At 36.0% G+C, this 144,179-nt stretch overlaps 6 protein-coding genes across 7 annotated transcripts; 3 read left to right on the top strand and 3 right to left on the bottom strand.

Annotated features, from left to right (window-relative positions):
• The first annotated feature begins 10,226 nt into the window (after nucleotides 1–10,226).
• Nucleotides 10,227–11,136, top strand: LOC132546935 (uncharacterized). The gene is made up of 2 exons (XM_060210663.1): nucleotides 10,227–10,276; nucleotides 10,692–11,136. Exons 1-2 carry the CDS (start codon nucleotides 10,227–10,229, stop codon nucleotides 11,134–11,136), a joined length of 495 nt encoding a protein of 164 aa, XP_060066646.1.
• Nucleotides 11,137–12,296: 1,160 nt separating this feature from the next.
• Nucleotides 12,297–21,869, bottom strand: LOC132546944 (hydroxysteroid 11-beta-dehydrogenase 1-like protein). The gene is made up of 7 exons (XM_060210673.1): nucleotides 21,834–21,869; nucleotides 19,556–19,725; nucleotides 18,612–18,742; nucleotides 18,371–18,469; nucleotides 15,416–15,629; nucleotides 15,152–15,289; nucleotides 12,297–13,474 (listed from the first exon to the last, which is right to left on the bottom strand). The coding sequence occupies exons 2-7, from the start codon at nucleotides 19,635–19,637 to the stop codon at nucleotides 13,242–13,244; spliced, it is 897 nt and encodes a 298-aa protein (XP_060066656.1). The 5' UTR covers nucleotides 19,638–19,725; nucleotides 21,834–21,869; the 3' UTR covers nucleotides 12,297–13,241.
• A 6,775-nt stretch (nucleotides 21,870–28,644) lies between these two features.
• On the top strand, nucleotides 28,645–31,131 carry LOC132546929 (protein sll1483-like). Its single transcript, XM_060210656.1, has 2 exons — nucleotides 28,645–28,816; nucleotides 30,905–31,131. The coding sequence occupies exons 1-2, from the start codon at nucleotides 28,663–28,665 to the stop codon at nucleotides 31,129–31,131; spliced, it is 381 nt and encodes a 126-aa protein (XP_060066639.1). The 5' UTR covers nucleotides 28,645–28,662.
• Nucleotides 31,132–36,998: 5,867 nt separating this feature from the next.
• Nucleotides 36,999–39,462, bottom strand: LOC132546938 (large ribosomal subunit protein bL35m-like). The gene is made up of 3 exons (XM_060210665.1): nucleotides 39,421–39,462; nucleotides 39,093–39,273; nucleotides 36,999–37,511 (listed from the first exon to the last, which is right to left on the bottom strand). Exons 1-3 carry the CDS (start codon nucleotides 39,449–39,451, stop codon nucleotides 37,145–37,147), a joined length of 579 nt encoding a protein of 192 aa, XP_060066648.1. The 5' UTR covers nucleotides 39,452–39,462; the 3' UTR covers nucleotides 36,999–37,144.
• A 272-nt stretch (nucleotides 39,463–39,734) lies between these two features.
• On the top strand, nucleotides 39,735–54,219 carry LOC132546951 (MICOS complex subunit Mic60-like). The gene is made up of 15 exons (XM_060210681.1): nucleotides 39,735–39,839; nucleotides 42,887–43,017; nucleotides 44,078–44,200; nucleotides 44,550–44,607; nucleotides 45,013–45,100; nucleotides 45,945–46,166; nucleotides 48,103–48,242; nucleotides 48,915–49,012; nucleotides 49,268–49,403; nucleotides 50,412–50,538; nucleotides 51,077–51,300; nucleotides 52,215–52,329; nucleotides 52,380–52,411; nucleotides 52,458–52,521; nucleotides 53,273–54,219. The coding sequence occupies exons 1-15, from the start codon at nucleotides 39,801–39,803 to the stop codon at nucleotides 53,890–53,892; spliced, it is 2,217 nt and encodes a 738-aa protein (XP_060066664.1). The 5' UTR covers nucleotides 39,735–39,800; the 3' UTR covers nucleotides 53,893–54,219.
• A 21,028-nt stretch (nucleotides 54,220–75,247) lies between these two features.
• LOC132546939 (endothelin-converting enzyme 1-like) lies at nucleotides 75,248–138,412 on the bottom strand. 2 transcript variants are annotated; one of them, XM_060210668.1, is made up of 21 exons: nucleotides 138,336–138,412; nucleotides 104,678–104,729; nucleotides 91,250–91,445; nucleotides 89,018–89,227; nucleotides 86,484–86,731; nucleotides 85,833–86,003; nucleotides 85,315–85,434; nucleotides 84,942–85,025; nucleotides 83,862–84,007; nucleotides 83,259–83,353; nucleotides 82,613–82,731; nucleotides 81,963–82,061; nucleotides 81,453–81,530; nucleotides 81,182–81,282; nucleotides 80,786–80,896; nucleotides 80,211–80,278; nucleotides 78,896–79,020; nucleotides 78,419–78,484; nucleotides 77,722–77,817; nucleotides 77,088–77,164; nucleotides 75,248–75,907 (listed from the first exon to the last, which is right to left on the bottom strand). In XM_060210668.1, exons 1-21 carry the CDS (start codon nucleotides 138,368–138,370, stop codon nucleotides 75,808–75,810), a joined length of 2,397 nt encoding a protein of 798 aa, XP_060066651.1. In that variant the 5' UTR covers nucleotides 138,371–138,412; the 3' UTR covers nucleotides 75,248–75,807. The 2 variants fall into 2 exon arrangements, with proteins under 2 accessions (XP_060066651.1, XP_060066649.1); XM_060210666.1 differs by lacking the exon at nucleotides 138,336–138,412 and adding an exon at nucleotides 133,590–133,762.
• Between the last annotated feature and the right edge of the window lie 5,767 nt (nucleotides 138,413–144,179).

Below are 144,179 nucleotides of genomic sequence, written 5' to 3'. Positions count from 1 at the left end.
AATAATGGAAACCGTTTATACTTGCAGTCGTCAAAATGCCATGCTATATAAATCTGCTTTTTAGACATTCTAATTTGTACTGGTGCATATGTGAAAACACCACCAACAATACTGTTGTGTTTACAAACAGTTAATCACAATAATACAAATGACCATGATTGACTCATCATCACAGCAAGCATCCCAACCCTATGAGAGTACTGTCAGAAAAATAAATCATAAGTCAAATTAAAAAACGAACGGAAATGACAAGGTTAACATGGTTGAATTTTTTGACGGAGTAAAGCTAATATGTAAACGCATTGTTCTACACCAACTGCGCTAGAGATATTATTATAATAGAGTTATCATGTATGACAATAGTAACTAATTTTGGATTTGAATACTTTCCAAGAGTTTAGCTGGATAGAGGTTGAACAATAAATTGGACAGTTACTAAAAATATTGGTTACAATACAAGAGGCCAGGACAAGAGCTGAGATACCATCTGCCCTCAATTGACGTTTAACATTTTAAAAGATCAAGTGAACTCACTTTTACCCGGCAGTTGATTGAGAACGGCAATGCGTATGACAAACGTTGTGTGGAAAAGCTGCCGCAGCTGCTGATTTCCTTCAAATTTCGCTGCAATTTTAACGCAGTTACTACGATTCGTGTGCATTTTACTAGGCTTGCTTTTTATTGGTGTTAATCTGAGATTTTCTAGCTAATAGTGTTTAGAACGTTACTATGTTATGGTGACAAAGTTATGGCTACTTTGTTCTATACGCAAATGCACCGAGAAACACTTGATTTGTTATCTTGGACCAGCTGTGTGGAACCCATTCACTTAAGCCACTTTACAATAAAAAAAAACGGGCAACGGTTAAGCCTATTATAGCAGATACCTTGTAGAATAAAGAAATATGCCAGAAACATGAAATGTTTGTTTACTTATCTTTGGTCACCCCTAAAATACCCACAGAAGACACCAACAGTTTACAACATATTCATGGAACACACCAATAGAGTTTACAAAATACCCTCGGAACACACCAATAGAGTTTACAGCATTCCTCCGGAACACAACAACAAAGTTTACACCATACCCCCGGAACACACCAACAAAGTTTACAGCATACCCCCGGAACACACCAACAGAGTTTACAGCATACCCCCGGAACACAACAATAGAGTTTACAGCATTCCCCCGGAACACACCAACAAAGTTTACAGCATACCCCCGGAACACACCAACAGAGTTTACAGCATACCCCCGGAACACAACAATAGAGTTTACAGCATTCCCCCGGAACACACCAACAAAGTTTACAGCATACCCCCGGAACACACCAACAAAGTTTACAGCATACCCCCGGAACACACCAACAGAGTTTACAGCATACCCCCGGAACACAACAATAGAGTTTACAGCATTCCCCCGGAACACACCAACAAAGTTTACAGCATACCCCCGTAACACACCAGCAGAGTTTACATCATACCAACGGAACACACCAACAGAGTTTACAGCATTCCCCCGGAACACACCAACAGAGTTTACATCATACCCCCATAACACACCAACAGAGTTTACATCATACCCCCAGAATACACCAACAGAGTTTACATCATACCCCCAGAACACACCAACAGAGTTTACATCATACCCCCAGAACACACCAACAGAGTTTACATCATACCCCCAGAACACACCAACAGATTTTACATCATACCCCCAGAACACACCAACAGAGTTTACATCATACCCCCAGAACACACCAACAGAGTTTACATCATACCCCCAGAACACACCAACAGAGTTTACAACATACCAACGGAACACTCCAACAGAGTTTACATCATACCCCCAGAACACACCAACAGAGTTTACAACATACCAACGGAACACACCAACAGAGTTTACATCATACCCCCAGAACACACCAACATAGTTTACATCATACCCCCAGAACACACCAACAGAGTTTACATCATACCCCCAGAACACACCAACAGAGTTTACATCATACCCCCAGAACACACCAACAGATTTTACATCATACCCCCAGAACACACCAACAGAGTTTACATCATACCCCCAGAACACACCAACAGAGTTTACATCATACCCCCAGAATACACCAACAGAGTTTACATCATACCCCCAGAACACACCAACAGAGTTTACATCATACCCCCAGAACACTCCAACAGAGTTTACATCATACCCCCAGAACACACCAACAGAGTTTACAACATACCCAATATACCCGTAGACATTAATGTTAATGAGCCAGTTATTAGGTATTTTCCTTCACTTTATCACACATAACGGACATGGTTCAGAGGCGTGAAGGCGCAATGGATTCTGGTGGATGCAGAGTGAAATACAATGTAATACAGCCATTGTAACCTTGATGCAGGCTGTATCAGAGTGCCCCTGTATCTATAGGTATGGATACATATATATACAATACTGTACGGTATATTCTTGGCAATGTTGGTCTAACTTATTTATGATTTAGGAAGACTACTTAATATATCTTTTGCAAAAGGATAAAATGTTTGTGGTCACACACAAATCTCCCAATTTACCATTACCTGCCCAAAGTCCTTATAAGGCAAACCCTACTTTGTATTTGGCATTCACTGCTTTAAATGATTAAATATGAACATTCTAAAATAGGCAAAGTTAATGGCAAATGAACTTTATGTTGTCTGGAAATACTGATTACCAAGTTATACCTGTCTGAAGCTCACTGTGGGTGTGATAAAATTTGACATTTATGGAGAACACTAAGGGTGAAATAAAACTTTACCTGTATCAAAAACACTGTGGATGTGATCATTTTTTACCTGTAGGGAAAACACTAAAGGTGTGATCAAATTTTGCCTGTAGGGAAAACACTAAAGGTGTGATAAAATTTTACCTGTATGGGAAACATTAAGGGTGTGATAAAATTTTACCTGTATGGAGACAATAAGGGTGTGATAAAATTTTACCTGTGTGGGAAACATTGAGGGTGTGATAAATTTTTACCTGCATGGAGACCATAAGGGTGTGATAAAATTTTACCTGTGTGGGAAACATTAAGGGTGTGATAAAATTTTACCTGTATAGAGACAATAAGGGTGTGATAAAATTTTACCTGTATGGAGACAATAAGGGTGTGATAAAATTTTACCTGTATGGAGACAAGGGTGTGATAAAATTTTACCTGTATGGAGACAAGGGTGTGATAAAATTTTACCTGTATGGAGACAATAAGGGTGTGATAAAAGTTTACCTGTATGGAGACAATAAGGACTTTAGGATTTGTCTGTATCGAGTTACAACATTTTATTGTGTATTGTGACATGTTGTATAAATACCTGCTGATTCACGTACGGCATTTTCCCACCAGAAATAAAACTATTCCCTTATCATTGGTCAGTTTGACCCTAGTCGCCGAATATACAATCTATTTATAATCACAGAGTACTGTAAACCTGAACAAACCAGGTCAAGTGTTAGAAAATACGATCCAGTTACAGGAATAACGATCCAAGTTTAAAAGCTCTTCCAGAGATTTACTGAATTTAGAAAAAGAACCGCCAAGTTACAGTCGATAATCACCTGAATCTGTAATCCTTTTACCTGAAAATTTTATAAGTTTAAAATTCTGCACCAAACCAAATATTTCGATGGTATGATAAAGAATTCAGAGTAGCGAAGATCAAACGATGGCAAAACATGTCACAATGTCAGCTCACAAAAATAGAATACTTACATAAAACAAGATATAAAAACACGAATCAAGTTATTGAAAAAATATGTCTTACTTGAAATCAATGAAAAGTATACGGCCTGATCGGGAGAAGACATCTTTTTATTGTCTAATGTTTTACCAAAGTAATTTCAATTTTATATTAGTTTACCATAATGATAAATCGGTGTTTCTTTTTCAAAATGTACCAACACGTGCAATTCAAAATTAAGTTGAATTAAATCAGAGGCAAAATATGCAAGAAAGAAATATTTACATGGAGACTCCTGAAAAGTACTAACACAACGCTTTCCAAAATAATACCGTACCCAAATTGACACCTTTTACGGAAAAAAAATGTGTCCGTCGACCCTTGCGAATGAAATATACAAGAATTCACACTGATTATGTAAAAATAACAACAACTAGGTGTTTATTCAACACTGATTTATTGTACAAAGCATCTAAGTTTCTCTGAAAGACCCTTTCCAATGGACAAAAATGAATAAATGTTCCTATCACAAAGCATACGGTCAATGCGACAGGTATTTTTTCCTTTTGGTCAGTATTAAACATAACAAAGTAATCTGTTATTATATAATACACTGAAAAATCCAGAACAGTCACATTCGTGTAGAAAATATCTGAGGTTATTTTCAGTGGTTCGATTTTGTATCGATGAGCCACGACTATTGTCGTCTCATCCATCGTGTCTACAATGCTCTGCGCATGTCGCCACTAAAATACACAAGGTGCCCGGAGGAAAATTACGGTATGCTCTTCGTGGCATGAGAGCTGCTTTTGCTTGCTAAGCTGCAATTCATGAATTGTCTGTGAATTCTGAAATATTGTTTTCCTATTAATTAGTGTTGACAATGAACCCAAACTTTTTAGACTAGTATACAGCATTATTTCTTCTACTGAAATCTTCTTAATATACCAATAACAATCACTTGTTGAATGTCTAGGTGTGTGTATAAGAGGTAAAATTGATCTTTTCTCGTTTGTTAGATAATAACACAATTTAATCAGATAACTAACCTTTCAAATGTATTCAGGGACCTTCATCTAGGCAAGTCACTGGTCAGAATAAAAATAACGTTTAACACAACTGACCCTGTCGCCCGGGGTCTGTTGTATATAAAGAGCATGAATCATAACCCCTGAAGAGCTATATTAAATATTAAAATGAAATATTTCCCAGAAGTTATTAACTACAGTAAAAGCATGTACTATCAAATACCAGGTAAACAAATATGTGGACTAATAAAATCTTTGCAGGATTAAGATTAAATGCGACGTTATTTTCTGTTTATTTTGAATCTTTGTTTATTTTCATGAGATTTTAAAAAAAAATTTTGAAATGGATATTTCACTGGAATGATTTGCATACGTGTATTCTTAAGAGATATCCATGCATAGCCTTACGTCATTGTAACAAGATGTATCAATGTGAGGTAAAGATGAAAGTTAATGACTACATCGTCTTACCAAGACGTTGCATTGTTGCTCTCAGATTCAGGAAAGAAAGGAAAGTGTTTTAATGGACATACAAACAAGTGTTTGTGATTTTCTCGTTATCAATCTTGGATGGCATATTGTTGTCACTCCCGGTTTCAAACAAACATTCCGAATCAACTGCGGCATGGGAACACCATAGGTTGGGGATGCAGGTATTATGCTGTCCAGAAATGGAAAAATCACAATAGGGAAATTGAAATCATGATGCTTATCATACAGTTTGCCTGAATGCTGTCCATGTTGGATTCATTGAAGGAAGCGGTGCAGATAAACAGCTGATGAAGGAGAAACTGTCGTCTCCTAGAATTCAGATTGTGCTGTATACGACAGCCGTGATAAAGAAATATCTTGTTATTTAAAGAGAGGATGTGTGAAAGTAAAAATGAAGGGATTTCAATGTTTCTGTGACTGCTATTAATGCTGCGATGAGGGCTGCGGCATTGATATAAGAACAAAGGACCTAGGTAAAATAATATTCAGGTATTGATATGTTTAGGGGTTTTACTTGGTGTGTCTACTCTTTTTGTGGCATTGAAGGTGTTGATGGTTTCGTTATTGGCTGGTAATCTGGCATGTTTCCTTACGAGACAGATTTATCCACTACTATTGTATGTAGAATCAGTATACATTAAAGAAATAATTTTTTATGTGGTAGTGTCATCGTCATCCGATTCACATTAAATCTATTCCTTATATGACACTTCAGCGAGGTGTCCAGGTAAAATGTTATTAATAAGTAACGCAGCGGAACTTTCGGGTAAAATTCTTAATCCCACCGGTTTGTAAATGATTGAATACTCAAACGTGAATGTGATAAGCATTTTGTCCATAAACGCGAAACTAGAAATCCGTTTATATTTTTTGTTGCTTTCTACACCGCTATCACGATTTGTTGACCTTTCTATGGTAGCTATGCTGGAATATATCCATTCCTGTCAGACTTCTTACTACACCTTATTAGAGTTATTTAAAAGTAGACGTTATAACAAAATGTCCATTATCGGTGTAAATTGGCGGCAGATTGCACTTTCATATCATCATACCTTTATTTTTTAAATCCCGCCTACGCCTGATGCTGACACCGGTGTTCAGGACAATCGTCCTCATCCGATCAAGGTACATTATGTTTTGATACAAGATTGTAAATATCACTACTTATTGAATTTCATTTCAAATTGAAGACAAAGAAGGTATGTTACAGGTAGGAATCGATGTCCGCAGTGCTTACCTCTTGGTGTAGCTTACAAGTCGCGACAGCTGGACAGCTGTAGGACCCAAGGCCACGAGAAACAATTTATGTGGTTTTAAATTTGACATCCAAAACCTATTTAACACTGTCATGATAGTAATATTATAATAGACATTTTGTTCGGGTTTTCTAAAACAATAAGAAAACATTATAGGACACGATCGAAGAAGCTTTTCCAATATTGAAAATCGTTGGAGGAACATATTTTGTACATACTTAGTAAGACTTATTTTGATCGTGTAATTGGTGCCATGCTGTGATCATGGTGTCCGTTCTAGTCGTGTCATATTGTTGTGTAATGTGATTGGTGCCATGCTGTGATCACGGTGTCCGTTCCAGCCGTGTCATATTGTTGTGTAATGTGATAGGTGCCATGCTGTGATCACGGTGTCCGTTCCAGCCGTGTCATATTGTTGTGTATTGTGATCGGTGCCATGCTGTGATCACGGTGTCCGTTCCAGCCGTGGCATATTGTTGTGTAATGTGATCGGTGCCATGCTGTGATCACGGTGTCCATTCCAGCCGTGTCATATTGTTGTGTAATGTGATAGGTGCCATGCTGTTATTATAGTGTCCGTTCCAGCCGTGTCATATTGTTGTGTAATATGATCGGTGCCATGCTGTGATCACGGTGTCCGTTCCAGACGTGTCATATTGTTGTGTAATGTGATCGGTGCCATGCTGTGATCACGGTGTCCGTTCTTGTCGTGTCATATTGTTGTGTAATGTGATCGGTGCCATGCTGTGATCACGGTGTCCGTTCCAGACGTGTCATATTGTTGTGTAATGTGATCGGTGCCATGCTGTGATCACGGTGTCCGTTCTAGTCGTGTCATATTGTTGTGTAATGTGATCGGTGCCATGCTGTGATCACGGTGTCCGTTCCAGACGTGTCATATTGTTGTGTAATGTGATTGGTGCCATGCTGTGATCATGGTGTCCGTTCTTGTCGTGTCATATTGTTGTGTAATGTGATCGGTGCCATGCTGTGATCACGGTGTCCGTTCCAGACGTGTCATATTGTTGTGTAATGTGATCGGTGCCATGCTGTGATCACGGTGTCCGTTCTAGTCGTGTCATATTGTTGTGTAATGTGATCGGTGCCATGCTGTGATCACGGTGTCCGTTCCAGCCGTGTCATATTGTTGTGTAATGTGATAGGTGCCATGCTGTTATTATAGTGTCCGTTCCAGCCGTGTCATATTGTTGTGTAATGTGATCGGTGCCATGCTGTGATCACGGTGTCCGTTCCAGACGTGTCATATTGTTGTGTAATGTGATTGGTGCCATGCTGTGATCATGGTGTCCGTTCTTGTCGTGTCATATTGTTGTGTAATGTGATAGGTGCCATGCTGTTATTATAGTGTCCGTTCCAGCCGTGTCATATTGTTGTGTAATGTGATCGGTGCCATGCTGTGATCACGGTGTCCGTTCCAGCCGTGTCATATTGTTGTGTAATGTGATTGGTGCCATGCTGTGATCATGGTGTCCGTTCTAGTCGTGTCATATTGTTGTGTAATGTGATTGGTGCCCGTTCAGTTCAGGTCTTTGATTTCTTACTTTGGATTACTTCGCCCATTTCTTCACTCCGTCTCATTTATCGTTTGTACGGGGTTCTTATACATGTATTTCATCTGATGTATACAATATCAATCAGTGTAAAACTGCCACATTTTAAATAAGTTCACATGTAAAATGAATTGAATGTGCCTAATACGACATCATCATGTAACATAGATCTAACATGGCTTTTCCTAGATTTACCTGTCGAGCTGTGAATAACAGGAGCAGTATAGCTTTCTTGCTTCGTTAAATCACGGGTCACTTGTATTTGTTGTTGGACTGGCAACATGACTCAAAAATCCTTTCAGGAGAGTCCTGTCTAGGAGCTACAGGTGAGAGTTTCAATGTTTTAATTATAACTATATTCCTAGATGTATACGATTGAAAACATAACAGTCCAGTTTATTTGTCCTGATAAAGATTTCGTTATGAAGCAATAGGAACGCATTTAAAATTTTTAAAATCCTTATATCAGCCCTCCTACATGTTTATAAAACTGTATTTGTAAACATTACGGTAGATCAGGGACTTGTTTGGATGTTTTGGAATCACGTTAGTATGTCTGATGAAATTAAAATCACTTGAGAACGTGACCTTAGTCATCGTTTTGTTTAACGAGATTTACATGGTGGGTGTCGTTGATGAAGCAGAAGACGATTATCCTTCAGGAACATCTGGTCTTATTCTCCTTGTACGTTTTCGGGGATCTCCATTTCGTTTGTTGGTATTTTGTCCTAGTTTCATCTAATTTGAATTTGGATTAAGATTCTGTTGACATGTTATAAAGACCAAGTAGTCGTCATGAAACCATAAAATCAAAAAGGAGGATTAGACATATTTATTAGATATAGTAGGATATCAAGGGAACTATGTATAACGCAATCCTAATGATTGTTTAATCGATAATATATATTAGAAATAAATAGAAGGAAATTAGGCATGACTAAATTTTCGAATAAAGTAGGTTTGAACGTCGGAGCATTACACCATTCTTGTTTAAACACAAAAATTGTACATTTATTATTTAAAGTATTAAGTAGCGATTGTCTCTCTTTTATGAAAATGGGAATGTTGGATGCAATTACTTTCTAAAACTAGTTAACATATACAGTTGTAAGCTCGGACAACGTTACACGCTGACCGATCGATGTCTGCACGATGTGCACACGATAGGAAAACTGGACGAAATAAGCTATCGCAAATCTGTGCGCACGTTGTACTGTTCTGTCGCACAGATGTGCGATTCTATCGTGGTTGATATAAATTTCAAAACGACTAACAGATAAGTGTGGGTAGAGTTTAGTTATTTTCTAAATATGTAAGAGTACCACTAAGTATATTTCCTAATCAAGCCATACATCTATAGTTTGGACAAATCTATCAGATACATACACAAGAGTTATATACACTTACAATTTAAAGTATTCTGTTTACACAGCGCCACATGTGACCAGCCGTTGCATACATACACTACATTACATTATATATGTAAACATTAAATGGACGTCTCTTTTTGTCTCAACAATGAATCATCTAAAATCCCATACCGTCAGAAAGGAGATTTTATTTTCATTACTTATATATTACCCTAATTTTTCTATCATTTCGCTGTTTTGTAAACAAAAATAAATGTATACTCGGGTATATATATGAAGTGATGTGTGTATTAAACGGGCTACCTATTGGGTACACATATAAAGGTATTTTTGCCCGAGGCACACCACTCGCGGTCTCTGAGATGTGAAACTAAACGATAGAAAGACTAACTAATCGAGGAACCAGTGTCATTTCGAGAATGCCGAATTTAAAATGACTATTCACCGATCAATTCTGATACACCTGTGATCGCCATATAGTTATATGAGATTTCATTTTTAGCCGACGACTTTTTGCAACAAACTGCACAAAACGTGCGATACTATAACACAGCTAGATACTGTTTAGTGCGAGTGTGCGGACGATTTCGCACAAAGCTTTCGATGCGTTGTGCGCAACCACAACAGTAAATCACCTTTTAAAATCTTTCATGGGCCCTTTCATCACACAAGGTGATCGATACAATATGTCGCTATCTTACCTGCAGGTTAGTGAACATTCGATGAGATTGTTTTCAACATGCTTCAGTATAACAATCGTTTTTATTTCCAGTCCGCTGATAGATACAGATGAATAACACAACAGATATGGACCCTGAAAAGGCCTTCTGGGTCGAGCCGTGAGTTTTTCTTTATTTATAGATGGATAATTTAGATTGACAAGGTGACGTTTCATGCATTTAGTCGAGAGTGTATGACTCATTATATACATCTTGTGCTTTGAGAATTCGATAAAGCGATGTTACATCGTTCACGTATGTCTGAAACATTCTACAACAGATCGGCCACAGCCATTAATCCCGTAATTTCATATTTACTGCTTTAAATCATAAGAAATATGTACAATATTATAACGATTTAATTATGACAAATCATGTTTGTCTTACTTATCTATTTATTTGTTTTGACATATTGTGTAATTGTCCAATAGAACTAATTGAACTAAAACTGTACATTGTAATTCTGTAGTCTGGGGAGGAGTGGTTTTTTTTAAACGTGACAATCATTTATGTATATTTTTATTCCCCGTTTTAGATGGGACTATAGCATACAAAACTTCTTCGTGGCAATTATAGGGCTGGCCATGTTTCTTGTACTAGTAGCCTTCCTGTGGAAATGCTGTGACTGGGTAGAAGAAAGGCCGAACTCGAACATTCCCAAACAAGGTTTTCCAATGACGCCGATTTATGCACATGAACTGGAACCTGGACTCGTTGTTCTTCAGAGTCAGGACGGTGAATTCTTTAGAATACTTCAAGAATGTGATTCCAAAAATTTGAATAATGGACGCACCAATCCTGCAGCTGCACGCGCGAATCCTCCAATAGGGGAGACAACGATTCAGTATATTCCTCAATATACCCGAGCACATTACCAAAACCAACCATCAGCGCCACCTCCTAGACCTGATACGGACTGTTTGATTGACGTACCAGTTCCTACCACGCCCCCTGTTCCTCCTCCATATTCCCAGTATTAGACACTAGTACGAGTGCATGTTTGGACTTTTTATGTATTTCATAGGTAACAGCCTGTGTGAAGACCACAACATGTCAGTCACTGATTATGTCATGTAATATTGTATGTAAACTTATTATTCCAGTCTTTTCCATTGTCTGATCACCTCGATAAACCGGACTGCAATCATGGTGATTACAAACGTGACTTTTGGAGCACTATTAGTGCTGATATCTTTCTTTAGTAATCAATTACACCTTAAAACACCAGCTGAACAGCGGTCGGAATCCCTGTACCATGATACCTTAAAACACCAGCTGAACAGCGGTCGGAATCCCTGTACCATGATACCTTAAAATACCAGCTGAGCAGCGGTCGGAATCCCTGTACCATGATGCCTTAAAACACCAGCTGAACAGCGGTCGGAATCCCTGTACCATGATACCTTAAAACACCAGCTGAACAGCGGTCGGAATCCCTGTACCATGATACCTTAAAACACCAGCTGAACAGCGGTCGGAATCCCTGTACCATGATACCTTAAAACACCAGCTGAACAGCGGTCGGAATCCCTGTACCATGATACCTTAAAACACCAGCTGAACAGCGGTCGGAATCCCTGTACCATGATACCTTAAAACACCAGCTGAACAGCGGTCGGAATCCCTGTACCATGATACCTTAAAACACCAGCTGAGCAGCGGTCGGAATTCCTGTACCATGATACCTTAAAACACCAGCTGAGCAGCGGTCGGAATTCCTGTACCATGATACCTTAAAACACCAGCTGAACAGCGGTCGGAATTCCTGTACCATGATACCTTAAAACACCAGCTGAACAGCGGTCGGAATCACTGTACCATGATACCTTAAAATACCAGCTGAGCAGCGGTCGGAATTCCTGTACCATGATACCTTAAAATACCAGCTGAACAGCGGTCGGAATCCCTGTACCATGATAGCCAATGCTCGGATAGCGAGGACAGTCAGATTATTCGCCGTCGGATTGTGGAAGGACCGGATCGGACATGATCCGGTAAATATGGAAAGAGAATGGACAAGTGAAAGACACATTTTTACACGATCTATTGTAACAAACAATTTTATTCTTTGGTATTGATAATAAATTTGTAAATGACATACATCAATGCATAGACTATTTTTATTAGTACATGATGACCATTGTTAAATATTGAAAAAAAGAATGAGAAACAAAACATCAGTAAATCAAAAACAAAAGTCACATCTGTGACTCGTTAGTCAATTACCATATTACTACAAATCTTTGAAATGAAAATAAAAAAGGGAATGAATTGTCATTCAATCACGGATTCGTTCCGACGACGATCCAGACTTTGGACCACAACATGATACATTACACAGAGTTTTATCAAGAGGTTTCCTTACCACACTGGACACATTGTCCTCATCAGAATTTGACATACGTAACCCGTTGTACTGTGACACCGACCTCGAAAACAAGGCACATGTACATCCTGAGCAAAATCACATTTATATGGAATGTCATCTCTTCTCCACCTAGGAGGCGGTACCTGTGTCATCTCTTCTCCACCTAGGAGACGGTACCTGTGTCATCTCTTTTCCACCTAGGAGACGGTACCTATATCATCTCTTGTCCACCTAGGAGACGGTACCTGTGTCATCTGTTGTCCACCTAGGAGACGGTACCTGTGTCATCTCTAGTTCACATAGAAGACAGTACCTGTGTCATCTCTTGTCCACCTAGGAGACGGTACTAGATTTACACAGAAAGTCCTTACCAGCGACCCATGCGTCTACACACGTGTTAAAAACCCGGGAAAGGGGCCATTGCCCTGACTGACATCAAATGATACCCCTTGAAGCCTTGACACAGATATAAAATCTGTGACCAGAAATGGATAAGTGTTGTAGTTGTAGTATTCAGTCTCAAAGACCGTCATAAGGAGCACTATTGTTGTGGCATAAGCCTGTTTCGGAAATCCTCCTCGAAATACCAATGACGACAATTCAGGCACAGTGAAGAATATGTTTATAATCAGATCACTAAAAATTTGGATTTATAATGTAAATGTTTTACTGCGCAAAAGACGATCACCAATCTTCTTCCTCAATTTTTGCGTTACATCAATCACTATATATACATCGCATAATGTAATCTATAAGACTAGGGAATAAATTATTCATAAACGATGTTGTGTATATTTGGAGGAAGGGTGTGTACACTTCCCTTTGCCGATAAGCGGCTCCCCTAATGATATCCAGGGCGGTGTCTGAAGGAGTGGCTGCAGATCCCATGATGCGCTGTAGTGGCGCTCCATTCCGAATCCGAGCAAAGGAAGCAACTGCGTTGTCTGTTGCTGCAACCAACGAAATGACATATATAGCACCCTGTGTGTTTTTTAAATGCTTCATCGACTTTAGTCCCTCGCTCAACGAAACAGAAAATGGTCTTCATGCAAGATGTAAAGAGTGTCTAACTACATGTATATCCAATTAAGACATAATTATATTCCTCAGGATTATCTTTAATGAATAAAAGTCTTTACCAAATATGTTGGTTAATAACATATTATGGTTATTAAGAAATAAATGTAAGGATAAATACTGCTCCTCGTTTGCAACATTAGATTGCAAAGCAACATTGGATTTCAGAGCAACATTGGATTTCAGAGCAAAATTGGACTTCAGAGCTGCACACAAAAATCCTTCTAAACGGAGTGTTGCTCAAGAATATGAGCAAAAGAAATATCTTCACAGATACTAGGGCAAAAGTACATCGAGATAAAAACTTTACGATATTTGCTCATCTGCTCAATATAACTGGTTTGTTTATAGAGTATGGTATCAAAATTTTCTTGTAGAAGCAGAGAAACAAACCTTGGCCGATATTTTTCAATCACACCAAATTGACCCGAAATTAAATAAGTTTGGCAAGTGACTTAATTAGAATAAGTATATTTTATAATACTTCATGTGACATTAGATTTGAGTCGTCTAAAAAAAATCAGGGTGCCACAGTGATTTGTGTTTCCCTAAAAAGAACTTCTCACCATGGTCGTTTTACCACAAAGATGCTGTTAATAGAACATGCTTAAAACTTGATCAAAATATTCCGATCTCAGTAACAATAATGACTCAAACATTTCATAAGGTAATATGACAGATAATAGTGATGTAGGTTTAAATTAAATGAGTATTATATTAAGCGATTTAATTAATCAGACCGAGTTAACTGTAATTAATCAGACCGAGTTAACTGTAACAGTAATTAATCAGATCGAGTTAACTGCAACTGTAATTGATCAGACCGAGTTAACTGCAACTGTAATTAATCAGACCCAGTTAACTTCAACTGTAATTAATCAGACCCAGTTAACTGCAACTGTAATTAATCGGACAGAGTTAACTGTAACTGTAATTAATCAGACCCAGTTAACTGTAACTGTAATTAATCGGACAGAGTTAACTGTAACTGTAATTAATCAGACCCAGTTAACTGCAACTGTAATTAATCGGACAGAGTTAACTGTAACTGTAATTAATCAGACCCAGTTAACTGCAACTGTAATTAATCGGACAGAGTTAACTGTAATTAATCAGATCGAGTTAACTGTAACAGTAATTGATCAGACCGAGTTAACTGTAATTAATCAGACCGAGTTAACCGTAATTAATCAGACCGAGTTAACTGTAACTGTAATTAATCAGACCGAGTTAACTGTAACTGTAATTAATCAGACCGAGTTAACTGTAACTGTAATTAATCAGACCGAGTTAACTGTAACTGTAATTAATCAGACCGAGTTAACTGTAACTATGATTAATCGGACCGAGTTAACTGTAATTAATCAGACCGAGTTAACTGTAACTGTAATTAATCGGACCGAGTTAACTGTAACTGTAATTAATCGGACCGAGTTAACTGTAACTGTAATTAATCAGACCGAGTTAACTGTAACTGTAATTAATCGGACCGAGTTAACTGTAACTGTAATTAATCGGACCGAGTTAACTGTAACAGTAAGGTGTGTTACCTATGAATCCAATAGTACACGTGGTTATAGATACACTGCTGTCTTTCATTCGAAGTTCCTGTCGCAATCCACTGAAAAATCCACCCAATGCAAACTTGGTCGAGGCATAAGGCACTGAAAATGGCGGGGCTGATTTACCTGTGCGGAAATCAAAACACAGATAACAGCAACCATTAAAATCAAGTCTCGCTTTCGGTAACATTCTTAATTGTGTCTTAAGTATGTAACATGACACATGTATTAATATAAGGTTGAAGCACACACCTGCAAATGATGACAAGACCACCACGTGACCATTGGATTTCTCTAGTTCTGGAAGCGCGTGCGATGCCAGGTGCACGTAGGCTTTGAAGTTGACTTCGAAGACCTTGTCCAAGTAGGCCATATCGTCTACGTCACCACTCCAAAAATGGAGATCTTGGGAGAGAATGTGGTTCAACAGTAGATAGTCAAGGCCACCCATTCTTTGTATGGACTCCTTCAGTACAAGAAATATGGAATTATGTTTGGGTAATTTTACTACTTTGATAAAATTTAACATATCTGCCTTTTATACAAACCAATATCGATAGATCGGTATACTGCTATCAACGATACTGTGTATCGCTAAGTATTGGTAAGAATGGATTAAGGAAAGGGTAACAATCTTACATGTATACGAAATTTAACAGTGCTCTCATGATAAGTTGACGTCAGATGTCAAAGACATAATTTATGCTGAATCAAACGGGAAAAACAATTCATAAAAAATACCAGACTTGTAAACATAATTGTTGTCCAAGAAAATATAGTTTTGTACTGACCACAGGCAGAGTCTACTCTATCGCCTACACTTGTACTGACCACCAGCAGAGCACACTCTATCGCCTACACCTGTACTGATCACCAGGAGAGACCACTCTATCTCCTACACCTGTACTGACCACCAGCAGAGCCCACTCTATCGCCTACACCTGTACTGACCACCAGTAGTGCCCACTCTATCTCCTACACCTGTACTGACCACCAGCAGAGCCCACTCTATCGCCTACACCTGTACTGACCACCAGTAGTGCCCACTCTATCGACTACACCTGTACTGACCACCAGCAGAGCCCACTCTATCACCAACACACATACTGGTCACCTGTACTGACCACCAGTAGTGCCCACTCTATCGACTACACCTGTACTGACCACCAGCAGAGCCCACTCTATCACCAACACACATACTGGCCACCAGTAGAGCCCACTCTATCGCCTACACCTGTACTGACCACCAGTAGTGCCCACTCTATCGACTACACCTGTACTGACCACCAGCAGAGCCCACTCTATCGCCAACACCTGTACTGACCACCAGTAGTGCCCACTCTATCGACTACAACTGTACTGACCACCAGCAGAGCCCACTCTATCACCAACACACATACTGACCACCAGCAGAGCCCACTCTATCACCTACACCTGTACTGACCACCAGTAGTGCCCACTCTATCGCCTACACCTGTGTGACCACAAGCAGAGCCCACTCTATGGCTTACACCTGTACTGACCACCAGCAGAGCCCACTCTATCGCTTACACCTGTACTGACCACCAGCAGAGCCCACTCTATCGCCTACACCTGTACTGACCACCAGTAGTGCCCACTCTATCGACTACAACTGTTCTGACCACCAGCAGAGCCCACTCTATCACCTACACCTGTACTGACCACCAGTAGTGCCCACTCTATCGCCTACACCTGTGTGACCACAAGCAGAGCCCACTCTATGGCTTACACCTGTACTGACCACCAGCAGAGCCCACTCTATCGCTTACACCTGTACTGACCACCAGCAGAGCCCACTCTATCACCAACACACATACTGGTCACCTGTACTGACCACCAGTAGTGCCCACTCTATCGACTACACCTGTACTGACCACCAGCAGAGCCCACTCTATCACCAACACACATACTGGCCACCAGTAGAGCCCACTCTATCGCCTACACCTGTACTGACCACCAGTAGTGCCCACTCTATCGACTACACCTGTACTGACCACCAGCAGAGCCCACTCTATCGCCAACACCTGTACTGACCACCAGTAGTGCCCACTCTATCGACTACAACTGTACTGACCACCAGCAGAGCCCACTCTATCACCAACACACATACTGACCACCAGCAGAGCCCACTCTATCACCTACACCTGTACTGACCACCAGTAGTGCCCACTCTATCGCCTACACCTGTGTGACCACAAGCAGAGCCCACTCTATGGCTTACACCTGTACTGACCACCAGCAGAGCCCACTCTATCGCTTACACCTGTACTGACCACCAGCAGAGCCCACTCTATCGCCTACACCTGTACTGACCACCAGTAGTGCCCACTCTATCGACTACAACTGTACTGACCACCAGCAGAGCCCACTCTATCACCAACACACATACTGACCACCAGCAGAGCCCACTCTATCACCTACACCTGTACTGACCACCAGTAGTGCCCACTCTATCGCCTACACCTGTGTGACCACAAGCAGAGCCCACTCTATGGCTTACACCTGTACTGACCACCAGCAGAGCCCACTCTATCGCTTACACCTGTACTGACCACCAGCAGAGCCCACTCTATCGCCTACACCTGTACTGACCACCAGTAGTGCCCACTCTATCGACTACACCTGTACTGACCACCAGCAGAGCCCACTCTATCACCAACACACATACTGGCCACCAGTAGAGCTCACTCTATCACCTACACCTGTACTGACCACCAGGAGAGCCCACTCTATCGCCAACACCTGTACTGACCACCAGCAGAGCCCACTCTATCACCTACACCTGTACTAACCACCAGTAGAGCCCACTCTATCGCTTACACCTGTACTGACCACCAGCAGAGCTCACTCTATCGCCTACACCTGTACTGACCACCAGGAGAGCCCACTCCATCGCCAACATATGTACTGACCACCTAGAGAGCAAACTCTATCGCCTACACCTGTACTGACCACAAGCAGAGCCCACTCTATCGCTTACACCTGTACTGACCACCAGTAGAGCTCACTCTATCGCCGAAACCTGTACTGACCACCAGCAGAGCCTGCAATATTGGCCAAAAAGAGATATGTAAAACCTGTCATATTTGGACACGTTTTCAACAATTTAACTTCTTTACAATCAATGTTCGCAATCAATATTTTAAAACGAAAACATACATGTATGCAGTACGTAATCACGCTTACATTTATTAGTTCCTTTGTAAATGACATATTAGACATATCACCGGTGACGTAACCAAAGATGGCGTCCGGCCTTCCAAGCTCCCTACACTTGGTCACCACCTGTTGACACAGAAATCATCAAAACTGAACAGAAGAAAAATGCTGTCGTATTAAAGGAAATACCATGAATTAACTGCATTTATAATCTGAGATAAAATCAAATCACATGATTTCTTCCACTCTTTATTCCTAGCATATTTACCTCCTGTAACCTCTGTGTCCGTCTCGCCGTTACCATGACACTGGCTCCCATCCGAGCGTAGTGATAGGCTAGCTGTTCGCCAATTCCTGTCGAGGCACCCGTCACAAGCACGCGCTTACCTCGAATGACCCCTACAGCAACAAGTTTTACTCGTATTGTTACTAACTTCCATTTTTGTTCACACTACTGTGTATGTCTTCAATTGATGGATGTCGAGGCGATAAACAACCATCGACTAGCTAAGTAACTAGGGGTGGTACTGTTTGACGTTTTACATTACCGACACTAATCCAGGAGGTCAGACTTACGACATTCAGAATTATGGACAAGAACTACAAAAGAAGTTCTGTGATTCCTTAATATCGATATGTAAAAATTAGTCCTCTTCACACATGCAAGTCTACAACTGGGTTATCTAAACTTCAGGAACATATCTTTCGAAGTTTCGTCCGTTCATTTCATGATTCTAACAAACATAATCAATACAGTAAAAAATTATAACAATGTAACTCGATGTAAAAGATTTGTAAGAATTTCTATTAGTAAACACATCTGTGACAAGTCATTCTTGAGGAATAACACTTCATTACACAATGTAGGTACTTGATGTCATGTAGTTATAACATTTGGTTATAAATAGTAAATGATATGCAACACATCCCGGTAACAAGAAAACCCAAGCTCAATCATATCTTGACATATCCTTATAATATGTCTAACAACAGTGTGAACCATTTCTTTAAAATAAAGCATCAAAAAAATATCGCGGTATAATGAAAATTCTTATCAAACATCAAATTTCACAACTCACTTGGTATAAATTTACGTAACCAGTCATGCAAGGCATCGTTCCTTAATATTACATTCAAAATTTAAAATAATTTTCATCTCCTAAGAAATCGATGTATTGGTGACTTTTTCACGTTTTTAAAACTTATATCTACCTTCGTCAAAATCTTGCCACCACCATAATCCCGCCACTATGCCTACCAATACAGCAATGAGTTTGCTCCACATTCTGGCCATCCACCACGAACCAATCAAATATCGGCTTCTTTCAACGGCAACCAATCAAACATCACCAGCAAATCATGTGGTCTTCATCATCTACGGCCTGAAATATAAGCAATATTGCTATGGTACTGTCAGAAGTACTGCTACAGAACAGAAGTTCTAATCATTGTCCTTCGTTTCCTTAATGTAATGAGTTACTTTATCATACGCCCCTGACCAAATCAGATGATGTCTTCGTGTATTGACTGCAGTAATGTATGAAATCATATAGGACATTAAGTCCGACGATGAAAAATTAGTACATGAAAGAGATGGCTATAGTTCACACCTGTCCGGGTAAACCACAGGGGCTCTCAGTTGGGGATTTACCGGCGCTTCATTCGAAATAACTGACCATATGCCCTCATACAATCAAATATGATGTTTTTATTCAACAGATATTGTTGAACTTAATTGTAACACTTTATTATAATCGTTGAAGGTGGTTAATTTTGTTAGTGATTTAGATATTTATGCTATCACGGATTTAAATTCGAAATAAATCCGATATGTTATGTACCTTACTGTTAAGGAGACTGCAACAGATACCTATATAACTATGACTGTACGGGTTTCCGAGTAAAACGATACCTACTGAGTACTAAATTCACTCTGGCTCTATTCTGCCCGTGCGCTTACGTACATATGATGGGATAAGCGCTAAAGGGACGTAACCCATGGCATCACGTAGAAATAGCTGCATATTAATATTTGCAATAGCAAATCAGAGTATTTTCCTGTACTCTGGACGACATAGTCAAAATACAAAAAGTCATTCGAAACGAGCTATGTTTATAGCAATATAAGCTAGATATAAGGTAAAGCATTCTAGTCTGTTCCCAGTCATAATATGGAAAAACTTCTTCGAACAAAACAAAATCGGTAATCGGTACAAACAGTGAAATCTTTCAAAACAGATTAAATATACATTGAGAAAACCAAAAACTTTTTATATGTCTATAAATCTAAAATTCGGTGGAAAAGAGGAAGTTTTGTAACTACTAATTAATTGCATGTATTTGGTAGTACGTTGGAGTCCTGTGAAGAGGAAACTAAATGATTCTCTCAGAGAAGTGATCATTTCAAACTAGGATCATTATGTACCATGATTTTATAATCAATCATTTTAAATTGTACACATGTTTACAGTTAGCAACTTACATCTTAAACATTTAATGCGAGATTCAAACAACATATTAAACGAATAAAAATAAACCGGTATATTTCACAAGTGTATAATGGTGTCAAAAATGGAAACTAAGGGGCGTTGAAGATTTATAAAGTTGTGATCAATTCATGAAGCAATCTTGACCCTGTATATTGTACTTAACACATATTACATAAAATAGCTGAATCGTCATGCCTGAATACTATATTATTGCATTTATAAACTTTATTTATTTTACAACAATTGACCCAATACCTTTCCAGGAATCGAACCCGGACGGCTATATGAAAGGCGAGTGCGTTACCATTGCGCCCCGACCACTCAGATGAGAAATAATAATAAAGACATTATTAAATAAATTTGATGCCTACAATGTAATTTACTAAATCAGAAACGTTAAATATCATATAAACAATAAACAATTGAGATATATAAACAAATAAGGCAGCTTGTTGAGTTAGTAAGATATTTATAGGATTCTGTTAAGCACAGGATCGACATTTATCCATGAATAAATGCCAACTTTCCTAGCTTTAAGATCGATGAGAGTGTCGGTCCAGTTTATAGTGTATAAATACGGTCTCTGTCATATAGCCGATATGTCGGTGTTACTTAGCGTTAAATTCGGTCTCTTTCCCGAGATTTTGTTCAGTTAGCGGAGCCGATCGATCATCATGCCGGAAACCCGGGTTCGATTTCTGATTGGCAGACCCGACTGAAATATGCATTTCCCTGTCCCTACGGTCCGTGTTGTCTGGAGTATCGGGTTGAGACATGTAAGGTGATCTGTATTCTAAACATCTACATTATCATACTATCACCACCAGTAGACGGATCACATAAGGCTTAAGACGCGTGTATTGTTAAACACACTTGTCATATTGATGTTATTTTACTATTCACCTTATAAAACTTAGTCCATGACGATGGCGTTTCGAACAAAAACAAGACTTGTACATGTTTGTTTACATATGTAAAAGTAGTGAGTTCATTGTACTTACGCCCTGTTAAATCATTGTGTCTGTCATGTGTTGTCAGAGTTCTGTTACGTCGCCGCCATGTTTGTTTACTAGAGATATTCCAGTTTGGGGATTCCCTTCCACTTTTATTATTTAGACGGCTCTGATTGGTTAATATTTTAGGCACTTGTCACCACACCTGTACATTACTATACCTACTCAGGTGACAGGTCTCACGTGTACTTCGTGGCATATTATTAAATTTAGCTGTATAGCAGAGTGTTCGGGTGGTATTAGTCAGTTTGGCAGTAGCTTTCATGTAGCTGGTCAGCTCTCTTTCTCCCTAGAAAGGTATGTAGGACTCTTTCGGCCTTAGACCTCAAAATTACTCTGGGTTGGGTGGTATTTTCCCTTAGCAGGCAGTTGCTTAAAGTTATTATTATGTTCTGTTAGGGTTTTCGGTAGTGTTACATATCCCAGGGTTGGGCAACTGGGTGGCAGTTGTTTTATGATAGTAAGAATTTACTGGTAGTGTGACCAAGTAAAGTCATAGCCGTCGTCGGAGCCGGTGTATCTTGTTCATCATTGTAAATATCTCCATGTTTATTTGTCTGTTGTAACTAATAAACTCGTTAACTTTTATTCCTGTCTTGAGTTATTGGTCTGTAGCCATGGAATAATAAGACAGAACCACAGATAAGACGAACTAGATTACCAAGTACCGGTCAATATCTAGAACTCACAAACAATTACATCTGTAGACGCCTGGAGTTCCTCATCATAAAGGGATAGACAAACGGTTACAAAATGAACATCATCATCATCATCATCATCATCATCTCTTAACAAGCATAAAGAAAAACAAAATATACCCCAAACTCACGTGTCGGTTCCACTCGCCACAGGAAGCTAACTAATTTTATTAAACGGGACGAGTTGCCTCCCTTATATCAATACTGTCAAACATTGTCGTACATGGAGAGCCCGATTCCAATATTAATAAAATAAATTTAACTTTTAGACACTTCAATGCCCAATCTGGAACACAGAGACGTAATATTAGCTCCAATAAATCCAGCAATTCAAGAAATGACGATGCTGCTGTTGTTGCTTACGATGATGAAGTAGAACGTGTAGTTTATGTAAAAATTCATAGAGGTGAAACAGCCGACTGGTAAAAAAATCACATTACTCTTTATTACGATATTACATATGTAACCCTATAATACTGCCGAAATATACTGTTCAGCAAGAGAGACCTTTTTAGCTCGATCGTTTGAGCTTCAGACGAGTAAACTAAAAGTCCCTGGTTCGAATCTTAGCGGTAGCATTGAAATAATAATGAAGACTGTCACAGGGTTACATATTCCCCCTCTAGGGAATAACTCGTCCACAAGTTTCCAGGGGTCACAGCGACGCCGTTGGGGCATGGCTAAGTACTATTCCCGGGTCCCTACATGAGCACCAATGTAACAGAGGTCATTTTTCATCTCAATGCCTCCGCTAGGAATCGAACCCGGGACCCCTGGCTCACTAGTCTCACGCTCAACCAATCGAGCTAAAGAGAAGTTCTTTCTTGCCGAGTGGTATATTGCGGCTGTTATTTTACCAGGGTTACATTAACCTAACATTGTTTAAGATAACACGCGAATTAGAACATGAAGCAAACCCGCAATTCTAGTATACATTTTAAAAGTAATACAAGGCATGGCTGAAAATACGACTGCCCTTGCGCCCCAAAGTTGTATGAAATGCTTAATGTAAAGGGAAATGTAGAGTATCTTCGCCTGTTTCATACAAATGTTCTGTTATCATATGCAGCTATTGAGGACATACCGGGTTTCTTACTCCAGGTGAACGATTTTTTAGTAGAAAAAATATGAATACATCGTTTTGTAGTTATAAATTCCAAAATATATGCCTCTGATCAGTAAAATTAACATTTCTTCGTTACAAATAAACATTTTTTGAAATTCTTAGATGAAAATTAGTTGCGTCATTTTTTATAGTTGAAACTCACAAATGAATCTCCTTCATAGTCTTACATAATTATTAACAAAACGATTATTCTGACAACGCGCCTACGACTCGATAAGCGCTAAAGGGACGTAACCCATGGTATCCCGTCGAAATAGCTGCATATGACATGTGAAATAAAAAGTATATTCAATGAGAAATCATTAAAGGCTCTATACATTTACTGGACGAGAGTTATAGTAATCGAAGGGGATTTATTTACGTTGTTCTGAAAATAGTTCAACGAGAAAAGATTATCGTGGTGTAAGCTGCTTTAAAATGGCATTTAGAAACCTTGTCAAGAATATGGTATACCACATGCTAAAATAAGAAAGGGATGGTATAATAAAGCGTACAAACAAATAAATATCGACATTTCTGTGATAATGATGACAACCATTAACTTTTGTAAGCTTCTTCGTCAGCACCTTTACAGAAACGTGTGGAAAACGTCCTAGTACATTGAATCAAATGCGATGTAAGCTAAACTTTGGGGAGATTGGTCGCCACTGTTGAGGAATGTGAGTCATTGTCTAAATTGTTATCTGGTACGCGTGACCTGAAAAGTTGAAGTAGGCACATGTTAGTGTAAATATGAACTGTAACTCGTGACTACGACCGATGTCCGGTCTCGTGAGCAAATAGAGATTTAAACAAATGTCAAGGCCGAACAACCACACATCAGTGAAAAACAATTCTAATTGGTTTGTGTTAGAATTGATCTGTTACAGAGATCTGACATTGAGGTGTCAATACCAAAGCCTGACACAACATTGAACCCCGAGGTTTTGTTTTAAATCGATCTTCAAAATGGGATAATTCGAATTAATGATATCATTCAATAAATATTTCACATCGTATGGCGTTACTACGGTAATAAAGTCAGTTGTGTTTGAACAGTTCAATAACTGTCAATGACGTGCGAATATGGCAATTAATGTGAACATTTATCCGAATATTGCTACATATCCATTACCGCCCTACACTGGCTACTACAGTGTAATGATTTATAAAAAGATGTTAAATTTGTAATAAAAGATAAAAGTACTGAATCCTTTTATGATTTTAATGTAACAATGCAATAAATAAGTCTGACAATCTGATAATACATTTTCTGTGTCATTTCTAAGTGTGTGAGGAAGGAAACCATAAGTGTAACGCTTGTTTGATCTAGACATAACAACATTGAAAATTTGTTCAAGACATTTTAGTGCGTTGAAAGTGTGTAAAGATTTATGTAAATCTATCAAGACTTGAACCTGGAGGGCGCTGACAATTATTTTCTAAAATAGTACGTGATATTGACAGAACAACCCCGAAACTCGAAATTGTTCAAGATATTTATATATACAGAGAGAGAGAGAGAGAGAGAGAGAGAGGGCTGACAAAATCTGGTGTTACAAATGTATGCACACAGATCGGATGGAAGGTCAGGAAAAGTATGGTCTTCTCCATAATTTGATGTAATTAGTTAGGATAGAATTTTTTATTTTTTGCGCACAGGTGTTACATTAGTAGTGTTCCAATATGTAGGAAACACATCAGATGTAAGTGATTTGTTAAAAAATGAACTAGGAGTACAGAAAACATTATCAGATTCTTTAAGTAATCGAGAATTTATTACAGAGGGGTAAGTTAGAACAATCAAGATTAAATATATCATCTTTGACATCAGTAGCAGTATTAATATTAGACAGAATAAAATTACACTCGTTATCAATATTTAGAAGGACAGCGTTTGAATCATCAATAGTTTAAATGTTTCCCATCATATTTATATGATAAGAAACAGAGATTTGTCTCAAATGGATATAGATCAACTTGGAAATCCTTACAGGCTGGCATGCCTCAAGGTTCTCTATTCGGACGATGCCTGTTTTTACTCAATATTTATGATATTAAAGAAAAAATTACTTCAAATGTGCAATTACTTGCAGATGATGCTTCTTTGTTTACCTTGATAAACGGAAGCTGACAGAAGTCTACTAACATCTTAAATAAAGACTTTAGGACAAATTCACACGGGCCATTATTTTTAATCCGAATACAACTGTAGCGCTTCTCTTTTCAAAACGGTTTGGGTCCCGGGCGTTACAACCTGACTTATTTTATAACGATTTTGTTATTCATCATGAAGATTTAGGTGTGAATCTGCTAAGTCATCTACTCTTATCAACTACATTGAAAAAGCGTACAGAAACATCAATATCTTTAGATATTAAAATATCAAGACTTGACACAAAACTTTATAGTTACACTACATCCATTCTGCCAGATTCAGTATATATGCTACTGTACATTATGTGACCTAACTGTAATCAAGCAGGATACAACGTCCTGGAGTCAATCCAACTTGAAGCTACACGTACTTTAACTGGTTTAAGACGAGGTCCTAGTCACGATGTTCTATATAGAGATTTTGTTATTAATCCACTTCGTGTAAGAAGACAGTTGCATCCAAAAATTACATTTTTTATCAATATAATGATTGTCGTTCCCATATCAATAACCTGTTACAACCATATATAAATACCAATGATAATTACAATTTTCCATATAATTGATTATTGGATTCCCCCACATCCAGATCACATTAATATCGTAACAGTTCTTTAATGACAGAGTGGAATGATCTCGTCTGTCTCTTTCCTTCTATGGAATCTATCAGAACTTAAACGAGGGAATGTGTACTACAAAGTAATCTTATTTACAATGTTCTTACATTGTTGTTACAAAGTTGATATCTCCCAATACAATTCGATAGAAAATTTAATACAATATTATGTCAACTTAGGAATTCTGTAAGTAACTTAAGTCCTGACTTGTTGAACTCTCACTGAACTGATAACCCTGCCTGTCTGTGTAGCTATCCAAACGAAGATTGTGAACAGTTCTGTCTTCAATGTACTCTCCACACTAACCAAAGAACTTTCAAGGTTAACCTCATTTCTAGCCTGAATAACACTGGTCCACAAACAATCCAGACTTTAAGCCTCTTTCAAATCAGAAATATTGCTGAAGATAAATTTGTATATGATAAATCCAGGATAACATCAGAGATTGCTTACAGTTTGGACTGAAATGAATGACTTATAATTGAATTTGAAAATAAAATTTAAATATTTTTGTGTCTGCATTAAATGTTATGTTACATGTCTGAGTCATGTTCGTTTTGAGTCTTTTTTTTTATTGGTATTGGTATTTGAAAGTGAATGCCTTTTCTATTAATGACTTATTGGAAATATTTCATTTTAATATCTTTTAGCTACGACCGATGTTAGGTCTCGTGAGCAAATGCAGATTTAAACAAAATGTCAAGGCCGAACAACCTCACATCAGTGGCAAACTATGTTATAATTTATTTTCAATAGAGATCTGACAAATCACACTGAAGGTTCTCGTCGATTGTTTCAAGTTAATGTACTTTATACTTCAGAATTATTTCATTTTCAACATCAAAGTCTGACGCAACAGTACACTACAGAACTTTAAAATCAAACTTCAAAATAGAATAATTCGGATTTATGATACCAGTAAATCTACAGCATTGTATAGCATTGCTACGGTGGGACTTTACAAAGTAAGTTGTGTATTACCAGCTCATGAGCTGTCAAAAACGTTAGTACAAGTGTACTTTATGTAAACAAGCACATGTATTAATATCCTTATGGAAGTCAACTGTTATCTTATCGCTAAATAGTACCTACTGTAGGATACATTCAGTGTTTCAGAAACACGAAATATGGCAACACAATCCTGGTGGGTAAAATTTAGATATTATCCCATTTTGACCAAATTGGTAGAAAGAGGTATAAGTTAATGCCAGATATCACTATTTGCTTTTCATTGCTATGACAACGATGCTAAGGCAAATGGTCGCCTCTGATTGGATGAAATTTAGATACTGTCCGCTTTTAACTTAATTTTGTATAAAGAGGTATTGGGTATTACAGAAATTTAATATGCTTAAAGAGGTGTTTGCGTCTGTTTGGAATATTTGTTATTCTCGGGCTGACAGTTATAATCATTAACATCACTGGGTGATATAACAGCACACTTCTTTGATTTATTAACATCATTAGTCCGGGAATTAGTGATGTCATTAATTCGAACTAGTTCGATTTATCTAATTAGTCGAATTATTTCGAATTAAAGATATCTCATTTTGTAGATATATATCAAAACGTCTTCCCATACCAGATGATTTTATATGAATAAAAACCGATTATACAGCTGCTTGTCATTTTCACAAGAAACTATTTAATTAATTGGTTATTTTAAACCACTAACTTGACTTTTCTTATCATATTTGTTTATGTGTGAAGCGTATCTGTAAACTATGGCTCATGAAGTCACGTCTGGACATGACAACAGATAAATGGAAGGTCAGCAATGAAGGGTCAGTACACAGTGACTGATAAAACCGAGCAGTCGAAGACAGGTCAAGTGTATAGGTCGTCAAAACATTGGTCAGAATCACCTGCTGAGTCAGTAAAACCCAAATATTGTTTTCTTCACGATAAAACGATGATTTACTTTATTCGTAAATTGTTAGTTGATGAACAAATTGGTTACAAGTTCTGCATGAATTTATCTGATCATTTGAATATGACTAACTTTAATAACTGAACCTAATCTCAAGACGTTTGTCCACTTGACCAATAAGTGAAGTTAAAGATTGTACCAACGTGACCTTGTCCGTCATCTTAAAGTAGATTGGAATCACGTGGTGAATTTTCACGTGTCAGTAATGATAACCTAGACCACAGCTTATGTAACATTATAGTGTCAGTTACACAAGCAGATCTATAAAAGGTCTAGAGGGTACTTGGATCCCCGGCAGCTCCGTCTCAACATGAAGGTCCTAGCAGCTATCTCTCTCCTCTGCGTTCTCTCCTTAGGGTATTGCCAGCAGGGCAATTTGGTGGAACTTGCTGAACAGCTTGGCGCCAAGACTCTGGTAGCCCTGGTCAAGGAGGCTGGTCTCGCGGACACTCTTGCCACTGGAGGTACTGAAAACTTTATTTTAATGAACTGTTTTTTTTCTGTAACATTCAAAATTAGTTATTGAGAATGAAAATGTTGTACTTGTGTAGTATTTAGATTTACCTTGACAGCGAATGGGTCTCTTTTTATCTTAATGCCAGGTCTTTGCTCATGACTTAAAACGCTTATGTTTCATTCTTACAAAGGTACCTGATAATCCTATATTTTTCTATTGCTATTTCTACTGTGATGTTAAGGTTCTTTGGTATATTTTGTCCGTATGCAATGGTATCATGGTATAATTAGTCTGTATGCAGTGCTGTCATGATGTATTTAGAAGTTGTGGTATAATGGCTTTGAGTAATGCCATTGTGGTTTGGTTTTGTTCAAGAATAATGACGCTGTGGTCGGTTTTGTCTTTGAGTAATGACGCTGTAGTTTGTTTTGTCTAAGGATAATGACGCTGTAGTTTGTTTTGTCTAAGAATAATGACGCTGTAGTTTGTTTTGTCTAAGAATAATGACGCTGTGGTTTGTATTGTCTAATGTCTATGAGTAATGACGTTGTGTATGTTTTTGTCTTTGAGTAATGACGCTGGGTTTGTTTTGTCTAAGAATAATGACGCTGTAGTTTGTTTTGTCTAAGAATAATGACGCTGTAGTTTGTTTTGTCTAAGAATAATGACGCTGTAGTTTGTTTTGTCTAAGAATAATGACGCTGTAGTTTGTTTTGTCTACGAATAATGACGCTGTGGTTTGTATTGTCTATGAGTAATGACGCTGTGGTTTGTATTGTCTATGAGTAATGACGTTGTGTATGTTTTTGTCTTTGAGTAATGACGCTGGGTTTGTTTTGTCTAAGAATAATGACGCTGTAGTTTGTTTTGTCTAAGAATAATGACGCTGTAGTTTGTTTTGTCTAAGAATAATGACGCTGTAGTTTGTTTTGTCTAAGAATAATGACGCTGTAGTTTGTTTTGTCTACGAATAATGACGCTGTGGTTTGTATTGTCTATGAGTAATGACGTTGTGTATGTTTTTGTCTTTGAGTAATGACGCTGGGTTTGTTTTGTCTAAGAATAATGACGCTGTAGTTTGTTTTGTCTAAGAATAATGACGCTGTAGTTTGTTTTGTCTAAGAATAATGACGCTGTAGTTTGTTTTGTCTAAGAATAATGACGCTGTAGTTTGTTTTGTCTAAGAATAATGACGCTGTGGTTTGTATTGTCTATGAGTAATGACGATGTGTATGTTTTTGTCTTTGAGTAATGACGCTGGGTTTGTTTTGTCTATGAGTAATGCCGCTGTGGTCTGTTTTGTCTATGAGTAATGGCGCTGTGGTTTGTTTTGTCTCTGAGTAATGTCGCTGTGGTATGTTTTTGTCTATGAATGATGACGCTGTGGTTTGTTTTGTCTATGAGTAATGACGCTGTGGTATGTTTTTGTCTATGAATGATGACGCTGTGGTTTGTTTTGTCTATGAGTAATGACGTTGTGGTATGTTTTTGTCTATGAGTGATGACGCTGTGGTTTGTTTTGTCTATGAGTAATGCCGCTGTGGTATGTTTTTGTCTTTGAGTGATGACGCTGGGTTTGTTTTGTCTTTGAGTAATGACGCTGTGGTCTGTTTTGTCTTTGAGTTATGACGCTGTGGTGTGTTTTTGTCTATGAGTAATGACGCTGTGGTATGTTTTTGTCTATGAGTGGTGACCTGTGGTATATTTTTGCTCCTTGAATATTGATTATGTTGTATAGCTTGCCTCTGTGTGTTGATGCTATGGTATATTTTGTCTTGCATTTTGAAGCTGTGGTATAATTTGCCTTGTATTTTGAAGCTGTGGTATATTTTGCCCTTGTGTGTTGGTGCTGTGGTTTATTTACCCCTGTGTTTGTGGTATATTTTGTCTATTTCGTCCATACGGTACAGGGTATTGGCCTATTTTATCACTGTGAGGTGACTTTTGTCTCATTTTGTGATGATATGGTCTATTTAACCTATAATGTGATGACGCTTTAGTTTTGGACTACGACTCTAAAAATTGTATACTGTTACGGTCCTCTACTCAGTGTTCCTTGCATACATGCCACTACAAGATAGTATGGTCTTTGCAGGTCCATTCACCGTGTTTGGTCCCACCGACGAGGCCTTCACCAAACTGCCACGTTTCATTGTTGAACACCTGAGGAAGAACAAGACAGCTCTACAGGATGTCCTCAAGTACCACGTGGTCAGTGGAAAGGTTTACTCCTCTCAGCTCTCTAACGAACTTCAGGCAGCTTCCTTGTTGAGTCCTGCCAAGATCAGGATCAATATATACGGCAAGGTAGGATATTGGTGAAATATGCGCGGAAACAGTTAAATAATATTGTTTATTAAAAAGGTTAGCATCGAGACAATATATAGCCCTTTCTAACGTACACAAATGATGTGATTACTCGTCAAATGATAGCATCTGTGTATTCTAATATCCTGTCATAAAGACTACATAGACAGCAGTTTGTCAGTATCCTGTCATAAAGACTAGATAGACAGCAGTATCTCAGTATCCTGTCATAAAGATTACATAGACAGCAGTTGTCAGTTTGTCAGTATCCTGTCATAAAGATTACATAGACAGCAGTTTGTCAGTATCCTGTCATAAAGATTACATAGACAGTAGTATCTCAGTATCCTGTCATAAAGACTACATAGACAGTAGTATCTCAGTATCCTGACATAAAGATTACATAGACAGCAGTTTGTCAGTATCCTGTCATAAAGACTACATAGACAGCAGTTTGTCAGTATCCTGTCATAAAGATTACAGCACTTCAGTGCTGTCATAAAGATATCCTCCAGTATCCTGTCATAAAGATTACATAGACAGCAGTAGACAGACAGCAGCAGTATCCTGTCATAAAGATTACATAGACAGCAGTTTGTCAGTATCCTGTCATAAAGATTACATAGACAGCAGTTTGTCAGTATCCTGTCATAAAGATTACATAGACAGTAGTATCTCAGTATCCTGTCATAAAGGTTACATAGACAGCTGTATCTCAGTATCCTGTCATAAAGATTACATAGACAGCAGTTTGTCAGTATCCTGTCATAAAGACTACATAGACAGCAGTTTGTCAGTATCCTGTCATAAAGATTACATAGACAGCAGTTTGTCAGTATCCTGTCATAAAGATTACATAGACAGCAGTTTGTCAGTATCCTGTCATAAAGATTACATAGACAGTAGTATCTCAGTATCCTGTCATAAAGACTACATAGACAGCAGTTTGTCAGTATCCTGTCATAAAGATTACATAGACAGCATTTTGTCAGTATCCTGTCATAAAGATTACATAGACAGCAGTTTGTCAGTATCCTGTCATAAAGATTACATAGACAGCAGTTTGTCAGTATCCTGTCATAAAGATTACATAGACAGCAGTTTGTCAGTATCCTGTCATAAAGACTACATAGACAGCAGTTTGTCAGTATCCTGTCATAAAGATTACATAGACAGCAGTTTGTCAGTATCCTGTCATAAAGATTACATAGACAGCAGTTTCAGTATCCTGTCATAAAGATTACATAGACAGCAGTTTGTCAGTATCCTGTCATAAAGACTACATAGACAGCAGTTTGTCAGTATCCTGTCATAAAGACTACATAGACAGCAGTTTGTCAGTATCCTGTCATAAAGATTACATAGACAGCAGTTTGTCAGTATCCTGTCATAAAGATTACATAGACAGCAGTTTGTCAGTATCCTGTCATAAAGATTATCCTGTCATAAAGATACATAGACAGCAGTTTGTCACAGACAGTTTGTCAGTATCCTGTCATCCTGTCATAAAGACATATAGACAGCAGTTTGTCAGTATCCTGTCATAAAGATTACATAGACAGCAGTTTGTCAGTATCCTGTCATAAAGATTACATAGACAGCAGTTTGTCAGTATCCTGTCATAAAGATTACATAGACAGCAGTTTGTCAGTATCCTGTCATAAAGATTACATAGACAGCAGTTTGTATCCTGTCAGACTATCCAGTTTGTCATAAAGATACATAGACAGTTGTCAGTATCCTGTCATAAAGATTACATAGACAGCAGTTTGTCAGTATCCTGTCATAAAGATTACATAGACAGCAGTTTGTCAGTATCCTGTCATAAAGATTACATAGACAGCAGTATCTCAGTATCCTGTCATAAAGATTACATAGACAGCAGTTTGTCAGTATCCTGTCATAAAGATTATCTACATAGACAGCAGTTTGTCAGTATCCTGTCATAAAGATTACATAGACAGCAGTTTGTCAGTATCCTGACATAAAGATTACATAGACAGCAGTTTGTCAGTATCCTGACATAAAGATTACATAGACAGCAGTTTGTCAGTATCCTGTCATCAAGATTACATAGACAGCAGTATCTCAGTATCCTGTCATAAAGATTACATAGTATCCTGTCATAAAGATTACATAGACAGCAGTTTGTCAGTATCCTGTCATAAAGATTACATAGACAGCAGTTTGTCAGTATCCTGTCATAAAGATTACATAGACAGCAGTTTGTCAGTATCCTGTCATAAAGATTACATAGACAGCAGTTTGACAGCAGTTTGTCAGTATCCTGTCATAAAGATTACATAGACAGTAGTATCTCAGTATCCTTCCATCAAGATTACATAGACAGCAGTTTGTCAGTATCCTGTCATAAAGACTACATAGACAGCAGTTTGTCAGTATCCTGTCATAAAGATTACATAGACAGCAGTTTGTCAGTATCCTGTCATAAAGATTACATAGACAGCAGTTGTCTGTATCCTGCCATAAAGACTACATAGCAGCAGTTTGTCAGTATCCTGTCATAAAGATTACATAGACAGTAGTATTTCAGTATCCTGTCATAAAGATTACATAGACAGCAGTTTGTCAGTATCCTGACATAAAGATTACATAAGACAGTAGTATTTCAGTATCCTGTCATAAAGATTACATAGACAGCAGTATCTCAGTATCCTGTCATAAAGATTACATAGACAGCAGTTTGTCAGTATCCTGTCATAAAGATTACATAGACAGCAGTTTGTCAGTATCCTGTCATAAAGATTACATAGACAGCAGTTTGTCAGTATCCTGTCATAAAGATTACATAGACAGCAGTTTGTCAGTATCCTGTCATAAAGATTACATAGACAGCAGTTTGTCAGTATCCTGTCATAAAGACTACATAGACAGCAGTTTGTCAGTATCCTGTCATAAAGACTACATAGACAGTAGTATCTCAGTATCCTGTCATAAAGACTACATAGACAGCAGTTTGTCAGTATCCTGTCATAAAGACTACATAGACAGCAGTTTGTCAGTATCCTGTCATAAAGACTACATAGACAGCAGTTTGTCAGTATCCTGACATAAAGACTACATAGACAGCAGTTTGTCAGTATCCTGTCATAAAGATTACATAGACAGCAGTATCTCAGTATCCTGTCATAAAGACTACATAGACAGCAGTATCTCAGTATCCTGTCATAAAGATTACATAGACAGTAGTATCTCAGTATCCTGTCATAAAGATTACATAGACAGTAGTATCTCAGTATCCTGTCATAAAGATTACATAGACAGCTGTATCTCAGTATCCTGTCATAAAGACTACATAGACAGTAGTATCTCAGTATCCTGTCATAAAGATTACATAGACAGCAGTCAGATTACATAGACAGTTTGCATAAAGATTACATAGACAGCAGTTTGTCAGTATCCTGACATAAAGATTACATAGACAGTAGTATCTCAGTATCCTGTCATAAAGATTACATAGACAGCAGTTTGTCAGTATCCTGTCATAAAGATTACATAGACAGCAGTTTGTCAGTATCCTGTCATAAAGACTACATAGACAGCAGTTTGTCAGTATCCTGACATAAAGATTACATAAGACAGTAGTATTTCAGTATCCTGTCATAAAGATTACATAGTATCCCTGTCATAAAGATTACATAGACAGCAGTTTGTCAGTATCCTGTCATAAAGATTACATAGACAGCATAATCCTGACTACATAAAGATTACATAGACAGCAGTTTGTCAGTATCCTGTCATAAAGATTACATAGACAGCAGTTTGTCAGTATCCTGTCATAAAGATTACATAGACAGCAGTTTGTCAGTATCCTGTCATAAAGATTACATAGACAGCAGTTTGTCAGTATCCTGTCATAAAGATTACATAGACAGCAGTTTGTCAGTATCCTGTCATAAAGATTACATAGACAGCAGTTTGTCAGTATCCTGTCATAAAGATTACATAGACAGCAGTTTGTCAGTATCCTGTCATAAAGACTACATAGACAGCAGTTTGTCAGTATCCTGTCATAAAGATTACATAGACAGCAGTTTGTCAGTATCCTGTCATAAAGACTACATAGACAGCAGTTTGTCAGTATCCTGTCATAAAGATTACATAGACAGCAGTTTGTCACATAAAGACTACATAGCAGTTTGTCAGTATCCTGCAGTTTGTCAGTATCCTGTCATAAAGACTACATAGACAGCAGTATTGTATCCTGTCATAAAGATTACATAGACAGCAGTTTTCAGTATCCTGTCATAAAGATACATATTATATACACACAAGATACATAGACAGCAGTTTTCAGTATCCTGTCATAAAGACTACATAGACAGCAGTTGTCAGTTTGTCAGTATCCTGTCATAAAGATTACATAGACAGCATCTAATTTCAGTATCCTGTAAAAGACTACATAGACAGCAGTTTGTCAGTATCCTGTCATAAACAAACAATGACCACGGACGTCTTTGTTATATTGAAAGAAGTTTCAAAGGATTGTCACATGCTTGGCCCAATGGCCTTGATACGGCGCTTCCAGACTGGTTTTTCTGAAATTGTTACAACCATAACCTTGGTCAGTGCTATTGATTTAATATTCTCTTCTTCATGATACAGACCAAGTACCATGATTCTAAACCTCTTGTTCAATGACAAATAATTTAAAGGGAAACAAAGACAGCAGAGAGATGGACAGACACCAGACAGATGTACCTGGGAAGTTATATCATAAATCACATAGAATAAACATCCAGTATAACATAAAATTAAAATAAATATGTCATACTGTTTATCAGGTCATAAGGATTATTTTTCAGAATTATTGGAGATATTAGAAACAGTTCTAATAAAATAAAATACCAGATGGTGTCATAGATTATCTGTATCCTAAAGAGATAAATGCTCTAAACTTGTTTCCCCATTCTACATATAAAACATCTATATGTTATGTTGTTGAACAGCAATAAAAATATTGTTTACACTAAAGGGAGGTAATTTAGAAACAAAACCCTGAAACAAATATTGTAATAAGACAGTTGGCAATTGTATATTGTACAGCATGTACATAAATCTATGTTGATAAAATATAGTGAAACATGTTGGTGGTGAAAAGATGTCTGGACCACTGACTCAGGGAATTGTCTTCTCCATCCCATATAAAACATGTAGTAATTTCAACCTGTGCCATTGATATAATAAGACTCTTTTTTTTTCCTATCATGATAGTTAAGTTTTTTTTTAAGTTCTCTATCAGTCTTTCTCTTTTCATTTAAAAATTGTTATATCATTCTTTTCTGTCTCCCCTCCTTAGCTGAACAGGCTAGGTCACTTTCTCATCATCACTCTAAGAGCTGTATTAACGATTTAAAGACAGACTGTGATTAAGCTTTACATATGATTATCTTTGAGATCATTTGGTGCTTAAATAGGAAGACAACAGTCAGACGTCAAGGTTACAATTTCTGAAAGAATATAAATAATAAAAAATTCACCATGACTCCCATGTTATACCCGACTCCCATGTCATACCCGACTCCCTTGTCATAATCGGCTCCCATGTCATACCCGACTCCCTTGTCATACCTGACTCCCATGTCATCCCTCTAGTAGCAGCTGCAATATTCATAAGCTTCAGGTATCTTTAACAAACCTTAAACCAGTTCAAATATGATGGACAAAGCTAAAGGTCAATTCACTGACTTGTGAAAAAAAAACAAAATTATGTTCATCTTGTACTTTGTTATCAATCGATCTTCCACTTATATTTCTGTATACATTCCCATTATCATGCAGTGACATATTCATTTCTTTTTGCTGTCAATTTTTCATGCATTTTAGTCTTGAAGAATCAATTATCTACACAGTAAACGAATAAAAAAAATTATGCATGCAACATTTATTAGGATGTTTAATGATGGTGATAACACAACCAACATTTTTCATCTGCAAAATTTACGATCAAATCTTCATTTTCAAAAGTCAGCTTGAGAGTACACTGTATGATGTCTCTGTGTGTGCACTACGGCAGGAAGGGAGGTAAATCATTCTTGTCAGCATTAAAAAAGTTTGTACGTTTGTGATAAGGAGCATAGGGATCATCTGGGTAGTGTCGATGCTTTCGCCAGTAACCAGTGACCATCTTGTCCAGTAGCTTACTTTGTTGGCCATTACAGATGACATGCTGCTGTAGACGATATCGTCGCTGTGGAGTCTTTGACCACATTCTCTTGTTTTTACCAGCTTTTGTTCGAATCCAGCCACCCCATTCCATCCGCTTGAAACGTGTTACAACAGAAGTGACGGTCTTTGACTTCCCCTTCCTTAGACTAACTGATGTTTTGGTACGTACTGATTGTAAGAAGGGGGAACACACCTGTGCCAAAGACCTAGGAGGAAAAAAAATTTACATTTTATATCATAACAAGTAAAGCTACTGTGGATGTATACAATATAAGCTACCCTAGTTAAGGCAATGCTTATACAATTTTACATGAAATTTAGTGTTTAAGTACAGTTGGTGAAGCATAACTATTATGTTATTTCTAGGTAACATATACATGTTATAGGTAGGTGTTACTTGTCAATGTTGGAAGATGTGTTTCTATATATGTACCGGTATACAGTTCTGTCCTATGGGGTTGCCAGAAAAACTGGGTTTTCAGTTGACCCTTGAAATTTGGCAATTTCAGAAGTCTAATAACAAATCTGAAGAGTTAAAAATCATGTGAAATAGACATTACAAATTCAGAAATAAAATCATATTTTTGAGAGTCATAAACATACTCTAACAAACCTACTGAATGACTTGTTAATTTGAGTTAATTTGAGCCTGAGTCTCATACAGTATCTGGTAGCTAACATGCTGAACATTATGTGAGAGGCCTATCACACGCTTTCCAGAGTTACATAGAGCAATAAGTGTATGTTGCACAAAAAATGTTGCCTTAAACCACTGTTATTATCAATAAAATATCAGAAATCAATTAATTTCGGAAACATTTCTGAAACAGTTCCTGTCAATTCATCTTTTTTCTGTTTAGAAGGCAATAACTCTGTAATTAAGGGGTTGCAGGCCCTAGAGATGGAACAATGCACATACTCTTAGTATGACCAATGTATACAAAAGTTTTATGATCCATGCTTAACTGTAGATGAAATTATGCTCTGGACAGAAATGATTGATGAACCATGTGGCAACTTTATGGTTCTCTGAAATTTTCTGGGAGCATACTAAGAGTAAAACACTATACAAATAACGAGAAAGACAATGTTTCATTCAGCTCTATGATGAGAGGTCCCAGGAATCAATCCATCTGAGAAAAATTCTTCTGGAAGTGAAAGGCATGGAGCATCCGGAAAAGAATGATTTGAAGCAGAGGCGCTCTGCACTTCACCTGTAGCTAATGTTATAAAAAATACTGTGACAGCATTTTCACTTTCCTGAATTTGTTTGACATGGACGTATATGACATAATCATGGTTTGACTAACTATTTTTTAATAATTACTCAATACTTATCATAAAGATGATTTGACACAAATGAAATTGTCATGAATTGAAATTCCTTTATACCTCCAAGTACCTAGCGTATAACATCAACCAACATCATGACATCACAACATACCTGGTATGACATCAACCAACATCATGACATCACAACATACCTGGTATACACAAGCAAACAAAACTTCAACATCACAATAATTATGCAATGCATAACTCTTTGTAACATGTCAAATTGTCTTCCATTTCTTGTAACACTAACTAGTTAACCGAAATTCGTTGTTGTTTTATTTTCTGGATACTTTCGATGGAAAATGTTTTTTGTTACAGGTAAGCTTCCTTCTTTACAGGCACTGCTTTACAAATATTAAATGAGTTACTTTCATTTTCTTGTATTGCAACTAATTCTTGATTATAAATGAATTTATTATGTACTAATTACTATGTAGACAGTGAAACATTACCCGTTATAAGACGTCGGTTGTTGTGTTTGTTTTATGGCGTGTTGATTTAATGTGGCTCTAACAGTGGTTAGGACACTGAACTGTTTCCGGTTCACACAGTATGTAACTGCCCTGTTGATTGGTGCCATCTGCCGTGGCTTCACTGCTAGATGACCAAATATTGTCGCGAGATGGCTCACTCCTGTTTCATAATAAATGGTCAAATTTACGAAAATTGTATGGATTTTAAAGTAAAATCAGAGTTAGGTAATGAGTTATTTTTAAATGTTCACTCTCCTTTATTAAAGCGGTAAATTTACAAATAGTGTTACTGTGAAAAATGTCTTACCGTTCAAACACTGTTTCAAGGGCGCAGCCATCTTGGATGATTGCAGGATATTGTAAAGCCGAAATCGTATCTTTACATACTATGATATTTCCGGAAATACTTTTGTTTACAACTCCAAGATTGAATCTATTTTCAATAAATCTGTCAATTAAAACAATACAGAGATATTATCAAGATAATTTTGAAATGCAGGCAATAAGGTCTTTAATTTAGCTTAAACATTTGATATTTACACCTTGTCCGGAAATATTGACTTGATTCGGTTTTATAATATGATAGTAGAATAACAAGGGAATATCCGCTCAAAAAGAAAGAGACCTGGGTCGGCAGGTGACCGATGAGTTAGCCGGCGAAGTGTGAAAGCTTGCTGAATCTTTGAGATGTGGAGAGCAACAACACACGTGCATTCTGGCATACGAGTAGGTTTCTTGTTTTCAAATCGATTATCAATGAAAACTAACTTGTATCGGTAGTATTGGATTTGTTGGACGTGTCCTTGAACACTGGAACAAGACACATGGATCGGCATTTGCTTAGTTATTTATGTTTAATGTCTGAACCGGCTGAAAGAAGGCATAAACGAACCAATTAGTTAGTACCTAAGTACTGTAGAAACTGCATGTACAGGTCACTTTACTGGTCTCAGTGGACTTTTTCCCTTTAGTTGAACGATAGAGCGTCTGGCTAGAGACCTTAGGGGTCGCTAGTTCGTGTCACAGAGGCAGAGGGTTTTTCTGTTAGAGTTGCCACCCTTATATGAATATACCGCAAACATTGTTATAGTATGAAACAAATGTTTTGCTGCTTTTAATGAAAATAATCTATTCGGTGATACAAGAATGTATTTTTAATTAATCTAAAGAATAATTTCCATTTGAACAGATTATACATGTATATGCCATTATGGATTTAATTACTTTAGCTATGCAAAGATCTGGCCTGTGAACTGGAGGAGCAATTACAATTCACTTTTCTTTCTTTCGTACGAATAAGATAGGATATACAGTTCTGCATTTTGGTTGGTTACCTGCTGCCTTAACTTTATACAAAATAACCCCCCCCATCTGTTTTCTCAGTAAATTTCAACAACTCAGGAGTCAGGTTACAAAGCTTACCAAGCTTACCTTTTAATAAATTTTAAATTCCCGGTATCCATGAACATTAACAAATGAATTTTGGCACAAGAAAATTACACTGTCACGACATGTACACAAGTAATATCAATTTAATCCACGGTTCATTTCAATATACTGCAGGCCTAACGGCCGGGACTGCCGTACGAACTACTGTCTTCACTTTCACTTCGCCCGTCTCGCTTTCACTCAGTTCTATTTGTGGAATAGAAGGCGCGTTCACATCACCCATTAAATTTTGCAAAACGTCATCTGCAGCTTGGACATCCTTTTCACTAAACTCCATACTGTCTTGACCCAAGACAACATTACAGCTTTAGATGGGGCTTTACGATTCCCTGCTTTTGTTTTCTCAATGGGGCCACTGAAACACCATTCGTCATACAACTCTCCAAGTTTTTTTTGAAGGGTTTATTCCACGACACATTGGCTGGCTGTAGCTTACATGTCCCGTCTGTCCTGTAGCCATCTCATCAGATTTTTGTCAATATCTTCATATCTGACATGCCTCCCACCTCCTTTACAGCATTTAGATGTTTTAGAAAGATTTTTAAATTTTTCTTTGTTTTGACACCAGTCCCGCACTCGTTTTCTGTCAATACGAAACACTTTTGCGGCGGCATGTTTACCCTTCTCCTCTGCGAAGGCGATTACTTTAAGCTTGAAAGCAGTGTTGTAATTTCGTTTTGTCCCAGACATTGTTATCAGGTATGTGGAATTTATTTAGAAACAGACTGGCTTATATACCGCTGTGTTTTTTTATTTTGTTATGCAAACTAGGCCTACAAGCGATGATGTTGGAATTACTGCAATTTTCAAATGCATTCTTTGCTGAGTAATTTGTTAGTTTGTTAAACAATGTTTTTAAGTAGCAGCCATGGCTTATCATGACCAACAAATTATGAAATTTTGTGTTCTATTAATCGCCCCATCTGAAAAATTTCACACCCCAGGGCGTTTATTGGAATAAATACGGTAAGTTGAAAACTGATACTTAAACTTCAGATAATCAAGTTATATCTTTATGTACCAAACTGACTCAGTGTTTCTACTGGTTTTGAAATTTCCTCTCCATTATGTTCTGCTTTCAGTTCTTAGACTATCTAAAGGTAAAGGCAACACATATGGGAAGGGAGATAACCATGTGAAGTCCCTGATCTTAATTCCTTAAGCCTGGTCTTAAAAGAGCTATTCCTTAAAACTATGCTCTTAAAATCTTCTCAAGTGATGCAACTAGGGCTGTTGTTATACAGTTGACAGACTGGAGATAGTGAATTTGAATGAGTAAAAAAGCAGTTTTTACCTATGGACATAAATCCCTAGTAATTTCAAGGCAGTGTTTCAACTTAAATTGACCAAAGAGGTGTGGAACCCTGCCCTAACTTTGAAAATTTCATTGCACCCTGCATTAATTCTGGAAGCCCTTTGTTTTTTTTTTTTACTATCCTGCCATTTTTTGGCTGAGAAAACAATAATGCCCAAGTCTAGAATTAACCCAGGATTTCTATGAATAATATGTTTATTCTTACTAGAGTTAGTCATTGTCTTAATGGTATCTTAAAGAATAAGTTGTGAGGTTGAAGTAGCAAGTTTCAATTATTTCTTTTATTGCTTTCGGTCTTTTGACTTATCAGTTACAACATGTGTACAATATGGACAATTCATACTCTCACAGCACACCTTGCACTATTTACAATGCTAATGTACATTCTTATAGTGGAGAATGAAAGACTAACTTATAACTGATTTGTAATTAGACTTTAAGCACTATATGTACAACAATGTACATGTACGGTAAACCTTTAGTCAATCCAAACAAAAGTGTATAAATATTGTTGAACCCATTCAAATTATATGACATTATAAGATATATATTACAAAAATGTGTTGATTGAAATGTTATTACTTCTGTCACACAAACATTGTTAATTGACTGTTGATAAATCACATGTTTCATTTGCTCTTTTATCGTCACATTGGAAATCACAACAAAGAACCCAATTTAGCCCTCCCCCAAAAAACACATCTGCTTGTGTATTGGCAAACATTTTCAAAAAATGACCTGAAAATTTGTTATGTTAATGAATAGATAATGAGGATCTGTCTCTATATATTACTTTACAAAGAAAAATATGTATAGACCATTAGGCAAAAGGAGTATAAAATGTATCTCTGGGTATTATTGGGTGATAGTTGTTCAGTGGTCAACAACATGTAGTGTGTTTCTAAAATTGTTTGTGACATGTTTTGTACTGAAGTGTACAATAGATCAAACAGCCTCTGCAAAAAAAAAAAACATGTAGCATGTCTTCATATTTGATTTTAATTGACAGTGTGTTGGATTAAGGCCTGGTGGACGCAGACTGGCCACCAAGCCATCAGCTCCAGGCAAAGGGACGCCCAGTGCTAGTCAAAAACCAAAGGCTAATGTCCCCCCACCACAACCACCAACATCAAAATCGAGGTAAACATTACCACATACTCATAGTCATTCAATACTGTAATATATATTGATTTGGTAGTGAACTACTTATGGAAGTCCTGTACCTATGACATGAGATGTATAGGACAAGACTATCTAATTAGGTGTATAAAATGAAAATGTTTCAAGTATATATGATGTATTTTCAAGTGATGCTATATCTATATATATGCTATATGCCAAGTGAAGTGATTACAAAGTCAGTGATAGCCTATAGCTATAATCAGTACAAAGACAGCTGATGTATGCATATTTTTCATCTTTCACGTCATGGTTCTACAAAACGTTAAAAGCTAGTAAATATTTTCACTGCTAGTGCTCTCTTACATTTATCTATAGACTGATGTTAATGATACTTGCTGCAAAAATTTCATTCCAAAGTGGCTCAAACAAGTTCACATTAGAGAATTTTGTGATTATTTTTAGGAAACTTATGCCCCTTTTATTAGCAAATATGGGCATTGTATAGAAAAGGCAAGAACTCTTTGTTTGTATGTTAAAGTAACCCCTTTCAGATTTGATATGGTCATACAAGAAGTGAAGGAATTTGACAAATATGAGGTGTTCTTCATGTGACCCCATATTTTCAGAGTTGTGCCCATTGTATTGCCAAATATGGGCAATGTTAAATTGTTAATTAAATTCCTGTCAAATTTGCCACAATGATACAAGCAACAGTGTTAATATATAATATGGGTTCTTCATAAAACCTAATATTTACTAATTTATACTATGGAACTATGGTTGAGTGTCAGGTCACAAGTTCCTGGACTTACATTTGAATACTGAAATAGCATCTTTAAAGATACCTGCGTAGCTTTAAAGTAATATTTCCTGTTACAGTGAAGTTACTGAGGTGGGTGTGACTGGCATATCTTTTTGATAATTGCTATGTATTATATTTTTCCTACATTACACATCGGCATCACACCAGGGCCATACAAAAGAGGATTTCATTCACACATTAGAATATAGATACAGCTGTTCAATCATCTAGATTGGCTTTATTCTTTGATACATTTGACGTAATTTTCTGTTTTAGCCGTGTCCCTGCTTTACTGGGCGGAATTGTCTTGTTGACTGGGGCTGGAGCTGGTGTCTACTGGTACGACCCATCCATTTTAGATTGGGCCAAGGAAAAGTTGAACTTGACCTCCAGTCCAAGGTAGGTAAACACCAGTATTGGACAGGGCATGTAATATTCTGACAAGAAAAGGATAGAATTTGGTAACTGATGGATTGGTCAATATGAAAGCACAGCTTGAAACAAGTCTTATCGATTTTCATTCCATCTCTCTGTCACTGTCTCTCATTTGTCGAAATTTGGTTTCTACTCATTTACACTATTAAAGATGGAGATATGGAACTGGGTATGTAGTTGTAGAATCAATAATGACATTAATCAGAGGGAATATGTAGGTCTATTTCTCATTTACTTTCAGTCAACTTATCAATAATAAGGGTCTCTAAACATAGAAAAATTCAAAACTATTTATTAGTTGTATTTCAAACAGTGAAACTGTCGCGGAGATATGGCCACCATCCATCACAAAAAAAAAGCCTGTGGAACCAGTAAGTATTCAGCTCTTGTTGGTATACATATGGAAGATCTAGCTTTAATACACATTTTATTGCGATGGTGTTAAATATTTTAGATTGATGCTTAAAATACGAATAATCATGATGAATTGAACACTTCCCAGAAGAAAATGTGAATCACATTAACGTTAAAGAAAATTGTGGGCATTTACTTACAGGCTTATGAGGTTCCATGAAAACAAAGAATTTACACATATTACTCTGATGTGCAGACATTGTGATGACACACAGTCCCAATATGGCCTTTTCTAAGTCAAAGGGAGCTAACTACTAATTGCAACTGTTGATCTGATGCAATGTAGATAATTGATCAGTGTTGTTGCTGTGATCTGTTGGTCTGAATTTGTTTAATTGTGATGGTTATCTATTTGAATTAAGGTCCAGAAGGATGAAATGACAACAAAAGTCCAGGGGGATGAAGTAACTAGAAAGACTCCAAAGAATGAAATAAAAACACCAGCACCAGGTAATATATTTTCTCAAGTACTAGTCACTTCACTTGAATAATTGGTCACATGCTTTAGTGAAAAAATTAAAAAATCATAGACAGTAATAGATATTTGATCTAGTGTCAAGTTTGTATGCTTTCTGAAGAAGGTAATTAATTTCTATTATGCTTTCTGGTTAATGTGTCTATTTTAACACTGTCCATAAAGGACAGATATTAATTACTGTCTTTTTGTCTAGTTAATGTGTCTATTTTAACACTTTCCATAAAGGACAGACTTTAATTACTGTCTTTTTGTCTAGTTAATGTGTCTATTTTAACACTTTCCATAAAGGACAGACATTAATTACTGTCTTTTTGTCTAGTTAATGTGTCTATTTTAACACTTTCCATAAAGGACAGACATTAATTACTGTCTTTTTGTCTAGTTAATGTGTCTATTTTAACACTGTCCATAAAGGACAGACATTAATTACTGTCTTTTTGTCATGTTAATGTGTCTTTTCTTACACTTTAATAAGTTTAACTGTGTCATAATAATGATATAAACTTACATAAATCATCCCTAACCAAGTTTTGATGTTGTATGAAATGTGTTCATTACAGACTAGTCAGATCTGACCAATTTTGCATAGATCTGGATTAAAGTGAGAAATGCAATTTCAGTTAGAATTGTGTTTTTTTATCATTTTTTTTCTGCAACCATTTATTATAAATCAACTGGTGAATCTTGATATGTTGCCTTACAAAAAAGGAAAAAAGATCTGTAAATGTGGATGTCTTTTTCTTGATTATGTCATCTGCAGTGTTTAAGGAAACCCATGTAGACGAGCAATTATTTGGTTATTTTCAAAATAAACAGAAATCACAGTCACAGAAAAGAAAAGCTCGGCTGATATTGAACTAGCTGCAAAAAAGAAACAGGAAAAAGAAGAGAAAGAGAGAAAGAAGTTGGAAGAACAGTTGTTGAAGTTAGAACAAGAACAGTTGCGAGAAGCCAAGCAACAAACCGAAGAAAGAGAAAGAGAAAGAACGAGACTTGAAGAAGAAAAGAAACTAGCGGAAAAGGCAGCAGGCATCACAGGTATTTTCTATTCTTTTTACAAAGTTATTGTTCATTTAGCAGCTAAGGATGACTTATCACCAATCTCATCCTCTGTGGTGATGTCATGTTTGCTCTTTTAAAAAAGCATATTTTAGTAAGTGAACTTGTTGATGAAGCATTATAAAAGGTCCACATGAATTCAGAAAAATGGGTGTGCAGCTTGTCAGTACATGGTAACTATGTCAACTCTCCCTATTTTATTGAACTCTCCTTGATTTTCACACAAAATTGACACAAAATTCCAAAACATTGTGTCTTTATTGTGTAAGATAAGCAAATTGTATAGAATAAACAAAATTTCACAACTGTTTGGTCAGAAAGTGTATTACATGTAGACTTTGCCACAAAATGATTAATTATCGACGTCTTGTGTCTCTGGCGTTTTTAAATCCGACAGTTGACAGGAAATTGTCATTAAGAGATGTTGAAAGCTTTGCCACAGGATATTGTCCCCATTTAGTCTAACTACTATCTTTCTAATGTCTTATTGAGTCATTGGCTGAAACTTCCTAACAATCACACTTAAGTATAAGACAGAAATTGACTTCCTAACAATCACATTTAAGTATAAGACAGAAATTAACTTCCTAACAATCACACTTAAGTATAAGACAGAAATTGACTTCCTAACAATCACACTTAAGTATAAGACAGAAATTAATTTTAAACTTCCTAACAATCACATTTAAGTATAAGACAGAAATTAACTTCCTAACAATCACACTTAAGTATTAGACAGAAATTGACTTCCTAACAATCACACTTAAGTATAAGACAGAAATTAACTTCCTAATAATCACACTGAATTATAAGACAGAAATTAACCCTCTAACAATCACACTGAAGTATAAGACAGAAATTAACCCTCTAACAATCACACTTAAGTATAAGACAGAAATTAACTTCCTAACAATCACACTTAAGTATAAGACAGAAATTAACTTCCTAACAATCACACTTAAGTATAAGACAGAAATTAACTTCCTAACAATCACACTGAAGTATAAGACAGAAATTAACCCTCTAACAATCACACTTAATAAAATGAATTTTTTTTTGTGTGGTGATGAGTGGAGATGAAGAAGTCCAAACACTGTTCGGGTGTTGTAGGTTTATTGAGATGTAGGCTATTTAGAGATGGAACACTCACATGCCTTCAGGAACCGATTCATTCTTGCTTGAAATGTGGTCATATTTATACTAAAATTGTTAATAAACTGATAAAGTAATATTACACATTAGCTAACAGGTTAACAAGGATTGAATAATATATGAGTTAGTGACATGGTCTTCCACATAAATTACAATAGATTTTGCTGTTTACAACCAGATAAAGTTACACTGACCTTCAGAAAGGCCTCGGGTAATGACTTATATAACCAGGGAACAAATTAATACATGAGCATGTGTAGTAGATCAGTAACGACAGAATACCTCTGGCCACTAGTCAATACATAATTGTTCACAGTAGATGTCAGTGATAAATTAATTCCGGCAGATACATTATGTTGAAACATGTGACATATGTCTAACTGAACACAAATTTGAATAATTTAATTGACTTATATCTTATCAATTTCAAATTAGTTACAATTTGACATCATCTATGAATAATATATAGTTCATTACATCCCTTTGTTATAATAAAAAATTAGATATAACCATGAAACTTATTTGTGATTGGTAAAGATGTAGAATGTGATAAAAATCAAAAATCAAATGGATAGTAAGACTATCGCTGGTAAATTTCAATAATCAAGTGAAAAGTAAAAAACAAATAGAAACTGTTAATGTTATTTGCTTTGGATTTTCTAATCTTTTTCAAGGACTGGTACTCTATAACAAAACCATGTTTAAAGGCAAAAATCAAAACACCTACATAATTCTTAGTGTGAATTTTTATCAAAATTAGCAGCTTTGATAAAGAAGCTAGATGGTCCTGTGGAAGAGGCCAACAGATATGTGATGGAGGCTTTAGACACACAGAGTCAGGTGCTGGAGAAGATCAAGGCACATACACAAAGTCTAAAAAAGGCACTGGATGATAAATCACCTGTAAGTAGATTTCTTTGTCATGTAACAGCATGTTGTTTCACTCTTTTCATCGATAGAATAATATTGCACAAAATAATGATGATGTATATGTTGAAAATGATCACCTATTCTAAATGTATATATTTCAGTGCAGATCTTATTTAAGTGCTGTTGTTGCTAAAGATGTTATGCTTACATAGGATTGTGCTAATAGCAGTTTTTGAGAATGTAGGATTTTCCTCATTGTTAAAAATTACTCTAAAATTTAAATGCAACAAAATAAGTACATTTATAATTTCTGGTCAACCGAGAAAAGTTTAAACATTGGAAAAAGTCTTTTGAGTTGACAAAATATGTTCTGATAACCATTTTATTCAGACTTTGATGAGTCTTTGATGTGCACTAAAATGTCTATATCAGATAATTTCTTTAAAAAACTGACTGTCAGGTGTAACCATGGATACAGAATGTGTCTTTTATTACTAGAGTTTAACAGAATGTTCTATAGAACCACAATATAACATCTAGAACTGAGCTGTAGAATGAAGAAATGTGCTTGGTTAAGTTATCATGATCAATTAATCTTTTGAAATGAGAAAAATGCTATGAAGAGAACAATTATATTTTATCAGTCATCTATTACTTACTGAAAATTGATGATGGAAGTTACTTATAATGTTTGTGTGTCTTCAGATAGAGGACAAGGATGGCCATTGGCAAAGTGTGGTGGAGGCCTCCCAAGCTTGGAAACAGATGGCCAGTGTATCTGAGGGGGTTGTCAACAAAGCCAGGTAAACTTCTCAACTACATTGTAAAACTGTGTACAGCTTAATTCATCTATGAAGTAAATGTTTTATGTTTATGAGATGCTCTACCTCAAGTGGACATTTAATTCATTAGTATGTATGATGTTGGTAAGATAGTCCTCCCCAGCTGCCTGGAAAAGGATCTTTTAAGTGGGAACTGGAACTCTTTAGAAATGAGTCATTTCTCATGATGATATAATACATTTGACCGTTAATAACACATTCAACCTGTTATTGAAGGGAAGAGCTGGACAAACTGAATTCTGTCATCCAGGAAGTGAAAGAGAGTGGTGAGGCGAAGGCCAGCAAAGCAGTAGGAAAAGCTGAGGATCATCTCAACACCCTCACTAGTAAGATGGAGCAGATGATTGAAACGGTAGGACTTCTTAGTTCCCATAACAGCATGCCATGTTTTAATTCGTTCAGATAGTGGCACAGTTTGGAATATACACATGTAATTTACATTGTTCTTAAATTATCACATTTATGAAATTTACAAAATTTATATAATAATGGGACTAGTGCACCTCCCCATCTAGATTTTAATATTTCTTTTGATCACTTTGGATTTTCCAAGGTCGCCTCCAAGGCTTCAAAATTAAGGCCCATCACTGATGAGTCCTAGAAGAACAAGCCACCTGTTAGGCGCAGTTTACTTCATTGTTTGGCTTGACTCTAAATTTATACAAGATTTACAACCACAACAACTTCAGAGTATGTTTCTTCAATTTATTATGATCTTCGACATGTTTCACCCTTATCCAGCTTCATCAGGATGAATCTACATCAATTGCTATATTACAAAGTATAAAAATTGTAGGCAAAACATTTCTATAAATAGTTACTATTTGTTACTATAAATAATTACTCTAGTGACATCCTGCCGTAAATGACTATGCCATATATGAGATAGCTACTGTGTTAATATACATACTTTTATGTTATTCCTATATTGCTGTATCTATGCTGTAATCTGCCTATCCTTATACTAATACACTAATCCATCATCAGTAATACAACTGATAAAAATATTGTTCAAAATGTGTTGGGTTGCTATACATTTTCCTTATTCTTACGGTTTGGGAATATGGTATGCTTTCCTTCTGGTGTATGGGGTGGTAACTTCAATGATGTAGGAATGATAATGGGTTAGTTGGTTTGTTGAACAACTCGCTCCCTAGGCTGCCATTCAGTAGTATGTAGATAGTGGTATCTAGGAAGTTTAAACTAGATCGTAGGGTGGTCTGTTACTTGGCATTTTTTACAATTACTTATTTGACGTTGACCTTTTTAACTTCTCCAGGATCAATTCTAGCATTAGATAAGGACATCCATGCTTAACAATTCCATTTCTAATATCATCAACATGCCATTCTGCTTTCAGATACAGAAATGTGAATCGGAGTATAAAACAACAGAACAATTTACGGAACTTATCGAGAAGGGGAAAATGCAGTTTCAGAGAGAGCTTCAAAGCCTGATGCCGGATAAAAAACTGGGAACAGGCAAAGGTATAATAATGTAGTGATATCTCAATATCATTATTGATTAATTACTTTTGAGGCAAAGTTTTCAGTGTCTGTTCAACATCTGTCTCTATCTGTGACGACAGGTAGTAGCATATTGGTTATGACATCCATAGCTGTTATGAATGATATAATTTTGTTGGGTTATAAGTTGACATTGTATTAAGATCATAATGTACTTGAAACTATCTACATGTTCTGTCATAACTTTTAACCTTACTGGGACGTTGTTGTAAAAATCTTACTTAGATTATTACCATACCTGTGTAAATTTGTTTCTGTCATATAATTCAAGGTGTATAGCTTCATTAGTTAATTAGTTTATCCTTATGTAAGTTTAATTGGGTTTTGAAATCAGTGTGGCAGTACTGTATTTATCATGCTATAATTTGAGGGAACCAGTACAGGACTTCTTACTCAAAGTCAAGGGATGGTCTTCTTATGTGAAACAAAGCAGCACTGTTTTATATTTATGTATTGCCAAAAGAACAACATGTGAATGATTGAAGTTGTCTTCTTATAGGTAACACCCTTAGTGAAGAGGACCTAAATGTTCTTATTGGACATGCCCATGGGAGGATAGAACAGCTACAACTACAGCTGGCAGAGCAGATCGCTATGGAGAAACAACGTTTTGAAGCAGCTCTAGAACAGCAGAAACGTGAAGATGACCAAGTAGCTAACCTGACAATTAGGAACGCTTTGGAGAAGATGCAAGAACAGTATGCTTTGGAGAAGGAAAATTGGGTCAGTAACAGCATTCTTTCTTAAACTGTCCACTCGTAATGTAGAAAACTAGGTCAGTAACAGCAGATTGCCGACACTGTACACTTATAATGTAGAAAAGTGAGTCCATAACACTGGGCTTTCTAATACTGTACACTCATATTGTTGAGAACTGGATCAGTTACAACAAGCTTTCTTACACTGTACACACTAAGTGTAAGCTGGCAGTCCTAGGCTGTAAAAATTTGGTCTGGCTGCCAGAGTTCAGCAGCCTTGTAGACTGATAACACCATGCTGTTAAATATTCTTCATGTATCTTGATACCATGTAATGCAAGTGTTGGCATTCAAATCAAATTAGTGGCAATTAAAATGCTATGGTAGCTGCCATCAGATGTGATAACCTGAATTACCTCATGTGATCAATGCAGCAACTCCGTAGGATTCAAGAATGGGATGTGTTAATCATTTAAAACATGAAATAACTGGTTAACAAGTGCCCATGATTGAGATATTGTTCGCAAGCTGCTATCAATGGCATGCAAAAGTATTGTCCAAAGGAAAGAAGTTACTCATAAGTATTTCCCCGTAATTTAGTTTTAAATGCAAAGAAAACTGACTGGTTTTGCCAGTATTTCAGCATGACTGTTCATAACAAGCATTGCACAGGAATAAAATTCAAAATCCAGTTAGTTGTCACTTTTAACAGTAGTAGAGAGCAGTGTTGTAGGATGTAAGTAATAATAAATCTGTCTCAAATTATATATAGTTTTGATCGAATACTGAAACAAAACCACTTTTAAAAAAAAAAAACCGAACACTCAGTGAGTCTAGTGTTGTTTAGTAAAGTTATGTACAGGATCTGGGGCTAGTCTGTTTTATTGGCTTTGATACAAGGTTGTTTGGATGTAATTTGTGATCTATTTTGTTTGACAGGCATCTGAGGCACGTGAAGAGTACGAAAAAGAACTTCGACACATGCTGGCGATGCAGGCAGCAGCGCATGTTGATAATTTAGAAAAGAAGTTGATTGACCAAGAGATTGAACTGTGTGTGAGGGCATGCAAGCAATAAGTTTGAAGGACAACTTCAGGTAAGGAGGTGAGCAGTTTGATGACAAGATTTTAGAAGAAGTGAATTTAGGTGGCAGGTAAGGAGGTGAGCAGTATGATGTGTGAGGGCTATAAAACACAGGTTGCTGGATTTGAGGGCAGATTGAATGGCATTGAGGCAGCTGTGGCAGGTAAGGCTGTGAGCAAATTGATGGGTTAGGGCATGCAAGCAATTTGGAGTTTGAGAACAGAATGAATGGCATTGAGGCAGCTGTGGTAGTTAAAAATGGGAGCAGTTTGATGTGTGAGGGCATGCAAGCAATTGGAGGTGAACAGAATGAATGGAAGCGAGGGAGCTGTGGCAGGTAAGGAGGTGAGCAGTTTGATGTGTGAGGGCATGCAAGCAATTGGAGGTGAAGTGAATGAATGGCAGTGAGGCAGCTGTGGCAGGTAAGGAGGTGAGCAGTATGATGTGTGAGGGCATGCAAGCAATTGGAGGTGAACAGAATGAATGGCAGTGAGGCAGCTGTGGCAGGTAAGGAGGTGAGCAGTTTGATGTGTGAGGGCATGCAAGCAATTGGAGGTGAAGTGAATGAATGGCAGTGAGGCAGCTGTGGCAGGTTTTTGATGAGCGGCAATGCATGGCATATAACCATGGATATGATGGAAAGAGCCAACACTACTAATCTTTAAACCTTTGATGGTTATAAACTGTATACACAACCCATCTTCTCTAATATTTGAAATTGGTTGCAGTCACAAAGTGTTTTGAAAGTTCATTATAGGACCAATTAAAATGTAAACTAGATTGGGATGGTGGCAGATTATAAAATGTGCCTTAAACTGTCATTTTATATCATATATGCATTCTATTGCTGATTAAGTTAAGTTTACATTGTCTGTGTAAACCTTGCTGTAAGTCTGTGATGGTTATACTTACAGCCCAGGCTGAGAAGGGGAAAGTTGCACAACAGGCCAAGAAGTTGTGGCTTGCATGTCTAGCCCTCAATGGTCTCATACGTGTTGGTAACAAAGATGGGCAGTCATGGGAAGAAAAAGTCGTGCCCCTTGATCAAAAGGTCATGGCCATTGCGGAAGCATCAGGTCACCACCCATTTGTTGCCACAGTGATAAACACAATTCCTGAGGATGCATTGACTCGTGGTGTCTGGACAGAGGATAACCTCATAGCTAGGTTTAGAGATGTAAGGAAGAGGTGTCGGAGAGTTGCTCTCATCAAAGAGTCGAAAAGCTCATTGTTCACTTACTTCCTTTCCTACGTCCAATCGTTTTTTATCTTTTCGGATGTGAATCTAAAAACGGAGACGGCTATCGTTGATCCAAAAGACTTAAACACATTTAAAATAGTAGATCATGCACAATTCTGGCTGAAGCAAGGAAACATGGAAATGGCTGTGCGATTCATGAATCAGCTTGAAGGTCTGCCACGAGAGCTGGCATCTGATTGGATAAGGGAAGGCAAGCTTCTCGTGGAAACCAAACAAGCTGCAGAAAGTATCACCACGTTTGCCTCTGCCACGGGTCTTGGAGCCTTGTTTTAGTACATTTAGAATCAATCAATTAAAAGAATTCAGAAGTGACAAAGTATGTTGCCTGTTGGTTTTGCTTTCCTGGAAGGGTTCATAATTTTCTGTACAGACATGGTATCATGTGCAAAGTGCTTTTCATGACAGGCGCAGGTTTGTAAGTAGTTTGATGTACAGATTCCTTGTGTTATGAAAAAAAGTTTGTCCTTGAACTTTGTATACCACATTTTGTTGTATTCCTTCCCTCAGAGGTTATTTCTGACTATTAAAGGGACCTCTGTTTGACAACTTATAGAAGCATTATTCTGTAAACAAAGAGAATAAAAACAGTATTTAATGGCATTTTTTAAAGATTTTGTTTTTGTTAATGGTTATTATTATCATTAGTATACCAAGAATATTATTGCCCTTTGTTAAAAATCGTGTCCAGAGCATAGCATAGCTGGCATCTAAACTAGGATAATAAAACTTATATACTAAGATGGTGTGCTGTGTACTGTGGATTGTTTTTACTGTAGCAATGTGTAGTTTACCAAAGTCAGAGCCTACAACACCGTAATTACAGAATTATTATGAAAATCACAACTTATTTACATAAGTACATTAAAACAAAAACAAAACAAAACAAAACAAAAAAAAAACAAAAACAAAACAAAACAAAACAAAAAAAAATTTAAGATTAAAATGTTTGAAGTCTTTGTAATCTCCATCATATTATACAAAAAGATTTATGAATGCACGTACGAGTAACAATCCGTGCATAACAATGATATATGCATTACGTATTGGTCTGAGTGAAATAGAATCCAATTGTCATAGTCTCAATAAGTACATGTATGTAATATGTCTAAACATTATTCTTTCCTCTCCCAAACTCTCCATTTTTGAATATTTTTACAGATCATTTAATATGACTAAATACCAAATTTATTGATAGGATTTATTTTGCCTTAGGAATTGTAACGAAAGACTACACCTAGCTATTTCAAGTGCCTCGTGTGCACTTCTCCAGTGATGTTATTCACCTTCATGGTACCCTTTTCTGTTGATTTGAGATTTGCTTGTTGCCTGCATCACCATTTCGACGCTATATGTCATACTTTCATAGACTTAAAACACATATATTCAGACAGGCGACTTTTTGAGTATTTGGAGGTTATGGTATATATGACGCATTCTGATCTTAATATGGAGTTGGACTTATTTTCTTGATTATTCTAAGCAGGTTACATCACATACATTCAAGTCTATATTTCTGTACATCTCATTCGTGATCATCAGTTCTCGAACTATCTAAATACACTTAAACATCGAATCCTTTATCAAAACATCGATAAAGCTGACTTGAATGGTTATCTGAAAATCAAAACCATTTTACTAATTCTGCCTATGATATACTAGAATAGGCTTTCCTCCTTTTTGGGTGCCCTTCTGTACACGTGTAGCATTCCGTTGTCGAAGCCTACATACAGGTCTCCATTGGGGTGTACTCCAAGCGATATGGGTATTCCCTGTCCCTGAACTAGATCCTTCAGTGGACAACACGATGAATCCAGCAGCTGAACACGCCTTGCAAAGTATTCACAGATAAGTATATTATCATTGAAATCAAATTTTACATCACAAATGCGAAAACGATCCGGTACGTGTTTAATCTGTTGACAGGCAAGGATTACCTCGCCGTCCATATACCTTCTATTGAGTACCAACCGATCGTCCAACAGTACGAGATGACTGCAAGATTTTGAAGTGTGATTAATTACAGCTACAGCACTCCCTTTCCTGTTTACACTAACTTGCTCTGGGACACAGAACAAGTCATCGCCATTTTCTTCCTTCTCCGCCAGACTTATCTCTCTCCCAATTGTACTGCATTTCATAACCAAAGACCTCCCTATGGTAATGGTGTTGTATGATTTATTGGTAAGGGAAATAATCAGATTTCCACCTGGATGACATTTGGTCTTAGTGGTGCCGTGCTGAACGTCGTAGTCTCGTGATACTTTGGTGGCTTTATTTCTTTGATGCACTTTTCGTGGGGACTGCACACCAGCAGATGGTCATCATGTAACATGGTGAAGCCCGATACATTGTTCTCAAAAGGTACAGCGCTTTTCAAAAAGCCATTACAATCAAAAAGTTTCAACTGTTTCCGATTGTTAGATGTTTTCATCCAACACTTGTAGTCAACTTCTGGATGAACAAAAATCGGCCCCGAATCAACTTTAAAAGAACGAAAAAGTGCTAACGTGGTTTCAAAGAGGTCAGCGGCCTTCTCTTCCTTTGGGATAAGAGCCTTATTACCTTGATCAGTGCTTTTAGCGACGTTTTCACGTTCATGAGGTGTATTTTCTTCTGCAAACGACATAGATGTTCGTTCACTTCCGTCGTCGATTTCTTCATGGACACTACGTCTCTTTAAATCGGATATCTCTGCAAACAACATTTCAGTACGAATACTGTCATCCATATAACTTCCATAGTTTTCTTCAGCCTCGGCCGCTTGCTCTGTTAGTGAATCTCGTTCTGTCTTTGAAATATTATTTCTGTACGAATATAATACCAGGTCATTTGAGATTGGAGTTTTACAAGCAGTATTTATCTCCCCTGGATATTCTAATTCTGTCACGTTAGTTACAGATATCCTTTTAATAAGTTCTAATGTCTTCAACGGATCCCTTTTTTTCTTCAATTTTGTCAATTGGTCACAAAATTCTCTATCCAGTTTAATGTTTTCTCGAAGTTGACTTTCGCGTGTTTTCAGTTCTTCAAGTCGTTTATTCATCTGATCCTCGTAATGTTTTTTCTTACGGTCATGTTCTTCCAAAATTTCCTTGCGTTTCTCGTCCAGCTGTCTGTTGAGCTGTTGTTGAAACCGCACTGCCGCTTCCTTCTCATATTTTTGTGTCGCAATACAGGTCTGAAGATCTTCTTGCAGCTGACGCATATTCGATGTAACCCTATTTTCCTCTTTCTTTAACCTATCAATATGCTGATCTGCCGTGGTGTGTAAAGTGTTCAAATGGTGACCACGATGATCTTGCTCTATACAAGTCTCACAGACATATAAATCGTCACACGATGCACACACCATCAATACGCGTTTACATTTGTGGTTGGCACACGTCATATTTATCCATGTTCGTCACTTCTGATCATAACAATATGGATCTTTTGCAAAATAAGAATTCCATGACAACTTTCCTACATATTTAACATTGCTATCACACAGCTCCTAGTTTACAGCTGTGCACCATATAGCTGACGAAAACGTCTACATGTCTCCGATTTCACTCGCCTTTGTTACAATATCCATATAAACCCTATGTTCCGGATTCTGGTTACATGCCTTCGTTGTTTAAGACAGTCTAGTCAGCTGACAATAATGACGATCACAGGGAATGGAACACGAAATGCAATACATTGAACATTAGATATAGCCAAATAGATAAAAAAATCCTAGTTATCATACATGTAACTTGACCTATTTTTCCACCAACACAATTCTCGTCTGTTAATAGATACGCAGTATTAAGAAAATAACTAAACCTTGTGTCATCAGGAATGCGTAATCGGACTCTCCGAGTAAGGTGTATAGATATTTAGTACGAGGTGGCAAATATGGAACGCTTCATAATGTAGGAAGTGATTTGTAGAGCGCAATGGATCTAGATGGAGCTCCAATATCCTCGGCATTTATTTATTGACAGCCCAATATGATGATATTAATTTCTCGATATCATTGTAGTTTTTCAAGGTACTGATATTGAACGTGTTACTGTTGGATTATGATATAAAAATCTCGATCATTTTTGCAGCTTTCCAAAATACTGCTACTGAAAGCGTTACTGTTGGAAGTTAAGACCTGTTTGTCCCAAAACTACTAATTCAGATTAAATGTTTTAGGGACAAATATGATGATTACCTCCTTCACCAGCTATCCGCCTGAAGCCTGTCTGCTATTTTGGAAGTTTCACTATGTTTTTTTTCCTTCTTGAGATTCCGCGTCTTTCTGAACTTCCTGTCCGTTTCTCTAATATTCGATGCGTCGCAGTTCTTACATCCGATTTTGCATACGTATTCTGAGAAGTTCTCTTTGGGTGTTGTATCCGTAGGATTGACGAGGACATTTTGGAGAGTCTTGTAAGGTTTCATGACTGTCCTTTGAATGGTTTCTGACAGTTCTTTGAAGTATGGGGAGACTATCTGTCCTTTCATTTTGTTCTTTTCCTTGGTGATTTGTCTCTTCTTTGCTTTCACGGAATTCATTGTTAACTTTCGATATTGTCCGATCATGGTGTCCACATATTTTTGTGGTTCTATATACATATGATTTTGTTATTTCTTCTTGTATTGTTCTTCTGTGACAATCACATCTGTTGAGCAAAGTTCGCACAACGGCCAATGTCTGGTGTGAGGGGTGGTGTTATCGGAGGTATTGGTCAGTGTACATCTTTTTCTGATAAACCAATACTTTCATAGTACCGTCATCTTTCTTTCCTTCTCATATGTGTATTTGATGCTGTTGTTAGTATCAACTGTATTGATATATTATGATAATAGATATTGCTCTCTACACCCCTAGAATACTTAATTAAAATATTGAAGATATAAGCGAAATAATTTGATTGGTCTAGAGAGGGTTTCAAGAGAAAAAACCTGACCAATCATATACCTATATGCTACTGTGAAGATTACGACATACCGTTATGCGACCTCGAGATTCGTTAAGATTCGGTTGATGTACATCAAATGATCAAACTAGACTTCTTATCTCATACACTATGTGTCGCACATAAAACCTTCAATTTTACCATGACATGTTCCAGTGGTGCAGAGAGCGAAAGTGATAGTAACCCCTGGGGTATCGAGGACATGTCCTAGAGGTGCAGAGAGCGAGAGTGAATGTAACCTCTGAAGTATCGAGGTGTAGTGATTGTAACCCCTGGAGTATCGAGGATGTAATGATCATAACCCCTTGAGTTTCGAGAATGTAGTGATTGTAACCCCTGGAGTATCGAGGTGTAGTGATTGCAACCCATGGAGTATCGAGGTGTAGCGATTGGAACCCCTGGAGTATCGAGGTGTAGTGATTGGAACCCCTGGAGTATCGAGGATGTAGCGATTGGAACCCCTGGAGTATCGAGGATGTAGCGATTGGAACCCCTGGAGTATCGAGGGTGTAGTGACTGTAACCCCTGGAGTATCGAGGATGTAGCGATTGGCACCCCTGGAGTATCGAGGGTGTAGTGACTGTAACCCCTGGAGTATCGAGGTGTAGTGATTGTAACCCCTGGAGTATCGAGGTGTAGTGATTGTAACCCCTGGAGTATCGAGGTGTAGTGATTGTAACCCCTGGAGTATCGAGGTGTAGAGATTGGAACCCCTGGAGTATCGAGGGTGTAGTGATTGCAACCCCTGGAGTATCGAGGATATGGTGATTGTAAAGATTTAGTGCATCAGAAGATAACACAATGGTGTACAGACTTCGTGCATCATTAGATAACACAATGGTGTACAGACTTCGTGCATCAGAAGATAACACTATGGTGTACAGATTTAGTGAATATTTTTGTATTTTTTTCTCTAGCAACTACATTCATGCAAATTTGGGCTAATATCAATGTATTTAGACACATTAATACAAATTTGTTTTGGCCAACATTGTATTTGGAATCGATCCTATGATTGATGTGATCAAAATGACCACCAGTTTGTCATATTGACCAATGAGATGGCCACCAGTTTGCCATATTGACCAATGAGATGGCCACCAGTTTCCCATATTTACCAATGAGATAGCCACCTGTTTGCCATATTGAGCAATGAGATGGCAACCAGTTTCCCATATTGACCAATGAGATGGCCACCTGTTTGCCATATTGAGCAATGAGATGGCAACCAGTTTGCCATATTGACCAATGAGATGGCCACCAGTTTGCCATATTTACCAATGAGATAGCCACCTGTTTGCCATATTGAGCAATGAGATGGCCACCAGTTCGCCACATTGACCAATGAGATGGCCACCAGTTTGCCATATTTACCAATGAGATGGCCACCAGTTCGCCACATTGACCAATGAGATGGCAACCAGTTTCCCATATTGACCAATGAGATGGCCACCTGTTTGCCATATTGACCAATGAGATGGCCACCAGTTGCCATATTGGGCTTCGATAGGATAGTTTTAGTTGTGTTCCATCTTGTTTTTGCTTTGTATTAGTAGTGATTTTCTTGAGAGAATCAGATAAACTTGTTCATGTAGGATAATCAAATTTGGTCTGGGGTGTATCCAGGTAAGTCAGAATTTATCAGAGAAAAGTAATTCATTCTGACCCCCCCCCCACACACACACCCTCACACACACACACACACACACACACACACACACACACACACACACACACACACACACACACACACACACACACACACACACACACACACACACACACACACACACACACACACACACACACACACACACACACACACACACACACACACACACACACACACACACACACACACACACACACACACACACACACACACACACACACACACACACACACACACACACACACACACACACACACACACACACACACACACACACACACACACACACACACACACACACACACACACACACACACACACACATTCAGTGTTTTCTTCTAACTACGGTATGTGTCAAAGCCATTAGCGGTCGTTAACGAGTTGATATATTTATTTACGACTGCCAATACTTTGATACGTAACTTAGAAGAGAAATGGCATGTCTTTCCCTCGATGTATTTTACGCATCACCCTGTTGAAATCATGTAAATCATTGCGGGAATGTCGACATATTCACGGGTCGCCAAACATTCGTGTTTCTATATAGGAAGTAAATCTGACTATCATCCAAGTTAAAAACCCACTAAAATCAGAAAACGATACAACACTTTGAATTGGTATTAACCAATAATCTTACGTATTGTCTATAAGAGTAGCGTCCCTTTAGTAACGTGTCTTTTATCTCGTGGTGCATTCAGCATTCACAAAGCACTTGGATATAAACTCCAAAGGTGAAAATGAGAAACGATTTATTTCTACTAGTCCTAATAAATTTCGAGTGATTCGGTCTTTTGGATCAAGTGTGAATGATTCGATCTGTTGGATCAGGTTTAAGTGATTCAATCTGTTGGATCAGGTTTAAGTGATTCAATCTGTTGGATCAGGTTTAAGTGATTCGATCTGTTGGATCAGGTTTAAGTGATTCGATCTGTTGGATCAGGTTTAAGTGATTCGATCTGTTGGATCAGGTTTAAGTGATTCGATCTGTTGGATCAGGTTTAAGTGATTCGATCTGTTGGATCAGGTTTAAGTGATTCGATCTTTTGGATCAGGTTTGAATGATTCGGATAACTCTCATTAAAGTAGATCTTCGATATAACCCATCACTAGCAACATCCATGGAAACCGAATGTCTTAAACAGAAATTTATTATCATATTGTGAGTTTTTTTGACGTATTCGACATTTTAATTGTTGATAAAAATGGATGATTTACATTAGATTTATATGTTTGATATAATATAATATAATATAATATAATATAATATTCCCATTCTGTGTTTGGAGAACATTTTGTCAATTATGTGTCGGCAAACCACAAGGGATGTATAACCTTTTAGAAAATACACAATTTTAAACCAATCTATAAGGGACGACAGAACCAATTGTTCTAATGTTATATCGTTAACGCAAGTTTCAGTTCTGACGGTTATTGATATAACATTTTGAACATGTATTAAAGGAGATCAAACTTCCTGGTGTGAATTGTCAACACCTGATCCGTTATAAATCACGGTACATTTCGTATAATTTAGTATAAGGAACTGTTCCCCAGTTCCTTGTTTCATTAAAAACGAATTCATATTAATGTGACAATCTTAGGACAAGAAGACACCTATCAACAAATAAAATAACTTCTTCGTGTCTTAGAACTTCCTGGTAAACAGTATCGCATTTGAATACCCTTGGCTCGCGAAGATGTCTTCAACGCGTTCAAACCAATAAATGTTCAGTATATTCAATATGATGTAGATAGATATATAATGAAGAAAAATACCATGAATATTGGTAAAAACATTCAAATGTCGAAGATACAACATTTTATGACAATATGTAAAATTAATGTCGATATCAATGTTTAGAATTAATTATTTGAAATATGGTGCATTAAAATTTCTTCAACGATTGATTTGGTTTTCATACTTTATATTTAGAAACGTTTAAAATTGACATGTGGGCTTGATCAAGGACTCTTTTAAAGTCTTAAATTGATCGAATATATTTTTATGCAATACGTATTAAAAAATGTCGGAAGACATGCTTACAAATGCATTTGTTTTCTTTGCATGTTATTCTGAACTGGTATACCGTATCGATTATATATTTTATATGAATGAAAGTAGTTGATCGAAACCTCACCTTACGCAGATTAGAAAAAAATCCATGATTTTCAGAAAGAAAAACCTATGATTTTTTTTATGAGAGGGGATATAGTATGTAATTTTAAATGAAATAATTTCCTGCTCGAGATGTTTTCTTCGTCAGAGCTTGGACACATCTGTAAACTTATCTGACCAGACTTTGTATTTATGAGAAGTACTATAGATACACAAAATGGCCATAAACATAAACATTAAAAAAAAAAAAAAGATTCTATATGACAAAATTGAATCATTAGTTTTTGCCAACCCTGATGAAAACAAATAAAATGACAATATGTCAACAGAATCAAAATCCCAACTCATGCACAAAAGAAAGATTTACGCGGGGCTATCTTAAGAAGTACAAGGAGACTAAAGCTAGGTGTTCAGAAAGAGTAAGCGTCTTCTGCTTCATCGACGACACCCACCATGTAAATCTTGATCTATCCAAGTAAGTAATGTTGCGTTTCCAAATGAGAACACGATAGACAACACCGAGGCCAACAGGTATACGTCCAACTCTATATCGCATAGGGAAACATGACTTCCCAATGACATCATTATGGCAACCGTGAAACTTTCCCCATCATTTTGTCAGTTACTGCTCTTCAGAAATGGAAAAGTAACAACAGGGAAAAGATCTCCTAACAGATTGTCGGTAAAAACAGTTCCCTCCCTTGGTTGTCTTGTTTTTGTTTTCATACCAGCCTGAATTTATCGTTATTCAAGGGTTTCTGCCGAATATATCGTCATCTGACAGCTGAACACATGTTTCGAAAAATTTAGATTGATGAAGTTTATGTTGAAGTTCAACAGTCGTCATAAGGATCTTATCGAAAAATATATACAGCTATATTCATCTTGACGTGTTCGATGCTCGCAAATAATGCCATATCTTGTTCTCATTTGGGAACGTGGCATTATTTACTTGGACTGACCAAGATTTACAAAGGTAGTGTTATTGAAGCAGAAGATACTTATTTCCTCGAATGTATTTTTTTCTTTTCTTAATATTTTGTTTTACTTTCATCGAATTTGAGTTTGAATTAAGATTATTGACATGACAGTATTTGCTTGTTTTTCTGCGTCCTGACATTTTTTATATTGACATAGTCGTTGAAGATAATTCCATTTTGAAAGTGCAATGTAATTTTATTGGAGACAATAAAATTCTGTATAATCCATATCTAGATGTGTAAATAAACTTTTTTGAACGCCATCGTATGTTTTTGTTTGCTAGATGTAATACAAACAACAGGAAATGTTTAACTTTCCAGAGTTCTTTGTTACATCTTAGGAATTTCCTCAGAAACCTGGGCTGTTGTCGTGACTCGTCAGTTCCTATAGCTGATTTTTCATGGACTTCTGTACCATCTTAGTCTATAGCCTCTCAAAATATGTACGTTTTGGTGTCAAAATTAGTTATAATCCTGGTTATTAATTAACGAAAAACTGAGGGTGAGGTTGGGCGTGTGGCGAAGTCGTGACGCATTCGCCGTTCACCTATCCGTCTGGGGTTCGATTCCCGGAATGGATGTGAAAAGGAACGGGGTCACCTGTGACTACGTGAGTTTCCCTTGGGTACTCCGGTTTCCTCCCAAACTAAGGCTTCTCCTGCGCTTCCATCCTAGCCAACAAGAGTGATTCATATAAGTTGGAAAAACATGTTTCGCAACTGTTGTAAAATAAATAAAGTTTATTGTTATCATGAAAAACTTCGCCTAATTGAGGTAAATTTGACAGGGATAAAAGAAATTGCTTTACTACTTGTTTAAATCTATTGCTGAAGGAAAAGCATCTGTTGATTAGATTTTGATTTATATTTCACAATCGTTTACAGTGTACCTTTAAATAGCAGATCATCATTATGTTTACACCCGGCACCTATTGATCTTGATTCGACAATTACGCTGCCTATTGTATACGTGTACACTGTTGACACTTCTCTGTGACATATTTTTAATATCTGATAACGTGACATTCAATTTAAAATTCTTCCCATTAAGAATTGTATAGACTTCTCTTCCTAATGATATGATACTGTTTGTAATACTGTTTTTATGCTCTTTCAACACCTTATACAATCTCTTCACATAGATTATAATTACTATTCAACAAATACTTGGGTGGGTTACACCCTGAATCGTTTTCGAATTCTTTCATACACTCCAGTAAATAAGATATTTGAACAAATTATTCTTAGAACTACACAGAGTGAACTTTTCTAGAAATTCTTCCATGGAAATTTGTAAACATGAGATCAGTTTAGTTTTCTTGATAACTGGTTTTACCACTGTAATATTACCAGATTTTAAATTAAAATTTCTTCACAACAGTTACGAAACTAGATATTCCAGTTTGTATTACTCACTCTTTTTTAATCGGATGAAAGCGCAAAAGTTTCCTTTTTTATTTTATTTTACTTTTGGAGAAATCCAGATTTCCAGAAAGACCACGTGGTCGGGCATGTCAACCCATACCTTTTCAGGGAATCGAACCCCGGACGCCTAAGTGAAAGGGCGAGTGTGTTACCAGTACACATGTGTGTTTTTAGGTCTCCTGATAGGTCAAACTAGACACACAGTTGATACAATCCTGAACTAAACTTTCAGGATGTGTTAATTCACATTAGATTGACAGAATAATAAAATTGTGCGTTCTTATATTTCCTTCATTAAAAGACATTAAGCAATGACTTTGTACACCCGTCAAACCTTTAGCATCCTGAAACGGTTCATTCTTAACCTATATATTGGATTATCTTCTTGATTTATTATTTCTTTACTTTATTTGTTTGTGTTTTTTGTTTTTTTTTTGTTTTTGTGTTTGTTTTTTTTTGTTTTTGTGTTTGTTTTTGTTTTTGTTTTTTTGTTTTCTTGGTTTTTTGTTTTTATTTTTGTTTTGCTTTAAGCCATTTTTTTCTGTTTGCTTTGTTTTTTATGTCAATTTTGTTTTTCAATATTTTTGCTTTGTTCTTTTTTTTTTGGGGGGGGGGGGGGGGGGGGGGGGGGGGGGAAGGTTTGGGGTTGAAGGGGGTGGTTGTGGGTGGGGGTGTTTGTAGTTTTGCCTGTTGATTTTGTCAATCTCGTTTTTGCTTTTAGGTTTTTTTTTGACATAATCTACCTTCAAGTATTAACTAAACTCTTAGTTTTTCGATAGATATTATCATAATGAAACAAAAGTCGTGCTTTCTCAGTTGTATATTGTTCAGGCAGTTATATCTTCAGTTTTTCTTATTTGTATTCAATTCGACACAATATTGCATTATGTGTGTATTTGGAGGGGCGTATATTGCCAAAGACAAGACTATATCACAGACCTTATTATACACCAATAGACTGAGAGATTATGATCATCATTCAAAGACTCTTCTGACAAGCAGAAGACCATTAACTGTAGATGTTTTAAATTTCTGTCGCAATAAAACGTTCCGCCACACACAGGTGTAGAATTTGTTAGTTTTTATCAGAAACATCATATAAGTGACACATAAAGCACCGAGGGATTTTAATGTTCCTTTTAAGAATTGAAAATTTAATGTTAAATGTAAATTAATAGGATTTATTTGTGAAAGGCCTTTCCATATTATAGAATCCCCAACAAAAATAACGATGACACTAAAGAGTTAACATAGGTGAATGCAAATATAGAGAGACATACTTTGTATGCCGCATAGAAAAATTTGTCAAAGGGACACAATTATCATATCACCCTTTATTTAACAAGCAGAATCCAGTTACATTAAAATAAACATTTGATATTTCTATTGCTGTCCTGTTGTAGTAGAATTGTATTGCTCAAAGGCTAATAAAGTTCCCGCACTATTAAACAACTAAAGAGTTTAAACGCCAATTATTTCTATGCTTTGATAATTGTGAAATTGAATCAAAAGTATTAAAGATAGCATTAACACTGAAATCTATTAACAATATGAATTATTCATGACTAACATCCGTTTTTATATTCTAATACATCCGGGTGTCTGTTCTCCTGAAAGATCCAATATGTACAGATCTTGTGACTGTTTCCAGTGTTTTCATAGCCTATAAACACGCAGTTTTATGGAATAATGATTCTCCTCTCTCAAAGTTGATGATTCAGAAGAGATTACCGGAAATTTCTCATGTCGTCGGACACTTCGATCTTCCGAAATTTCATTAGTTATGCTAGGGTAAGTACACACGTCACGTTTTGTACCGTGTTATACAGATATACCAATCTTCCATTGGTTTCTGTCGTTTTTTCGACATAACATGGAAGAGGAAGTTCCGAGTTCCAGATCATTCTGAAGAATGGAACTTTACCAATGTAATTCCGGTAAGATGTTATAAATATGATTTCAAATCAAACACTTTCAATCGTGTAGACATTATTTTTTAGAGAAAGAAACAAGAAAACTGAAAATGTGTCCATATGACTTTGTAGTTTTGATAATATTGTGTAAGTATTGTTTTCTGTGAAACTGTCGAATATGATTTTGTTATGTTTTTGCGGCGTAACAATAGAAGAAAGTGTTTTGGTACTTTGACTTCAGCGAGGCATTTTCATGACTGAATTCAGTTTTATGAAAACTAGTTCGGTGGTACATCTAGATCAGCTAAAAGAATCTATGAAAATTTTGAACTTCACTTCACAATCATACGAGTTAAGTCTAAAATATTGCTTAACAAGATAGTTCACTCATACATAAATACATATAGCAAGACTATCATTCAAGCGAGACTTACTCAGAAACTAGGTCAATCATCCGCCTCTAGATTAAGAGAGAGCAAGCACAGTGCATTGTGTATTGAACCGAGGCTTATTTAGAAATAAGAAAACTGGGTCTAGATTCACAAAGAATGCAAATAGTGATTAATACACTTAGGTTAGTAACACTTACACTTCGAATAACTGATTCAATTGCGTCTGTTTTGCTCATCAGTACGGCTTGGCACTAAAAGTGTGAAAAAGAATTAGTAAAAGTCACAATTGTCCTTAATTTACATGAATATAAATATGTAGGGTTGCTAACAAGGAAACAAGAAAGAGACCTTACCCAGTCTTGCCAAGAAACTATTTAGGTATTTAACCCTTCATATTTTGCCATCATTGCATTTGAGTTTGAATTGAGAATCTCTTGATATGTCGGTACCTTTTTTGTACAAGTTATCACTTATTTTTATATTTTTCTCCTAAATTCGAACATAACATCCAGTTATTTATCGTTTGACAGATTTCAATATTGCAACTTACATAGATTAGATTAAGAAAATGTTACATGTCTCCGACTGGACGAAAGGATAGCCATCCTTGTAAATTTTGTAAACTGTTTCAGTTGCTATAGCGGTGACACATGTCAGCTCTCATGGAAACACTTGCTCCACAGAAGAACGTAACATTATGACCGGGACAAAACACATGTGTCTGGGAATCGACGTCAGCTTGATAAGCAGTATGGAATCAAGTGAGGAAACGAGTAGTTACGAGGATGATACTTCGCTGAAATCCCGTCTCAAGCGCCTGAAAAAACGCACCAAGTCTATGTACCATCAGATGAAAAGACTAAAAGAGAAATACGTAAGCCAATTGATGATAACATTCAATGAAGTTCGCCATAGAAAATGGAAACGTTCGGTAAAACAATGCAACTGTTCTGAATAATAAATACAGGATATTTAATAGTGTCTTCAGTAATACAACAATAATATTTTACAAGTGTCTAATATTTTAGTATCTTTCACGAGTACACAGCACGAGTGAAAGATACCAAAATATTTGTTTAAGATATTCATTTGAATTTTGACATATCTTTCGATGATATTTGACTTTCTTCGGTCGCCCTATACGTTTCAAACTTAGACCCTTAGCACCACTAACACGTTCTAAAAGGAAGAAACAGTCATTTTAATTCATTGTTTGGCTCTATTGTATTTGCTCGTAATTTGTAATTTGTTTTTTTGTACAATTTACACCAGGAAGGTTACAAACATACTCCACGGGAGGCTCATTAAAACAGCATAGGTAAAATGTTAATAAATCTATTGCAGATTCGTGTGAGAGGACTAGACCATATGCCATTTAAAAACCTTACTGAATTCATATCCCTCCATCCTTGCCTTGGACCACTAGAGTTCAAAGGTCGACAATCTCTTACTATCAAAAGGAGCTCACAGGTACGTTTAACAGGTTACTTATTCCATAAAAAGCATGTTATACTGACATCTGTAATAATTTCTTGACATCTTGTAAAAAATCTACGATAAGAAGCATAGAGATATTCATCATGTTATCCTATAAACAATCACACGTACTTCATTATACTATTAATCACATTCAATGTTGATTACGTAAAGCCAGTGGAGGTTTTTCCGTTAATCAAGTTTAGTCAAGTAAATGTTACTGACAAATTAGGACAGAGATGAACATGGCAACATTAACCTATTACGGCTTTTACGAGGATACACATGTTAAAGCTTTTGGCTTATTGAGGAAAAATCTGTTTCTTTTTGGGATATGAAGCCAAACGTTTTTTTAAACTCCTTCCTGTGCCTGGTTTGTTCAGTATTTATATATCTTGTCCTTATATGGGAACATGACGTTACTGACATGGACTGACCAAAACGTCCTTGGCGTGTGGTTTAGATAGAGCAGAAGACACTCTTTCGGTACAGCTTGTGTTATCCACCTTATACCTTTTCGGGAATCTCCATGTAACTCTGTCTTTAGTCGAGGTAACGTTGTTGAAATAATGATTGAATTTTGTTTACCTTAGTTTTTCCTTACTGTACGATATGAATGATTGAAGTAAGTATATATATAGTATAAATTCTGATTTCATGTTAGGACAGACAATTTTGTTTGAATGACATATTATTTCTGTGTAGTTACTACAGCGGCTAGAGCAAGACTACACCACTCTTACAACCATGGTTGGCGTCCTGAAACTCATGCAGAATGACGAGGAAGAGTACGAGAGTAGACGGTCTATGTCCAATCGAATGGTCAGCGTACGAGTGAGTACGGAAAGGGTCATCTGTGAACTGTTCTTAACCATAAGGAATCTTCAGACTGAAATGTTAGCATCAGGTGATGAAGTGGACAGTCATGTGCCTAAAAATGGATTATACACACCTGTTATACGATCGTGGTGTTTTGTTAAGTCAGAAAGTTGTCGCTATGAAAGAAATGGCGTAATTCTGACACAACTGTTACAATTTACTCATTTACTTAGACGAAATTTCAAGAGATTATGAATCTAATGTTACAATCATCTACCTCCTTTACCAAATGTGATACATAAAGTCAAGTGTTATATGATCATCATTCATCGATATTGCGTCTTTTTTTAATGTCTCCTGCCTTTTGTTTAACTGGTCAAGTCCGCTAGGTCATGATCATTCGTATGTTCAGTTGGTTTTATAATTCTAGTGAGTGTCTTTATATTTCTAGCTATTTGTTATCGCCGGTTCCCCCTCCGATTTTCAGCGACATCTCTCTATTGTTATTTTATCATGTCACTTCTTTTATCGATTGATTCTGTCTACATTGTTCCTTTGATTGCTGTCGGCGGCTCCATTATTGTTGCTAGTTTGCTGTTAACCCCACCATTATAAACTTTCAAACTTCAGTACATGTAAATGAAATAGAATTATGAAAATATTTCTTTCGAAATAGATAAATACATTTTCTTGATATCTTGTTGCTGACAATTAAGAATATGATTAGATCTCATTGTACCTTACGACGGGGTGACAATAAAATAGCAAACCATAAAAGAGCAAAAAATCTGTACCTTAGTCCTTAGACAGTGTGAACAATGTGCTGGAATAACCTGGTACAAAAGATCTGTGCCTTAGTCCTTCGACAGTGTGAACAATGTGCTGGAATAACCTGGTACAAAAGATCTGTACCTTAGTCCTTCGACAGTGTGAACAATGTGCTGGAATAACCTGGAACAAAGATCTGTACCTTAGTCCTTCGACAGTTTGAACAATGTGCTGGAATAACCTGGTACAAAAAATCTGCGCCTTAGTCCTTCGACAGTGTGAACAATGTGCTGGAATAACCTGATACAAAAGATCTGTACCTTAGTCCTTCGACAGTGTGAACAATGTGCTGGAATAACCTGGTACAAAAGATCTGTACCTTAGTCCTTCGACAGTGTGAACAATGTGCTGGAATAACCTGGTGCAAATAAAGAATAGATAGAAGAAAATGATATCTAATGGCTTGATAATCCGCAGTAGATCAAATTTGACGGAGGATGGTGAAAACCTTGAAATATCAACTCAATATTTAGAAAAAAATTTTGGTGAACATTCACTTAGGGTAAACACAATCATTTACCGAAGCACATATTAAAAATGAGATTTTTTTATATAAAAAGGTGTATTTAAGTATTCGACTTCAATCCATGTAGGTAAAAGGGAGATAAACTATATAGGAATTGTCAGGCGGTTCAACTCTTATTTAGAGTTGGGTATAGATATTTCTCCTGTTTCAGAATGAGAGAATGAATACTAATGAGTCGATATATAGCAAATCTCTAGAATAGACCCTTGCAGACTAATAACTCTTCTGAGCATAATCGAAAGACGTATAGTTTATAGAATCATCAACGATATCATATCAGAGGAGAACTTGGACCGGAAAAATGTAGCTGTAACACAATATCCCTTTAAGATAAAATACCAATCCCAAACATGTACAGATTTCACCACTTCTTTAATTGGTGATATTGAGAAGGCAGTGAGCTATTTTAAAAGAATGTTCACATCTGCAAATGTAGCTAATTAAAAAAGAAAACAAAAGTGGAAAAACAAACCACATGGGATCAAGACTACTTTTACTGAATTGGTGTCAATTCAAATGAATATTTTGAAAGTTCCTACAACTGGCTCGACACATCTTCAGGTATTCTGGACCAGCTCTAAGCATTGTTATAATGACATGGATCCTTCGTTTACCTTTTTAGGTGAAAATTTCAACAGAAAAGAAAAACAATAATATGTTGCTTCCGAACGTAGTAAAACGACTTAAGACCCTATGAGCTTCTAATTTGGAGCATTTATGTCACTAGTTTACTTAATATAGGCACTTTTATCAGCAAATCATTCATCCCCTATTTTTCTTTTAATTTGACCTTACTGAAATGAATATTTAAAAAAAAATCACGAACGTTTTAATTGAATGATTTTGGATATTCAACACGTTTTATGAAAAAAATATTAGGATGTCTATACTTTTAACAACTTCACCTTGATGAAGAAATCTCCCTCTGACAAAGACTATTCCGGGGTTTTCTCAAAGTGGGGAAATGAATTCAATAAGTATGTACAACTATGATTTTTGTTTATCCACAAAATTGTTCTAAGGGAGATATCAACAGCCAACTTCAGCTGTGAAAGAGAATACAAAACTTCTGAACACCGACAAAAAATTAGAAATTTTATTCAGTTGATCATAGCGTAGATACAATAAATACACTTGTGTACGTGGTCTACCTCACATCAACTCACGCTCATAACAATAATTGTTCATTCATTTTGCAATCCTTTTCGCGAACTGCTAATGACAGGAATATTTTTTCCAAGAAATATATCACATTAGATAATCTTTGAGACAATCAATCGTTCTTACGTAACACACCTTCATTGTAGCTGTACAATCACTATTTCCGTTAATGTAAAACAACATGATTCGATTGTTCGAATTTTCGCTGTTTCTCCAAAAGATTCAAGGAACACGGATATTTAAATTCCGGCAGTCAAGAAATGGCTATGCCTTCCTCTGTTAGGTTTTTGTTCAATGAATTTACTTTTCACGACTCTCTTCTCTCCTCGAAAATAGCGAAAATTACAACCTCTCGAAAATAACGACGTTGAGAGTACATATTACTAGTTAAACATATTTTGCGGATACTGGGACATCAAAAATTAATCATGTATTATATCTATTCTCTTGTACAGGTAGGATTTCAAAATATCTATTATCAACCTATTATTTATTTGAAGGAAAACAATCTTTATGTTTGGCTCTCTTAGTTGTACTGAAAGGTTCTATTCATTGCTGTGCCTTTTGTACAATCTTGAAGCCACCGATAATCCGTGCGGTAGACGTTTTCATATTAAGTAATCAGTTACCCAAACTCTATACCTACTTTTTTTAAAAAATAGAATAGGATTGCAATGTGTTACAACTTCCTGTCAAAACAATTGACAACAATCTACGATGCAGAATCTTGTAAAAGATAAAAACTACTGTCAATGCCAGAATCATTTGATTCTAAAGCAGAATATAGACACAAATGACCAAGATTTCTCCGTCAAATCCCTATTGGAATATGTTTCAAGAAAAGGAGAATGGGGCGTAAATCATTTCATCCTATCTTTGTAATTTTGAGATATCATGTCATTTGGTGACATGAACAGTGAAGAGTGAAGATCATTACAGTAAATATATATTTTTTAAAAATAGTAATGAATACCACATTAAAACAATATAATTAAGCACCAACATTATCCTGTGGCAGTGTGTTGTGATCATCAGAGTCATTTCGGGTAATACGCTACTGTTCACGAATGTTAAGTCTGTATATCTAGCAGTATTCTTCGACATACAAATACAATCTACTTTGTTAATCAACACATATTCATTTAAAGGAAATGTACCAAAGCTTTTATTTCTATATCGCTTATCGGACCAGTTAACTACTGTAATTTGAACAGAATTACGTTTGCTCGAAATACATATTCACAAATCAAAATCTATATACCTTTGTTACTTCACTTGCAATATCCTTCACAAATTAACCATGTGTAGGTTATATATCTATGAATGATATGCTTAAAGACAAAAGAAATGGTGTTTACTTGTTGATCGAGACAGGAAGATATTAACCATTTTCATGTATCTATCATTGCCATACGTGATTTGTATTTATGAATTTCAGTAAACAATAATAGTAACAAAAGTTATGCAAAACATCTCTAATGCGATTTTCAATCAAAATCAAATTATCAAGGATAATCCCTTGTCCGGCAATCCAGTTATAAAGACATCTATATCGTATAAAAATGATTAAATGTTTCAGTTCAGCAAGACATTCCAAGCATTTTTTGTAACATTACATGACTATATTTCATGTTCTGAACAAGATTGTACAAAAGTCATATACATATTACAGTAAAATCTGCCACAAAAATGGATCTCGCATTTTTTTCTTTCATTTTTTTTGCGTAGAAATTATCTCCCTTCCATTTGAGACAACTTTGAAACATTAATCGAGCTTTTAAGCTATTCACAATGTTCTGATTTCTTGAGTGTAATAGCGGAACGTTTGTAAAATCCTCATTGTACAGTGTACTGTAAAAACTATTCTGGAAGAAGGATGCATATAAAGTGAGTTAGATCATCTCACTGGTAGCTAAATATGATGAAACAACACACTCACTCTTTCTGTTAACAGTAATTGAAACACATCAAGTCATAGGAAAATATTCGTCATTCAATTTAATTTTATAAATAAACGTGCTTATATGAAACCGTGCAAAAGATGTAAAAATATGTATATATATACACACAATAAAAAAGTCCTGTTCAGTCGATACCGATCGATATCTCAAGACCACTTGCGTGGAGTATAGTACAAGAGATTCATTTTATCCAACACTATCTGTAGATGAATTGTCAAAGTACAAGTTTGATCTTTATGCAAATATAGTACTGTACGCCGTATTTGACCATGCAGTCCATACTACTAAACACCGTATCGTCTATATGTGTGTTATATCTAATATTTATCATCATACAAAGAATCAATCATACTAGGCCCCGATACGTTAACAGTCACTCTCTGTTGTATCTAACCATTTAGAAATCATCTAAAAATTAAACTATTTTTTTTATAAGTTCTCATAATTGAATTTGGTTTTGTTTCAAGTTTTATTCATTTTCATAACGAAATTGAAATTAATATAGCCGTTTACACAGTAGATTGTGTATTATGAAACTACACTGTCAAGTGTTGCTTTCGTTGTGTTACCGATCACGATGATGAGAGAAAGACAAAGGTAGAAATTATAGCTAAGCTAGTAACATCATTAAGGAAAAGTCTCTCCCATTATGTTTTGTAATTCAATGTGTTTCCTTCTTTTGGCACAAACTCAACACATATCTGTCTCCTCGTTATATCGACATTATTGAAATATATGACATCAAACATAGACGACATGATTTCAAACGAAAGACAAGTTGTTCTGTTTCTAATACTTTATCTGGCATAACATTTGGAATGTGCGCATTTATTGTCTTTAGTTATGTTTTAAATTTGATATCATATACCATTTCGAGTGTCAGTGAAACTAGTACTGGGGGTGTTTGATATCAAATGCGTTATATGCTGTAAAAATATAACAACAAATACCATAAAGTAGGGTACATTTGGATGTCCAATATAAGCTTAATACTTGCGACAGATGTATTGAAATGTGGAAATTACACTAAAACAAACATCACATAAAACAATTCAACTAAGCATATAAAAGCCGATATCACGTCAACAATATGAACATCTTATATAAGCTAAAAAAACTTGTGAGATATGAAAAGTGTTATGGAAGTCATAGATATGCTACTATGTTCATACATTGTTGCAAGGAATACAACAACGACAGCATGTTGTGAGAAAGCAACATCCGGCACACAAGAATAGTACTACAGTATAAGGCACCGACGTTTTGGAATGTACATCACATAGTGTAATTGTAGAATGATGGCATTTAACGCCACAATATGAAACTATTCGACAACCACTTTCATTACTGTTCACTTTGACAGTTTGTATGTGCTAAATGAAACAATACGAACACCATACATTTGTCAAAGCAGAGAGTGTATCTAGAATGGAAACATAGGCAAGGGTAAGTTGTTTACGGCATTGCTAGCTTAACTATCATCACATTCCATTGAAATTAAATTTAATTGTTTAAAGATAAATCAAATGATTTATCATTATTACCTAAACACCCTTTCTGCCTTTAATTTCAAATGTTCATATCGATAGTGAATATACTGATTGGATAAGTCTGCCAAAAATAAACAATAAAATGCAGTTAATATAAGTATGAAATTCAAAGATAATATCTTTGCCATATAATTTAGAAATCAAGAGAAATCATTAATAGAACGCCTTTATCAAATTTTCTAAAGTTGGTGTGCAAGTGTCCTCAGGTATGGCGGTCAACAGCAACGCAAGTGTACAGGACACAACCACAGGAGACATTTAGGTCCAGCCACGTGACACATGATGACACAATATGGCCACTTCATCGTAATTAGTATCTTATTGTCCACGTGACATCCTATAACAAATTTGTTTACATTACATCCAGAGACGAGGCTAAGGTCACGTAACACTCAGGATCCTCCATCAGAGTCAAATCTCACGAAGCGGAACACTAAGGTCACCACACCTCGCATTTCGTTGTTGGATTATAGTTAGCCACAAAAGGACAATTAAACTCTTCAGCAAATGCCTCTGTATTGGAAACACTGCCACGTACCCTGGAATACAAAACATCAGTGTATGAGCTACTTTGGCATAATCTGTAAAAACTCAACCGATATCATAGACTACTGTAAAGGGTTTGGTTGCGATTGTTCAAGTTTTCGAGATATTGCCACACAAGAGGCCAAGCTGCCTTGGCGGACACCTGAAATAAGCAATATTGAATATAAAAGTTAAAGTAACATTCAAAAGTTATGAAAATTAAGTTGTGACCTGGGTGATTGTAAGCCAGTGCCAAACATGCATACCATCAAAATTGTCATCCAATACTAATAAGTTATATCCAGTGGGAAATAACAACGATATGCTCAACAAGAGGCCTAGAGGCCTTGACGGTCACCTGAAATAAGCAATTTCGCTTATAATGGTTAAAGGGTAAGTAGCTTTCAAGTGTCATGAAAAAGAAATTGACATTGATGGTAGTAAGTCAGTGTCAATACCTGCATACCATCAAACCTATCATTCTATACTAATAATTCTTACAAAGTTATTTCCAGCGGGAAATAAATAACGTTTGCTCACAAAAATAATTTTTTCTATAAAAATTACAGTTAAGTTAACCTCCTTTCCAAGAAGAAATGTGAGACGCATTATGGTAATTAATGCACCATAAGACTATTCCATCTATGAAGGGCATTTGATTCTACAATACCTAGGTTTTGGGAAGAATATTCTTGAAAGTGAAGTCAATTTGAGCCCTCTTGGCCCCGTTCGTTATGAAAATTCAAAAGCGTTTTACTCTCTGTACACCAGTAATTAAGCTCGTCGAAAAATGACACTATAATGGAACAATACTACTGCTGTATTCGCCGACAAATTAATTACATGTTTTTATCCTAGTAACTTTAATTAGTCTATAATCGGTTAGCTAACTAAAAAAGCATATTGACTATCGCTGAAGCGTTACAAGACTCCTACCGGCCCCAAGTTATGACACCGTAATGACTTCCAATTTTTCCTGAAATTGTAATAGTGTCCTTGAGGTGGAGTAACAACCCAAAAAACTGCACTTGTCCAAGATAATTTGAAACTGAACAAGTGTGTATGTAAATTTGATGAGAAATAAGCTACAAGAGCGCTAACAAACTTTTACAGATGGACGGACAAACGGATCCACAGGCGGAGAGGAAAAATTATACTCCCCTCAGTTTCACTGGTAGGGGACTAATAACTTACCTTATTGGGCCAGGACTGTGTGGATCGTCAATCAGATGTCCAATCAAGCCATCTTTCTTCCATTTAGAGCAGAACATCTAGTCAGATATAAAGTTGATTGCGTAACATTTATGAAATGTAATGAGAAAATGTTTAATGAACCGAAAAATACCAAGATTTATATATGGTTTGATTAAGTCCATTTTCAATATTGCATGATCGTAATGTCTGTCTGGTACCATATAACTACAAGATAATGTACAAATAGCATTACTGTTTTCTTTCTACCAAGAAACACAACAGCAATTCTACATGAAGCAGGGCAGTGAATTTATGATAGCTTTCAGTAGAATCAAACCCCGATTATCCCGGAGAAAAAAGGGTTAAAGATTGTCTGCTTTTTTTCATTTTTCAGCATGTCAGGAAGATTTCTCATTTAATTTTGAGGAACGAGGCAATATTTGTTTTCAATTTAGTTTGACATGCAGTTTGTCAAAAAGTGTTAAAAGTGCTTACATAGTATGTTAACCTCATTTAAAACATGTAAATAAGCATTATCCTTTACCTTGCATTTCTTCTGTTGTGTTATTTGTTAATGTTAAATATCGTTTTTTTTTTGTTTTTGTGCGAATATGTACTAACAAATCCTACATACCTGGGCATAACTGACGAAAAACAGCTGTCTATTGGTCATGTTCAATCCCGGCACTTCGGGATCTTTACCATGTTGGCGCTCCCACAGCTGATAAGCCTGAACAAAGAATAAAATAAACATTAAAATAATGCGTTCATATTTCAGTATAGCGGATGTTGAGGTTCAAACATTTGCTAAATCTGGAAATTTCATCACTACTTAAAAATGAAAACAAACATGATTTTAAGCCAATTACTTTTTATTAAAAAATCTGTGAATACCTATACAACATTTACTGTTGTACATTTTCATTTTATCTTGACAACTCAACACAATTCAAGTGATTGAATAAATGATAAAAACATGTTTTTTTCAATATGCAATTACAAGTACCTGCGAAATCTAAATGTTTTACGGTATATCGTCAATTATGTTTCACGAAAGAGAATGAATTGCATTTGTTTTAAACTTGAGTGTGATCCCTTTTGCATATTTACAAATAAAATATGATTAAATGAAATCAATAACAGTGTTTCAAGTTTCCAATATATAGCGTTATCACACCAACATAGCCGTCTAAAAAAGTGATTCACAAACTTATTGTTAAACCAACACGTAAGCTTGTATAATGCACAACTTTATATTTAGATATTGCAGTCATATTACACATTTACGAAATGTTACCAACAATAATAAACCACCATCATTTAATACTCACGATGAATGCAGCTCGCAGTCCTCCATTGTCCGCAATGTTTTCGTCCAAAGTGTTATCACCGTTAATCTGAAAAAATAAAAATCTTAACTAGTGTGCACTTGTGCTTTTTACAAGAGGTGTCTCTCGGAATCTAATATTACACAAAATCAAAACAACATAGCAACTACAAAAAGTTGAAAAAAAGAATGCATGAGTTAAATAAGGCACATCTGCACAATTGCATAGACACTATATATTTATTTTTTACACCTAAAACGTTTAACAAACATGTAACTATACATGTTATTTCAAATTTCTATTTTTCATTATTTTGATTAGAATATTCCCAACATTGTAGACAAGGATAAGGTCAAAATAGCTAAAGTTGCAGTGCGATCTCGTATATATTTTCTTATACTTTCTTAATTATGGTAATAAGATTTTAAACCTTCCAATCCTCGGTTTTGGAATGATTCTTTCTAAGACAGAAAACTTTACCTGGAATCCCTGATAGGTGTACGAATCGTACTGTGTCTTCATACATTTGGTCGTCAGTTTGAATCTATCAGCTGTCATAGGTTTCCACCACTCCCTTAGACGCCCCTTACCGTCATATTTTCGTCCTGATCAGCACGTATATTGAACAAAGGAGGTAAGTTTGCTTTGCTTAGAAAACAGTAAAATTGCATAATATATTCATACAAACATGTCCATCGAAACAAACATGCGTAACGCAATAGACCGCAGCTAACATCTAGGCACGCACTGATGCACATATTGGTGTAACTTGGATGATATTCATATTATCATCTATCTCTGAAAATGATATATTCAATCTATCTTCAGAACTGCATACGTGTTATCATGAGGCTATGACAGAAAAATTTACCCATATGATCAGGATCCGCCTAATTCAGCTATTCAGACAGTTAACGAATAATTTCAAATATGACAAATGATTCCTGAAATATTCACTTAACTATTATGTTGAAATAAACCCCTCCCTAAATGATGAAATGAATCCCCCCGGTAAAGTGAACATCTTTACATAGTTTTTAATTGATGTTTCTTCACTTAATTATTTTCAAGTGTCTTCACATATGACAAAACAGAACAATAATGCTTCATTTATGATTTGAATGTGATAAAAACGCCAAGATTCATACAACAAAAACAAATAATTCGTACGCGTGTGTGTCAATCTTTTTAGCCCTTCACTCTTTAGGTAGCCGAGGCTCACCGTTTTATACGTCTTTAATTTACCAACACCCAAGAATGCTTCAAACCAAAATTTAGGTGAGCGATAATCGCATAAAAGAACATCAATATTTTGGATGTGAAAAAAAGACAGATTCATTCCACAAAACAAATTATTCGTACGCGTGTGAGTCATTTGTCCTTCTATCCGATATTAAACAGTGAAGGATTGCGATCTATTCTTCCTCCTTCTATCAAACATTTAACAGAGATAACGCGTGTAAGTCAATCATCCTCCTACTTTCAGTTATCAAACTTTAGAGCGCGTGGTAGTCGATCTTCGCCCTACTTTCATGTATTAAACAGAACAAATACAAAACTGTCTTCGGGTGAACTCAAATTACACTTAACGCTATGAAGCCATACACAAAAACGTGAGTGTACTTAAGCAAACTGCAAAGTTGAATAAGAAGAAAGTGAACTTCTGCTTAAGTTGTCCCTCGTTTTAATGACAAACGCATGAATTACCAAGTCATTCTTCATTTAATATCAGACGCCTGGTTATCACTTGACCCAGCCTTTCAGGTCAAACGCACATGTTATCACGTGACCCTACCTTTAATGTCAAATGCATGTGTAATCTCGTGGCCTATCACCGATCCTATGGCACCAAAATTGAAAGCTCTAAAAGCCAAAAAAAGAAAACGAAATTAAATGCAATATTTCAAATATATTTTAACTCATATATTACTTTTCTTTTATCGTATTTGTAAGAGCAAACCAATGTTGCGTTACAGTCATGGCTATATATACATATACATCTTTCAGGAAGAACATCAGCACTTTGCAAAAATAATGATAAATAAAAATAAAATTCCTGCAAAGCTGCAAAAGCTGAGTATATATTATGAACAAATCCTGTATTTGAGAATGTTAAATAAATTAAATCGACATTAAAACTAATAATATCTGGTATCCGTCATTCCAACATTACAGATAATTAGGCTAAGTCATGCAAAGCGTCAATGTTTTGTGGGAAAGACTGCAAGTGTAGAATGTAAAATGATATATCAAAAAATTACTTGCGGATGACCTTTTTTAATGGAGAACAAGAATGACAGGTGAAATGCATTATTACAAATATATATTTGTAATGTCCTGCTTCAGAGTGAATTAAAAATGATTACTCACGGCGGACCTGCCTCGGTGTAAAATGGAAGATGGAATAATGCAATCGGAAATATGACGTCATTTCTCACAGGTGAATAATCAGACTCAACGGTGATAGGCGGATTGATCCAACTACAGTAAATATGATTATACGATGTATTTAAAACGCTGAACAGTAATGGATTTGTGAAATAAAATAATTTTATCATTAGTAAAGTCATTATCAAGATGAGTTCCGACTGCGAAATTTAGTTACAACATAGAGCTGTCCATATGCTCATCCATGTTTGTGAACGATATATAACAATTCTTAAAGCGATATAGTAAAATATTGACTGTTAAATTCCACATATGTGTTTGAAATAGCTTGATGACAACCAAGACAATTCGTCATAAATGAATTACACAAGTGCCTACCTTGAGCGGTCTGGTACCTTGTTAAGCTGCGTCATCATTTGTTTCACCTGGAACGCCTGCCATCTTTGTACATTCACAAACCAATCATCTCCGATATCAAACTAAACGACAAGGAACGAATCATCATCATCATCATCATCATCATCATCATCAATCATCATCATCATCATCTATATAGTAGATAGAATATTTTACGTAATTCCAATATAATATTAATGACATTTCAAGACGTTTCCGAAAAAATATGTACATTATGTAAATCAACGTTTACCTCCTTATAAAACTTGTCAAGAAAATCGGATTGTAGTATATATTCCGGATAACTGATCTTCTCAAGTATTTCATCGAGCTGAAAAACAAAAAAATGGTAGCATATACAGCGTCTATAGATATTAAATATTGAACGCCTGTATACAAAATGTAATCAATATTAGATATAAAAAACTTCATTCTAAGCCTGATTTCTTCTGCTTGTCTGCTACCGGTTACTGCTAATTTCTCGACAAAAATATTCAACCATACATGCATTCACGACGAGAAAATGTTGCTGTAACAGTGAATGTGAAAACAATCTGAAACGCCAACACGAAATACTAAATCTAAGTAATGTTTGTTATCTACAGCACGAACCGAGTAATAATTATCTACATTGATAGCAAAAGTGTTTCAAATAATCAATTATGAAAACATCTGCCAAGATTTACGTTAGCAACAGAAAATCATTCTAAGAGAGCGGCTTGCAATTTGTTATTGCGAGCACCGCCAGAGGTGTTGATTTTACCTTCTGAGACGCTTCTTTCTTGGTGGATGGATCAAGCCAGATTTTTCGTAGTAGATAGCCTTTAAATGCGAGTTTTACATCCTGTACAATCTGCTTGATCTGTAACATATAAACGTATTACCACAATGATAACTGGCATATAAAAATGATAATAATAAGCAGCACTATTGCATATCAACTGATATATCTTTCTTTCTTTTCTTATCGAATCTACTTCAGTATGTGAGTTTCCACGTTTCCTTTGTCAAGAAGATAAATAACAAAATTCTATGTATATCATACATTATAACTCTAAATTAAGAAAGAAGGACACAATGAATAAGTTATACCTGCAGGAGTTAAAATGAAGTACTGAAACAATAGAAAACATTATTCCTGTAAACGCCACTGCGCGCTAAGTTTGTACGAAAGAAACACAAGTGAATGGCCCCACTTAATACAGGTTTAGATAAGACAAGTATACCTAAACAATGAATCAAGTCAATAGGCACAGAGTGTATACTTTGTAGACAATGTCATTCAATAACGTACCTTCCTAACTAAATCAAACCTTGTTTGCATTTACTAATAGCGTATTTTGATGGAGGCAAGATTTAAAAAAGAATAGTAATTTTCACTTGGAAGCGAAAGGTTTCCTAAAGTTGACGTACCTTATTGACCGAGGCATGCTTTCTTAGACCATTGACGTAGAGTCCGCCAGTTACGAATCCTAAAGCTTTGTTCGTGTAATGGACACAACGTCGCCAGTGTTCACCGTCTATCTCCAGTTCTTAAAAAATAATTAAATACAGCATTACACCAAAGTTTTTCAGGTTAGAAATCCAAGGCCAAAATATCATCAGACTATCTGTCATGATAATTAATTCTGATATACCCTCCTTGATTGGTCATTAATTTTCTAGGACTATTATTCTGCTTGTGCATAAAAACAGCAAGAAAAAAAATACCAACACGTCAATACAATCATAATCCAAACTCGAATGAACACGAGATTTACACGGAGACTCCTGAAAATGTACAAGGGGAATAAGACCAGGTATTCCGGAAGAGTAGGCGTATTTTGTATGTTAGGATAACAAATTCATTTGTTAATGATACTCAATCTGTGGAGTATTTCTTCAAGTTACACACGCTACGTTTACAAGCTATTATCCAATAAGCCAAATCAGAGGATTGTTTTCAGATATCACACACCAATCACATAACGATGACACTAACAGCAGTGATATGGTGAAGCCAGAAATTGGACATCAGCACTTTTACCGAACAAATTATAAAATTATTAGATTAACTTACCAACAGCATAGTCCAGGTCTGGCTCAAACGTGTCGGCTTCAAAATATGGCATGAGGTGACTTACCAAGTGTACCATAATGTACCTCTCCAGTAATCTGGAAGTTAAAAGAAGTAGTGCAGCGATGTGTTGAGAGGATTCGATAACATTTGTCAACTACTTTAAAAATCTTTTTGCAATACCACCTCAAAATTACATGTACAACCTATCTTAAATGACTGACATAAAAAACGAATAGTCTGCTTAATTATCTCCTTCTTATTGACTTTACTGTGAAGATTGTACAACACACAAGTGAAACGTATCTGTATCATTAGAGTTAGGTACAGTAGTGTGTAAAATCATTAACAAGTCCGCATCATATTGCTGTTTTGTCCTTCTTAAACACGTCGTTGATACTAAGGGTATACATTTTGTTGCGACTAAAGAAAATCCATAGTGATAAAATATATGTAAAAATCTAGACGAAGTGAACAATCCCTGTAATTCACATAATTCAGTAAAGTAAGAACTTTTGACATGTCTGATAATTTCAGGAGAATGTCAAGTACATTGCACATATTCTGAACCTTGTGACTAACCGAATTATTTAAAAAGCTACTCACTTAAATTGATTGGCGCCTTTTTTATAGGTATTGACTAAAGCACATGTTTTGAGGAGAGTGTCTTTCTGTAGTAGGACCACATCGTCTGTGTTAGAGATGGACGCAGTATCATGGGCTAACACAGTCAAGTATAGAGGCCATTCAATCTGAAATGATTGATTACAATAGACGATATTGGATCATACAATACAACAGCACAACGTGATCTGTAAACATTAATCGGAGAGAAAGTGAAAGCACTGCCAGGTACCTGAACTACAACAAGTCAATATGTAATTTTTTCACAAACATGGTTTGTAAAAGCAGATATCAATACAATACAGAGGTACAAAATGAATGAAGAGAAGTGGTAATTGATTAATAAATATATATTTCACTAGGCATATAACAGTACATATTACGTAAAACTTTATTACCATGTTACTATATGTATCACCACGTTACTATATGTATTACCACGTTACTATATGTATTACCACGTTACTATATGTATCACCACGTTACTATATGTATTACCACGCAACTATATGTATCACCACGTTACTATATGTATTACCACGTTACTATATGTATTACCACGTTACTATATTACCACGTTACTATATGTATCACCACGTTACTATATTACCACATTACTATCTGTATTACCATGTTACTATATGTATTACCACGTTACTATATGTATTACACGTTAATATATGTATTACCACGTTACTATATTACCACGTTACTATATGTATCACCACGTTACTATATGTATCACCACGTTACTATATGTACTATATGTATTACTATATGTATTAACACGTTACTAATGTATCACCACGTTACTATATGTATCACCACGTTACTATATGTATTACCACGTTACTATATTACCACGTTACTATATGTATTACCACGTTACTATATGTATCACCACGTTACTATATGTATTACCACGTTACTAGATGCATTAAAGCGTTACTAGATGTGTTTTAAACCGTCTATATACGATAACATATAATATAAATCTTCACTCCTTTCGATATAGAGAAATAAAAACACTTTGTCTTAATTATACCAGTAGTTTAACCTTACCGTACTACATGCTATTTCCAGGTCGACAATTTTCATCGACACAGGCTTAGCTTGACTACCATCAGTGGAACTCTCTTCGTAGGTCTGTGGAACCAAATACACAAAAAAGTCACTAATCCCGGATATAAATCAGTCAACATTGGGTAAATAAAAACACTTCAGGTCACGTGACAGACCCTTTCAGGCCTGTTTTACGTATAAACATAACTCGTATTTGCAAGAAACTTTATTTTGTTAAATTGTGCGGTAGACCGGTAAGTCGACTATGTATGGAAGTCTTGGTATCTGTCATCTTAAATAGCTGTTATTAAACATTCTGAATCCATGCTAGAATATATTCCACTATAATGAATAGGAGACATCAAATAAGTACCTTGGAAAATGCCTTTTCTATTTCAAGTAATTCTTTTGCCATACTGGACGCGTCCGAATCTGTCATATTCCAAATTACTTTAAGAATCCGGACCGTCTCCTGGAGATAGTTCTTCTCCACCTACAGGGAACATAAAGAAAATACCAACATGGCAACATAATCATAATTCAAACTCAAATTCCATAAAACTAGGGCAAGATATGAACAAATAAAAGATTTGTCCGAAGATTCCTGAAACAGCACAAGGAGAATAAGACCAGGTATTCCGAAACGTAATCATTTTATGCTTCATCGACGACACCCATTATGTTAGCAACAGCAACGACACGAGGATCTTGTAACTTCACTTACATTAAACTAAACCGTTATCTGATGTGTAAGATGCACTTTTTGAAAAATAAAACATCGTTAGGAACTATGAATACAGAACATTTAATACCAAAGAGACAATATAACAAAAGGAATGATACAAACCAAGAAGAAACATGAGATCAACATAGTTGTTAATAATCACTTACCTCGGTGGAATTCCATTTTAGGTAGTGAACCGTGTTTTGTGTGTTGATGGTACTGTATCCGGCGTTATTACTCCCCGGGGCGAGGGTGCTGTTTATCGTGGGAGCTGCCGTTGTGGACGGTATCGGCGCTTCCTTGACACGAAGAGGATATTTGTGGTCACCTATGTCGATCTAACAGTAAAAATATATAATTATATTACAAGGAAAAAACTGTAACCATGAAAGATTGGAACTTGTCCAACTGAATTGTCAAACCATCAGCAACAGAGAATAGTAATCATACTATGTATCGTGTCATATTGAACGCTCATATATTTAATATTCTGGTATTAGAGTAAATGGTTTCAACAACATTGACAGGAAGGAAATGAAATGTTTTCTCTTGTATCGTACGTGATTTGCTTTACAAATCAGAGATTTCATCTAAAATTATGTAGTGCAAATTTTAGTTTTGTGCCGTTGTTTGTATTGAACATAAAGGTCCTCTACCTTGGTGACGTTTATATAGCACTTATTTGTATTAACAAAATCCTCTCTCAGCGACTCATTTGTGACGTTGCTTTTGTTATCGTTGTTTGTGTTAACAATGAAAACTTTCAGCCATTTTAGTGTCATCAATTGCATTACCATTGTATTAATAAAGAATTATACCTTAACTACGTTTTTGTCCGGCTTTAGATCGTCGGTGCCGACCCGGACAGAAAATAAGGGCCATGCATTCAAACTGTGGACGGATTCTAGAAGGACCCCTAGAGTTCCATTTGCTGCATCAGTGATATTCTTAACAAGGGCTCGGAAATCTCTCAGTGTCCGAAGTCGATTAAGTTTACTTTCCGCCATACAACTGTTGTAAAACCGCTTGGTTTTCTTTTCTGACGAAGTTGTCATCGTTCTCTCATCTGAAAAAAGAACAAAGAAAAGGATTATCTTTTCAGTTCGTCGTTCTATCTTATGGAAAAACATGATATTTTTTACAGTTCCCTGATCTATCTTACGATAATAGGCTTATTTTCTATAGTTCATCGTTCTGTCGTCTGGAAATGTACGGTATTTTCTATAGTTCATCGTTCTGTCGTCTGGAAATGTACGGTATTTTCTAAAGATCATCGTTCTGTCGTCTGGAAATGTACGGTATTTTCTACAGTTCATCGTTCTGTCGTCTGGAAATGTACGGTATTTTCTATAGTTCATCGTTCTGTCGTCTGGAAATGTACGGTATTTTCTATAGTTCATCGTTCTGTCGTCTGGAAATGTACGGTATTTTCTATAGTTCATCGTTCTGTCGTCTGGAAATGTACGGTATTTTCTACAGTTCATCGTTCTGTCGTCTGGAAATGTACGGTATTTTCTATAGTTCATCGTTCTGTCGTCTGGAAATGTACGGTATTTTCTACAGTTCATCGTTCTGTCGTCTGGAAATGTACGGTATTTTCTACAGTTCATCGTTCTGTCGTCTGGAAATGTACGGTATTTTCTAAAGATCATCGTTCTGTCGTCTGGAAATGTACGGTATTTTCTACAGTTCATCGTTCTGTCGTCTGGACATGTACGGTATTTTCTACAGTTCATCGTTCTGTCGTCTGGAAATGTACGGTATTTTCTACAGTTCATCGTTCTGTCGTCTGGAAATGTACGGTATTTTCTATAGTTCATCGTTCTGTCGTCTGGAAATGTACGGTATTTTCTATAGTTCATCGTTCTGTCGTCTGGAAATGTACGGTATTTTCTATAGTTCATCGTTCTGTCGTCTGGAAATGTACGGTATTTTCTATAGTTCATCGTTCTGTCGTCTGGAAATGTACGGTATTTTCTATAGTTCCTCGTTCTGTCGTCTGGAAATGTCGTCTGGAAATGTACAGTATTTTCTATAGTTCATCGTTCTGTCGTCTGGAAATGTACGGTATTTTCTATAGTTCATCGTTCTGTCGTCTGGAAATGTACGGTATTTTCTACAGTTCATCGTTCTGTCGTCTGGAAATGTACGGTATTTTCTATAGGTATTTTCTATAGTTCATCGTTCTGTCGTCTGGAAATGTACGGTATTTTCTACAGTTCATCGTTCTGTCGTCTGGAAATGTACGGTATTTTCTATAGTTCATCGTTCTGTCGTCTGGAAATGTACGGTATTTTCTACAGTTCATCGTTCTGTCGTCTGGAAATGTACGGTATTTTCTACAGTTCATCGTTCTGTCGTCTGGAAATGTACGGTATTTTCTATAGTTCATCGTTCTGTCGTCTGGAAATGTCGTCTGGAAATGTACGGTATTTTCTATAGTTCATCGTTCTGTCGTCTGGAAATGTACGGTATTTTCTATAGTTCCTCGTTTCTGTCGTCTGGAAATGTCGTCTGGAAATGTACAGTATTTTCTATAGTTCATCGTTCTGTCGTCTGGAAATGTACGGTATTTTCTATAGTTCATCGTTCTGTCGTCTGGAAATGTACGGTATTTTCTACAGTTCATCGTTCTGTCGTCTGGAAATGTACGGTATTTTCTACAGTTCATCGTTCTGTCGTCTGGAAATGTACGGTATTTTCTACAGTTCATCGTTCTGTCGTCTGGAAATGTACGGTATTTTCTATAGTTCATCGTTCTGTCGTCTGGAAATGTACGGTATTTTCTACAGTTCATCGTTCTGTCGTCTGGAAATGTACGGTATTTTCTACAGTTCATCGTTCTGTCTACTGAAAAATATTTTTTCTACACTTCATCGTTCTATCTACCGAAAAAAAATATTGTGAACAGTTCATCATCTATCGTCTGAAAAAATAGCTTGTATTATCGTCCATTACCTCAATGTAAATACATTTCATATTCAATTAGTGATGACAAGTCATTGAAAATCTATTTTCGTTTATTGTATACGTTGATCTGTTGGAATATTATAAAGAAGACACTACAGTTCGTTGTCAAGATGAAATATATGTTTTATCGTACGTCAGAGTGAGTTAACCACTGGGCGATACTGCTTAAAAAGAGACAAAAACAACCGCGAGCAAATACATTTTGTGTATAGCAAAGTCATATTCCTGAAAGTATTCAATTACAAAAAATAAGACATACATTTTAAGATTTATTACTTCACTTAATCACAGCTGACACATGTTACGACATATTAACACAATGTTTACAAAACAAAGCGCTTGCAAAGGATATAACTCTAATATAAATCAGTGCTTTACGAACCCAGTATTGCTTTGATTCTGTACAGGTTGGTGTAGGACAGCTGCTGGAACCGGTCCCACATGAGGTAGCCCGGTGGTGCCGGATTGTTTTTCTCCCAGCCTCCGCAGGAGTACTGATAGAAATCCTGACAAGGGTCGGCGCTTCTGTCCATGGAGGTGAGGACGGAACTAGACACCTCAATACAATCCTGTGTCTCACATATCGACTTCCCTGGAACAGAAGATAAAACAGTGGTACATTAAAATCCTGTGTCTCACATATCGACTTCCCTGGAACAGAAGATAAAACAGTGGTACATTAAAATCCTGTGTCTCACATATCGACTTCCCTGGAACAGAAGATAAAACAGTGGTACATTAAAATCCTGTGTCTCACATATCGACTTCCCTGGAACAGAAGATAAAACAGTGGTACATTAAAATCCTGTGTCTCACATATCGACTTCCCTGGAACAGAAGATAAAACAGTGGTACATTAAAATCCTGTGTCTCACATATCGACTTCCCTGGAACAGAAGATAAAACAGTGGTACATTAAAATCCTGTGTCTCACATATCGAATTCCCTGGAACATAAGATAAAACAGTGGTACATTAAAATCCTGTGTCTCACATATCGACATTCCTGAGACATATCCCAACAGTAACAGAGGTACGACACTGGAAGCGTTAGTCATTCTTACTTCAATGTAACAAATGAATTTAATTATTATTTGAAACAATCACATTTAAATATCTTATATTTGTAGCATGCTTTTTTTCGATACATTATTATTGCTTTTATTTTTCTTGTTTGCCACTACACGTATGTTGTAAACTCTGAATTATAAACCTATATTCAAGATGATTCAGGGTCGTTCCCCGATAGAAACTGATCGTTTAATATAACAAGTATTATCATCGATCAATAATACTAATGCAAAGACATTTCCACTGAAGTTATGTCAGACATACTATAACGTTTATACTTCACTTGTGATTTGTTCATCGTGTACAGAAACATTTGTAAATCATTGAGATTAATCTCTATCAAACATGAAAATGCAATTTATTTCGAATCAGAAGGATTGCTTTCAATTGTAGATAATATAGGAACGGAAATTAAAAGTACGAGATTTTTTGAAAGCACTATATAGTACGGGAAGGGTTACCAGAAAGTTATCAGGCTCTGTGTTTTACGATAAAGATCTAATACAGGTAATCCCGGTGAGACGTGCTTCATAGGGTGTCTGAATCAGTGAAATCACTTTACATATATATATAGGATCGATTCTGCTGCTTATCTGTCATTATATGCAAATCACTGGCGCAAACGATTCCATCAGCCGTATTTACTTCATTACAGTAAAATGCATTTAAGTGTAATTTCCTTTTCAGTACGTGCAAACAAAGCGTAAAACATCCGACTGGAAACGGATTTGTTGGGTAAGAGCATGTCTGTGTTCTTGGAAAAAAGCTCTGTAACTGCGGAGTAGCCTGTGTGTGATAAAGTTAGGGACTGCTACAGATTCTAGGGCTCAATTATGCTCATCACGACGTTTCATTACCGCGTCTGACCTAGCTGGTAAATATATGGCACCTCAGTGTTCAATAAACAATAGGAAAGTAACTACTTTTATATGGTAGCAGAAATCCTAACGAAACGAAAAGATGGCGAAACAAGGAACAAAGACGAAAACGAAATTACCCCGACATAAAACGGTACTTGAAACAGTATAAAATGGTCACATAAATTGCCACTGTTTATCAAGGAGAATTACATGGATGTGATTTTCTTACTGTATAGTTTCTTTTTTATATAGTTTTGTAATCACCAGTGCAGTAGGTAGATACGGGTTCATTTTGCAACCAGTTTAATATCTGTGACATTTCAGCACATGATTTAGACACTTTCCCGTGGAAAAAAAAACTGTTCAAACCAAAAGTAAATTTAAACTATCATGACGTAAGCGTTCTCCTGTATCTTATTATTAGCTAACAGGTCCTAACAAGTTGCTAGTCTACTGCCAATGTCAAAACCATGCTGCGGTAATGATACCTTAGCTTTCATTGAATGTCGGCGTAATACAGTCTGATTGGTATGCCAGACTTCAAATTAACAGGCAAGAAGGGAAAGTATATTTACTTAAAAGTGTAAAGGTGCACCCTAAATTATGTTTTCAAACTGCCACTGAACAAACATTGTATGTAAGCTGGTAAGGTAGGAAGTAAATCTTGCCTCGGTGTGATCTTACCCGGAGGTGGTGTTTTCGATCCAAGGCAGGCAGCCAGAATGATAATAATGACGAGGGCGATGAGTGAGATAACGAAGAGACATTTTTCAAGCGGTGTCCTGCTCTTAAGACAATGAAGATGTGGTGAACAGTTACAGTCGTCGCTGTAATCCTCTAGGATATCATCTTCCGAGTCCGTCCGGTCAAACTTGGTCATCTACAACCAAGAGACGATACAATTAGTCCTCTATCAAAATCCGAGTGTGTGCGGTCAGATTTTGCCATCAACACCCGGAAAAGACTTATTCTTCCTCATAAGGTAGTTCTCATCTTCCAAGTCCGTCGGATCAAACTTTTTCATTTACTAAAATCGTGACAAAAACATGAAAATTCATCAAATCAATGATATTTTACAATGTATGATAGAATAGCTGATGTTGAGTTACAAACGAGGGAGGAAATTGGCCAAATACAGAAATGTAGTCCTCATGAATTTTATTCCTCAACAATGCCACACAATTCCATCAGTAAAAGGATGAATGTTTTCGGGATAGAAGAACATCAATTAAATCAATTTAAATCGAAAGCGTTAAAACATCACAGATGCTAAGTAGAGAGAATGCGATGAATCTTTTGGTGATTTGGAGATACTAGTGGTATATGTCTGAGGAGAGATGAATAATGAATTTATCATATTAAATCAACCCCTTGAAAAATTCAAGAACATGACATCAGCAAGTACGGTCATATACCGTTTTCAAAGAATCAGATAACCTCTGATCTATCTTATCCGTCGTAGATAATCTTTCATAAAAACGGTTAATTAAAAAATAACGGCAAATACCATGCAATGTACAATGTTGTAACATATTTTGCGGAGGTAGCGGTAATTGTTGATGATGTTCCTCTTTTAGTTGTCCTGTCTATTTAATCTTCATCTGAATATTCATAAACGTATTTTGACGTCATGTTCTACTTTTACCTTATATGGATACCAATTCCTGGCGTCAGGAGTTTTCGTAAGAGTATTACCTGTATTCCAAAACTACATGTTAGTAATATACTATATATGTCAGATGGATATTTCATAACATGCATGCTACATATACATTGTACAACCTGATGTCAATACTTGCATACCAAGGGAAAACGTTTCAACGTGCGAGTTGACAAAACCTTTAGGCCAGCATGCACCCCTATTTTGGCTAATCGGAAATTAAAGTACGTATCGTTCGTCTTTCGTCCTTTTAAAGAGACCTCAGAGGTATTGACCGTCACATCAGATTTACAAGAAATATTTCACATATATGATGGGTATCAAATACGTTATATAAATAGCAGTGATATTGATATTTCACTTTACTGAAGGTGATATGGGATGGACCTGAACTGGTGAAACTAAAATAAATATCAAAAATGGGAAGAAGTGTTGAAACGAATTTATCTGAAACATTTGAACTGATTAGTAAAGCATTTTGCGTTATACCACAACCAGGGATGTGTTTACAACTAAACATGTTACAGTATCATACATCACTTCCTGTTGCCCTACCATTTATCAGGCTATTGGTAAAATATACACTAACATGTGCCATGCATTTTGTAAACATAACACATGTAGTTCATTAGTAGATACAAATCTCATTTTAAATCATCAACTGTAAATTGTTAGGAACAGGAAGTGGTGTGATAAAACTTCCGGTTAAAAGGTGTAGTGAGGAATTCTGGGACATAACTAAATAGACACCAATGTTACCTCATACAAATACGAGTCACTGCCCTGTGTTTGATACCGCACCTAAAATGTAATGTTTATATAATTTGGGTGAATAGAAGAAAGATTATATATCAATACTTTTGCCAAGTTAAACGTCTGTACATCTGCTTCTGAAACAAAACGTCATAATATAAGACTTAGTCACGTCATTGATGTGAATGTTCCAAGAACTAGCTAGCAAGATCAAGCTGTGGTAAGTATGGACAACCATGAAAACAAGAGTTTCAATGAAACTGATCATTGTCTCTAAAACAAAAACTGTATTGGACACAAAATTTCAATAAAGGGCAATAATTCCGTTTTAGGCTATGTATTAAGTACACCGCATATCTTATGATGAGCAATTTGTACAAGTGTCAATGTCCTAGTTTAAATGAAAGCAGAGTTGTGTTATGGACAAAAGGGCAATAGGCATGTAGATAAGTTCATAGTATGAGCAATGCATTTACATTTTTATCTATTTTAGTATTTGTATGCTCCTAGTATAGTACAGTTTCGCTTCTGTGGTGAAACTTTACTTCATTATTTTTCGTTCGTGTTGACGCTGATACATCGATGCTGATACTGCTGTAACACTTGTATGCTAGCGCAGTTTGCAATATATATTTTGATCAATATTATTGGTGCTTTCTCACAATGAAGGTATTTCTTTCGATGTAACAAGGTTCTATTTCATTAAGCTGTATTATCATCCAGTTTCATTTTATAGGAAAGCTGACAAAACATTCCAATAAAGAGAAGATATATCACGTAAAGTCAGTAATGCTACTCCGAGTTGTAGAGCAATTGTTTGTGTCTGTAGTTATTACATTCAACGGAATCCAAATTAAGTCTATAGTGAGCCGCAATCTCACACTAAATGTATGACAAAGATCAGCAAGAAAGCTAGAGATTACCCTGTAGAATGATTTATATTCGGTAATGATATATCTACAGCTAGCTGTTTAAGTGTGCGTTTTATATGTTAGTCCATATATTATGTGTTATGTTAAACTGCCAGCGACAGCGATTTTGCACGTTAAATAGTTAGACGCTTAGTGGGCATTTTTTACATTCGTCGTGTAGGATACTACATTATGTAACACTATATACTGGTATCAACATGCCTCTAGATATTGTGAATATTATTGAATTTCTTTCTACATTTATCTTTCCGTGTCAATAATCTTACGTTCATTTATGCATGAATACTTAGATATGTATTTCGGACGAATCGTTCAATACTGAGCTAATGAGAAGAACAGTCTCGCACCACCATTACTCGCCTAAAATTTGATTTATCGTTCTCAGCGCTGATTCAATTTGGCAAGCACAGAAGTTTTTACACCCTATCATAGCTAAAGCAAAGCCCATATTTTCGGGGAAATCGGGAACGCGTGTAAAACATATTCAGCGTTCTACATCATACTCCATGTAATATGTTTAGTATCCATGATCAGTTCTTTTTCACATTGTTATTATTTTGATAACCTGACATTGCAAAATCTAATTTAGCGTGCTTTTATGTCGGGTGTTGGCGATGAACCAGAAGATCCTTACCCTTCTGGAACATCTGGTCTTATTCACCGGGGTTATCTGAATATGTTTTCTTCATATTTGCCCCTTGTTCATCAATTTTAATTGGAATAAAGATTCTTATGACATGTTGGTATTTTCTTTTTTTCCTTTTTCAAAACACTGATAGAAACATGTTACACCTGCATAGGTTTTTTCATTAGGAGAATTCTCCTATTTAATCAAAAGAAGAAAAAAATCATTAAATTATTACAGATGATACAAAAGGTAGCAATAACAAAGTTCACGCACCAAAATGAAAACTACACTCAGAAGACAGGAAAAGACAGCGCTTTGGAGTGACATATATTGTTCTTTGATATGTATTTAAATTATGACTGCTCTTGAAAATGGTCATATTGATAACGAAGAAGAGCTACAAAACAATAATACATAGAGTTGGCATAATTATTGTTTTATAAATGGGTGTCGACGATGAAGCGGAATAGTGCTTCCTCTTCCGGATCACCTGGTCTTACTCTCCTTGTATATTTTCAGGAGTATTCATGTAAAACTTCCGTTTGTTCAAAGATTGCCAAAGAAGTCAAAAGGACGTTTGACGTACACCTGGCTTTAAAATTTTTCATTATGTCAATTTCGACATAGATCTATTACCATATAAAAAGTGTGTTTAAGTAAAATGCATCAAATCAGTACTATGTACTTGCACTCTGCGTAATACCTTCTCAAACCTCTATCGAATACTAAAATACTTACAGAAAAAATTCTTGGTATAATGTCTAAATATATATCGCATTTGTCTGAATTAAACTACATCATACTGCTTTTTCGCCAGGCTTTCACTCGTCAGTGATGCTAAGGGCCTAAATGAAGATTGGTCGAAAGAAATTATAAAATCTAGATTGGGAGTTACAATAATAACCGTTATTCTATAAAATATCCAAAGAACGTCGTGTAAGAATGTAGTATGACCTCTAATTCACAAGAATTGAAACGTGACATGCACATAAAGGCAAACCTCCTGTGACTAACAGTACCAACCTGTTTTGATTTCAGATGCAGCCTTTCATCCGTGTGGTAAACCATTATCACTTTAACGGGTTACAAAGTACTATCATATGATCAGCTCAGAGTAGACTTGGAAGTCTGACCAACGTTAGAATCCCAAAACAAAGCATCGAGACAAATTACACAGAGTATGTCTTTTATATGCAGAGAACTTAATAGATGGAGTTATATCTAAATATTCACCTGCGTATAATCGAGGTTTATCATTATCGACAGAAGCGGAACATGAGAAGGAAATCAGTACACTGATTGGTCACCTCGGGCTATCGATTATACTCACCTCTACAGGAAATTGAAGTCAAACTGATAGACTTAAGGAGCGATTTCAGCTGATCTAAAATGTCTGCTCTGGAATTATACGTGTAAAGCTATCGAGGATAGATGATATTCAGTGGTTTTTATTGACTGGTGAAAAATGGTATGTATCCCCAAAAGAACCCTCTAGACTGACTTATAGCAATTGGAAAAGTAAATCATATAAATATAAGAAAAGTCGATAATAAAAAGTGAGAAAATTAGAGAACATATGAAAACAAAAGGTCGAAGGGGCCTTCTTCACTCACCCGGCTTACTCACAAAGAATTTTAAACATCAGAAATAATTTCTTAACTAATTTCCCTATTTGGTCTATATGATAAAGTCAAACCCATAAAATCACGCAGCTTTGCTTTATAATTTGTCTTCAATTGATGGTTCTCTGCTTATTTCTATCAGTTTGCTGAAATGATCCTCCACACAAGATATAACAACAAGAAGAATACTTCAGACCAAATTTGGGCAAATCCAATCATTCCTAAGAGGAGTAGGATTATAAAGAGTTTTCCCCTTTTGTCCCTTCCACCAAAGGATGCATTACATACTTTTGACGCAAGTTTAACTGTTGCAGATATGTGAGCTGTGAGATTACTGGCAGTCAAAACAATTATACATACAAACATTATTGTTAAATCCGGATTCTTGAAAGTTATAAATCGAAGAGACCAACTCCTGATTTCCACAAGGTTTTCTTCAGTCACACCTGAGAAATGTTCGTTTTTCATTCTCAGTTATCGAGAAATATACATCTTTTGAAAATGTTGCCGTTTGTCCACGTCGAATTAAACATCATATCTTTGCATTTATTCATAATCGAGCTATGTAATGAAAACAATCATTTCATGAAAAACGATAAAAATTCTTTGGTTCCAAAAGTATGAAGAACCATTAATCTATTTTTGGATGCTTCATTTAAAAATAAGAGTATGAATCAATTGGAAACCTGTTACTTTCCCGACCATTGTTTAGCAGGCGTGATGGCTGTTGGTGCTAATTAATAAATCGATGTACCAGCATCAAGGCATGGCTTGTTTGACATTACATAGGCTTAGCAAGGCTTATTTGCCTTAACAATTTCCATACTGTCGTGGAATTTTCCAATTTACAGCCTATTATCCTGTCAACAATTCAATCCCGGACAATGATACAGAAAATTAGGTACAAATCGTTTCCTGTGAGTGCTGCTAGTTGTATCATCGTATTTGTAGGAGCCGTAAATGCACTTTGGGATGTGATTAGCGATGCTAAAATCACATTTAGTCTAGCCTGGATCAGTTTAGCAGTCTTAATTATCACACTTCGTCGCCGTCCTTAACACAGTAATACAATTCGGGTTATGGAGTATTGAGATGATGGCTGTCTTGGTAGAAATATACAGTAAAAATAGGACACAAAAAGAAAAGAAAGTTTTTTTTTTTTTTTTTTTTTTTTCATTTTTCAACAACTAAAAGATTGTAACAATACCGTATCACGAAAATACAAAATCAGGAAACGATCAAAAGACTAATAATGTGTAACTCAAAATCGGTAAAACGAGGAAACACAAGAACACAAGAAGTAATACACTGAGTGAGATATCTGTACAAGGGAGACAACTTGGGTAACATAAAGGTGTGTGACTAGAACAATATGGAACTACTTACTAAATGTTCACGTCTGAACGCAACTACGGTAATTAAACCAAGACCATCTCCAATGGCAGTTCTAAACACAACGACAGGAATTAAACCAAGATTATCTCCAACGACAGTTCTAAACACAACGATAGTAAATAAACCAAGATTCTCTCCAACGACAGTTCTAAATACATCGACAGTAATTAAACCAAGATTATCTCCAACGACAGTTCTAAACACAACGATAGTAAATAAACCAAGATTCTCTCCAACGAAAGTTCTAAACACAACGACAGTAATTAAACCAAGACCATCTCCAATGGCAGTTCTAAACACAACGACAGGAATTAAACCAAGATTATCTCCAACGACAGTTCTAAACACAAGGACGGTAAATAATTTGTCTCAAATGACAGGGTTTTCTGATATAACACCATGGACAAGAACACGTGTTTTCCTTAATCACGTTATATAAGTAATCACGAAATTAAAAATCGAAATTGAAATCGACGACAGCCAACATAAAGAAACGAAAACACTACGGACACATTTACAAAAGGATATTACGACGAGGTGTCAGGTAAGGTAAGTGTCTGCAGTTATTATATAGTATGTTGTAAAAGAGATACACGCGTGAACAGAACTTTTCAATACAAAGATTTAAAATGCATCATGCAGCTGATTTATCCTTGAAGGACTCATCAGTGGTGATAAGGATTTTAAAATGTGTATCTAAACGATGACTAAAGAAAATCGAAAATTTGGGCAAAAATGTCAAAACCAAATAGGGACGTGCACTATACCCGGAATGCGTTACATCAATTCATAAATTCCTAAAGGATGTCACGGTGCATGTGATTGATAGCTCAGAGCTTGTAAGTCACTATAACTCTGAGCCTCCAGATCAACATAACCCCGAGCCCCTAGATTACTATAAATCCGAGCCTGTAGATTACTATAACCCCGAACCTCTAGATCACTATAACTCCGAGCCTCTAGATCACTATAACTCCGAGCCTTTAGATTACTATAACTCTGAGCCTTTAGATTACTATAACTCTGAGCCTCCAGATCAACATAACCCCGAGCCTCTAGATCACTATAACTCCGAGCCTTTAGATTACTATAACTCTGAGCCTCCAGATCAACATAACCCCGAGCCTCTATATCACTATAACTCCGAGCCTGTAGATTACTATAACTCTGAGCCTCCAGATCAACATAACCCCGAGCCTCTAGATCACTATAACTCCGAGCCTGTAGATCACTATAACTCTGAGCCTCCAGATCAACATAACTCCGAGCCTCTATATCACTATAACTCCGAGCCTGTAGATTACTATAGCTCTGAGCCTCTAGATCACTATAACTCTGAGCCTCAAGATCACTATAACTCTGAGCCTGTAGATCACTATAACTCCGAGCCTTTATATCACTATAACTCTGAGCCTGTAGATCACTATAGCTATGAGCCTCTAGATCACTATAACTCTGAGCCTCAAGATCACTATATCTCCGAGCCTGTAGATCACTATAACTCCGAGCCCCTCTAGATCACTATAACTCCGAGCCTTTATATCACTATAACTCCGAGCCTCTTGATCACTATAACTCTGAGCCTCAAGATCACTATATCTCCGAGCCTGTAGATCACTATAACTCTGAGCCTCTAGATCACTATAACTCCGAACCTCTAGATCACTATAACTCCGAGCCTTGATATCACTATAACTCTGAGCCTGTAGATCACCATTAAACCGAGCCTTTAGATCACCAGATATTGTGAGTGGTAATATAAAAAGTGTACACGTCTTTCTGTTTTCCTAGTTGTTATACATTCAGAAAAGTCAAATTATGTTCTACATTTAGATATTTCATATGCTACAAATTAATTTCATAAAGAAACAAAAAAAAAATCGTTGAATAATAGTGCCCCGTTATACAATTTCAAAGGAATATCGTGAAAGTATCATAGTCCTTATATTAGAAGGCACTCCTGTATGAATTATCTATGCAACTCTATCGTGCGTAAAAGACTTAACATCACGTTAGAATACAGAGCCATTTTCATACGAAACCAACAATTGCAAGGATGTACTTCCGGTTCTATAATCATATGGCAAAATCAATTTTAAAAAACAAAAAATAAGAAAGCATAACAAGACATGAACTTTAAGCTATCAATATACTCGAAATCATAACGTTTTTGTGGTTTAATAAAATCTAGGTCGAATGTCAAACACACATCACCGATTCTAAATCCATATTATCATGTGAGGTGTAAGATCATACGCATTGACCTAATGTGATGAAGCTTACAAATGTTAATGTTATTTAGAAAATTTGGTAACATACTATTATACATACATGTTGGAGTCATCGTCAAACGTTGATATTAAGGAGGTGAATAACATTTGTACACAAATTAACATTTTCATAATTACCTGCGCACAGGTGTCTAGGAGGTCATTGTCGACATCAGTCTGGATTGAGAAGGCGGTAGACTCCATTTTGTGTTTGCCAATACCATCTAGACAACATCTGACACATTCTAGCCTACAGCAAATCTACATTTCTTTCGAATTAATTTTTCCTGAAAGTATCGTGGAAACCAGGGCGAAATCAAGCGTTCCCGAGACAATGATTGACAGTTGTAAGAGGATTTGACGTTTTAGCAAAATGGCGCCAATTTAAGTGGATTCGAAGAGGAGGAATATAGGCCCTCGTCTGGTAAGATGGGAAAGATTCCTGTAGGCTTATTTTCCAGCCGTAACAATTTGATGGTAATACACTTCAATAATAGTTGCTATTTATTACATAATTAGCTACCTTTGTTTTCGGTAAGACATCAATATCGATTTTATACTACGATAACAATGCTTTAACAATGGCACTGACGACCTGATTTAGTATAGACTACAGTGATTTATACAACATATTTAATACATTAGGCTTACATAAGATTTATGTATATATAAAAGTTTTGTATACTGTAAAAACACCTTAAAATATTCATTTTCTGAAGTGAATAATGCAAATACGAAATAGAAAAAGCCAGAAAGACAACCATATTAGTTAGGGAATCACGTCACACATTTGATTATAAACTTTTTACAAAAAAATTTATTTCTTTTATTTTTTATCTGCATTCGACATCGCATCATTAAACGTGATTACATTGGTTTTTTTCTGGCATGTCAGCGTAACATTTCCAGCAGCCATATTATACAATGATGGTGTTAATGAGGCGACCAGTGTGTTGTCAATAGCAATCAATATCGTCAGGAGCCATAGAGATACATAATAACACTCACAGCAAGACTATAGACAAATACAGTAACACTCCTAGTATAGTATGGCCACATATACATAGTAACACTCACAGCAATTCAAGACTATAGACAAATACAGTGTAACACTCCTAGTAGAGTACGGCCATAGAGATACATAGTAACACTCAAAGCAATCCAAGACAAATACAGTGTAACACTCCTAGTATTATAGTACGGCCATAGATATACATAGTAACACTCACAGCAATCCAAGACTATAGACAAATACAGTGTAACACTCCTAGTATAGTACGGCCACAAAGATACATAGTAACACTCACAGCAATCCAAGACAAATACAGTGTAACACTCCTAGTTTAGTACGGCCACAGAGATACATAGTAACACTCACAGCAATCCAAGACAAATACAGTAACAGTCCTAGTATAGTACGGCCACAAAGATACATAGTAACACTCACAGCAATCCAAGACTATAGACAAATACAGTGTAACACTCCGAGTATAGTACGGCCACAGATACATGGTAACACTCACAGCAATCCAAGACTATAGACAAATACAGTGTAACACTCCTTGTATAGTACGGCCATAGAGATACATAGTAACACTCAAAGCAATCCAAGACTATAGACAAATACAGTAGCAGTCCTAGTATAGTACGGCCACAAAGATACATAGTAACACTCACTGTAAAACTGATAAGAACTCACGGAAATCTCAGGGTAACACATGTAGCAATTCTTAACCGGAAAGTTAAGGATAAAGATGCAATGTCACGTTACCCGTAAGTTTTTACAAATTATGCTATGAACGCTTTGGATAATTGTTCTTTCATCAAATGAAATACAGCGTTTTCCACTAGTTTTACAAGATACGTACCTTGTTCACTTTTCGCCTAAATGGCATTCTGACATATCAATAAAGGTTGTGTGAACAATATAGGAAACTTGTTTTAAGGAGAAAAACGACGTATGTGTTGCATGGCTTGCCATTATCTGCAGTTCTGCACAAATGGTGCCAACATTCTACGCCATTGTTGTACCCGCCACCGACACAATGTATTAAATCAAAATTAAATTCTTGATTTGATTAACAATTACTATTTTGTCGTGAAGTCGAGCTTAAACAATGTTGGATGTTGCCCTCATTTTCCCAGAAGGGTATCAACTCTCCATCACAGCTGTCAGCACTGATTGATCAGCACCGTGCAGATAGCATTAAATCATCAAAGCTTCCGCTGGCTTCTCTTTTCATTACAGACTATACCATGGGTGCGTCACAAACGAGAACAGATTTCATATCCTTATATATAATTGGAAGAAATGTATTATACATGTCATCGGTAAATATATAGGGCAGGTGAAGTCGGCGATAATAAATGGGCTGGCTGTAGATAGCCGTGATCTTATTGACTGTTTAAGAATGGCGATGAACGCAGATGATGGCATACGAATTTACAGCATATACAGATCTATAAAATAACGTACATCTCTGAGTCTGGTATTATATAGGTAGAATGGAAATCGGAGAAAAATGTACAGCCCTGTAAAATTTCTTTCCCAGAATATGAATGGATATGTTTTGGAGAGTATAATAGAATCAATGTTGGACTGGAAAGGAAGGGAATGTATACACTGGGTTACTCATTCATATGGAATATCCATGGAACTTATAGCACTCTTAAAGCACGACTTGGATTCTTCATCGACGCCATTCATGCTTTACAAGCTAAGTGGAAAATAAACTCCACAACTCGGATTGATTTTTCCTTACTTTCATACTGTTTTACCTCATTGGATTTACTTACATATCACTCTACATACAAACAACGCTTCTGATCAGCAATATATACATAAATCATTATCAAAAAAATAATAACAAAAGATGACGGACAAAACTAAACATAAACTCAAATTCAATACAACGACGGCAAAAATTAACGAAAGCATCATTACAAAAGAAGTGATCGATTATATACTCGTTGTAACACTTTAAAGCGCTAAGGATGCTTGTTTATGCATGGCAGAAAATATGCAGTAATCGAAAATTCATAGCCTCTCGAAGGATCAATATACAATGGAGGTATATTTACACACAATTTACTGAATACCATCATCAGTACGGGACATACAAAGTGATATACAATTAAAACAATATATAGCTCCGAAAAATAGTGATCTGAGAGAAAATGGAGGTTTTATCGCAAATGAACTGATTAAAATGACGTTTAAATTCCAGTAACGTTAAGGAAATCGCCTGACATGTGTTATTAACACTCGCTAATCCTCGCGCACGCTTTCTCAATTTTCAGGTAGCAGTAATGCAAGAAGGCGATGTGCTAATCGAGTCGGACGACAGGGGGCGGTGTATTGATTTCTTCCGGTAATCGAGTTGGACGACAGGGGGCGTGTTATTGATCCCTTCCGGCGCAGTTAAGAACAATCTTCATAAAATTGGTGTTAATGAATCACTAGGCCTACTGCAGAGTAGTGTTCTCACTGCACAAATACTATCTCAGTATTGTGGTACAGAAGTGCTTACTAATTAAGATTAAAAACGTTATGCTTATAGTGTTACTGAAACAGGATCCATCAGGCAAGAGTAGCGAATATCTGTTTAGGTTCAACCAATATGACCTCAGATCTTTTAAAATAATCATTATACAGAGTTAGGAGTAATAGCAATAAGAAGTCATCATATCTAACCCAGTTATATTTACATATAATTAACATAACTTTAAAAATGCTCATAAAATCTTAATTTATGTAATAGAATTTGAAAAAAAGATGGCGATGTCTTTTTATAAATGTAAATAACCATTATTGTGTATTTAATATCACTGTGTAATATACTTAAATTTATTTACTATCACTGTGTAATGTACCTAAATGTATCTACTATCATTATGTAATATACCTAAATGAATTTACTATCACTGTGTAATGTACCTAATTGAATTTACTATCACTGTGTAATGTACCTAAATGTATTTACTATCACTGTGTAATGTACCTAAATGTATCTACTATCATTATGTAATATACCTAAATGAATTTACTATCACTGTGTAATGTACCTAATTGAATTTACTATCACTGTGTAATGTACCTAAATGAATTTACTATCACTGTGTAATGTACCTAAATGTATTTAATATCACTGTGTAATATACCTAAATGTATTTACTATCATTATGTAATATACCTAAATGTATCTACTATCATTATGTAATATACCTAATTGAATTTACTATCACTGTGTAATGTACCCAAATGTATTTACTATCACTGTGTAATGTACCTAAATGTATTTAATATCACTGTGTAATATACCTAAATGTATTTACTATCACTGTGTAATGTACCCAAATGTATTTACTATCACTGTGTAATGTACCCAAATATATTTACTATCACTGTGTAATGTACCTAAATGTATTTACTATCACTGTGTAATGTACCCAAATGTATTTACTATCACTGTGTAATGTACCTAAATGTATTTACTATCACTGTGTAATGTACCTAAATGTATTTACTATCATTATGTAACATACCTAAATATTTTGCTTGTTACGTCGTTGTCCATCTATCCTTGTAACAGAGTATTTGACGAACTTTGGACAGTAAACGAGGATACTAGAACAGGGATAATTAGGCAAGGTGAATATTTATGTAATACTGTTTGGAAGTCTCTTCTATTACGATGTACATGGTTCTGATAAATTCTGCGCATGTTGATTCTAAAGACAAGGGGATACTTTACATGTTTACCATTAAATCTTTGTGTGTGAAGACAAAAGGAGAGTTGCTAGAGTATAAAGATATCTCACCATGAAAGATTTATTAGAACCATTAACTTACCTTGATGTCGTTGCCATTGAGCAATTCGTTGGATTCTGTGGGGTTGATTTGTCTGAAACACACAACAATAAAAAATTATTATACTTTTTGTGATGAGATGTAGTCTAATTGTTTACGTCAAAGTGGTCCACTTAAAGTTATAACCTCTTACAAAAGTGCTTTACTATGCTTTATTTCAACTCCACACAACATCAAGGTATCAGTTCAGACATCCAGACATCATCAGATTTAATCGCAACATTGAATGTATTTTATCGTCCAATACTTAAAACAAACGCACGTCACTAATGAAAGTAAAACTAACGTAAAAAGGAAACTCAACGTTTAAAGTCATAACACAAGGTCAAATATCAAATTGAATTGTCATGGTTACTTTTGTTTCACAGACGGTTTGAATTTCAATGATGTACTGATGAATGTAGTTACATTGTACATAAATATTTTCAATAATTGATGCAGGTAGTTACATTGTACACAAATAATTTCAGTGATGAATTAGTGCAGGTAGTTACATTGTACGTAAATAATTTCGATGATAAATTGATGCAGGAAGTTGCATTGTACGTTAATAATTTCAATGATAGACTGGTGAATGTAGTTACATTGTAAATAATTTGAAAACCCATATAATCATCCCATGTTATGTGACAGAGTTAAGCTGACATAAGATAGTACAATCCTGTGTGCTGTATGCTGTCAGACCTGTAGGTCTGTGTCTGTATCAAACTGTAAACATGCCTGTATAAAGACACCACAATTAAACGCTTACAAGCGCTGCAAGGGTTCATCAAAGAATCACGCGATGCACGTGTTATGTATAGACGATATCTACTGATCTGACGAAACCAACAGTAACAACCCGTCTATGTCACATTAACTAGAATGTGTTCAAAGATATAGACTCCATGTCTGTAGGTTTGAAATTAATTAATATACAAAAACGTTTAAACTTAAAACATCTAAGGGAAACGCTTGTGAGGTTCCCGAAAGCTACAAAAGTATGGGCACACTTTAGATTAAATCCCAGAATGAATATTTTGATATATTTTATATTTGACGCTGTAGTATATTTTGATGAAGTGTTGACACTGTGGTGTAGTATGTCCTGTTACCTCTGTGATTTACCTCGTTACGTGCGATTTGGTGGTATTGTGTGATTGTACCCGTTGGCACTGTAGTGTACTAATACTAGTTCAGTGGTATTTTGTATTGAGTGTTTTACTAGAATTTTTAAGCTACGCCCCCTCCCCACACACCTTGGTTTTCCGCCCCCTTTCTACACACCTTGGTTTTACGCCCCCTCCCCACACACCTTGGTTTTACGCCCCCTCCCCACACACCTTGGTTTTACGCCCCCTCCCCACACACCTTGGTTTTACGCCCCCTCCCCACACACCTTGGTTTTACGCCCCCTCCCCACACACCTTGGTTTTACGCACCCTCCCCACACACCTTGGTTTTACATTACATTATACAGATTTTGTAGAGCGCATATATATGACAACAGAGCTTAACAACAACTGTGAGTACTAGGAATGTTATAAGCGTTGGCGACATAACTGGACAGAAAACAGAAAATGTCATCACTCATTTGTATCAAGCTGCTTGCTCTCTGTCAACGTCAGTCTAATGAAGCTCAATGAGACAAGCAGATTTCAGAAACTCTATAACCAAAAATACCACCATGATATAGTAAAATGTTTACCTGGTCGCCATGTCCAATGTTTAAGATATCGTACATCCGTTTACACATATACTGCACAGTTTTAAGGTGTAGCACTTAGTAATGCTGTACAGTTCACTTTTTCTTAAAGGGAAAGTTTCACGCCTAACAAACTATGGGCTTTTTCATTATACTTTTTCATTAACTCTTAACGAGAAAATATTCCACATATCAAGGTCGTCGAACAGTATTCTAATTACTTCATCTGAAATTAGTTTTTAATCAAATGAATATATAAATGAGTATATAAAAGCGAAAACAAAGTGAAAACCAGTTTTAATGCAAGACAAATCGAAAAAAGACGTGTCAAAACGCCAGGGTCACATGACAGCTCACCAATAGATAAAAAAATGACCTTCACCAACACAAAGAAACAATTACCCTCATTATCTCACAAGGATAGTTAAACCACACGGTGAACGTATAATAACAAATATGTCATAACACCCTACTAGAACAAGTAGAAAATATCAATATGAAATCCTCATTCAAACGCGAGATTTGATTAAAAAAGAGAAAAAAACAGACACACTTGCAGAAGGGCAAGAAATTATTAAATCGCTTCAAACAAAAAGTAGAATTCCTTCATACAATTACAATGTTTCAGAAAATATCGTGTTTTAACGGACCTTGTTGCCTTAACACGCATTCCATTATCACGAGGGGACGTTTTACTCTGTGACTCACTGAGGTAAATACTGTCTGATACACATAGGACACCAACACAGGCGAGGACATCAATCAGTCTCTCATTCGAAATGAGTAACTCGCGATAAATTACAATCAACAGAAATCACTTAACTTTTAAGTCAGTCTCAAGTTAACAGCACATCTGGGTAGGTGTTGATGGCCGTATTGAGGTAGTGCAGAGGTGAAGCAAAACTTTCCATATCCAAACATTTAATTTGAAAATTCAATGGAAAATATCTCATATAATGTAAACTACTGTAATAATTGAGATCAGGCATGTAAAGCTGATGATAATTGATGGGATTGTTAAGTGTAAAATGGTTTCTTTCTGCATATAATGGAGTGCTTGGAATGTAGCCAACATGGTAGGGGAGATAACTGGCACTATATTACTAAGAAACCATGAAATAGCTAGATGTTTGAGAAGAGTGCAGTCTACCCAAAATACGTTAAAAAATTGAAAAATGGGTACGAGTCAAATAAATATACCGCTAAACAGTACATTGCATTTTACTCGGTTCGATATATCTTTTTATCTACAAGTTGAAGATTTTCTTCCGCAAAAATTGAATCCTTTTTGGTAGAATGTCTACACTGCGTTAAATAAAAGGTCAACCTTTCACATGAACATATAACATTTGATTCAAGTACCCACATATTGTATACAATACTCGTGACTTGGCTCATCATTCTTCCTTAATAACGACTGAAGTGGTTGTACATTGTACGGTATCTGCTGATGGTACAGGTATGCACGACTACAGAATCAATAGCTTTCAGTAAGAGTTTCACGTATCAGCACTTTAGATCAAAGAAAAAAATCTTTATCCGTTTAGACATTTTAATACACATGTATTCTGTCTTATTTTAGAAGGTATTCGTTAGTTTTAAGCTAGATAAAGCGTTAATAACAGTAAGTGGCCAGGAGGAGACAAATCACAAAACCAGCTTTTATAGATATAAGGTTATAGTAATGTGTCAATAACAGGCCATTTTATTCTTTTGATGAACGTGTGGTGTTCTACCTTTTTATTTTAACCGTTTAACTCAAACCTACAACGAAATGAAAACAACCTTCCACTATGCTGTACGACAACGTAATGGTCCTGTTATGAATTATCCATTTTTAGATAGGGATATTCTTGCCTTGTGTCTGCCATTTTGAGATTAAATTGACACTCTGTTGAAATGTTCTTATCTTCCTGTTGTTTCTATGACGACGTCTGAGTAAGTGTTGTAGATCAGTTAATCAATGCAATATCAAATATCATAATTTGTGTAAGGTATGCGTAATATAAACGGAATGTTTTTAAACCCACTACACTATACCAATAAGGCATTAAACAGAAATGGGTTTTTTTTCAGATCGAGATAAAGCAGAGCCAAATAATGAATACAGCCACATCATCGGCTTTAAACTTCGAACTTTTCGATGTTCCATCGAAAAGTTCGAAGTTTAAAGCCAATCACTAAATTTATCAATGAGACCATGTGTGCTGGAAGAGTAAACGTCTCCTATTTCATCAACAACATCACCAGGAAATTCCTGTTCAAATGGTACACGTTCATGTGATGTTAACAAAGTTAAAACTACGTTTAATATAAACCTGCACTGGACATTCTTTTTGAATAATCAGACATAAGAAAACACGAAATCTATTGAATAACTTGGCTAGGGCACTCCCCATCTAAATTTGGTCATAACAGTCGATCATTGGATTTTCCCAGGTGCTATCAGTGATGAGTCCTAGAAGGACGAATCTAATTCATTGATTGTTTCTACTGTATTTTATTCTAACTAAATTCACTCGTGTGTGTTTGTACGGCCATGTTTATAGATATATTCCCGCTGGGACTACGTCCCTTACAACTTCTGCGTAACTGTGCCTAAGTGAAATGTATTATAATACGGTACAATAAATAGGGACTTAGTTTAGTTTCTGGCATTACTTTTAACCTTATATATTTAATTTAAATATTCTAATTCATTTTTATGATTGTGTTCACATGTTGATATTTCCATGTTGTTTTTCTAATAAAGTTTACCAGATGGCATCAAGTGACTTCAATAACGATCTGTAGATAAATAGAGTTATATCACACCAGCCTTTGCAGGGAATCGAAATTCCGAACAACGTTGTCAGTATCCGGTGTACCCTTTAAGTCTGTTTATACAGTGATATCAGGTACAGGAATCGATTTTTTTGTACTGTTATATTCTACAATGTGTAACGATGGTGCGCGATTAGATCATCATAACTACATTGTGTAAACAGTTGAAGTGATCTGAGGTAGAACCTTATCTGCTGTTGAAGATGTAAAGAGTTGTATTGTAAACCCAATAAAGAGCGCATGCGCTAAGGATGTGAAAAATATATCATAATTAACGGTGTTGATGTATGAGATAATCAGGTTGTCTCACGGTTTCAGTTTATTTTTGTTCTATAACTACTATAAAAGTTGCACATATCAGGGTTGAATTCGGTTTACTGGCAGTTACAATGATGATCGATTTTCCCTAAATATCTGTGGCAGAATTTCCTAGTAACTCCCGTAATTTGTAGCGGTACGGTTAGATAGGGGATGACCTTATCATTAAGTATTCCCACTTTAGGTCTTTTGATTTACGACAAAACTTAGGTACGTGTAGCGTTAATGATCAATAGATTCATAATTGACATTTAAATATTTATAAAACGCTAGAATAGTAACAAATTCCTTCCTTAGCTATTCCTAGGAAGAAAACAACGATACACACAGTAGCTAACGAAAAACCATCGTTTCACATTAATTTAACCGAATGGTGAACAAAAGACTCATTAACAAATACAATATTTCAGTATAAATTTAGAATCTGATACAGTAGAGCCAAATAATTCATTTAGTTGTTTCGTCTTTCTCTTGCCTTCAGTGATGCTAAGAGCCCAAAATTTGAAAAGAATGTACAAAAGTGAATAGCAGCGTTTATTACAGTAGGGCCACAAACTAAACAACATCATACAGCTGTTTTGACCTTCTTGGACTCGTATTGGTGCAAGGGACTAAACGTGTTGGAACTTCATGGAGAGGTGAACTATCCCACGTTCCAATAAATTTGAAGATTTTCGAAAACATGTATAGGAAAATATGCACAGGCATCATTCAACTACATCACAACGTCACAACAGAAATATATTCTGAAACTAGTTTTGTATAAAATACTTATTGATTAGTTGACTCAATTTATTGTAATATCGCATTCATTATTCATCAATTATTTACATCAATACAATAACAATATATTTCTTTCATGAAATAATTTCAGAGAATATTCATTATCCTTCTCAAGGCCTCAATAAAATACTTATCAATTGATGGATTATTTAATATGCATGAAGATTCCTGCTATATCGATTAAATACGTCTTAAACAAATAGGTTCCGTTAATTTTGTATTCTATAGGGGAACATAACGATGGCAATATACATCTATGTCTGATAAACAAGAGCTCACGACTTATAAACCAATGCATTTTTAGATACTCGGCTTCCTCGGTTTAAGGATGTAGACCTACGCCGCCTATCGTTGACCAGGCAATACATAGAGTAAGTGCTGACAAACAGTGTAAAACATACGAGTGACAATGAAAAAACGGATAAAAATAAACAGAAATTATCACTTTATTGAGTTATTAATCGGTGGTTATTTGGTATAATGTAGGTTCGTGGATAAAAATGGGGCTTTTCGGCATAATTTCCGGTCGGTTTTTTTTTAATTGTCTCCAATCTTCAATTCTGGCATGAAAATATCAACGTGTAGTGGCAGGCTGTGAATCTCACATGTGTTCCAGGAGGATAAACGTCTTAAACAAAAATGTTCATTTAAGAGAGGTGACGTGAAATCAATTTACAAAAGTATACACATTAATGTTAAACTGATCTAGTCAAGACTACATGACAATTTACAATACCAGTAACGAAAGATTTCAATGAAAATGAAAACCTAATCTTAAAAGCTGGTGTTTGGAGTGAAGAAGTGCTTGCCACAATGATTGCTAACCCATTGTTTTATTTAAAACATCCTCGTACTGGCGCTTTTTTAATTTTAATTATACAATTAAAAAAATCAGAGACATGTGAAGGTAATTCCTTTGGTTCTGACATTTTTATCAATGATACTACGCTACAATGACAGTAAAATATCTATTGGAGTATATCAAACACATTGGTCGGTAGTACAGCTGTATCGGTATAATGACGGACCACATCAAAAAGTAATGTGCTTGTAAATTAGGCTGAAGACAGATATAATTGTCCGTTGTCATGGAGTAGGGTTTACGTGTCATCCTGTATCCATCTGATCTTGATGTGAAGAGCTCCAGTATCAAATATCGTTACAGCATGCACGAGTGTGCCGGTACCAGCTGTGTATTCGACAGTAAAAATGTCACGTATACCACAAGGGACATGTATATTGAAAGTATAGAAGTGTTTCCGATGTTTTAAGATCTTAGTATAAATTTGGCTCAACACTAGGATATATGATCGATCTACTTTAACATATATCCACACAATCACACATCAATAAAACCTCGAGCGTTTCAATCACGTGACTAAAATTATTTCATTGCAACCACCTTCTAACACATACACTACGAATCATGTGGTTGAAACCTGGGAAGTAAAAGTAATGATAAAACAGTATACATAGTAAACAACGGCACTACAGAAACATCCAATTGACAGAGACAATATCAAATAAGTAAAGAAAACACAGCTAGTGAAATATAGTGTGACATATCGATGACTTCACTGTCGAGTTGATGAGGAACCGACCGACGTTTTTCGTCTCTACTATGATCCTATGTACACTAAGGTAGAAAAAGGTATACAATGTGCCTATGCTCTGTTTAACATCTATTACAAACCGCCATATTTGAGGGGGCTGATTATAATGGTATTCGTAGTAAACTCTGCAACGTACAATCGACGAAATAGATCAGAGAGGACAAGCATGTTAGTTGTCAATAGACATCTAAACATAATACAATAAGCATGATCAATTGAGTTCACTACACAGAGGAAGGCGAAATTAGTTTAACAAAATTCTACGTCACAATGGCACTTGTGTGAGATTTTATTGATAATATAACTCGGATTTATCTAAAGAAAACAATAAACTAACACTCAAATCAATTTCCCTCCAAAACTTTTGACGCGGACTGTGCTTTGTATTCACTACCGAGATAACAATGTGACGTCATCAAGACATTAATTATTCATGACGTCAACATGATTTATGATATCAACATGTCAGTTATACAACATAAACTGAAATTCAACATCAACACAATCACTTAAAGACAACAAGAAAATAATAACACGTCAACATAATTATAATACAAACTCAAGTTCGTTAAAGCTAGAGAAAAGAATAATTTACGCGGAAACTCCTGAAACAGATTATTTCTTAGTGAGATCTCTAATGACGACCGTAGAACTTCCAGATATCTTTTACATTACCCAACATCTTCTGAAACCTTGTGTTATGGCTTTGTGTGTCAGTTGACGACAACTTCCATGAAAATCATGAAAATGAGAACAGGCCTTTGGATATCGAATCAACAGTACCACGTGAACACTGTAGATTGAGTATGTAGGAATGTTGCTGCCCAGAAATTGAAAGATAACAATAAGGCTTATCACTCAGCTTAATTAGTTTCGTAAAAAGGAAAGATCGACGAGAGCGGATGATGTAGAAGAATCTGTCTTGACATTGATTTCAAATTCAGGTGGGTATATAGACTGGCATGTAAACTTTTCTTGTTATCTAAAGACAAGACGTCATCAATATATCTGAAAATGAAATTGAATGACTTTGCAAAGTCTTTGTGACTTGTTATGAGTCATAAATGTATCTTATATAAATCCATGTTTTGCACAAATATCCTTATTGTCATAATATGGATTTTAGAAAAAAAAATATTCAAACACAAAATAGTTCATAGCTGCAAGTATTCCTGCTATATTGCTTCGATAAGATGTTTGGAATGCTTAAAAAGAGCTAGGCTAGTATGGAGAATGCTTGACAAAATACTAGCAAGGTCTACCAGAGGTACAGTCTATGTAATATGTTATACAATGAAGTACCTCCCGTTAGATAAAACACGGATATTTCCCGACCCCTATCCTACAGGTATCAATCATGAGAGGTCCTCTGCACGCCTACCCCGACACTATAGCTTTAAAAGACACAAACATATCCATCTACCTAGCACAATAACAAAAATCGATTCGTGGAGAGAGAAAAAGCGGAACAGTTCAGATTTGTTTCAGTTTATAGACGAAATAATTAATTCCCAAGCTAGCGAAAATTTCAATGAACTTTATATTTGCGATTGTTATCGACCGCGCTGGGGGTATAAATTAAATTTCGAGCTTCTGCCCTACAATACACAAGTGTAATCCATTCAGACGGATTGTCGTTGAAGCTGCAAAGCAAAAAAAGCAATGCAGATGATGTATCGCGAATTTCCTGTTAAACAGGAAGTCGATTAATTAATTCATCTTGACAACATATTTCTTTCGTTGCCGTGAGATATCACTGCATTATATTCCGCACTTCGGCCGCTCTCACACACTAGTATTCGCTACGTTATAACTGTACAAGTTCTTCGCCAATATTCACCAACTTTTAACGACTAGCCTATTACACATGTCCATAGAGAACATCAGCAGATCACTTTTGCCATGTTTTATACACATTGCTGTGTGTGAACATTCTTTCAAATAAATTAGATGGAAGTGAAAGACCGAAAAAAGGAAAATCAAGATCCAGAAGGGTATATTGACAAGTACCATTGTTACAATAACTAGCCATATAGTGTATAAAATAACAAGGGAAATTCAATTACTATCAACAAAAATTATAATGTAGTTCAGTCTACCAAAACCGTCATAACAATATCACTATATTCACAATCATGGGAATATTAATTACCCTATCAATGACATTGGCCGTGATAAAATTCCTGTATGCCGAGTTCTTTTAAGAAAATCGTTTATAAAATCCGCACTGACACGGGTGATTGGCCACACCAACACAAAACATAAGGTAAATAAGATAAATATACAAAAGTATTTATATATACAGTAGTTGAAATGATTTGAAGAGTAGAAATGTGTACATACTGGATTAAGTTGTTTCACTCGTGTGATTTACAAACTGTTTGCTATAATCGTCTCACAACCGTTATTTCCTTAACGCCTTATGTTCCATAGACAGACGGTTGATACATTACTGCCGAAAGTTGAAACACCACTGACTAAACATCACCATACCGTAGTAGAGTTTTAACACTCTATCAAATGAGAATACACTCTTTGTAATAAGTTTGATTTTAACTGAAGATAAATCAAAGACCGTTTGCGAACACACATATAATCATTATATAATGACTAAAAACAAGATTGATACCTCATCGACAGGAGTGTACATATTTACACTTAATTATCATCACGTTAAACATTACTTTATCGTCCAATAGACATAAACCCAGTGCATACTGGATTCTCGATTAGTCAAGCCAAAGTTAAAGTATTCCAACAGATCAACTTATAACGGTCACCTTTTCACCGGTATGTGACATTTAAATGGAATCTAGAATTGAGGTCAATGTAAAGTATAATGCCGATAATACATACGTATGTTAGTGAGACTAATAAATGGATAATTACATTCGTGTCAAACACAAATATAAACACCGTAGACATTCTGCGGTATGGGTTTGGTCTAGAAAACATGTTAATATCGAGTCTATGTCAGATACACACACCATGTGGCAACTTTTTACACCATCTCTTCCTTTCAAGCCACTTACATATCTACCAACATCCCAGTTTATCTACATTTTTGCTTTTATCTGGTGGTATATATCATTTAAAGAATTGTATTATTATTGTTGATACCTAGAACTCAGCCTTGTTAGTCCCCTCCTGTCTTAGGTTGGTCCACCAATGTCTACCGCATCGTTCATGTTTCCCTTTAGTTTTCGATAATTGTGCATATTTGAACAATTTCATGGAATTTATTGTACAATTTGCAACATTTTTTCTCGTCTGTCGTTTAATAGGATTTGTCTGAGGATAATACATTATACTCTGTTATGGCCACCACTTACTCTCCACAACCAAGTCTGTCATTATCCAACAATCACAACAGCTTATCCTATCTCATCAAGGCCTCCTTGTACCATCGAACTTTATCTCGACCATTTCAGCATTTACGATCCAAGATAACATTCAAATATATCAATGTCTATATATGAAATCTAATGAAAATGACATTGAGGCGCATATCTTACTGAATCTGTAGTGAATCTCCAACGTGACCACCACTATCTCCATCCATCGTGTTGCATTGGAAACGACTGGTGACCGTTCATCGATGTCATTGTTGGCTGATCTCAGATTCTTATCAAATTACCGCTGTCTCGTCACAATCCGGATGTATGTGTCATCCGTGAAAAGTCTTACATTAACCATTCAGCACATGTTTCCGGTTGCTGTGTCAATTTCACTAATGATGAATTACTTAGTGTTACAAACGTCTATCAGATTCAAAATCATACAAAATGTAGCGTGACGCTTGAAATACTGAAAAGGTGATTTAGAACAAAATATTCTGTTCGGGTGAAATATAGAGATATTTTATCGTTTTCTGTGTTTATCACTTCGGGAACAGAATACTGTGATGAAGGGATGCAAACCACGCGTGTTCGATACATTGGTGTTGTCGTCTAAACACCGTCCAGAATATTCTACTTCAGTCGACCGACCGTTTAATGAGCATGAAGCTCTTGTCTGTCAATGATTTCCTTGTTTGGATAACTGGCAAAATATAGAGGAAAGGTAAATTAAAAGATAACAAATCTTAAAGCTGTAAACATATATTCGATCATGTGTTGATAACAAACCCGTTTTCTATTGACACACAGACAGATTAATAAGCCTTAATCAAACTCCAGAACACCATTAACCTTGTCTGGTAAGATACGGCATGTATTGGTGCGGCAATGTAATGATAGAACACGTCTCGTGGCTTTTACAACACTAGGACCGATGTAAGTCAATCGACAAAACGATAAGATTTCTAGATTCCAAGTAATAAGTTGGAGATTTGGATCGTGAAAAGCGTTCCGACAGACCTTTGTCATGGCGTGTCCCTCTCCTGTCTGTTTGTTTTGTTTTTTCATCCGAGGCAGTCTAAATAAATAAATGGATCTAGTAGAACAAGTAATAAAGACATTATCAAGGCCTTTCAACTTTCTACTTTGTAATACTTCGATGATTTGATGTCTGTCAATAACATGGTTTTTGTATCGTGTAGATCGAAATAACCTTCTAAAACTACAAATATAGAACGACCCAGCAAGTAACATCTAATTTTAAACATTTCATCAATTCGAATATTTTACTATATTTGGACTACAGTATATAAAACACATCTACATTACTGTAGCAGTTGGCTTTTTAAACAGTATCCATGGAACTATCAAAAACGTAAAACAGTAAAAATGAATTATAGGATAAAAACAATATCTATTTTGACATTTATTCTGAACATTTGAAATTTTATTTGGTTGTCCTGTATGTTTCTACACTATAGTCGCTTACCATCACTGACGAGTCCTAGAAGGAAACAGCTGTATGATGCAGTTTTATTCATTATTTGGCCCCATTGTGTCTTACTCTGAATTTGAATTAAATTATGCTATGTATCTGTGTGTCTTTTGCACTTTAAATTCATTACCAATATCAATGAATCTATCAGCGGTAAATGAGATAGGAATAATAGAGAATACCTAGAACAAAAGGAACGCTGACGGCGTTCTGTAGGAATACCCTGTTCCATCACAACGTCAGGCGTTCTGTAGGATTTAAACAATTACCTACAAGCTTTTTAACATCAAAAAAGAATATGATAGCTTTAAAATAGTCATTGCATGTCAGTCAAGATTGCTTTGCACAAACAAATGTTTGTGTACGTGATTTACACGATTACCTTGAAGCCTTTGGTTGGGAAATTATCTATCTCCTCTACAAAGACAAACTCATTCCTTGATTAAAAATCACAGTGGTTGGAAATGAAAGACAAAACAGACCCATCCAAAACTTGAAATAGATTTTGGCCTTTAGTTTTTTTCCGAGAGCAATATTCTAAGCTTAGAAGTCTTTTAAAGAAGATATAATTTACTATAAAACCAATTATTGCGCCGAGTTAACCCGCAGCTGTTTACAAAGAAGCAATATGTTAGAATATGTAAGAGATATTGGCCATAAGATCATACTGGCCAACAATCCTTGTTAGACAAAGGTTTGTTTAAAAGAAACCTTAAGCACAATCGATCACAACAATCTGATATCAAATTTATAGGAGTTGTTGATGTATAAACTGTATGCGTTTATGTGGGTTCCAATCTCCATCGAAACAAGCCGATTTTATCTGATATTTCTCAACAAAGATGTAAAAATGTACATATCTGATAACTCCGTATGAAAAGTAAAGAAAATAATAATTTACAATTCAATACAAGTGAGTTGAATGAGAAGGATTTAGGAATTTAAATCAATATTCGATGAAATGACAAGTCCTCCAGTTGTCAGTTCTGTACGTTAATGAGCAGAATTTAATTGGAGGTCATATCATTACACCTTAACTGATATGGTCAACAAAATACACTTGAGTGCAGAACAAGTCAATTCAACTTGGGAATATCTCTTCTTTTGTGGTAGAAGCATGCAAAAGCATGTCCTACTAACGCGTGGTTGTTATAAATAGTATATATTCCACTAACACTTTTGAAAAACAACCAATTTGAGCGTAATCTCTATATATATGATTCGATATGATCAACACGCGTGTTAATGCTTTTAAGTATAACCTAGTTTACCCAATATATTGGTTGAGTATGGAAACATAACCATAGACATTTCCTGAATGTATCGTGTCATCATCCTGTTTACAGTGCGGTAGATTCCATTTATACTTACATATGACAACACGTGACCAATCAGAGTTTCCCCCGATCTTATTTATAGACAAGATCAAGACCGACGTTTTAGTGTGTAAGTAGAGAATAATAGCATCTAATAGTGTCCATTTACGGAGGCAGGCTCATTTCCGACAATTTTACGGATCTATGTCAAATGTCAAAGACATTTTCGGCTTTCTTTACTAACATTGATTAGCCGGATTTGTCTGAAGCAGTTCTGACATTTACCACGTACAGGGAAAAGAAGGGTTTGTTAAAGAGAACGGCGCGAAAGTTTACGACGAGATAATAATCGTACCTGTATAATTGGTCATTAGAATGACTATCGTTACCAGCAATAGAAACCCATCATCGTCGCATTAAGCTGCCATTTACACGATACTCTGTTATCAGTAATTCAGTCATATCGATAATATTCTCTGATCACATTTATCACATGTTGAAACATTTATAATCCAAACAATTTCTGATCTGTTTGGAAACACTCTTGGTGATATCGATTGTTTTCAAAATTAATTAGAAATATTCCGTCTGAAACAAAATCAGATGACAAATGCTTAAACTCCATGATTTCCTTACCGGCAGCAAATAAATGAACAGACATAAAACAGATTACCTGCAGTATGTGAGATTATTGATAACTTCTAGTTAATTTCTAGTTAGTGGAAATATCACAATCATCAATTTCAATCAATTTGCATAAACAGAATGTAATCGAAAACGGTAGAAATATTTCAGAAGACTTATTGTGTTCCTGCACGAAAATGACATTACAACGACGTGTTGTCCTATGGTATCGAAATACATTAATGCTGAAATAATACACAGTCATTGCTGACGTCATAATCAGGTACTTCTGACGTAATAACCCGGTACTACTGACTAACTGACGTTTAAATGGTGACGTCATGTATGTATAAAGGATACCATTTAAATCGATACAACAGTCCTGAGTTACTGCCACAGGCTATTTCATAAGATCATCCTTCATCGATTACGTTTGTGATGCAAGTCCTGCAATGTTACGGAGGAAGTAAGCAAAAGAATATTTGTTAAATCAGTGGAGGCATATATATGTGTGGCTTGTGTAGAACAGAAGTAAGATTTAGATTGCAATGCTTTTTCCTCTACAACTCAGGGGACATTCAGTTCTTTCTATATGACCCTTTATTTAGCAGATGGAAGCTCCTTTTTACATTACAGGACGCTTCCTGAAGATCATAATTATATATTCATATACAGTTTGTATAATGTCCTCCTCTACGGCAACAACTATATGACAGTCACATTCATTAGCGTTAAATGGTTCATAGTTCTCTATACTTTCCGGAAATCTCATAAAAAAATTGTTTTCATAGCAAGTTATTATCATGCCCTATATATCTGACATACTCCCTCGTTTGGAGCATCGCTATCTCCCTTGAACATCGTCGTAGTTCTATACATTTAAAACAGTCTCCCTCCTCCAGAGCATCGTCGTCCTCCCTATACATTTCCTATGTCCATAGAATCTAATTTATTGCATAATCGAATCAATCAGCATGATAACGCTGCATGTTTAATCAAGGGAATTGTGTCAATAATGGTGAAATGGAAACATGCGCAAACATCTGCGCAGTGTTATCATTTCTTCACAAGCTTTGACAAGACCCAGACAAACAAACATTTGGAAGAATTGATTAGAAAAAAATGCCAACATATTGTATTTACACCAGCAGCAGGATAATAATTGCCTGCACTTAGTGACAGGTACTTTTAAATGTAAATGTAAATTTGTACAATTGAAAACAATATCGACAACATATTTCATTGAAGTGCTTCATTGATTTCACTGTAGTTTACAGCCAACCAAGAAGTTATTGAATTAAATAGATTTTTTTATACAAGGCCGAAGTAGAAAGCAGATTTCTAAAAAATTATTACACGATTATTACGTTGAACCAGTCTTATAGATCATTTGTGAACCTGACGGCCTTTCATACTGCAACATACAGGAAATGAAACGACGGGAGATAACTCTAATATAATATAAGTCGAAAGCATGACATGTTGGAGAATATCACAACTTCCCTATTGATGGATTTTTATTTCTATCATTATGAGAAATAGAAAATAAATTTAACAATAGTGTAAAATCCTCATTGTCCATGATGGTCTAAAAACATGTCCGTTGTAGTTTTAAAACATATCAATTTCTTTATGCAGCCGTTACTAACCTAATAACAAACCACATGTCTAATGAGATACTTGAGCTTATCTCAATACTTCATTTAAAGCTGTAATAGAACAAAAGTGTAATTCCACAAAACGACAAACTTTCATCTTTTAAATAATTTCAAATTTCACTTCTAAATGAATCACTCATTTCAAAACTTCTCTCTGGCCGAATCACATCATAGTAAAAATATTGTAAGATGTAATTGAATCTATTAAGCAGCAAAGCTTGAACGACGACGCCGTGAGGATTTTAAAAATCTTCCAGACACCGTGGTGATTCCAAAGGCCCCAATCCCCGTAATTTTCTTCTAAAAGGCGAGATAACAATATAACCCAATCTTATGTTCTGAGGAATGTTTTTTTTCTGCAAATTTGTTGTTAGATTGAATCGAACTTTACTTTCGTCAATCGTTCAAATAATTTTACCAGAGAATGTAGGCATTGACAGCCAATTCATTAAACTAACTCGCCCCTTAAATCAATGAATCTGTACCACATATGGAGACATCCTGATGTCACTTTTTAAACAAGTCTCAGATATTACTCTCCCTGAAACCTTGCCCAGCGAATCAAATTCAAATGATATAGTTTATACTATTCATGGACACTTAAAGTGACCTTTCACCAATAATGATGTAATGAGACAGGACCATAATGCTTTCCGTTCTCTACGCGTTTTAATTGAGGTGTAAATAGGTATTGATTTCAAATATTGATGAAGTTTCTGTTATAAACCTAATAAGGCTCCTGCTCTAGAATGAATGTTAATCAAACGGAGAAAACGACGGAGGGGAACACATCGCTGATACAGCATACGACTCAAACTTGTGTCCTAGAAAAACTTATTCTTGATTTATCAGCTCAGTTTAATTTATAGTGAATATGATTACTCCGAAAAACAAAACAGGTTAAAGTATACAGCTATGGGGTAAACACAATTGTAATTTACCTATACTTGCACAAAAATATGCAAACTGGGCAAAAACTACGGAAAATAATTAGTATTTTCACGATAATATTATTTCTATGTTACTGACAGTAGCAACTTAATTATCTGAATAAATCGTGACTAAATCAGATGATTTATCTACATGCGGACATTGTACAAGGTTTACTTGCTGAAACATTTGTTAATAAATTCCAATTCATGTGTCCTTTGTCCGTCAAGACCGCCATTTCGTTTAAAATGTTATACCAGCTCTGGAGCGAATGCGCGTTTGAAAGAGACAGTATAACAAAGCTTCTAAACCACACGGAAGTTGCTCCAGAATATTTTCGGCTAGCTTTTCCTTTAGTAGCAAGCTTCTAACGAATCATTTTCAGGTTAGCTGCTTATGTACTGTGGCGACAACCGTCTATAAATTTATGATACCGTAGCTTCATAGTTTTAAACAAGGAACTGGGTTATGGCTCAGCTGGGATACTTTTTATCTATCTATTGTTTTATGTTTCATTTTCATCAACTTTTTTTACCTCAAGTGTAATACCAAATAATTTACGGTACCAAACAGTTACCCAGCACACTTATTCCCTACGGTAAATCATGTGTCACCGCACTCCTTGGGCAACCTTAGGATCTTTTAAAGAAAAAGATCGTCATTTCTTAGACAGAGCTGCATTCTTATACATTAATAAGTAAATACATATTACTCGTTAATTTGTAGCAAGAATAACAAAAATACGTAAAAGCGAAACATGACACATACTTGTTATTACTGAGTGTATACAAACGGAACAATACAAAATAGCAATGTATTAGGAACCCGTCGGACACCAATCAACAGGTAGTTATTAACATATTGTCACCGGTAAATATCGGTGTGACATATGTGATCCGTGAAGTTTGTACAGATAGTGTGTTATGATTTCCGAGGTGGATCTCTCGGTGGAGGTCTACTTATAGATAATCCCATTGTATTAGTGTTATCTGATGATACACGTGTTAAGTGGCTCTTTGTTAACGACCGTTTATAAATCAGATGTTAGTAGAGGCTAGCGGAGTAGAGGACGTGTGGACAGACCGTATTTGTCATCTTTGGAAGATCACGTCTTCAGGTCAGACTGATAGTGTAATACCTTCAAGGGAACTTGTGTTGTATCAATACTTGGCTTTTATTTTCTAACCAGCATCGGATACCATTTTACCCGCGACATGTACGTGGAATTATCTTGAAATTATTCAATATTGTAAATTATGGTATGAAAATAATTAAATTTTGGGGCGAGTGCACGTCCCTATCTAGCTTTTGACATTTCTTTTTCACAATTTGATTGTCCTCAGAAGTTTCCTTAGCATCAAATACGAGTTTGCGAATAACGAAACAGTTTCAAGACGAAATAATCACTATTTGACTACACTGTATCTGATTCTAAATTTGAATTGAAATGTTTTATTCCTTTGTTTGTCTTTGACATAACTATATATAGTAAACAACAACTGATAGGCCAATGCTACCAAATGGTGTCATGTAGCAGTGATGACAGAAGCCACACCTGCCATGTAAAACTGGGAAATAATGGCATGGTCTCAAATGAGCACAAGTATAAAACAAAAGGAACTAACAGGCAGACTAACGAACATAAAAAACAACCTTTTCCAACAGTGATGCTGTCCAACCAAAATTATGTAATTGTGTTCATTGGGAAACATCACAAAATGTTGTCAGAATTTTCATCCAACTTCTACATATCCACGTTTTTATTGAGTCGTTATCAACTTATTAAACGAAATAAATAAATAAAACAAATTTAATCTTCATCGAAGAGAAATAAATTTTCTCGGGGATGTTAAAGTAATACACTCTCCCTATCCATTTCAATTAACTTGCGATATTCTTTTTCACACATTTGAAATCCGAAATTAGCATGTGTAGATTGTTTTGTAGACCAGCTCATCAAAAGAGTAGAAAATACAAACTAATGATTGAAAGAATTCAGATGATACAAACGAGAGCAATCTATCAATTGTTGAAAATTACATTTAAATGATTTGTTTACTTAGAATTCCGTCCTGAAATCAAATAAAGTGCTGTGCACAGTATAACAGAAAATACGACCCCGGTGGGGACGAGATCCGGATCAGATAAACCTATCAATTACCATTTCTGTATAAATACCTGATGGATGATATAGAAGTCGTGTTACTAAACTATGGGAGCATTTGATCACGGGCATAGAACTCATCTTGTCACGGAACATAGATAATTAATATATACAGCCACGTGAATATGTGGCTATAATAAAACAGATAATTAAGCCCAGGTCAAAAGGATTGCTTCTGGTCAGACACTTAAGTAACCGATCAGATGATGTTACTTATGAAATAGCAATCACTGCTTGTCAAATACCGACATGTTAATACAATTTTAGTGCAATCAAATCGCTGGAAATGGGCAAAATATGAACAATACGGCATTTACACAAAGACCATTTAACAAGTAAAAGGATAATAAGACCAGGTACTCCGGAAGGGTAAACGTCTGATGCTTGCATCGACGACGATTAAGATCAATCCTAGTAAAAACCTATATTGTAAACTGAGTATTATCAACACTATGAAAGCTATTAGTTATCTTGCTTTGTAATCACTACGTGTACGGAGGTCTTACAGCCAGCATCTAAATCTCAAGTGTTTATCTACTACCAACAACGAAAATCAAACCAGTTAAAATTAAAGAGATTAAGTGATGCAAAAATTGGATAGTGCTCCAATTTTTATTGTTCTTAATCACACCTTTTCAGTGAATTTGTTGAAAATGAAGCAATGGTACTCGGAAAATCAATACATCACGATCCTGTGTGTATTTCAATTACAGCTGAGAAACTCGTGTAGCTGTGACGTCATCGAAAGGCTGATCTGATTTTCCCCAACCTAGAGTGTTTATGATTTCGGCAGGGATACAACTGTATGCTCGCTTTCATCGAATTTGAGTCTGAATTAAGATTCTGTTGACACTTCGGTAGTTTCTTTGTTGTTGATCAGCGATATCCCACTCCTGGCGGTTAATAGTTGACCTACAGGATTTTTTTCTTTTTTCCTTAAACTGGTTTATTTATATCAATGATTACAGGAGGATGCTATGTACATGTATACATTTATTTTACATTTAAAAAGTGTATAGCTTAAGTTTATTGCACGAGCCATTGAGAGGATTTTTCTTCAAAATAAAATACCTTAAACACAACACAAAATATACAACACCATCAGAGCAGGGTAATAAGATGTACCACAACGTCTACATATAGTCATCAAGTATGTACATATAAAATTATATAAACAGTAATAAAGTATTCAGATATCTAAATAAATCCAAAAGAGGGGGAGGGCAGGAGAAGGGGTGAGGGGCGGAGGCAGTGACGACTCTGATTGTAGAATATATACAATGACTGTCTCCAATCCGACCTCCTTTAAAACCGACTTGATGTGCGGTCTAATCGTTTGGTTTGTTTTTCAAGGTTGCTACCTTAAGATGCCAGAGATGTTGTGAAGTTAATATTTCAAATGGAAGCGGCAACAGGACTGAACGACCGACTATCACAACTGGAAACAAATTACAATCATGTGATGGTGATTAAAATTGGTGATGGAATCGGGCAGGTTTGTTACACTGCATTGCTTTCCAATATGGGATTGAATTGGTTTAAAAAACACATTTCGTTTCAGATCAATATCGAAAATTGCAGATATTCTTTGGAAATTACATGTTCAGTGATCTTTCAGATAAAATATAGTGTATACTACCGTATCATTTGTCCCGATACTCTGGACATAAACAACACCTGCAGTCTCTATACAAGTCCCAACTCTCTACTTCAAAGAAAATAAAACTCAAACATTGTTTAACAACGATCATATCCCTAATGCCTGGCTAGTTGTAAGTGATTTGTTCGTACTAGGGAGCGTTGAGTATATACCGCAAATACGGGACCTGATATTGGAAAATATTTCTGACTAAGATGAATACTTATACAATACAACATTAACCGCAATATTCCCAACAGACACATAGATAAATAACGCCTTTCAATAGAAATTTAGAATAAGATACAGTCCAGCCAAATAATGAATTAAACCGTGCAATACATCTATGTTGCCTTGTGGAACTCCTCAGTAATGTTACGAACCCATATTGATGTAACCTGTAGGCGGTGACTTAGGAGGCTGGTCGAAATAAATGTCAATTCTTTTTCAAAAATCGAAATCAACGCAAACAATTACAAGAAAATATTTCTGAAAGTAAACTCAAGCGAAATCAAAATTCATGAAATCAAAGAATGTTTAATAATTCATTAAACTAAATGTATCGTCCCATCAGGTGCGTATCCACGTCCCACTAGTTCTACTACAGATGTAGAACATTTGGGACCAACAGAGAGCAATCATCTGTCAGTGACTATACATTGTAACAGAGATGCTACGAAATGCCAGGGACCCGGAAGCAGACAAAAGAACTGTATTGTAATTAAAGTACTACACGCATTAATTCCGAAGATGACTTTTTAAAGAGACAATTACTTTGCCGGTAGTAAATACGCAATGTTTGTATGATAATGTAGTCACCAAACCGCTTCTTGTAATCTTCTGGCTCTCACTAAGGTACGAAGATAACGGTTTTTTTCTCTGTTCTTAATGATGTCTGCGACAGGGCATAGACAAAACGTCGGATTCCATGTAAAGACAAAATTCAGAAGTGTTGGAAACTCCTTCTACTGTAAGGAGATTATGGACATACCAATAAGTACACCTCTACTGCAAACTTCGGCCTTATGACATACACGTAATGACAAAATCCTATTTCATTGTTGAAACAAAAAAACAAAAAAACAAAACAAAAAAGAAAAGAAATAGGAAGACATAGAGAATGACTTTTTAATGAAAACTTACTAAACCAAAACCTGTTTAAAAATGAAAAGCAAGGGGTTAAAGCCTCTCAAATAGACACCCAAAATCTATCCAGATTGTACGTTCTGTTGTCTTATCGACGCTCGGCTTTTAAAAAGTGGCCATTAAGGACTAGTTTGACCAGTTTCATTTTTATGTGACCAGAGTGGGCGTCATGCTACAGTGTCAAGAATATGATATTTCAGTGAGATGAAACTATAAAGCAATCGCTTAACTCAACTGATCCGGAAACCAAGAGGGATCTTCAAACACAACCATTCATATACAAAACCAACAATATCAACATGTTAAGGACACCAGCGATACTTGGTGGCTCACTCAACATTTCCGAAAATACCAACATATCAACACATGATTACATAACCAAACTAAGACTCAATAAAGCTGAGACAAAATATGAACAAAAAGAAAAATTAAGACAGATATTCCTGAAAAAGCACTAGGAGAATAAAACCAGATGTTCCGGAAGAGTAAGCGTCTTCTGCGTCATCGATTAAACCTGCCATGTAAATCTTTGTCAATTCAAGTGAATAATGTCACGTTTCAAAAGAGAACAACAACAGAACAAACAGGCAAACTAAGGATTACTCAACTGCTAAAAAACACGAAGGGGGGCATGGAAATCTTGATAGATTATTTTGACGAACTATAAATATCCATTAAATATTATCTTGAAAAGTTCATTTTGAGACAGAAATCATCAACAAAGATTCCGTTTCCAAATATTTCTGCGATGACCCAAATATGATTACGATATCTTCCCGTCATCGTGTCTAAGAAAGTTGCAGGTATTTTAGCCTTCGCTTGAAAACGAGCATGGACATCCTACTATATAAAAGACAAACAACTTGTCAAACTGGTTTACATAATACAGTAGATGTCACATTTGAATGAATTTTAAATCACGGATACATAACTAGCAGCGCCCGGAGTTGTCCGCATACAATATACTTGGTAGTAAGTGTACCCCTGGGAGTAGATCTACGTTATTAATTCATAAAGGCAAACATGCACAGGAACCATAAAGCACAACACATTATTGGTTAACGAAAAACTGCAAGTCACAGTTCGTATAGGAATTGAGAGAGTCTAATTAGTCCGCCAAAGGATAGATCTTAGGTTAGGGAATCTTCTGACGAAACTTTCTCCAAGGTAAAATAGGCAATTTGCACCTAACATTTGCTCTGGACCTATTCACACAATGACGGACATGCAACTGGCTACATACGTGTATAGAATATCCTTGAGCATGTTGATAGGGATTATATTGAAAGCAACTAGAAGTCGTCCTATTGATTTTGAACAACACTTAACAAGAGTGCGAGTATCTGACTTAGCATTATCTCTCTACAGAATATAGTCAACTTGCATTTCAACGATAAGAAAGAAAGAAACACCACCTTATCTACTAAAACTAGCATTTATAAAACAACTCCAAATAGGAGTCGAGACGTCAATCACATAGACAAAGGAAGGGGCAATTGTAAACAGTTCAAATCAGCAAGATACGAAAAGAAACTATTAATTTTAAACAGCTTGCATCAACAGTACCAAGATACAAGAAAATTACACAGGAGTTAAAGGCCTTGGTCTACTACAGGCCTATATCTACCATCTGATTCATGTAGAAAATGACGATTTAGAAACAAGCGCTTCATACCTTGTGACAGAAATCGATTTAAGTTATTTTAAAAACAAAACCACATGATATACATCCTCTTAATGATGTGTACATTTTAACACCCCCCCCCCCTTTTTTTTTTTTAAATATTATTTAAATGTGCTCTGTGTTGTATAACCAGTATTACCAGCGTGTTCGTGTTGTTTTAGGAAATACATAAGAGATGCCGGCCTAGTAATATCTTGTAGGTGAAAGGTTATGGTACATGTAGCCAATGTTTTACAGCGATTTACAAGGCGCTAATTATCGCTGTTAATTATATCTTTTGGTTATCGTCGTTAATTATCTCTTTTATTTGTCGCTGTCAATTATCTCTGTTAATTATCGTAGCCAATTATCTCTGCAACGATAGCATTTGCAACAAGTCAACAAGCCAAAACGCTTTAATCTAGTCCCTAAAATTATTTCCGTTACATTCATTACCTCTTGTGTCATCCTTCAGATGTCCTTGTCCGACTTGACAAAACTGATGTAAAAACAACATTTTTATTCAATATTTGGTTAAAATGTAAAATAAATAAATTTATATATATATATATGTATGACCCATCAATAATGATAAATTTTATGGTAGAGAACTAGATAGATAAAACAAATATTGGCGCTCCCCATCCAGGCTTTGACATTTCTCCAGATCACATTGTATCATTGTCAGTCGCCTCCTTGGATTCAAAATTTAGGCCCTTAGCATTACTAATGAATCCTTGAAGGACGGAACAGCTGTAAGATGTTATTTAATGAATTTTTTAGCTTTACTGTATCCAATATGGTATTTAAAAAGTGCTATCCGATCGTATTTCATTTGCATAACCCTAGACCTCTCTCAGAAAGGTACAGTGAAGTACACGCATGCAAATTCTGACGCATAAACAGATACGCCATCTTTCACTTTGACAGAGTTCACGGCCACAAAACACAGACTCATCACAGTAAACATACACGTATTACACGCAAGGACTAGAAGATTACCTCGATAGATGAGCCCGCGTGCTTATATAAATTTTCAAAAAGACATAATCATTTGTGTATTTGCTTTTTTGGAAAGCATAGCGCATCAATATGAGTCATTCCATAAATATGTCCCGTCATTTGGGAACATATCGCATGAGTTGATGATAAATCGCATCTATTCTCTGCATTCTAGTAAATTGCATATATATATATATATATATATAATGCTTGACATCACAATGTCAATGTATACATGATGTAAAGTTAATTTAATAGCAAGGGCATCCTATGAACGGCATTTCAACCAATGATTCTAATCCATAAAACGTTTACCAACTACATAAAAAAGAACATTGTCCATTTCAAAAAGAAAAAAAAAGACCATTATTAGCTAGAATTGTAATTAAAAGGTAAATTGGGGTTATTTCTATTTGAAAAAGAAACAAAATATTTGCTTTATAGGTAATGATAACGGAGACCAACACCAAAGGTAAAACAACACCATTCTTGAATAAAGATAGAGGTAGGGAGATCTGTTATGTAATAAAAGCGCTCTATACAGAATTTATGTTAGTTTTTCGTACGTTTGCCGCTTCAATTTGAATACTTTGTGTGAAAAATGGAGCTATTTGGATAATATTGGAGTAGTTTCTGGCACGTAACATGTACTCAAACTTAGTCAACAAACGAGCTCTTTTCGTATGAACTTTCACGAAACTAGAAGTTAGATAAAACTTTCGAAAAAGCAATTTACAAACTCAAATTAAAATGTCATCATTGTATTGTTTCATTAGTTTTCCTCACATAAATTGAATCATGTGGGTTGTGGGGATAATGCATCCGACATTTCAATTTAAATTTCCATAAAAATGAAATCTACCGGTCGGGAATATCAAGAGTTGAACAACATGAGACCCATTTATAAGTCATGGCCCCCATTCGTGTACCATCATACATCAAGGCTTGAGAGCGTTATAGAACGAGGGAACAATGAAAAATTGGAATGCAATACATGTCATACAATAGTTCCATTGTTTTCACTAATCACTTGGTATCCGTGTTATCATGTTTCGCTACAAAATAAATTTCCGTCAATAAAATGTCACAAATGTTTATTTAGTTTTAAATTAAAAAGGAATGAAACTAATCGCCTCAGCAAACGATGGTTTCCGTAAGGATAAGAGAACACACGTACCACAATACAACTTCTTCTGCCACCTTATCATTTTAAATCTTGATCGAGTTCACAAAATGATTTGAAATGAAATACAAAATTTTCCTACAAAAAAAGAACTATATAAGATGTAAAAGGAAAATATGACATGAAACTGCACACACACACACACACACAAAACGGCGGAAAAGAAAGGAAAATCATTTTATATACTACAAAACCCTAAATTACAAAAACACAACCAGTCAGGCATGTACCTTATAGAAAGTCATGATTAAAACCAAACAAAGAAAATAGGAGATATCACAAAGCCAGGATTCTATACGTAGATACAGTATATAGTCCTGAATTACGAGATGAATTCTGATTCAGTTTCAACATATCGTTGTTAGAATGTACCAACAGATTCTATTTGAGGTACAATAACTTAAATTATTACTCGCCAGCTGTATCATTATTTTTCTTATTAGGAATTAAGTGTCATTAAGTGCGTTTAAGACCTAGACCGGATATATAAAATATGTATTTATATATTTATCGTTGGACAATAAACCCGACATCCAACTATTCAAGTTCTCAGTCTCGACATGTATGCCGCTACAAAATGCATAGGTCAACCAATCGAGCGATTAAAATACAAAGTAACATCAAACAATATCATACAGTAGAGGTTTAAAACATACAATGTAATACAATAAAGATTACAGCATACAATGTAATACAATAGAGGTTACAACATACAATGTAATGCAGTATAGCTTACAACATACAATGTAATACAATAAAGATTACAGCATACAATGTAATACAATAAAGGTTACAGCATACAATGTAATACAATAGAGGTTACAACATACAATGTAATACAATAAAGGTTACAAACATACAATGTAATACAATAAAGGTTACATCATACAATGTAATACAATAGAGGTTACATCATACAATGTAATACAATAAAGGTTTCAAACATACAATGTAATACAATAAAGGTTACATCATACAATGTAATATAATAGAGGTTACAACATACAATGTAATACAATAGAGGTTACAACATACAATGTAATACAATAGAGGTTACAACATACAATGTAATGCAGTATAGCTTACAACATACAATGTAACACAATAGAGGTTACAACATACAATGTAATACAATAGAGGTTACAACATACAATGTAATGCAGTATAGCTTACAACATACAATGTAATACAATAAAGGTTACAACATACAATGTAATACAATAAAGGTTACAACATACAATGTAATGCAGTATAGCTTACAACATACAATGTAATGCAGTATAGCTTACAACATACAATGTAATACAATAAAGATTACAGCATACAATGTTATACAGTAGAGCTTACAAAATATAATGTAATACAGTAAATGTTACAACATGATTTATCATACCGACAATAAAGTGAATGAAAATCGGCCAGATTGACTAAGATTTAGTGTAAAACATTCCCATCAATCAGCTAAAACATTACAGGGGCTTTTTTTCGTGATAACTTAATTAATTTTGTTTCTTTTCTAGTAAATAGACCATTTCATTCTTTTTAGATATATGGTTTCATGTCTTGATGTATTTTAAATTACAATTCAATGTCAGAGTTCTGTAAATGATCGAATCCATTTTACCTCTTACATTCAAAATAATCAAACAGTTTATTTCTTAATCTCATAAATTCAAGTTCTCGAAATTTTATTTCATTAGGTAATTCGTAAAATGAAAGCTTACGTTACCTACAATAGACATGTTAACAGGACTAAAGGTATCGTTTTGTTAATCAGATCATATTGTAGTGCGATATCCATTAAAAGTATCTTTTCATCCGTGAGTAGAACATTGATACTCAATTTTTTAAAAACAATATTATCACCAGTCAATGATGTATTTGAATCCGCGGTGAAACATCTGATATAATAAGGGTTTATTGGACACAGCGGTCTGTTGGAACGCAAACTAGAGAAAACGAAGTCATATTTCAGCAATTACTTTCAGAGAGTAATGCATGGAAAACAAAATCTAGAATAAAATGCGGGTGTTCAGCTCTATTTTTCTTGATACTAGAGTAGATACTAAGCAAGTTGAAGGTTTAAATAAAGTATTTTATGATTATATAATGTAAAGATAATTAAAACGTTATCATTGGTGTCTAAATGTTTTTATCATTTTTTGTTTTCTAGTACACGAATATACTGTCAACAAGTGAGATATATATCGTCTTCTCGTTACTACGTGAAACAAACTCCCTGAATAAGAAAACCTACTCATGAAACAGATGTTAGACAATATCTAGTTTAACGAGTGAAGCATTAGAAAAATGAACCTGGCCGCACAATGACAGATTAACATATAGTATCAAAAATTGTCATGGAAGATACCTCTAATATTCATGTTATTGCTAGGATGAAAGTTTTAAAATCTCCACATGATTTACGGACATTTTCTACATACATTGTATCACAAAAGAAAAGTGGTAACACTGCAAGCAAACAGAGCATTAAACCCGTTCTATGTAATCTTACAAGGACCCTAACACTGAAACTATAAAGAACGATCTCCATAATCCGCATAATCGTCCAACTGAACAACAACATACAATTAAAAGGATGCCAATAGTACACCCCATTATAATGTTAGACTTGGGTTAGTCTGGACCGGATTTAGAAGAGATATTGAAATGTGAAATTTGATATTATTTGGCTACATACGAAATGGGGAGGAATGGTTGTCAATTGCTTGTTAAACATGCCAAGCTGTTCGCCTTATCACTTAAGTTGTCATTTTCAAATATATTGTGTATGACATTTCAACAAAACGTATTCATTGCCTAAGGCCTTCTAATGAACCTGATTCTATCGTTACATAACAATAACAACACTGGAGGCGGAGGATGGCGCTTCAAATATTTAACATTCCATTAACAAAAGAATGACACACACTCAATAGATTAGCTATAAGCAACACAACTGTCATTCAACAGGCACCAACAGAACAATGCATTGGAGCTAGAATTTATGTTTTAAAGGGGAGAAATTTCTATTGTAGTGGCATACAGCAGGTAAAGTCACCAGCAGATTTTAGTGTCAGCCTGTGGTCCCACCGGTGTTCTCACAAACATAACGGTATCTCGTTACACAGATTCTAGGAAAACCGATTCCGCTGTGATGACAATGTAACTTGTTAATATGCTATTTTGATCCTCCCAATTAAACATCATTCTGTGAGCTGCCACTTAAATACAAGCCTAGAGTGGACTCATTATTTGTGAACGTAACCTAAACTGTTTAAAATAAGTCAACCGATCTGTACTCTACCTCAGTGCAAACACTTGTTTGGAAAACATAGAAAATATCAATAACATGCCCTCAAAACAACTAACAAACATTTTTAAAGACAGCGGAATACATTATCGATACCTATGTAAATATTTCTTCGTGCATAAAATTTCAACAAAACGAGACCAGCATCTCACCGTCAAAGTGAAGAGCCTAATTGATGACACTTACACGTAAACTGGCTTACCTGTGTCGCCCAGGTGTGATAATGATGACGGGTGGCAGATCTAATTCGTCCCCGGTAGTACTACCATACTGGGACATGCTTGTCTTGTGCTGGTCTCGTGTGGATACAGCGACTGGTAAAGTTTTCCCGCCGACTTCCACAGGAGATGAAAGACGCACGGATTTTAAACACATAATCACCACTAATAGTAGCGGTGTTCGATCGCCTAGGTGACGGCGAGAAGCTAACCCCCTCGTGAATCAGCATCATCAGAAAGCATGTTTCGAATTCCATTTACAAATAAATTGTGGCTTTATATTGGTATAAATCACTTATCTGTTCGTCCATCTGATTACGGACGTAATTCTGCCGACGATAGCCGGCTCATGTCTCTCTCACTCTGGTTGGCTGTCTTTGGCTAAGGCTCCGTATATTTTATAATAAAACAGTTCCCTATCGATCTACCAGAGTCCCGATTGATTACTGAGTGTATGTACTTGGCTTGTCATCGCCCGGGTGTACAATCTTCACTACTCGGTGTCTACGGCGAGCAAAATACGTTTTTGTTTAGTAAAACTTTTAACTCTTTTCGTAAAGATTAAAATAGTATACACGAGTATATATATCTTCAAAATAGCTAATCGGACAAATTTGACAAAAACATACTGTATGTCTGTACGATCCATTCCTACCTTGGTGTTTGAAAGAAAGAACTAAGGATTCATAAATAGTACAAAAAGGGGGAGAGAAAGGTGTAACAAACATAACTTTACATGATTGTTTCTGTGAAGGTTACTCAAGAAAATGGAAAACTGAACGAGAAATAGTAGAGAAAAAGGACAGCTCGACATGGAGGATTAATGATACAGGAATGGTTTAGATTTATTAACGCTTTCAGTCTCGAAACCTTCAATTGAGGAGACGAAGCAGATTCCATATGAGGGTTGATACAAGGCATTAATGAACTAGGGGTTGGAAGGAAATTTAATACGTGACATTCGTTGTCACTTTAAATCACTTTCACATATTCTCATTTCTATTAATGTTTATCAAACACTCGTACCGAAAGTGTTTCAGATGAAATACACCGACCTGTTTTTGACAATCTAGAAAAAACTACTTCAACAAATACTTCCCTAAGAACAGTGTTTAGCCAAAGCCAAGTTGACCGCCGAGTTGTCTCACAGAACGAAATTAGACGCCCAGTTTCACAAATACCCAACTAGACGAACAGTTTTACCAAAACTCAACTAGACGCACAGTTTCGCAGATACCTGTCTAGATTCACTCAAAAACAGCTAGACATCCACTTTCATAAATATCGATCAAGGGGCTCGATTACATCAATACGCAGTTTGACGCTCTGTTTCTGCAATGTGTTAGTTGATAAGGTTTGGTTTCAGAGAAATCGAAGTGATAATATGGTACTAACATTGAAGTGTTAAGATACGAATTCTTTATGTTGTCGCTTTTGGTATCAATGGTTAAATGTTGTACTTTGTTTTAAGTGTACAATTGAGTGGGTATTTATTCATCGAATTTTAATCTGATTTCACATTCGAGTTCCCTTTAGACTGAAGATTTTGTCTATTGAAATTTCTGAAAGTCGTATCTGTCATTGGGCTATGAGATGGCATTCCGGATGTGAGGTCATGATAAGCGTCCTTGTTAATACACTCCATACTTAGATGTATTATCACGAACGGAACATATACACAATGTACGTACATCACTGCCGGACTTATAATTCACATGACATATACTTCCACCGTGAATCATCGCTGAAGTTTAGAACAATTATCATGTAAATTGTGAACACCAAAACATTCATACAATCAGTGGTCCGTGGATACATATCACATGCCATGACAACAGTGGGAAATATTTATAGCGTTACTTAATCACTCAATCATACAAACAAAACATATCTACCAGCATGTGTTCAAAACCGACAAACCGACGAGGGTAAAATATCATTAAAATGAACACGTAAAGCACCGTAAACTACAAAAATAAGACCATGTGTTCCGGAAGGATATGTCTTATACCTCAACGAAGACATCCGCCGTGTAAACCTTGTTCAATCCAAGTAACGTTATATTTACATCTGAGAACTAGGTTCATGATAACCATGATAATGGGCCACCACTAGGCATGCTATGGAGCATGGAGAACATTTCAGATCACACAACCAGCAATCACGTGTAAAAAGGCACAGAAACTGTCGAGTTGTCAATGTGCAAGCATACCGATAATATCCTAGTAAAGCATGGGCACCTGAAGATCCAAATTCTGCTTGTCAGGAATCTATTTGAATAGAACTTTATAGTATGTTCTTGATATTGATGTATCATGGATTCAGTCGGAGGTCTTATAGCCAAACAGTAATTGTACAAGAAAAGAAAAAACAGAAGTACAAGTAAGAATTGCCTGAACACAATACGTCACTGTAAGAGACGGCGAACCTTTTATAAGTGTCAATGTCAAAACAGGAACTGCTGGAGAATGTTACATCACTTTGACTTCAAAACCAAAGGACTAATTTCTACTGAAATGCACTGCTCACTTGTATCTTTAACACTCTGAACTACACATGTAGCAGGGGAGCGATAAAAGCCGAAACCTAAGGTAAGATTGACTATAACAATGCTGTGTTACAGACAATACAGAACACCTGCTCTGGTGCAGATGTAAGGTCATGGTTGTAAACGACTAAACACACCTACGCATGTACTTACGATCAAATGAAATTCACCCCAATAACATGAGCTCGTGCCCAACATTAAGGAAAATACCAAAAGTTACCAACATGTGAACATAATTGAAATCCAAATTCCATAAAACTAGGACAAAATATTGACAAATGAAAGATTTAAATGGCGATTCCTGCGAAAGAACAAGGAGATAAAGACCAGGTGTTACGGAAGATTAAACGCCTTATGCTTCATCGACGAAACCCTTCAAGTAAACATTGGTCAATACAAGTAAGTATTGTCTTGTTCTTAAATGAGAACAAGGTATGCAGCAATGGAACCAACAGGGAAATCCACGAGCATTCGTATTTATACTATATTTGCACTCTGATGTAAACGTGCTGTCTCCAAATAAAAAAAAATCTGTTTGATATGCGGTACATATACGACAAACAGTTTTTATTATGATATATATTGAACCTTTCGCTTTCCATGAGAAGCAACAGAACAGTCGAGCTGGACGTTATCATATCTCCGAACTAGTTACAGACAAACAGTACGAATGAAACCATGACTTTCTCCAATCGTAGATGCTGTCAACTTAAATCTCGTCGTGTGTATATGACCATCGTGTTTATATTGTATTATATCTAGGAAGTGTATTCAGATATAACCTTTAGGAAGTGTGATATACTAATGGACACTCCTATCATACTCCTAACTGGCGGTATAATACAGACCACAGGTTTTCAGTTCTGATAATTTGGTTCTGGTTTTAATAACATTGCTCCAACACGTAGTGTAGCGTGGTAATTTAGGAGAAAGGTTTATAACACAGTCCAAAAGTTCACATATAGATATCTTTCGTTAAGAAACTTGCCCACATTAGATACAACCTCAGAAACCCAGTTTATCTGTAATTAAATCATCGACACTGACATGCACCTGTATATTTACTGAATCACGAGACTAGTATTTACCTAGTCACTGTAAGCCATTCAGCGTTATGACGTGACGAAGTGATAACACATTCTCGGCTCGATTCCAAACGCAATTGTTCAGTTATCTAGATTTGTTTATATATCATAAGGGTGGCCATATTGTGATTTTGTATGCATGTCAGATTTTCACTTATAAAGTACGGGCTATGTTTACGCTTCTTTAAATTATTTGGCTTTATCACAGACTGAATCATAGGCTTTGTTAACAAAAGTCACGCGCCCACCGGTTTTATGAATACACTGGTTCTCTCATCATGAAACTGTCTTTTAAACACATAACTCGAGACGAATTGATATTGTATGAACCTGACCGGAACAAGATCGAAACTGTTTACATACTGATGTCAGTATATATACTCGAGTATCACAACACCGTCGGGTTATACAAACGATATCGACCTTTATATCACCTCTCATCTAATGGGGTGGGCGTGGTACAGGTGGGAGAGTTACAGAGGAAAATAATGATCATGGAACTTCAATGAAGATATAATCTGTATTATATATATAACAAATATGTCGATTAATTACCTCCAAGGAAGGGGTGCGGGTATGTAATTACCTCCGAGGAAGGGGGTGGGTAAAAATTACCTCTGGGGGAGGGGTGGGGGTAAGAAATTACCTCTGGATAGGGTGTGTGGGAAAGTAATTACCTATGAGGGAGGGATGCCTTGGTATGTAATTACACGTGTTACCTGACCAACTTTTCATTTATTGGTGCCATTTACATATGAAAAAACCGACGGGTAAAATTTCAAGACGTACAGCCTACCATAATTTATACCTGTTGATACACAGTTATGTTATGTGTATAATCAGATGAAAATACTGTCCGTGTTTATCCTGTTTGTATACCTACACCGTTTCTCTGGACGAGTTTTGACACATAATCTAGGTTCTATTATATAGCTACATACAGTGTTACGGCAGGTCTTACCTGACCAGGTATAAATATACCAGCCGACACACGTGTCTTTTTAACACACTTATACACATATATTGTTGATAGCATACCTGTCCTCACCTGTATACAGTATTAGCGAATAAACTTAAGGTAAGATTTGTATACTTACATCTCACTGTCACTGTTACACGAATGGTTCTGCATCCTTCCCTGTGTTAGGTAATAATCCAATATAACACTGATGTAATACAGTCCCTCGATATTATTGACATTTAGGGTTCGATGAGACCGGACGTACTCCCTCAGCTGACCTTCTCTAACTTTATACGTCAACTCCACTCGCACTGTAATATTAGCGGTCTGAGTAGTTTCTACTATTTACATCCGGGTCAGCCAAACAATATGACGCACGGTCTTGAGGAAGCTTCCATGCCTCCGGTAAAAAGATTATCACCTTTACTCTCTAGATAGGAAAGTGCTGGAGGTGACTACTCTCTAACACTGCACATGTCCTTTGCACGTCTTGTGAAATATATTTTTGTTCATTTGAGAAGACCATCACTGATTACAAATCGATTACACTTGGAATAGAGGCACGCGCGCGTTACAATAAGCTGCAGTATTCTGGCTGATGATGTGTTATAATCCCGCCATGTGCACCTGTATAAAGATTCTCTCAGATCTCATTGCTACAGAACAAGTCCACGCGCCAGTTGGTAATACAGCGTATTTTATGTGTTATAACCGTACACACAATACCATACAAGACATATTTGTGTTTGATGATCCGCTCCAAGTTAGACCCAGAAACAGTTGAAACTGATGTATGTTACAGTAGCTGCTCTTCAGCGCACGAGATAACCTCGTGCCTGTGTAGCGGCGTAACAGAGTACTAGGAATTACTCTGTCATAGTAAAGATTTAACTAGAATATTCAAATCCCGAGAACACTGATTCCACTTGTATGATAAAAATATATACTATATGTTTACATGAACATAAACAGTTTGAGTTTTATCTTTTTTTATATATCCCATGTTAGAAAAGATAACCATTTCCACGTGGACGAGATTATTATTCCAGTTGAATGAGCAGTGAGAGGTTGGCATTGGATGCTGTATGTATCACTGTAATCCCAACTAAAAAGGATACTTATGTGTATTTGTACAAACACGGAATGTTTATTTGTATTATACTAACATGGCTTGTAAAGTATGGAATATAGTCACGCTATGCACGTGCTACTTCGCTACAGATCAATGCTAGCTGACACATTTCTATACTAGTACCAGTCTTACTAGTGCTGAGCATTTCACTGTTTCAGTAAGTCACTCTCGATGGGGACTATTGAAGAAATTGCTTTTATTGTTTTGATCGTACGCGCTGCGTGCTTCAAGTTAGTGTTTTATACATGTGAAGTACGTGTGTTAGACTTTGGATTGTATAGATTACTCAATATACATGTGTCATTAGAATGAGTAAAGAAAAACGCTCTGTCCTCGATAGGGGTCGAAATAGCGACCTTTCGGTCTATAGCCAGGCACTCTACAGCTCAACTAAAGGGAAATTCTCAGCTTCTACAAATACACTGAATGTTGACACATACTTCGATAAATATATACATGTATATGACATGCTCCGAACACTGATACATTTACCTCAGTGAATAAGTTCACTCATTGACACATTTACACATCCACATCAGAAGTTCATGATTGACCCTCTTTGTAATTATATAATATCAATGAGACTCGATGTATCGGAATCAGTGATGACGTACTGTAATGTTAATAACACTCAATGATGAAGTAGTGTAATTTCAATGTCACTAAGACTCAATGATGAAGTAGTGTTACGTCAATGGGACTCAATGATGAAGTAGTGTTACGTCAATGGGACTCAATGATGAAGTAGTGTTACGTCAATAGGACTCGATGATGAAGTAATGTTACGTCAATAGGACTCGATGATGAAGTAATGTTACGTCAATAAGACTCGATGATGAAGTAATGTTACGTCAATAGGACTCGATGATGAAGTAATGTTACGTCAATAGGACTCGATGATGAAGTAATGTTACGTCAATAGGACTCGATGATGAAGTAATGTTACGTAAATAGGACTCGATGATGAAGTAATGCTACGTCAATAGGACTCGATGATGAAGTAATGTTACGTCAATAGGACTCGATGATGAAGTAATGTTACGTCAATGGACTCGATGATGAAGTAATGCTACGTCAATGGGACTCGATGATGAAGTAATGTTACGTCAATAGGACTCGATGATGAAGTAATGTTACGTCAATAGGACTCGATGATGAAGTAATGTTACGTCAATGGACTCGATGATGAAGTAATGCTACGTCAATGGGACTCGATGATGAAGTAATTAATGTCATGATTATTAAGCTATGGAATGTTAATAAGACCAATGTATAATTCGGTTCTGAAGACTTCTTTCTAAAAGACATCACTTATAATTCTTTGGGCAAAAATATTGACACGTAACCATCACATGACCCACTGAAGTTCCTAACCATTAGAATATCAAAGTGTGGCGTTTCGATAACAACCTTCATCAGAACAATAACCAGTTTGCAGTGCATTAACACTGACGATTCGACACGACTTTTTGGCTGTATTGCAATCTCATGTGCACTCTCAGAAAAGTGACGAGATGGCGAAAAAAATATAGAAAAAGGTAAACAAGATGGTATCAATATACTGTAGTCGACTCGGCTACGCTTTAACACCTGATGATTATACACGGAATATATTTAAGAAAATCCGTTTAATGAACAATTTTCCCGCTTATTACTGGATAATCTTTTATTACAAGACAGAAATAGTTTTGATTAATTTCAATGTTACATGGAATTGCTGCTGTCGTTTATATCACTTGGTCTGGGAACTTCGATAAGATACGTTCACGGCATATGTGTTGCCGGTAACGGACCGATAAACCTCTCAGCTTTTTACCTCTCCTAATCCAGTTACGTACTTTATATTAAAATCGATTATTGAATACTTGAGACCCACGGGTCAGTGACTAAGTCCTCAGATCGTATACCATCTCCTTATACTGAACTATTTCTATACCGAGCGATCTGGTGCTGGTGTAATTACCGTAGTTATTCTATACCGGGGGTCTGGTGCTACGGTGTATCTACCGTAGTGTTTCTATACCGGGGGTCTGGTGCTACCGTGTAATTACCGTAGTGTTTTATACCGGGCAGTCAGGTGCTACATTGTATCTACCGTAGTGTTTCTATACCGGGCGGTCTGGTGCTACATTGTATCTACCGTAGTGTTTCTATACCGGGCGGTCTGGTGCTACATTGTATCTACCGTAGTATTTCTATACCGGGCGGTCTGGTGCTACAGTGTAATTACCGTAGTATTTCTATACCGGGCGGTCTGGTGCTACAGTGTAATTACCGTAGTATTTCTATACCGGGCGGTCTGGTGCTACAGTGTAATTACCGTAGTATTTCTATACCGGGCGGTCTGTTGCTACAGTGTAATTACCGTAGTATTTCTATACCGGGCGGTCTGGTGCTATACTGTATCTACCGTAGAGTTTCTATAGCGGACGGTCTGGTGATAAACTGTATATACCATACCCTAAAATCTCCTCAATATTGTTATACATAAGTATTTTCGTCCGAGTAAGACATCAGACGAATTTAGACGAGGTTTGATGTATCATTACACCATAGACATCATACTGATATTGATATGAACTAGCGAGCACGCCTACATACAAATATAAGGATCGTAATTATCGTAATATTGTCTTATGTTGTTTCATATATACACATTTCGCTAACTTGATTAGAACATACATTTGATGTTTATTTTCGCCGCTGGTAAATAATGTCATTTACATATTGATATTAATATCTGTTCAGGCAAACAAGTTTGTTCGTATCTGCACGTAACACATATACACTACGTTTAAGTGTTAGAAATGAGTCTTTAAAAGTTAACTTCGCAAGGGTTTTTAATTTTCATGTAAAAACGTGAAATGACTTAAAGAATAAACAGGTATTTGCAGGTCAAGTTTTGTTTAAGTTAATCATTCTGTTGGAATCGGGAGAATTTGTCACACCTCTGCGCCCTTTATTGTATCACTGTGTTAAATGCGAAAGAAATCAATAAGAAAAGTGCACATCGCCAGAAGGGAAAGATTTGATAGCCAAACTTGTATGAGCACGCTACTTAACCTGAGGACACCGCCAGGACAGTTGAACTGTCGGGTCACTTTACCTGGCATCAAGTTATAAATATTGACAACATGCTACGTAGCTCGCGGTACTATAATTAAAAACATGCCATTTGTTAATGTCTTTAGCATTCCAATGTTAAGTTTTCAAGCCGGAGGGGGTGTAATATTTGTATCCCGGACAATCCTTAGGTCACCATGAACGTGTACGTGTGACCTAGATGACTGACCCGTCCATACCACAACCTGATTGACGAATAAAGAGGGACATCTACACGGTTGTGTGGCAAATCTATATTCTGTTGTCGACATAACACTATATATCTATAATGAATCTTAATCAGTAGGCAAGCCACGTCCGCTCGGCTAAAACAGCAGCGAAATGTTCCCGTCTATATGTTTTCCTGCAGTAAGATTCGTTTGACCTAAAGTAATTCAATTCTGAGATAGCATCTGTCAGTGTACAAATAAAGGAAGAGAAATGCATGAACAGAATCGACGATTTGATAGGGAAATAGGATTTATTTCCACGGCAGAATACTAATGAATTAGCTACGTATACAGAAGAAAACACACTGGAATAAAACAATGACCAAACACATATATATTACGTCATCGTAGTATCCAAGGTGATACGCGGACGGTGTCAATAGACGGCGGAGTTCAGACAACTTTTATAGAGTAATCACACTGAAATAGCGTAACTTGGACAGGGTAGCATGGCACAGGCACATTCCTGTCATTCTTCTACATCTAAACTAATGTTGAACAACAGACAGTGAGCATGAGGTATCATCTGGGGACAGAAACCATAGTATTCCTGACCTAGTAGGACACTCAACTCAGAGGCCAAAATTGAGGAGGCGTCAAAAGACACCTTATGACGAAATGTTTAATGACATCTTACAATTGAGACAACAGGTATAATATTTACGACCTTCGGGCAAAACAAATAAAAAGGAGACAAAATCATATCCAGATAATACACACGCAAACACATCATCATGAACTCACCAACCCTGGTAAAGTTGACATCTTTACTACATACTTGACCACTGAAAACAGTGAAAGGAACTACTTTTACGTCGTTTATTAATAATTTAGTCAACACACCCAAAAATGGCTCGAGCCGAAAGTAAATCATATTAGTGACATTACGAGGTTCAACAAAACATACATCGTCTGTTTAGGTGTTTGATTAATACAGCATTATATTGACTGCGCATGAAAACCCAAATTCTCTATCACTTAATAAAAGTTACGTAATATCAATTATTTTATTGCCAAATAACGAAACATTGATGAATTATCTGTTGATAACTACAATGTTGCATAAACACTAAACTCCGGTAATGTCTTGCGCCGCTAATGTGTGTCGACTCAATAAAAAGGATGGGACAGCAAACACCGGAAGTGCGTACTAATACCATATTTAGGTCCTGTACATGTATAATGATCTTACAACAGCACAGTACATTTTTTACATGGTATTATATAACAATCTGAAATTAATTTGAAATCAATACACGACGCAGGTAACGTGATACCGGTGTTGGAATTCAATATGTTTCACTCGAACGCTTTAACACGTTGTCTGGGACAAGCGGAAGTTACCCATTAATAAGTAATTAATCACTGTTAGGGAACCAGTCTATATCAGGATTATCGGTGAATCCACGAAGAAATACTTCATTGTAGTATGCGTCGTTTACTTCAAAAAATAAGAAAATACAACTTGATTAAACGAACGATTTTATGTAAATAGAAAAGACGTGTATAATCCATC

This window comes from Ylistrum balloti, unplaced genomic scaffold, assembly GCF_031769215.1.
Source record: "Ylistrum balloti isolate Yb309-2 unplaced genomic scaffold, AGI_CSIRO_Ybal_v1 Utg369922, whole genome shotgun sequence".
In the NCBI taxonomy this organism is placed as follows: Eukaryota; Metazoa; Mollusca; class Bivalvia; order Pectinida; family Pectinidae; genus Ylistrum; species Ylistrum balloti.
Note: the sequence above shows the minus strand (reverse complement) of the source record. Positions and strands in the feature narration are given on the sequence as shown.

Excerpts from the sequence above, each read along its gene's own strand:
- LOC132546935 (XM_060210663.1), top strand. The coding sequence starts at position 10,227 with ATGAATAACACAACAGATATGGACCCTGAAAAGGCCTTCTGGGTCGAG. Across the intron at positions 10,277-10,691 it reads AAGGCCTTCTGGGTCGAGCC|ATGGGACTATAGCATACAAA; the intron begins GTGAGTTTTTCT and ends TCCCCGTTTTAG.
- LOC132546944 (XM_060210673.1), bottom strand. The coding sequence starts at position 19,637 with ATGGCCAGAATGTGGAGCAAACTCATTGCTGTATTGGTAGGCATAGTG. Across the intron at positions 15,290-15,415 it reads GGTCTTGTCATCATTTGCAG|GTAAATCAGCCCCGCCATTT; the intron begins GTGTGTGCTTCA and ends ATTTCCGCACAG. Across the intron at positions 13,475-15,151 it reads GTGTACTATTGGATTCATAG|CAACAGACAACGCAGTTGCT; the intron begins GTAACACACCTT and ends CGTTGGTTGCAG.
- LOC132546929 (XM_060210656.1), top strand. The coding sequence starts at position 28,663 with ATGAAGGTCCTAGCAGCTATCTCTCTCCTCTGCGTTCTCTCCTTAGGG. Across the intron at positions 28,817-30,904 it reads GGACACTCTTGCCACTGGAG|GTCCATTCACCGTGTTTGGT; the intron begins GTACTGAAAACT and ends TGGTCTTTGCAG.
- LOC132546938 (XM_060210665.1), bottom strand. The coding sequence starts at position 39,451 with ATGGCTGCGCCCTTGAAACAGTGTTTGAACG. Across the intron at positions 39,274-39,420 it reads CTTGAAACAGTGTTTGAACG|GAGTGAGCCATCTCGCGACA; the intron begins GTAAGACATTTT and ends ATTATGAAACAG. Across the intron at positions 37,512-39,092 it reads CAACCGACGTCTTATAACGG|GTCTTTGGCACAGGTGTGTT; the intron begins GTAATGTTTCAC and ends TTTTCCTCCTAG.
- LOC132546951 (XM_060210681.1), top strand. The coding sequence starts at position 39,801 with ATGTGGAGAGCAACAACACACGTGCATTCTGGCATACGA. Across the intron at positions 44,608-45,012 it reads AAAAAAAGCCTGTGGAACCA|GTCCAGAAGGATGAAATGAC; the intron begins GTAAGTATTCAG and ends ATTTGAATTAAG. Across the intron at positions 52,330-52,379 it reads TGACCAAGAGATTGAACTGT|GTGAGCAGTTTGATGACAAG; the intron begins GTGTGAGGGCAT and ends TCAGGTAAGGAG.
- LOC132546939 (XM_060210666.1), bottom strand. The coding sequence starts at position 133,762 with ATGTGTTTAAAATCCGTGCGTCTTTCATCTCCTGTGGAAGTCGGCGGG. Across the intron at positions 84,008-84,941 it reads TGGAAATAGCATGTAGTACG|ATTGAATGGCCTCTATACTT; the intron begins GTAAGGTTAAAC and ends CAATCATTTCAG. Across the intron at positions 80,279-80,785 it reads TACACCGAGGCAGGTCCGCC|AGCTTTCAATTTTGGTGCCA; the intron begins GTGAGTAATCAT and ends TTTGGCTTTTAG.